Genomic DNA, 144,179 nt, shown 5'->3' on the forward strand with positions numbered 1-144,179 from the left:
TGAAAGTTGAGTTATGCTATGGAGAAGGATTGTAACAGTCTAGGAGTGCTGTAAGCCTGCTTTGTTGGTTGGTCATGCTTCAACCAGTTAGGATTGTGAAAGATGTTTTTGGTGAGATGAAATGTTTTGAAATGTGAGGCTTAAATATGTATTTAATTTTCTTAGAAAAGGAGTTAACCTGAAGACTTCTTAGAATCTTGAATTTGGTAAACCTGTGAGACAGTGATGATTAACCTCTTCAAAATGTAAAATCAAAACAAGCAAGAGGAGAACACACGCTTTAAGAAAAGGTGTTGTCCCAGGCACAGGACCAGCTGAAAGACAGGGAAAAAGGTGTGGAGAAAACCAAGGCACCCAGTTCCCCGCCTTTCTCAGGGCTACTGCCTGGATAGCATCTGTGCGTGCTGCATTGGCAGGCGAGCCCCTGAGGGGCTGCAGCCGTCTCCAGCGGATCCGCAGGCGTTGGAGCCGGGGCTGGCCCGGGACGGAGCCGGGGCTGGCCCGGGCTGGAGCCGGGGCTGGCTCGGGACGGAGCTGTGGCTGGCCCGGGCTGGAGCCGTGGCTGGCTCGGTCTGGGGCCGTGCCCGGCCGCGCTGCCCCGGGCTCCGCTCGGGCACCGAGGGGAGCGGGCCGTGCCAGCCCGGCCCTCCCGCCAGCAGCAGGCCCCGGCACGCTGGGATGGCGCTGGCCTCGGGAGCTCCGGGCTCAGGGCAGGCCTTAGGATGAAGGTTGATTTTCTGTGGCTTTGGATAGATAAGAAACCGTGAAACATCCAGTACTGCTCTGGAATAAGGGTAACTGGAGAAAGAGCGGAGTTTTTTACCTTTTTCTTTCAGCACTCCCTTTTGGGCACACAGCAGTAGCTGCAACCTAGCCCAAATATGCTATGCTATTCAAGCAACAGTGCAGTACCTTTATGGAGCGTATACTGCTGATTATCTCTCCTTATAAAAATTTTGAATGAGATCCACCTGCATTTTGGCAAAGATCAAAGATATTTGGCAGGTCAGATATTCAAGGTTCACGCTGAATTCCTGGGCCTTTTGAAAAACCTTGGAGACTTTTACTGAAAGGGGCCAAGATTTTTTCCATAAAATGGTGTAAAAGGACTTGACTTTGATCTCACCATTTGATATTAAGCCTCTTTTCAGTTCAGTCTCTACTTATTTTCTATGTGAGTTCATCCTCCAGCATGGAGAAGGCAGTTTTTACTCCAGAGCTGACCTGGGCATGGAGTCACTGTGACCAAGTCTTGCTGGGTATAAGGATTTCCCTGCATGTTTTTCAGGAGATGGAGGCTACAGAGGAACCCTGGGATTGACTCAGAGGGCAAGGCAGGTGAGGCTAAACCTCTTTTGTTCTTACTGGGGTGATGAGCAGGGTGCAGCCCTGTGCACAGGAGGGAACTCCATCAGGATGCTTCCTTCTATGGACTGCCCCTGGCTGGAGGATGTGGCAGGCAGTGTACTCAGCGGCACTTTTCCTAGCTCCATGTTGCATGTTGCTTTGTGGAGCATAGATCTGTGATGTTGCATTTTTTAGGCACTTTTCAGTACTGGAGGCAGAGTACCAAGGGTGAAATACATCCCACCTTGCTCTTCTGGACCTTTTGGCAAGGCCAGTCTCTGTGAGTGTGAAGAAAGTGGACTGGACAGTGCCTCCTGCAGTGCTGTGATAGATAGTGCCATGAAGTGGATGTGATGTGGTTATTAGGCTGTGATCCAGTTCATACTGGGTGGTATTGATTGGTGTTGGTTCAGTGCTTGCTACGTATTTTATCAATTGACCTTTGTGATTGTATTCCTGCTCTGCTTCTTTTACTTCTAATTCTCTTTGTCTCTAGTTTCTGTAACTCCTAATCTTCCTGTGTTTGATTTCTAATAGTATTTCTTTAGTCTTCTGTTACAGGAAAGCTTTTTAGTAAAGCTATACTTTCCTTCCTTTGCTTCATTTCCCTTTTTGCTTTTTAAAATATTTTTTTTTCAAGAAATCCACCTGCTCTTCTTGATACATCAATTCCATTAAGAGATTCAGCTTCTAAAATATTTTGCCCTCAGCAGAACAAAGAAGTATAAATGCAGGTGTTTTGCAATAAAGCTCAGGGGTGCAGAAACTGTTTTTATGGCAGATCTTGTCAAATAGGATTTAGAGAACCCGATAACATAATACAGTTCGATAACATAATGCCTTCGTGAACAGTTCTCCTGGCCACCTGTGGAGCTGCATGGTTACACCAGCTGAAGATCTGGTAGCCTATTTCCAAGATGTTGTTTGTAAATATGCACTGAAAACCTGAAAGAATAATTGTAGCTAAGTGCATTTAGCTGGGTGCAATTCACTGCGGGTATTAATTTTGGACTTTCGCTGAAAGCAAGGAAGACAATGTTGTCCTCTGGGTTGTTTTAGCACTGTCTGGTACTAAAACAAGGTAGGGAGCTAAAATATCTTCGTAGATGTATGCAGCTGCCTATATGGCAAAATCAGGGTTGAAACTAAAGAGTTTCTGACTCACAGCAGAGCTCAAAACAAGGAATGTGCTACCTGCGTGTCACAGACCTTTAACACACAGAACTCCTCAGGCTGTAAGAAATGCAGCATGGGAAAAAAAGCGCAAGTTTTTGCCAGTCAAAAAAGTGAAAGATAAACAATACACTGTTAAGCCACAATGTGCACAAAATTAACCTTTCAGAAAAGGGATGCAGAGCATCAGAAACAAGGTCACAGGGTTTTCAAACATTTTTTTAGTTGCAAGAGATATAAAATGTCCAGTGGTAACTGTGAATCCCCACAGATATCAATTAGATTAATTTAAAGATCTCAGATTTTTATTCCTGGCTGAAGTTTAGAGTTATCAATTAGAAAATGCTTTCTAGGATCTTATTACATCCTTTGTGTAGGAGGAAATTTGAAACTCACAGCCCAGAAGAGTGGTCGTTGATAGCAAAAGGGGGAAAGGAATGTCAAAATATGTATTATGGAACTGTGATAAAGTACCATCATTTTAGAAATCTTGCTTTGTGAATAGTTCACAAGTGCCTGTTCTCCATCCACTTTCATCCAACGCTCTCTTTAATGACCTGGATCATGGGAGGCTTAGCAAGCCTGAAGCTAAAACAAATGAGAACGACTGCAAGCACAATAGGGAAAGAGTTAGAATTAAAAGCAATTCTGAAAAATTGAAGATTTTTCCTAAATATAAGATGAAATTCCACAGTGCCTGGTGCAAGGTATGGGACAAAAAAAATTGTTAATTAAATAAAGGGTGAGAAACTTTTGGTTTCTTCCAGGAAGGATCTCAGAGTGATGTTGGATCACAAGCCAGGCAGATGTGAACAATGTCAGCCTGCTGTGAAGAGGAGAAAGTCCACCCTGTGATGAGCAAACAACAAAGGAAATGTATTTCATGTCCAGTGTCTGGGACTGTGCTTCATGAAAGCCATTGATCACTTGGAGGGGATGAAGGGAAGATTAAGTTATTAAAAATGTGATCTAAGCATATAGCTTAGGAAGAAAAAAGACAAAGATTTGGGTTACTTACTCTAAGGGAGAGCAGATTGATGAAGGAAATGGGACAGGATAACAGTTTTCAAGTGGAAAGAGATGGGAATGGTCTGTTCTCTGCACCTCTGGCAGGCAAAGCAAGAAGCAGTGGTCGTAAGCTGCAGAGAGAAGGACCTGGGAGAGAAAGCAAGAGAAAATATGAGGATAGCAAGGAACTGGACAAGAAGTGGAGCTGGGTAGCCATCCTCCTAGGTGAGGTGTTTTTCAGAGCAGGGGAGACAAGCAACCACTGGGAATGGCATTGAGCTACAGTTTGTCCTACCCTGGTACATCTCAAGGTGTTTTCCAGCTCTGTTTCCTGTGATTCCACAATGTCTGTATTGGTGAAAGCTGCAGGAATGATGCCACATTTGCAGAAAGCATGGGACAGAGGATTAACTGGTCATGCAACACTATGTCTGTGTTGATGCTCATGAGAGTTTTTCCACTGACAGCCAGCAAATGCAGCACCTCAACACTTACCTTAGAATTGTAGAACTAACTGCACTTTGGTGTTGTGCTCTGTGGTGATTGAAAAAAAAAAATAAATGAAATTATGCCATCACAAGGATGCCCTTGAGCCTGCTGGTGATTCCCAGAGTTTTCTTGCACATGCAGTAGTCTTGCATTCCTCTGAGGAGCCTTTGCTGTAGTACTGCTTTTCCTTTCAGTCTCTCTGAGTAGGTAAAAATATTTGTTCTGCACATCATCCAGGTTACCTGTGACTGGTCTTTTGGTAGATGTTGGGATGCCAGTAGAAAGAAGTGCTTTAGGTATGGGGTATGTACTGGGAAACAAGCATTGCTAACAACACTCTACAGAAACAGGCAGCTTGGATGAATTTTGAAAAGGTAAGGGAATTCAATTTCATGGACACAGGCAGCTCTCTGTCAGCTGATCCTACTCCCCCAGGATGGTCCTGGTCACCCTTCTTTTACTAGTATGGATGGCACCTCTCTTGTCAGCAAATTCCTCTACAGCAGTAGCTGCTATTGAAGAGAAACGTGCTATGAGAGCAGTGACTGTCCAAGCTCAATCCAACAATGAGCATGGCTTCACTTAAAGAAAGGTAGTCCTGAAGAGATTCTCTCTAGTTCCCAGAGCAATACAGATGGTACAATGCATTACCCAAGCTACACCAGCTTCAACAGATTGGCAGCAGCTTTCCAGCCGGTATGGCTGCTCCCAGACCATCTGACCCAGGTGAAGCCAAAAACTAACAGACTAAAGAAGATGAAGCCTCTTTGGTTTAACCTCTGAATGCAGTGTGTCTGGTCTTCATCTCAACACGGCACAGGACGGATTCAAAGTGCTTTTTCAAGCCTGTCTCTCCATCTTGTACTAATACTAGAAGGAAAAAACACATCCATTTTAGAAATTGCCTCTCACTCGATCTGGTAGTATCTCTGTGTGTTTGTGAAACCACTTCAGAATTACACTTAAACAAAAGGATAAAAAATTCCCTCTTCAATAACGCCTGAACAGATCAGCCTGTCTGGTATTGTTGCAGTATGAGGGCAGTGAGAGAAATATTTTCATGAACAAATCACTTACCAGGAAAAATGGTCCATTTTCTTAAAACTAGCACAATTCATAACTTTTATATATATTCTTTTGTTATTTCCCAATGCATTAAAAGCAAAGTAGCCATTGCCCTTAGCATCTTTGAGATTTTAAAGTAAATTGCAATGGTCACCGTAGGGGTTTCTTCTACCTTTTTTTAAAAAATTTGTTTTAATACACTTCATTTATTGAAAAAAAAAAATTCACACTTGTGTTATCTTGTAGTGTCACATGACTACAAATATTTGACCAGTTTTGGAGTCAAACCGGAATGTTTTCTCAGTTTAGATCTTTGTGTGTCTCAATAATATAAAAATTAAAGTTGAAAATATGGTGAAGACTTAGGGTGACTCCTAGCAAAGCTGATGCTATAAAATATGAAGAATGATATGAAGAATGATGTTGAATGTGTGTACCTTGGTGTTCCTTTGGGATCCTCTGCCTCCCAAAGTTTGCAGCTCAGCTTTTTTACGGCCCCACAAGCTGCAGGGGTTCCCTCAGGGAGCCAGAGAGATGCAGTTGGTTTCAATACATCCTGTAAGAGCCACAAAGTCTGGAGTGTCTCTGGAGGTGCAGGGTAGCTGAAGAGGATCTGGCCAGGGACACTGATGTCTGAGAGAGTATTTTTAAGGCTGTTGTGAGGCAGACAGAGAAAATCTGTAAGATAATATTGAGAAAGAAATTTGTGTGCACCAGGGAGATAACTCCTGAGAGGGAAGGAAGAAGGAAAGATGCAGGAAAAGCATTTTCCAGAGCAAGGGGAAAAAGAGCATTTTGGGGTAAGAGGAGAGAAAAATAAACTCAGTGGTTTTATTTTTGGGGCAGTAATCTTGGAGCTGGAGTCTCAGGATATTTTAAGTAAGTTGTTTTGAAATTGTTTAGCATTGCAACATTGCTTCTATTCAGCTTGAAAATCAGGGATGGTAGATGGCCAAAGACCATTTCTATCAACTGTCATGTTTGATCACTGGCCACCTGGGTACTGAAAAGTAAATGAGTGAAATTCTACATCTTTTTGCTTTTAATTTTTTTTTGCATTCCCAAGGGCTCCAAATGGCAGAAAAGTATATGCCTTCAGTCTTAAAAACTGAGGGAAAGTTCCCAAGGGCAAGCCGTGGAGTGACTCCAGGAATGACCACATTGCTGGATGAGGAGGCAAGGCAGGCTGTAATGGCACAGCCCAGCAGAGCTGTGCTCCATTCTTTGAGCCACCAGTAGCTGATAACCTCGAGTGCTCACACAGCAAAGATTGGGTTTTGCTCTTTTTTTTTTAATGAACCTCTCAAGCATTGATAAATTTTATTCAGTCTTCTACAATGTGAACAGAGTGTGAAATTCTACATTGCTGCACAGTGGAAAGAGAACAGCACTGTCTTGTAATGTACTTATTTGTCTCCATGAGGGATTGCTGCCAAGTTTCTGTGAATACACTTTTTTTGGCTGCCCTTAAATGAGCACGAATGCTGACAATTTATTCCCACAACACCCAAAACTTTTTTTCTGGTATTTTCTGACATTCAAACACACACATAAAAACATGTATACACATGTGCAAAACTTTACCAGAATTAAAACCACTTGTTTTTTTGCGATCACAGCATCTTATTTCCTACAGCCTCAGAAAATGCATGGAGATAGCTAAATTATAAGTTTACTCAAGTGTTTGAGTTTTTTTATATCTGTGTAATACTAAAATAGTTGCCATTCTGACAGACAAAAATCAAACATGAGAAATATGATGCATTTCTTCTGCAGCTTTATTAAGACTATTTCAGAGATGCAGGAAAAAAGGAGGGAGAATGGTTAAGTCCAACATTTAAGAAGTAGGCAAAAGTTCACATTCCAAAGCTGCAGTAGTTTTTAATTAAAAGAAAAGCAAATAAAAATGACAGATTAAATGTTCCTTGCATCTTTATAAATCTGCTGCTCTCCAAAGATGGCCAGGCACTTGCTTGGAGTGTGTACACATGAGTAAGTGAGCGTGTGCGTGTTATATCTATTTCTACAAGCAGGACATATTTCCAGTAGTGGCAGGTAGTAGAAATGATGAGTACAAGATGGGAAAAGGCTTTGGTGATGAATGATCAAATTTTCAGAAACATCTCTCCTCATTTGATTTGTTCATAAAATCCGTTACAAGAATAAATAGTATTTTCCTACCTCAGGCATTCTGCGCTTTTTTGGTCACAGGATGATGGTTTTCTGCTGTATCTGAAGTTGGAGGTTTGATGTTTTTTTGTTAAATAGTATGTCATCAGAAAAAAATACCTGCATTTTTTTTGAAAAAACATTGTGGCATTGGGAAGGCGACAGCATCATCAAACAGTCAGCTGTGGTGTATAGGTAAGGAATTTGTATGAAGAGCTTTCTAGCTAGAGCAATCTATTTAATAGCCAGGACTCAGAGAACGAGGGCGAAAGAGCCAAAGAATGATTGTGCTGATATAAACATTTCTCCTGTCATTTTTCTCCCTCTGAAAACAAGAGCTTCTTGAATAGCCAGCACTGTCCATTTCCATCAGCCTTGGTGGGGTGGAGGTGGAAGCTTGGGCTCACAACCAGGAAAAATCTCTGAGGCTTGCAGAGTCAGAATCACTGTGCAGTTTCCTGCAAATATTTCTTTACAGTTGAATCCCAGAAAGTGTTTTCTACTGCTACTACTGTTATTGGCTACTCATTTTTCAATGGTATTCATTCCTTGTGAAGCAATAAAGAAAACATGTTTTTATTCTCTTTGCTGGCCTCCAATGGAAAGTGCTTTTGAGAGTCCACTTTTCCACGTGGTCTTGTGGGGCATTTGGTGATATTTTCTGTCCTTGCATGTAGCATATTATTGACTGTAGCAGCACTTCTGAGTTCCTGAGCCTGGGGACAGGTTTTCTTAGGATGAAACTAGTGCACATTAGTCTCTGCAAGGAAAACCCAGGCCCAGTGAGAGCAGAGTACACTATGATCCCTTAGGAACCCCAGACTTTGTGGCAGAGAGCTAAGCAGGTAACGTAGGTGCAACCACAGTGAATGACATTTGCATTAATTTCAAGTATTCATGATTAGGCTACAGAGACTCACAAATAATTAGGCTTATTAATGTATGTAATGTCTTAGAAAACTGGGAGCCTTAATCAGAGGCTAAAATACAGTTTTTATGATATTGCAGTAGGGAAGCTTTTGTGGCTCTTGGATCACTCAGGTGCTATGGCTTTTCCTTCCCAATCTTAGCAAAATTAGCAATTAGCAACCTTTCCAGAGCTCTGACATGAGAATTTTCATGCAGCACAACAGGTGCATGTGTTCCTGCAGAATCCTCAGAAAGTCATGCTTGTGTGCTTCTCCTCTTCCAAGGGCCAACAGAAAAAAGGGGAATTCTCAGCCGTGTGGCATCCATGGATTCTCAGCGAGGCCCTCTGCCATGCTGAGGTTCAGAGGGTGTCCCTGCAGATGGTGCAGCATTCTGTCTGACAGTGCCACTTGAAGTCATGTTGGAGTTCAGGTTAGTCTCTCCCATCTGAGATTGCACCAGGGGCAATAGGCAGGGGCCAGACTCTGCCTCCCTCCCACAAGAATTTTGCACAAACGAGGCCTCTGCAAAGATACCACGTCCTATGACTTGTGCCTGCTGCTAGAAACCATGCTGTGGATGCAAACTTCTCTCCCCATCTGGCTACTTATAATGCTGTGTCCTTGAAATGATGAGAGCTGCCTGGCATGGTGCACCCTCTGTCTCAGCTCTGAGCTCTGTATTTCTGCTCCCCATTAGGTGCATTGAGCTTTTTGCAGTGCTCACGTTGCTGGAGGATTGTGCACGCTGGTCCAGAATGGGCAACTTTCTTTGCCTGGCAAGCTCTTGTTGTGGCACCAAGAGTTTGTGCCCAGCAGGATCTGACTGGATGTTTTGCTGCTGATACTGATCAGCTTCTGCTCCCTTGGCAAGCATAGGTTAGCCCTCCCAATATTTGTCGATCCACTCCTCTGCCTTACATACATTAAAAATTCTTCTACAATTTCACAGTGTCTTCATATTCTCGTCTGCTTTAAAACAAAATTATCTTCTGATAGTTTTCCAATTTGCAATGAAGCATTGTTCTAAACCTTTTCCACTTACAGGTTTCCAGAGAGTTTAACTCTATTGTGGGTTTTACTGCTTCATTATCTTCATAGATACTTGTTTAATTCTTCTGACAACTAGAACCATATGCTATGTGGTTGTCACTGAGATGGGGAGTCTGAGGGAGGTTAAAAGTGCACGTTAAAAATACAATTTTTCACAGGTTGCATTGGGAAAACACTATTGATCTTCTGTCGGCCATTTGGGCTTTTTATGTGCAGTTCTGTTTAAAATTACTTCAAGGAACTCCTTTGAGAATGAAATTTTAGGTCATGAAAGACGGAAAGGCTGAGAACTCAAAAAATTAAAATCCTTTGTTTTTCAAGAGTGCAGCACTCCTCTTGCACCAGGCTGGTGGCAATGTAGATTTCCTTCTGCCTTCCCATCGAGGTACTGAACCAGAAGTAACTGTGCACTGCCCAGGGGACATTGTGCCAAAGGTGGGTCAAGCCCTGCTCTCTGTGGTGAGCCTCCGAGCAGGAGCAGTGGGGAGGGCTGGTCAGGCAGCACTGGGATGCAGGATCAAGTTGTTCACTGGCCTGAACCACCCAGTTTATTTGGAGGAGGCAGCAGCAAAGTCCTCAAACAAGTTCTGCCTCTGCAGTTTCTCAGGCTTGGCCCAGGGTAGGTCTTCTGGCTGTTCCCACATGTCCCTTATGAGTGACAGGCAAAAGTACACTCCAAGAAAGCTGAACTCTGCTGCTGCTGTTTGGGCATCGTGCTATTGTCTAGACTAAAAATAATCAGCTGCACTCTCAGCAGTCTGAGTTAAATACTTTAAATTCTATTGCAAGTGGGTTGACTTGAAGTATTTGGACACCATGCTCGCCATGCTGAAGGAGCTGAACTTCCCTCTTCTCCTTTCTTAGCTTACTTTTTGGCAGTAGATTGCAGAAAACACATCTGCTACCCTTGGCAACTAAAGGCACCTTCGTTTTCAGATACATTCTGTGTAAATACCAAACAAAACATATATTATAGATGCTTGGCTTGGATCTAGTAGAAAATTTGCTTTCTAAGCCGCCTTCTTCTTCTCTGGTTTGTGCAGGCGTAAGGGCATTTCTGCAGCTATGAACGACTTTCCATCGACACAGTATTTTCCTATCTAACTGAGGTCTAGTGGCCACCATCCAGCTGACCCTCCTTCTGAGGGCACATAGCCTGCAAAAACACAATCTGAGGGAGCACTGCTGCTTTTTTTTTGCCACAGAAACAGAAGGGGATAAACCCCATTCCACCTCAACCTCAGTGGAGCTGTGTCAGGCCTCACGTGCACTTCCTCACTTCACCAAATGTGATAGCAAATAATTGAGCAAATAATTGCCATGAGTTGATTGCTTCATAAATTTTGTCCTTCCTCTCCTTCAGGTTTTGGTCTGCTTGTAAGCAAGCTGGGATTTTGTCAGCTGTCCCCACTACCCTCTGAAGGATTCTTTGTCTGCAGAGCTGCTGGACGCCTGTCATGCCAGTGGAGACAGAGGTTCTGTGGTATGTTTCTGTCCTCTGAGTGGACTTCTAGAATCTTTTTTCTGGGATAAATATTTGGGTTTGCAGTTTTGAAAATGGCTTACCACAAATATTTGCCTAAAATTTGCCAGTGCAGGGAATGTTTCTTCAGCAAACACATTTACCAGCGTGCTTTCAGTCTGTAAACACCACCGAGGTGTGAACACAGTCAAAGGGAATTAATTTTTAATGCAAATCATTATTAATATAAAATAATTTGGAGAAGGCTGGAATCAGCTTTTTTGTCTTCTGTTTTGGGGAGCACTCAGCAGTCCAAATGCAGACACCCTCTGTGCAAGCCTTTACCTTTTGGGGGTAGGGCTGAAAAGAGGAGTGTGCTTTTGGCGCTCAAGCTGCAGTGACATCTACCTCCATTTGGAGAGCTGAACGGGGTACCTGTGTGTGCTATGAACCAGCCCATTGAGCCTGCCTGGGCATGAATGATGAATCATGGCACTCAGAAGGTCCTTGCAGCTGTCCTGGTGACCAGCCTTTTTTGTGGGGTGAAGGGAAGGCGGGAAATGGAGGCTCTTGCTGCACTGAGCCTCAGTAGAGGTGGTGCTCAGTGGGGTTGGGAAGCAAAGAGCTGGTGGGACTCAACCTGATCCTGTGGTGATGTAGCCCAGGAAAAACAGGCAAGCTGAAGAAATAGAGTCTTTGTCTTCTTTTTGCTGAGGTGGCAGCTCCTGGCTAGGCTAGTAAGTGCAAAGACCTGTGTTTTGAGCTGCCTCTTTGGTGTACTTCCCTCCCTGTTGAAGTTCTCCCCAGTTTGGTGGTAGGGCACCTTATCCTGGGATCAGTTTTCCATTCCGGGTTCTCCTGCCCTCCTTGGTGCAGAAGTGCTGCCCTGGAGTTGGTTCTCTGAGATGTGGCAACTTTGGAAGGAGAAAAGGGGCTGTGGTGACATCTGCTCTCTGCCTCTGTCTCCCTAGCTGGGGTCAGCCTGCGGTGGAACACACCACCTCGCTGTGCCCTCACCATGCCTAGGACTGGGGAAAGGACACATTGCCTGAAGGACTGGTGTTGGCAGTCTGTAGCAAGTCTGTGGCTTGATAATTATGGATTCCCACTCCAGTATTAGAGCTAATTTGCTAGCTCTAGAGAAGTGATGGCTTGGCAGAAGGGAGATGTCATTATTCTTATTAGCACCGGTAGTTTTAGACCAAACCCTCTGTACTCACTCAGCATGAGAGTCTGCAGATTTTCAGTCGAGAAATGAGTGACCCAAGTTTGGGTAAAACATTTATTTGTTAGACTGAGCAAGATTCTTTCATGGCCAGGAACACGAGCAAGAAATCTTATTTTCATTCTAGGGCTCTTGGAAGGTTGTCAGGGCTTCTGAATATAATCAAACTCCTGTCTTATTAAAGGTTCTTTTCTTCATCAGTACATTGTCCACTAGCAAGGTGGGAGGCTCTGTCACTGATGCCAGAGCAGACTGAGGGCTTCTCTTAGAGCAGCTAATTATATTTTGTCTTTTTTCTTTTCTTCTTTCATTGCAGAAAGACAGAATAGTTGTGAATAAATTGGGAAAAGGGAGGGTGAGGAGAACTCAGAATTCATTAATATTCATACTTAGCCACAAGTACACAGGAAAGGTGACAAGGAGCTGGCTGCCCAGAAACCTATGCACCTTGGCACTAGATAGAAAATGAAATTTAATTATAGTTACCTTTAGCTCAGCACCTAATGAGCATGTTTGAAATAATGGAGGGCTGCTGTATAATAAAAGATCCAGGACTCAAACAGAAAATGCAAACCTTCCCTCCTTCTTCCCTGCTCTGCTGAATTTAAAATAATTCTGCCAAGGCCCACGAGACCAAGTAGATTTCTATTCTTGTTTTCTCAGTGATTATCACAGAAAATCATCCAGAAAAAAAAAAATCAAATAATATGGTCAGTAGGGAGGAACAAGCACATTTTAATGGGGAATAAAAGAATGGAGACTTATTCCATTCTCTCTTTGCCTAGTGAGCACTGCTAGGGTCTTGAGGTCTTTGTTTTTTTTCTTTTTTTCCTCTCATATCATGCTGCTTTATCCATTCTCTGATAGCTCTTAGGGTTTTTTTTTTTATCCTTTATCTTATTTTCTGGTAAACTACTATCCATAGAGTTTACTACCTTGTTGCTAGGGGAGAAAGAAGCCAAGGAGATTTCTTTCACACACATTTCCTAGGGCTGCTTCAGAATGTTGGTTCTCACAAGCAACTTTAAAACCGCAGACCCAAATCCTTCTCTTTAACACACAGACACAGGCTGGGATGGAAGCTAGTGGAGATGCTCCACATAAATTTATGTGAGTTTAGGGGAAAGCAGAGTGTGGTTTGCACTTGGCTGTTTGTCTGATACTTTTGACTTGCTGAAATGAGAGTTGAACAAAGCATTTGAAGCTGCTTTTAGCCTTACAGCAAGGACCTGATGCTTGTAGCACAAGCCCAGCTGAAAGTACTTCCATTTTCGTAGCCAAGGCAGGAAATTACGCGTCATGAATTATCCCTCATATTTTTAACATATGCTGAAATTTAACTTTTCACAGTCCAGTCATGAGCTATAGTTTATGACCTAGGAAAACATAGCATTTATCTTTAAGGCAATGTTACCAAATCTTAAAAGGTTCACTCGGAAGTGAAACCATGCAAGCTGGCAGGATGGACAGCTGCCATGGGTACCATGCTATGAAATGATGGTCACAACCTGACCCTGAATCTCTCAAGTTTAGCCCAGGTCTCTCTCAGCTTCTATTTTTTTATTGAGGAAGGGCCATGTTTGTTCCTTTCCTGGCTCTGTTCCGAGGCGCATTTGGTAAATCTTGGGAGACGAGAAAATCATACAGTTTTCCATTTGGTCTCTCTCTTCTTTGGTTCTTTGTTTGGAGAGACTGCTAATGGTTCATGTTGCTTAAATATCCCTACACTCCTAGCAGACAGATAACACTGTGCTTGAGAGATTCTTGAGATAAATCTCTTATGGACACATGGTAGTTTCTACACCACATGTTTTCTTCTTCCTGCTTCTTTAGCATGCTTTTGGTGATTTGTTTGTTTGCATGAATTACTCTCAGCTTCAGAGCACATCCATATCTTTTATTTCTTATTCCCTTAATTGGGGATTTTTTTCTGCTCCTGCTCTTTTTGGATTCATATTGCTTTATTAGCAACATTACAGTCTATTTTGGGTGATTTAGAACAGAACAGATAGAAATGCATAAATATTATTCCCTGGCAAACAAGCAAGCCTAGATATGCCTCAAACACATTTTAAAACATTTTAAACCCTTATTCACAAGCAATTGGTGTAGCTGACTACTGGGCAAACATAAATCCCTAAATCCTTCTTTTCCTTTATTTTGATCAGCATTGCTTTGTCTTTCTTCTGCTTTTCTTGTCAGCTTATTTCTAAGGGATGGTAGGTGCCACCATGCTTTAAAAATCCTGTTATTTTGCTTGTCTAGACACCTGCATACCACAGCAAATTTTTGCCTCAGTTGCCACTTATTTTTTGACTGAAAACAGTTTTTAATTACGATCAAGACAGAAACCTTCTATGTCTGTCTTTAAAGGCATGATAGATACCTTGGCTGGACGCTGCTGCCACTGTACTATCTTCTGTTTATTAGAGTCCAGCCCCTCACTAAGCTGTCAGCCAGGCAGAGGAGATGCAGAATGACAGGCATTTCTGAGTACACTTCATGGATGTGCCAGAGCCCCAAAGTGAGTCGTGAGGTGTGACGGGCATGCACAGTTTTTCACCTCTATGCGGAGCTTGAAAAGCTGCAAGATGATTTTCTTTGGGCAAAAGGGCTGCAATCCCCAGAGCCGTGGTCCAGGCACCGTGGGTCCTGTCTCGTTGGTCCTGCAGGGAAGGAGATGCTGTTGTGCAGGCTGGAAATGGCACAGCCCAGTTAGGAGAGAGTTATGGGAAAATTTCCTTTGGCTTCTTGGTCTCTCGTGTGTAACTGTCATGGCCATTGTGATACCTTGTGATGTGCAGTGAGCATTGCTGCATTTTGCTTGGGGAATGAGAAGGGATGCCCTTTGCCTGCTGTCTGGATTGGCAGTAAATATGGTCTGAGGAAGTGTGGGGAAAGGAAAAATGCAGAGTCTGTGCAAATGTGAGAGGATTTATTTTTCTATACTCCCTTCACATAGACTCCCTTGGGGAAAAGGGAGTCAATGAACTAGCACGTCTCCTGAGGGACTGCAGCCATATTTCCAGTCAAAAAATTTTGGTTTTCAATGAAATGCATGTCAGAAATATTTTACTTTCAGTGAAGTATGAGGCAAAAATATATTTTTTAATTTTATTTTTTTCCCTGTGAAAATACAGCAATTTTGTGGGGGAATAAGTAGGCTTAGTTCTATTAGTAATACTATTTTCTGTCAAGAAGCTAATTCATCTTAATGGAAAAATTATAATCAAGCGTGGGAAAAGAAGCACTTTTCTAGGCAGCGATCCTGTCACCTGTAGAGAAGAGATTTGGGATCTGGAGTGGTTTGCTTCTATTTTGAGCTCTAATGCTAATATTTTCAGGCTCCTCAAGTCAGCCTCATGCTGTGCGGGCATGCACAGCTGGAGCATTATGAAAAATAAATAAAAAGATATTTGTAATAGAATAGCCAGAGTTGGTAAAAGTGGCTTCACCTGCTCTGCTGAGAGGTTTGTGATGCGATGCTCCCCCGTGGCAACAGGCATGCACCCGTCCTTGCCATCATCTGTAGCACTTCGTGCATTTCCTTTGAAATGCAATTCCTTTGTGTCAGCTCTATCTTTATCAATCAGGGTGGCACGATAAAGTGGGAACACTGAGATAATAAAGGGAATTTAGATTGTGGCTGCCACTGATACCCGCTGGCTGATCCTGAACTGCTGTGTAGGAGCCTGTGGGAGGATGCAGGGAGGTGTCCCTGGAACAGCATAGATGGAGTATCAGATTGCACCAGGCGTGAGAATAACTGTATGTACAGAATGTATCCAACCCTCAGGCACATATCCATATGTTTGGATGCTGGTGGGTGTTTTTTAAAGTTACTCTTTCAAAGATATCCACACAGGTGGCTAGCAAGCATTTTTTAGATGGCACAGCATGAATGTTGAAGCAATCTGACTGCTCGTGGGTGAGGAATAAAAGGAGAAGCAGTGCTGGGTGTCCAGGATTTTCTGGATAATGGTTATTTCCCTTAAGAAAGAAAGGACTATTTTTTTTCCATTTAGCTTTGGGAGAATGCAGAAGGTTGTCAGCGGAGGCTGACAGTAGCCTCTTGTTTCAGAGAAAACAAAAACCCCATCAGGTAGAGGCACTTTAGAAAAACAAACCCTGTTTTGGTGACATGATTTTTTAAATGATATTTCATGCCTGTGTGCAAAGTAGGTTTCTTTTAGTCATTTAAGGGAAATAATAAAATAAAGAACTCCAGGTGTGTGTGTGGGAAGGCAGTGTTTCAGTTTTGAGGTGAGTTAGTTTTATTTTTTTTGATGATGGAAGGATATTCTGAGGCCAGAATGTGCCATTGTAGAACAACTCTGTGATGAGTCACAGGCTCACCAAAGGCACAGTCCTGCTCCACTTCCTGACAGGATGATGAGAGATTTCCCCTATGTCCAGCCAGCTTATCTGGGTCCCTCCATGTCACACTCATGGGAGCATCCTCTCCTGAAAGGCTGGCTTGTCGAATGGGCAGTCACTTAGAGGACAGCAGCTGTTGCTGGGCATGTTCAAATGCAGCTGAAAGGATATTGAAGCCACTTTCAATCCACAGCTGTCTCTAGGCCTAAATTTACTCAATGCAGAGACAGCAGTAAACACCAAGTGAAGCTGGGTCACTAACTATAAAAGAGGTTTCTCAGGAACATATTGTTTTGAGGAATCTTTTCTTCTAAAAGCAGCTGCTGAACTGAAGGAAACACATCCTTTATTTCTGAACAGTTGCTGAGAATAAAAGGACTGTCAGAAAAACCCAGCTAATTCATTTTCCACCTCTAATCCAGAAGCTCCTGAAGCTATGTAGAAACCAGAATTTCTTCAGGCCATCCATGACTTCTCCAACATGTTTCCAGCATGAACGCTCTCATCATAACTTTTTATGGCATCTACAAGATTTGTGCCAGTGCTCACTGAGGAAAGCAATCCCAAAGTAGATTTGCTGGCTCATTAGCTGCGAGTCTGTAAGGACATGAGTGACGTATGAGAGAAGTTAATTAAAAGAGCTTTTGTTGTGAGGATGGAATGAATGCTGGTGGTCATACAGGGTGGGAGTAGGACTCAGGTAATATTCACATTGAGGTATAACAGATATATATCTGCCTGGGCCAAGTAGCAGCAGAACCACCATGGCTAGGAAATCAAGCTTCACCACAGGAAGCTGGAAAAACAGAACAGGATCAAGACTTTGACTCAAAATGCTGACATGGATCCCTTACCAAGCTGACCTGCACCAAGCACATCTGTGTATTGTGAAGGGAGAGCTGTAGAGATCCTAATACTTTAACCTGAAGCTCTTTGTATGTCAGTCTGACCAGCACTTGTCTGTAAAGTGCAATCGTCTATCACAATTTGCTTCAAATATTATTGAAACTCAAGGAAAATTAGAACAGCCACACTGATATCATCTGACTAAAAACCTGACTAACTGACTGCAAAAAAGGTTAGAAAATATGGCAAAAAAACCCCATCACAAACACCTGGTTTTTTGTTGAAAAGCCGTGGGCTCCATGGGAAATCTTGGAAATGACTGAAGGATGCTGCAGGTCCTTTGTCTGTCAACTCTTCATGGCTGCTGTCCGTGGTGGCCAAAGATGGTGGCCCTTGGAGCAACTCTATTTCCAAACTTACAACTTCAGGCTATTAAACTGTAGTGTGTGGGGGTGGTTTTTAAAAACCCTTAGTGAACCCGCACCTTATGCAAGCACACACACATATTCACCTGCGTGCCTCATGGACCGCGCGCTGTTTTTCCATCCTGTGTTTTTGGTCATTTTGGGAATACCTTCCCTGGTGGGCTCAGGCTCATTCTATTCTTTTGCCATCTCTGAGCGACGTTTACACTGCATTATGCTGAGAAGCCCCTTAAATCTCCGCATGCCCCCTCGTGTGAGCATGCAGACAGTCCGGCATTATCCAGCTCCGTGGTGAGGATGTTCACATCTCTTTTCATTAGTGATGTGCAATGTAAAAGGCTTGCCTTGGGTTTCTTGAAGACGGCAGTAATGAAGCTCTGAAGAAATAGTCAGGGGAACGGAGCTAATTAAAATGCAGCAGGGTGTAGAAGTAAAGGTAGCAGCAGCTCGCTATGCCATGTCTCTGGCAATCAGCAGTCCCCAGTTTACCCACACTAATTGACAGGAGACGCAGTGCTACTGAGTGTGCACACAGCCAGCGTTAATGGAGTCAGCACACGCTGCTCTTCCTGCCTGACTTGTCTCATTATCGACCTTGAACTGGCAAAGGTCAGTTGATGGTGCTGCTTTCATCAAGATGACAGGTGTCTGAAGATCTTCTCTTTGTAGTATAATAATTTGGCAGTTGTCTTATCCTGTACGTGAATTAGTGATCTGATCCCGAAGAGATGACGGATAAAAAAGACTGGCTTAGAGTGGTGAGGAGCTGGGCTGTTGTGTGTTTAAAAAAATAACAGGTACCAAAAGTCCTGGAGGAAGGAAACAAAAGTATATTGCACAATTCCCCCTGGAGAAGATAGTGCCTGAAGAAGCAAACAGGCAAATTTTCACAAGTGGAAATGCAGTCAGTCCACTGTTAAAAATCAGCAGCTTGTTTGAGCTGATGATGAGCACCAGGTGCACCGCTGGCACTCAGCAAATATCTAATAATAATAATAACAATAGCTGGGGCACCTGACACCTGCAGTAAGCCGTGAGTGACAGTGTTCTTGGGGAGATGTCTCATCTGAAGGCAATGCTGTCTCCAGGAGATGCATCATTATAACATGCTGCACCCAGGCTGCGTCTCATGTGCCCTCCTTTTCTTATTCTCTTACAGATAGTCTCAGCAAAGACACTGAAAATTAACAGAAATGCTTCTGCCATCTTCCCCCTCAAATCTATGAAACCAACATTTTTGAGCATTTTTAATGAAAACCAATGCTTTAGTTTTCTGAGAGATGAACTGCAGTCTCTGGTGTTCTGTCACTTCTCTGGTTAATAGGTTGCTGAAGCCTGAGCTTGCATCTCCTTTCCCTTCCTGCAACCACTTGTGCAAGGTGTGTGTAAAAGTGCTGTGTGTGCCATAGCATTTGGCCATTTGCTTGTGGGTACAAATGGGGTAAATCAGGGCCTAGACCAGGGAGGAGTCAATATTCCCCAGCAGAGCAGACAGAAAAGTGCTCCTTGTTGAAGAGCTGAGGGGAAATCTTTGTGGCAGCTGACTTGTTGTCAGCACTGGACTGCGTTTTTCTTGGCTGAGATAGGGAGAATGAAAGTCATTGTGAGCCCAGACATGCAAAGCAGCACCTTCAAAGGGACTCCTTTAAAGAGGTTTGTGCTCCCTCATCTCAATGTTGGAGCATTAGCCCCACTTGCTGACTCGTGGGCAGCTCTCTAGTCCTGCTCTGGCCCCACTAAGGACAGTGGGAGGTGCTGGCTCCCAACTTGCTCTGCATTTCTTCAGGAAGACCACAGAATCATAGAAAGGCCAGGAGCAGGTCCACCTTTCACTAGACCAAGTCACTCAAATCTCCTTTCAGCCTGGCCTTGAACATGGATGGGACAGCCACATCTTTTTTGGGCCACCTGTGCCAGTGTCTTATCATTCTCAGAGTAAAAAATTTCTTCCTAATATCTAATCTAAACCAACTCTCAGTTTGAAGCCATTCCCCCTTTTCCTATCACTACATATCCTTGTAAATAGACTCACGTTGTTTCTTGCACGCTCCCTTCAGGTACTGGAAGATCACAATTATTTCACCCTGAAGCCTTCTCTTTTCCAGGCTCAATAAACCCAATTCTCTGAGCATTTCCTCACTGGAAAGGTGTTCCATCCCTCTGATCATCTTGGTGACCTCCTCTGGACTTGCTCCAACAGCTCCACATCCTTCCTGTGCTGGAGGCCCCAGAGCTGGATGCAGCACTGCCTGTGCTGCAGGAGCAGAGGAGCAGAATCCCATCCCTTGCCCTGATGGCCATGCTGCTTTGAATGCAGCCCAGGCTCTGATTGGCCTGTGGGGTCATTGCAATCCTCACCAGAGCTGGGGAGGGGAGAACAAACCAAGCAGAGCTTTTTTTCCTTACCTGCAGTTTTCCAGAATATTTTAAAAATATGCTTCTCTGAAAGCAAATGCTCTTTGCTGGTATAATTACCAGAATACTTCATTTATCTGTGATTATAGGAAACTGAAGTATTGTCTGGGGAACAAAATACTCTGTAACTTGAAAACGATTTATAGCAGCTCTCTTTAAAAAGATGTGTGAAAACAAAATGCTGGGCAATGTGAGGTCTGTGTGGCTGCAGTCCAGCTGTAAAGGTAAAAGACCAGGAGATTTTTACCAGGGCAAGCCCAAGGGCACCAATGAGATCATTCTTAAAATAGAAGAATATTTTTGTTATTGAGCCTTCCCAGCCTGACAGGTTTTTTCAGCTGCCTCTGTGACTGTCAAGGGTATGGGATGCTGCTGATCTGTGTCTTCCCAGCACCTGGTGCTGCAGCAGCCCCCAGTCCCCCCCTCTCACACACACACACACACACATGCACACACACACACACATAGAGTCCCCTGGCATTCAGAGGGCCTGTTTGCACTGCCCTCAGCACTACATCCACTCTACCATGTCATATTGCACTCTCCTTTGGGGATGTGAGAGCAAATCTCCACCTTTGTGCCAGGTTGTGAAAGCAATTGTAAAATAAATGTTAAATGAAAAAAAAATCCCCAAAAAACATGTTGCCTAAGTGCATACTGAGATCAATAAAATATGCAAGAATGGACTCCTGCTGTTCAGGGCTGCAGCAGTCTCTAACCTGGAGCAGGAGTCCTGGAGGAGCACGTAGGGGCTGCTCTAAGTGACAGCTGATAGGAATCTTACATTAATGCAACAGGTAGGGCTCATATGTTTGTTTGCACCCAGAGGTCTCATGTTCAGGTGCCAGCTATGAGGGTACTCTCAGGAGGTCTCTGTCTGAAAAGGCAGTGATAAAGGAAAGAAACAGTGATAAAGAAAATTCTAGCAATTATGGTTTTATGCCTGGGTTAAGTCCTTTGAACAATGGGTCATTTCTTGTTTTGCAGAAGAGGCTCTATTGCCTTTCTTCCCAAACAAGGAGATAATCAATTATAGACATGGTGAAAAATAAAGGCAGTGACCATTTTTCTTCTGTTAGGGAAAGAGAGATGCTCCCATCCAAACCAAAGACAAACGAGATGGATTCATGAATAGTTTCTTCTTATAACAAAAAGCTCAGCTTATGCTGCTGAAACCAATAACCATATGGTGGGACAAGAATTCCTCTCTTCTACCAATAGCAAGGGAGCACTAATATGCATATTGGAAATATAACATGAAAACTATGACAAATATATTGTGTTTGCCTGATAGACCAACCTTGGTTCCTGCAATTTCCCAGGCTCTCTCTTTACAGAAAATGAAAAAGAAAAATAGTAATTAAAAAGAAAAAAGTACAAGAAAAAGCACCACACAACTATTATAGCTGCTTCCTTGTCATCTTTGTTGAGAAGGATCACCTAGGTCCCAAACCTTGATACTCTGTGAATGGCAGTTTGTATGTTCCAGAATTAGGGCACCACTAGAAATTTCTAAGGATGAAAGTATTTGATTTAAAGCAAAAGAATCTGGGAATATTTGTGGCTCACAGGAGTCTTTGTGTTAAGAACATTTGTGTCAGTGATTTGAAATCTGAAGTGTTTTGTCCCTTCCTTCCTCTGTGTGTGTATGTGCTGGAAGTCAGGACTGAAAAGCAAAGTGACCTCTGATATGACAGCTTTCCTAAAGGGTGTCAGGAGAGGTGTTCTGAAAGATCTGGTGCCAATTTGTCTTGTTTGAGGAGGGAGGAACAGGACCCATGAACACTAAAGCAATTTGTGCAAAAGGAACCAGAGGTTTTGGGAGACAAAAATGCAGCAGCTCTCCCACTGAGGTCAGATATTTTGGGGATGCAGTTTGGATGGTGCTCCCACTTTCATCAGCAGTTAAGGCTTTTTGTTTTACAGCCATCTTTTAGCACCAGCTTACACCACATCAATGAAGTGTTTTACTCTGAAAGCCTGTCACTCCCAGCTACTGTGGTGTGGTCAGGTGTGATCCGCCACTACCATGCTATTAATGGCATTATTAACTCTTAACATCCAGAAGATTATGTCTGTCCTGGTGTATTGCCTTGGGAAGTGAATCAATCTCTGTCTTTAGACCCTTTCAGAAAGCCAGTTATCCCCACTCCAGAAGTATGATTCTTTTTTCAGCTCTTTCCGATACTCTTCCCAACAAGATCTGGAGTGCCTACTTTATTTTGCACTCATTTGGAGCAGCATGGAAGCCTGTCTGAATTTTCACACTGTCCTTCAAAGGAAGCGGCTGTGTCTTCACACTCTCCTGGTAGGAAAAAAATTTTCTCTTGCCTTTAAGTCACAGCTTGAAAATTCCTGTATGTTCAGAGATATCATCAATATTCCTCAATAATTTGATTCATATAATTTTTGATTCCACAACTGGAAATACCTAAGTCCTGAAAAACAATCCCTTTTCTAATCAGTAAAGATCTTAGAAGAAAATATGCTGAGAAAGACAATGAGTACCATTCTTTTATCTTGTTTGTTTTCTGTCAAGTCTTCTCTTAATCATCATCAATACAGCATAGCAGAAATGTTTACTACAGCAGAAGACTATGAATTTAGTGGAAAATGCCTTTCTAAATTTTATGCCTCACTTTACTCTGCAATTTTTGTCTGAAATGCACATTCTCAATCACATTGCTATGTCATAGGAAGGCCAAAGAATGTGTAAGGAAAATAAAAATAAATAAAAGGAGACAGATGAAGCAACCTGCAATGCTCTTCAGTGGTGCTTGTGCTGTTTGGATCTGTGCATAGATCCAGGAGCATCATCGCTGGTGGCTGGGGGAGTGAGTGCTCAGCAATTACAAGGGAAATTTGCAGCAGAGCTGTGATGAAGACCAGGCTGTAGCAGGGGACTTGGTGAGGAAACACCACTGATGTTTTCACTAAGTGGGTTGTTTTTTGGTCATCCCTTACAGTTCATGGGGGAGAGGGGAAATGTTGATGTTAGAAGAGAATGGATTTGCCTGACTCAGTGCAAACCTGAATTCACAAGATGCCAGCATAGCTTTGCAAATCCAAATACTTCAGGCATTCTTATCTTCAGATAAGAGTTAGAAGGAGGCTTTCTTTTTTTCTATTTGTCCACTGCTGCCTAAAAGCTAATACCAAGAAAGTAATTTTAGCAATTGATTTTTTTATCATTTCTGCACAAATGCTTTTTTGTGGTCTGGATTTTCTTCTGCATTTCCCATTTCCCTGGGTTCTGGTCCGTTATATAATGGCAAAATCAAGCTAAGGAAAAAGGCAATATTTCTTTTCTGTGTGCTGCATTTGAATAAAATTAAGGTCATGGCAGAAAAGCAGATGAGACCAAGGGAACACATAGATCATCGGAAAATCTTGAGAGAAGCCATCACTGCAAGTATTTGCAGCATGAAAAGTCATAGACTATTTTTATATGGGTAGCTTATTTATCTTCTAGATTCCAAATTTCTGGTTCTTGTGTCTAGCCTTTTTGCTACTGTCAAAATCCTCTTTGCTTTGGATATGTATAGTGATCCATTTGGCAGATCCAAAGCCAAATGAAGTCAACAGGACTATGTATTTCCATTAATTTTAGTCTGTGAAAGTCTATATCATATTCAGCAGTTTGGAATCTGATCTTCTGTATTAGCAATGAAAAAAAAAAATATGTGCCTATATCCCGCTTATTCTTCAAGAAACTCTTTTAGTTGTGTTAGTATTTGGGAAAAAAAAGGAGCTATTTGCATTTTGGTGTTAAATATTTTTTATGAGAAGATCACTGCTACTCCTGGGTGTCAGGAAATCTACAGGCATCTTTTCTGTGATAGAAACTTTAAGAAATAGAAATAAACATTAAAAAAGAGCTGACTGGACTAGTTAATTACAAGGAATGTCACTAATTTTCTCCAGCATACAGCTTGACCCAATCTTTCAGATCCAAAGGGGATCAATGAGTTTCAAAATAAGACAGTTTTTGGGTTTGCCCCATTCTCCCCATGCTTGCTGCTGGAACTAAATGCAGAAGGATAGAAAGAGTGGGAGGGGAAAAGGCACCTCTGGGAAGCACTGTTTGGCAAAGTATGAAGTGCTAGGAAAATGTACTTGTAAGATTAAATCCTGGGGGATTTGCACCCCTAATCTATCCAAATTACTGAGGAATGCTCAGATTGTAAGGGAGCTCATTGTGTCTCAGCCTATGAATTTCTCATGTTCCCACTGCTACCAGTAATCACATATGCAGACAGTAGTTTTATTATGACTACACTCTGATCCTCTGTTCATATCTGGGCTTCGTTATTCATTTGCAAAACAGCAGCCTGAGGCATCCTTCATGCTTTGCTGTAAGATGCTTGAAATGAGTCCCCTTTTTTCCAGTCAAGAAGGAAAACAGGCAAAGAGGATGAGAAGAAATGGAATGAGATGTTCAGGTTCTCTCCATTACCTGGTGGGAAACATTTGTAGGTAGAAGTTTGGCTCTTCCCCTATTTATCAGGAGAGCTACCAGGAGGGAAAGAAGGGATACCTGTTCAGTCTGGTCTGTGTCCTACAAAAATGTGTGACTGGATTAACTCTTCCTGATTCCAGTCAATGCAGAAATACAGGTGCTTTCCTTTCTTACCAGTCAGACTGGCCACAGTTCCTACAGAAATACATCTTCTGCCTTGTCATAGTCACAAAACACTGTAAAAATATTACAAAGAGAGATTAAAAATCCTTATTAAAAAGGCTACCTATTCCAAAATGGCAATTTCTTTGTCATTGTGACAGACACCACGTGGCTGCTTCCTCTAGCAAAACCAACACCATGGCTTGCCCTTTTGGACCATGTTAGCCTAGCAAAACTAGGTACCCCTTTGCTAGCCATGGTGACTTCACCTCTGTGGGTTTTAGAATGTACCTGCTTAGACTTTCATTTCTTTGTGTTCATCGGGAGCTCTCTTACAGCAACCCAGTGGGAAACCAGTCGTGTCACGAGAGTTTATTTCCTGAAGCTGTGTGTGAAATCAGAGAGAACTGAAGGTAGATTTGAGCCTTCAATATCCAGCCATAAAGAAGCTGCTATTTAGCACCCAGTTCTGCCATCCTGATCCCTATGTTATCTTCCTGTGCTAAGCCTTCTCATTAATTCCTGAGAGCCTGGTCTAATATGCACTCAGTGCAAGAAAGGATGGCAGAGCTAACTTTAGACAGAAGAGGATTGCAAATGAAGGAGTAAGAGAGACTGAGATAGAAAAACAGAGAAGAAATTCAGTTTTGCTGTGGACATTGGTGCAGTATCTGTATTGCAGTAACGAAAACCCCAGTCTCACCCCTGTGTTTAGGCAAGACCCCAGAGATGAGCAGTAAATCCCTAGTGGCGGTGGCTGTGAGCAGAACAACCCTTCCCATTTAATCTTTATTGTCTGTATGGGATGTTTCAGGCAGGGAAGCCAAAGAGAACAGGTTTTGCCTGTGTTGCTCCAGTGCCCAGGTGAAGGTAACCCAGATATTCCAGGCAGATTGGATGTGTGTTAGGCTGAACTTTGAGCTCTGTCTCCTGCTTGCCCGACCTCCCTGAGCTGCTGAAGGCTTATTGTCTCTGATCTGTCAGGATCCATGCTGAAAGCTGTTTCTCCTTCTGCTGCTGAAGCAACACCACACAGAGGGATCATCAAGACATGTCCTGAGGCGAGCGAGATATATTGCTGGGGAAGGCCTTGGATTTCAACCTCAGCCTTGTGTTATGAATGCAACTTATTTTCTGCAGAAGATTTTGGAAAGTAGATCAGGCTGTTCTTTAAAAAGAGCTATTACAAGGCTAAAATAATTCCAGCAAAGAAGATTGTAACATCACTCAGTGAAAAGGGATCCTTACCAGACTCTCAATTACAACCTGCAGCTTCACTAAAAGCAATGGAGCAGTGTAGGCATAAGAAATTAACAGTGCTGTCCATTTAACTTCTGAGGCTGACAGGAGCTGAGGCAAAGATTTACAGTTGTTGATTTAAAGTGCCAAGGATTTGGATTAGACCCCTCACTTTTATTTTTCAATTGGGATGCTCGGGAAGCTGGTCATGACTTTCCTATGCTCGGTGATATTTTACCTAAAAAAAGACCAAAGATCCAGCCAATGTCAGAGCAGCTGTGAGCTGCATGGAGCCAGGCAGAAATTCTGCCCCTTTATCTTAACCTTTAGCCATTTGGGGACTTTCCTCTTTGAAGAGGAATATCTTGCTATTCCACTTGCTATATGCTGATAAAGCTATGAATTGACTCGTTTGCTCTGAATTTTCAGCAGTTCTGTTCTTTGAAAGATCATCTTTCTTCTTTCCCTTCTGCTCCCGCTTCCCCCAAAGTCCCCTAGCCATGATGAAATGGCATTGGGCATGACCCAGGGAGAAAGGAGCCGTGTTGAAGTGTGTGTGCTTTGTGGCTTTCCTGTTCTTTCATTTGGCATTGAACTATCCATGCAAGAAGGGAATCAAATTTGTGTGAACATTTTTTTCCTCCTCAAAGTTTCCCTTCCTGAACTCCACATAACAACTTTAGGTTTTTGCTCAAATAGTCTCCCCCAGGACAAAGCTTATGGGCCGTGTAAGGCTGAGCATTGCAGAACCGCAGCCTGCGTTGAAAATCATCCTAGCACACACTTGGGGGCAGTTGTGTTTTTCTGTGATTCAGTCAAGCAGCTCTCTAAACTACAAATCCTTATCTTTGATTCTAGTGGCTAGCAGGATGGCTAATGTGACAATTTGGGTGAGAGTTACCTGTTGTGCCCCTGTGGAAGCTGGATAGCTACAATCCCTTAGTACCTGCAAGAGCAATCGCCTGCGCTTTTTTCCCTGGGATGTTCATGAACTGCTATCAGATGCAGGGAAACAAGCTTATTGTAAAAATGTGCAAACAGTTTGAGTGTGGTGAAAGTGGTTATGATTTTGTACAAGCTGAAAACAGTATCAGCCCATGGCTTAGAAAGAATTCTAATACAAAGCATGTTATGTTTGCTAATAGCATAAACTGAAAGCCGTCAAAGAGAAAAAATAAACAAAGGACAAAAATAAACTCAGAAGAGGCAAAGAGAGCAAAATTTGGCTAATTGTACTCCACAACCCCCACTCTTAGTGCCAATAACTGTGCTACCTTGGCAGGGCTGTGCTGGGGGCTGCTGTCTGACAGGGCACCCTTGCCTGTCCCCCTCTTCCTGGGCATGGTGGCAACCTGCTGGGTTCTGTGTTCTGCCCTCCTCAGTGGTGGCAATGGAGGGAAGCTTTACAGAGAGAGGCTGGCTTCAGGCAAGAGCTGATCCAGGCTGCCTGCTTGCCTGCCACCACATCAGCTGGTGCTTTGTGTGGAGAAGAGCTACCCCGGGTGTGGTAGGAAATATCCTGCAGGCTGTTTCTATGTTAAATCACACCTCCTCCTACTTTTTTGAATCCAGCAGAGGGGCAGGGTTATAAACTAGCAAAAAGCATTGGCCCCTTGTGTCTGTGCCTAGTCTGCTCAAGTTAATTCGTTTTTTGGCTCATTACATTTTCTGCCCCATTGCTAATTGCCTCTTGGGCTCTACTCATTGCCAGGGTTTTCTGACCATCAAAACATTACTAAACAAATGAACTAAATAAAATAAGCCTTCTTTAAGAGCCTTCCCCCAGCCCTCCCCTTGTGTTAATATTCCAACGGCGCCCAACAGGTAGGCGTCTGCACTCATGTTATCTGTATTAATTAGACTGTAATACCCTTGGCACAAGACAAGGACAGGGAGGCAAGAGAGTCTCTCCTGCAGCTCTCTGATAATTTATACCAACCGAAAGCCTGCTGCAATGTCTTTCTCTAGTGCCACATGTACCAATAGTGATGCATAAATAAGATTAATTTCTATTAGATGTTTTCCCTTCCTTCCAACTAATTAGCCCCTTCTCCATAATATCTGAGCCCTTCACAATATTTAATGAGCATTTTGCAGCAAATTCCTGAGGCAGAAGTACTTTTATCCCCAGACAGATCATCTGGGTTACCCATGTCCGTAGAAGTTTCTGATTGAGTGAAACATGAACTTCAACTTTCCCAAGATCTAGATTAGTACTCAAACCACTGAACTCTTCTGCCTAGCAACAATGTCTAGTAGTTGTTTACTGCTAAGTGACTTTTCAGCTGTCAGGTTTTATACCTGAAGGATTTGGGCATGTTCAGCATAAGATACAAGCGTGCAATCTGTCCTTTGTGTTGGGTTTCCCATCTTTGCCGCATCAGCATTTCTTAAAATCAGAGGGAACAGGAGGGTAAACACGGCTGACTCGAGGGATAAGCTTGCCATGTTTTTCATTATGGCTGATTATTAATATAATCAGTTTGGTAGCAAAAGCACTACAGCGAATTACTTAACCTTGGGCCTTGCTTGACCAGGCTCTGAAGGATCTTCATCCCGTGTTCAAGTTGCTGTAACAGTGGGGCAGGTTTCATTATGCAGCCGCTAATTCTGTGGCAATAAGAGAAGCACCAAAAGTGGGTTTGTTCATTAGTGTCTGAATCCATGTTGTCTGCCAAGGGCTGCATCCTACACTGATAAGCATCTTGTCTTAGCAAGATAGCTTAGCAACAGGGGTTGTCCCTGCTGCTCACCTCCCTCCCCTCCTCACAGTCACCCTGGTGGCCTGTCTCCTGCAGCCCCTGCAGAGCTATATCCCTCTTCCTCAGAGCAGGAGCAGCTGGTAGCTTCAGGCACCCCTTTGGCAACACCCATCTCATGCCTCTTGAGGTGCAAGGGAGAAGGTGGCACCTACACCCTGCATCACACTTTTCAAAGCACCTGCTGCTGCACATCCAGAGTGGGAGTGAGGGATGGTGCTGGGGCCCTGCTGTCCCAAGAGCTGAGGATGGGTGGGCCAGTCTTCAGCAGGAGGGCAGCTCACCAGGTGCACTGGAGCCCTGAGGCTCTGCACGGGAGGCCCAAGGTTAAGCCTTCGATGTTGGTTTCTTCAGAGCAGGGCTTTGTGTCCCCGCTGTACTGTTAACGGTGTGTTTTGAGCCACTTCGGGAACTTGCACAGTTGCCAAGGTCTTTGCTTTACCACATTCTTTTGGTTAATGGAAATATTTAGCTGAAGCATGAAGGCATTGTATTTCCAAAAGGAAAACACACAGAAAAAGGTCCGATCTTTTTTTTTTTCTTTGGGCCTGATTGTCTCTGCTTGTTTATGGCTGCCACTAATTTGCTCGTTTGCTTGCTGGAAAATAGCTAATTAAAACCCACTTCAGCTAACAAGCTGACTGGGACCATGCAAATGTCACTCTCTGCTGTCTGCTATTTTCGTTTATACTTTACATTATTAGTGTTGTTTTTCCTCCCTCCATAGTAATAAACGCGAGGATAGATTTAGTACCCTCTTCACAGGTGTGTGCTTGTACATCAGCACATCATCCCGAGAAAAGTGCTGCTGTTTTACTGCACTTCAGTACTTTGAGTGTTATTACCCCTGACAGTTAATGGTTTCAGACTACACTGCTTGTTAGCACTAGATTCTGAACAGCTTCATCTATCTTTTTGTTTTTACACTGACTGGTCACATTAAGTATATGTGTCTGAGCTATTAGTCCCGTCTGTTCATTGCATGCATTTCATTTGCTGCGTTTTTTCGCTAAAATTAGTATGTATTGTCATCCATATACTTCAACACATCGACTTTTGTTATAATTATGCTGTCATCATTTTGCTTCCACACACTTGCTAATTTATTGTAGCTAAATTAGACCTAATATTAGCAATTTTGCAGCTGTTCCCATAGACCACGCTCAGCCATATATTTGTACATTGTTTGGTAATTGGATTTGAGGGCTCAGGAACGGACGATGGCACTCTTTAGAAACAAGGGAAAGATTTGAGGAAATGGGAGAAAAATAAAAAATGCAAGCCCCAGAAGAGGCTTCAGGGGTAAATTTCCAGAGCCTAGCTTGAAAGGTTTTCACAAGGCCAAACAAATCAGAGAGTTAGTGTACCAGATCACAAAGAGTCCAAATGGCATGTTGCATTCAGGCAGGGGATTAGTCATTCCCCCCAAACATGCTTTCTATTTTAACGAAGACTGGACCAAGAAAAATCCCTGGGGACTTGTGGAGGGTCTTGGGAAAAAACGGTTTTTACTGTAGCACATTAGAAATCTCTAGGGAAGGTTCTCTGCATCAAGGAAGGCTGCTCTCAGATGATTTCTTTGGATTGAACCATGGGCAAAGAAGGAGAAAGAAAAATGGTTTTGTTTTGGAATGTCAGCTCTCCATCCCTGAGTTTTGATGCCCACCTCTTGTTGGTTATCCAGGCCCATTTCAGATATCAATAAAAGCAGAGGATATAAGGGAAAATTGAAAAAAAACCCACCACCACCAAAAAAAGAGTGCAAATGAAGAAAGCAAAAGAGAGCTGTAAAACCAGCTCTTAGTTATCCTTTCGGGGCATGAGTTATTTCATTGTCAAGGGGGATACAACTCTGGCAAAAGAAGTTATGAGTGCCCAGCATTGAATCTTACATGGTCTTTTTGAAAATAAGTTTCTAACATGATAGAGAATAAAACTGTGAGGGAGACTGTTCACACTGACACTGTAGAATCAGTTAAATTCTCAATCCAGCAGAAGATATAGATGAAACTTAATCACTGAAGAGCATACTCTTAACCAAAATGGAACTAAATCCTGTCTGCTCATGATTCATCCACCTGATTAATAAGAATATTATAACAAGATGCAGTGCTGCTGGCAGATGCACATGCAAGTTTAAAAATAAGACAGTGAAATTAACAACAAAAAAGAGAAGGGTATTTGATCAGCTTTCATCTATAACACAGAGTTCTTTCCAACTCACTACAAGCTGTTGTAGCAGGCTGCATTCTGCTGTGCTTCTCCCTTGGCCAGAGCTTAATTTCTGTTTGGAGAAGAATAGAGCAAAGTGACCTGCCAAAAAGTGAGACAGAATAGGCCAAGTCATGTAAGAATCCAGGCCCTACAAATGTCTTGTGCAGGAAAGGAAAGTGAAGGCAAAAAGCCAGGCCATTTAACAAATTTTTAAATGATTTAAACTCATACAAAATATTTAAAATAACCAACCCAATTTAAAACAACTCACTCCCTCCAAAAGCCCAATCATTAATAATCAAATGATTGCCAGATTTTGTTCTCTTGTACTGACAAAGCCTTCATTATGCTTGCTTTCTTCCCAAATGCCAGGAAAATACATAGATAGGTCTTGCAGAAGCCTGCACAGTTACTGGAGGCAGTGATGGAGAAGTTGGTCTCTCGTCAGTGGTTTCCAGTAGATGCTGCAACCATGATCAGCATATCCTGTGGGGAACAGGGAAGTATCTGCTTTGCTCATTTGCTCTGCTTTGGGTTTTCATGGGGTTCTTATTTTTTTTTTTTCATTTCATGGCAAACTTTCCTCTAGCCAGCTGCCTCTTAGATTCCTTGACAGAGACACCCAACTAGGTCAACCTGTTTGTGTCTCTTGTCAGCACATGTTGCAGGTCTCTGGTATTGGTGTTGTTTCTCACTGTCTTTTATTTCCACTCTGTGTGAGATTGTCTCTCAAGTGGAGGTAGACAATTGCAGTGATTCTCAGTTATGATGAATATTGCTGAGCAGAGTAGAAATATGCATGCAGAAAGCACTTGCAGCAGCAAATGAATATAATATATTGTATCATATGCATTTCAAGGTGAGCATAAAAAGAGGGGGCTTGCACATGCTCTTTTTCTTTTTACTACTTTACTGTACCATGTATTCTCTCAAGCTGCTAAAGACCTACTAAAAGGGTACAAAATGAAGCCATTAGCAGAAACTTGTTTAAGAGCTCCGCACACATATGTGCTCTTCAGGTAGCTGGCTGGGCAGTGCTGTGAGGCTCTTACTTGGAGGCTGGAGCAATAAATGTCATGTCAGGGGCCAACTGTCTGTAATCACAGTTAGCAGGTTGAACAGACTTGTGAAAATATTTTCTTTATGTGAAGGGAGACGCTGCACACTTTGCCACAGCAGAAGTTGCTAAACCTAATGTAATATGACAAGTCCTTTGGCAGCAAAAGCCACATTTAAATAGACATGCTGCCTGTGAAATGGGAAAGAAACAAAAGCGGTTTTTGTGCAGAAATGTCACCTCCTCTATTTTGCAGTATGTCTCACCTTGTCCTGCTACCACTCCCTTTTTATTTCTAGGTGACATTGGCCACACATCATGGTCTCCTTCCACATCACCCCAGCCATCTCCTCCTCCACGTGCCCCAGGGCCTGGCCTGTCCCATCCACAGCCCAGCTAGCAATGCCACCCTGCGTTTAGAAATCCAGCTCATGAGAGCTGTCCTGCTCTGCTGGGAGGAACCCTGGCCATAGAGGAGGGTCTGGCAAACCCCAGCAGCTTCTCAGGGCTGCAGCAGAAAGGAACCCCTGTCACCCCACAAAGCACCATCATCAGGGTGCATGTCCCACATGCCACCGTCGGTGACAGACTCACATGGCAAAGGGTCTGCAGCACCTTGTACAGCTGGTGGTGAGGTTCAAGAAGCTTTAGGGCACTGCTGTGAGGCAGTCAGGAGACTGTCTGTCTGTCCTCTTGCTTGGCCAGTGGTATCAAGCTAAAGGTGCTGTTTGTCTTGTGCAAAGAAGAGTGGTGGGCATATGCACCCTATGATGCTTTCCAGACTCAGCCTCCATTGTCCTGTCTGCTGGAATGCCATCTGGAGTTGGACCTCTCTGTGTGCAGATGTGTGAGAGTGTTTTGCACTCACTTTGCACTGATGTCATTGATTACATGAGGTGTGAGGCAGTGGAGAATCAGGCTCCCAAGGGCTTCTTACAAGAGATGGCAAATAATTAATGATAGTGTGCAATAGCAGGAACAGTGAAATCAAGGCTTTTTCTTGCCAGGCATTTGTCTGTCACTTGAGTAACAAACTGCCAGCATAAAAAGGATATTCCCATGCAAAAGCTTCCAGCATCACCCAGGGTAATTTTGCATTGCCTTGCCACAGAATCCAAAGTCAATCTTTTCAGCCAGCACATCTTCAGAATTGAGACATGTTCAAGGAAAGGATAAAAGGAGCCAATCAGGAAATGGGGTTCTGAGATTTCCCCTTCTTAAGAATTATTGGCAAGCTTCATGACAACTGGCAGCAATGTTTGAGTGCCTAAGGGGAAGTACAGAGCTAGTCCACTTGCCATCCACTTTGTTTTTTTTATCTCTGCAGGACTTCTCTTCCCCTGACCAAGATGGTTTTTCAGCTCAAAGCAGGCAGATACAGGTGCTCACAGCAATTTTCTGATCTTTTTCCATTGAATGACCAAGGTTGAGATCTTAAAAACAACAAAAAATCCATGAATAAGTGAAACATTTTAAAGTTACTGCTCCCTTTCACAGTGTTTTTCACCACTTAGGCTTCTTGGTAAGATGGTGTCATGAGGAGAACAGGAACAAAGCATGTGTGACGGCCTATAAAGGGAGGAAAGTCAAGAAATACCCTGTACAGGATGCCAGGCCCACATTTCTTATTCTTGACTCATTTTCCAGCAGGCTGGTACGCACAAAAAGATGTAGTGGTAGTGACTGGAAAAGGAATCCTAGCATCCCTTGAGCTGTAGATTGTTTCCAAGTTGCCCTGAATGTGACAGGTAGACAAACTGATTTAGTGGTGAGGGTGTATATCCTGCATTTCTTAAAAGCTGCAGCAGGGAAAAGCAAGTTAGAAGAGACTCCAAGCACAAGCATTATACATGAGAAAATCAAGAGATTTGTACTTGAGGTAATAGTGTTTTACTTAAGAGAGTGATTTAAGCATACTAAAGAATAAAATTGCAGAAGATGTACATGATCCCTCAAGTTTTACCAGAGGTCTGACTTTGCTGTCTCTTTTTAAGTCAGTCTACCTTTCTGGCTTCTGCTTTTCTCTCCAAGATTTCACCAGACTTTCAGGTTCATTTGGTGTAGGCTCACAGCATGCTTGTCCCCCACAGCCCTGTACCTATGCCAACATCTATAGAGCTCTTCATTTGAAGGCTAGTGGTCTATAGAGTCTGAGACTGGCACAAGGCAAGGTGGGTGTCAAGGTCTCCCCAGTGCAATCTGAAGCCAGGAAATGCTGGAAGAAATAAGTGAGTTTGAGCTGATTCATATTTAAATCACATGAGCTTGCTTCATAGCATTATTTTCACCATCATGGCCTCTTAAAGCGGCATTTAAGCCTGTCCTCTCAGCCACAGCTGCACGTTGGAAATACCATTTTCCAAGTTGCTTTGAATGTACATATAGATTTACAGCCTGTGCTGCAGAGGAAGTATTTTTTTGCTGACCCTGTTTTGCTTCGAAACCTCAAGTGGACCCTGAAAATATTTCATGTGCTGCACTGGCTAAACCAGTAGCATTAATGTTGCTATCCTATATTTTAGAGAGCTGCAACCATACTGTTTTTACCATAGGAGTGACATTTGTTTTGGATATTAATTCATACATAAATGTATAACAAATTGTTTAGTGATATTAGGGCAGTAACTTCTTTTTTTTTCTGAACAAACTACCCAAATGACTGAACCAGTGTAGTTAATTAGAATCGATCTCACTTTTTAGCACCAGGAAGTGCATAATGGAAGATAAGATTGATTGTAACATTGGATCACTTCATTTAAAGACTGCTAATAGGCTAAAATGACAGAACCAATCTAAAATTATAATTTCAGAATCAATATAATTTTTATAACGTTGTCAAATCTAAAAAATTAATCTAAATTTATGCTGTGAAAATAGCAAATCCTTCCTAGCTATTATAATGAAATGAACCAACATTTTATTATATTACTTCTTTAAATAGAAAAAAGGCTCCTTTATTGGCACAGCATTGCAGCAAGGTAGATAACCAGGCTTTCACTTTGGGAGGCATCTGCTCATTTCCTGCTTAGGGCAAGAGTAGAAATAGATTTTAACCTTACCTCGTTCCATTGTGGACCCATTTTGCCACATTATTAAACCACCACAAGAATCTGAAAGTAGGCTTCTTTTCAGAGTACCAGATGAGGATTGGGAGGAGAGTAGCACTTCATGAGGGAATTCAACTTATCTAACAAAGCTGTAATGGAAGCATTAGTTCACTGTTGCTTTCCCTACACCCTCAGAAGAAATGTAGACTCAGCTTCTCCAGAAGAAAGAAAGAAAAGAACTGTGGTGGTGGCTGGAAGAAAAAGATTTTTCTTTCTATACAAATTTATTCTGTGTGTAAGGCCTGATAGAAAACACAGTGCCAGTTTTGATGATACCAAGGATTTTGGTGTGTTCTGCCCCTGCAGAAGCCAAAAAAAGCTGGTACATGGCTCCAGAGCACATTGCTTCTTTGGAAGTCAAGTGTTCAGGTTGATACTTTTTTTTCTCCTAGTAATAAATTTTCTGCAGAACTTGCAATGACTCATTTACTGTAGGTTCATAACCGCTCCTGTGTTCTGAGCCATAATGATGTTGAGTGGGCAGAAGTGGTCCCCAGGTGCTTCCAGCTGTGGAGCTCACCCACGGCTCTGGATCATTCCTTTCACTTGACTTCCTCTGCAGCAGCAGATGTCTCAGGAGCTTTAGCAGCCACATGATAAAGGAGCCCTGGCCACCACAGACAAGGGCTATTTGTACCTCTGAGCCCCTCCTGGAGCTCCTTACGTTCCTCCTATGGGGAGCGGGAAGTACTACTTGGGAGTATGAGAGCTATTGCTCTCCAATAACCTGTGACTAATGAGTCTAATCACACTCAGGGTAGTGCCTCACTGTGTTTTATTTCTGTTTGCTTTTTGACTGATGTCGATGTGCTTGGCAATAGCCTCGTATTCACCTCTTTGCACTGTGCTGTCCCAGGATGAGGCTGTTCTATACAGCAGAGAAATCCCTCTACAACCTTCTTCCTGCTCAGATTAAAGGCCAGGCTGAGGACAGTGTTTCCTTCTGAAAGCACAAATGTTGCAGAACTTCTCCCACCACTGGCTGTCATCACTTGACTCCATGGGTGTGAGGGCCATTGTCTCACTGAAATCAGGGGAGCCTTGGCATAGATGCCAATCAGTCCAGGACTGTGATTTGACAGCTCTGCCTTTAGCAGAAGGAAAGAAGGTGTTCCAGAGGAGTGGGTTGGAATACCACCACCCCTATTTCTGCAAAGAAGCTGAAGAAACCCCTTTCTGCAAAAAAAGGGACTGAGCCTGGAAAAGTAGGGCAGGGCATCCTTGCAGACAAGGCATTTCCCTTGCTTCTGCACACAAAAGCAGCGGCAATGTGCAGGCAGAGCCCATCCTGAATTCATTTTGCAGTGATAGTGTTGTAGGAGGTGAGGCTGTGTGTCGGAGTGGGACCTGCACGCAGGAGCTGACCCTGGGATGGCAGCAATTATTGCAGGAAAGAGCAAGAGAACACATGTATGGAGACCCCAAAGAGCACTTTGGAGAGCTTTGTGTTTCTTGGAGGTTTAATGTATTATAATCTGATTCGGCACAAGCCAGTCTGGGAATAAAAGAGAAATGCAGAAAGACTAATGATTTGAGGTGCAGAGGGAAGTGGAAAGAAAACAGCACTTTTAAGTGCATTTTTTCCCTTTTATGCAAGATCTGACTGGGGCCAGGAAGAGAGAAAAAGCTTCTGTGAGTTAACACAAAAGTGGAACAGTACTTTAAAGAGACTTTATTTGCTCCTTAGAGTCTTCTTTTGATTTTTAATATCTCTGAGACTTGTCAGGGAGAAAACAGAGAAAGACATTAGATTCTGGGTCTTGAGCAAAGCTCAGGGACCTGAGACTTCCACAAAATGAAAGAAATTACATCCTAGAAAAGTTAATGACCTTACCCTAAGTGCTGTGCTACATCAAACAGAAGCAAGCTGGTCCATCCGCTGTGGAATTCTCAATTCTCTTGCACTGGCTGGAGAAGTGCTTTAGGCTGATCTCATCATACCCCCAAATTTCCAGATGAACAGTTTTGGCTGTATTGAGAAGGACAGGGAGTTGGGGAGAAGCCTGGCACCATACCAGAGCTGCTGCCTCCATTAACTCCAGCAGGCAGGAGCTGTCCCAGTGGTAAGAACACACAGATTACATTGGCTTTTCCAAACCCGCTTTCATACTGCCTGCTTGGGGCCACACTCTGCATCCACCAGCCTCTGTGTCCAAACTCTGTTAGGGAAGACAAAAGTCCTGAAGCTGCTTAAGCTTGTGAGCCAAGAAACCATGCTTGGTTTTCACTCAAGGTCATCTTGATTCTGTTATTTGGGCCTGTTTAAGCTACACAAAAGAAATTTCAGTTTCATTTAGTATTTATCTGCTTTCTGAGAGTTTCGTACATTTGTGTCACTTGCCTTGCCTGCCTGCCTATCATTTCGACCAGAAGAAAATAATGCTAACAGTAAAGATGCCATAAAAAATAGAGCCTGAGGTAAATTTTGCCAAAAGCCAATTAGAGATTTGAAAAACAGTCGCATTTTTCAGGCCAACTCGAAGCTTATCAAATTGAGCTTCTGGTGGTTCCAAAAGAGTGTAGAGATGGAAGTGACTATGAAACATCCAGCAGATGCAGCCAGAGAGATGGCAGCTGGCTGGGACTGTCTCCTGGGAGAGCATCAAGGTCTGCAGGAAGCCCAGAGAGATCAGTGGCTGCAAGAGACATAAAGAAAATGTCTGTCTCTTTGTGAAGTGGGTCCCTGACATGGAGGGATCTGTCAATATTGGTCAGCACCACATGTTTGTTTGAAAGCAGCCAGTGACCACTGCAGAGTATTTAAAGGATGTCTATTTTCTGAACCAAGTGGAGTTTTCCAGTGACAGCTTCATGAAGAAAAAGTTGCACTGCTCCAGCTTAGGGACTGCAAAAATGTTGGCATAGGCCTTGATTTGACTCAAGCATGGGAAAACTTGGGTTTTCATAATCATGCATGGAATTCACTTGTGATAAAACATGAAAGCAGCTTGCATAGAATTCTAGGTTAAAAGTCACTAGAGCAAGTTGTGAATTTGCCCATATTTATTGCCCGATTTAGGATAAGGAAGTGACTGCCATGAAAGGAATGCACAGGGAATAAGTTGGGAGGGTTAGATATTTTTAAACCGATGGCTTCTGCTGAGTGTAAGGCCTATGGCCATTACTTAATCCACAGGACTGCCACCATTTGTCCCAGCAAGGACTCCCACACATATCCTGTTTTCCACACTTCTGCAAGAACATCTGTTTGTGGTTCCTCCAACAGATTTTGAAAACACAAAAGTCACTCATGATGGGACTTTCCATCATGACCTAAAACCTGGGATTGTCCATTCCAGGAGAAGACTGAGTGGCTTTGACCATCCAGAGGACTTTGATGTATCTGCTTAAAATAAAATTGCCTTTCTGAAGGTGGATACTGATGTAAAGATGAGAGAGAAACGGCCCTTTGATATTAGTAAAAGAAAAGACTTTTGAGATACTGGGGAAAATACACCTTCTTCTCCAGCAGATCCACCAGAGGGAGAAAACATGAAAGATGATGATCTTCTCCAGCCCACCCAAACTGCTGCTAGTGGGATTTGGGCTTCTCATCCCCTGCTGCTCACTCACAGATGTTTATTTTAAGAATACTAAGAAATTAAGTCAAAGTTTAAACTGCTCATTGTTATTATTTTTTTCCCTGAACAAATGTCCATGTTTTCCTTTAAAATATGAGTATATATGCACTGGAAGGAGAAAGCAGGCTTGTCAACTGTTGTCAGAAAATAGCAGCAGTCTTCCTCCTTCTCTGTGCTGATGCATCAACTCTAGTTAGAAATGATCCAGGGTAAAAAGCATCATAATCCCAAAGTTGTTATAGTGTACAGATGATGCAACCAACACTTCCCTGCTGCATCTGTGGGTAAAAAGGGTTTGCTTTCTAGACCGCCCACTTCAGAGAACAAATTCCACACACCTCAAGCTCCTGCATTCAGTGAAGAGTCCTCAAGCACTGGTCCTTCCAGTGAAGGCTGGACAACAGCCTGCACAACACTGGACAAGTGTTCAGGCTGAGCAGTACTGACAAGGTAGGAGCTGGCCCCCAGCCCGTGCATCTGAATCAGGGGTTTTTAACATCTGCTCTACAGCTGTCCGCTGATGCAAGAGAAATGGTTTCGGGATGCTGTGAAGCCCCTAAACAATCAAGACTGCTCGTGGCCAGAAGTTTCCTCTTACATAGTGTTTAATTTGTGGGAAAAAATACTTTTAAAAACTCAAACCTCCTGCATGTGTCTATGTTTTATTTTCAACTTATCCAAACTGGAAAGAGAGCTTCTTTCACCCTGAATAATAGCTTGTGGTGTTCCCTAGAACTAGAGATGTAATTCTCACTCTTAGAGGTTGGAAATATGTGTCTGAAGCAGCAAGTGTCTGGTTATTCTCAAGCAGATATTCCCCCTCCTTTTCTGTGTTTCCTAGATAACAGTTCTCCAGTTCTGAATATTTTGAAATGGCAGGAGAGTCTCTAGTTGTCACACATGAAAGCTTTTACAAGGTGCTGGTTCTGCTGCAGAAGGACCCCATCTTCTTTTTTTCTGTATCTTTTTTTAACTCTCAACATGGCTTTTTGGGGAATGGCTAAGCTGCTCTCCCACAGCTCTTGTTTTGATAGTTTGAAATCTATTTGTAATCTTCGAAGAGATAACTTGTTTCCCGAGGGCCTTCATTAACTGTAAGAACACAAAAAGTGGCTGGGCATGAAGGTCGAGTGTGTTCCCTCTGGAAGAGAGACGTATTTTTAATAGTAGCAGTGACTGGTAGAGACCTTCACTGGTACAGATGACTTACCTAAATCTTGAAATTGTCTGTCACAGCCTAAGCACCTAGCAGGAAGATATACTGTAGTCAATCTGATGTGAGCATAATAATGCAAAAACTCTCTATTCTGTAACACCCAGAAGATGTGATCAGAGATCTCTGCATCCCCCAGCCTTGCCTTTGGGGAGGTGAGATCTGTCTGCATGCATGCCTGGCAGGAGAAGGCTGGGGAGCTCTGCTGGTGTCCTGCCCGATGATCCATGGATGTGGGGTGTACCTGAGGCTGTGGGGCCATCCTGCACTGATGATCCATGGATGTGGGGTGTACCTGAGGCTATGGGGCCATCCTGCACTGATGATCCATGGATGTGGGGTGTACCTGAGGCTGTGGGGCCATCCTGCACTGATGATCCATGGATGTGGGGTGTACCTGAGGCTATGGGGCCATCCTGCACTGATGATCCATGGATGTGGGGTGTACCTGAGGCTGTGGGGTGTACCTGAGGCTATGGGGCCATCCTGCACTGATAATCCATGGATGTGGGGTGTACCTGAGGCTGTGGGGCCATCCTGCACTGATGATCCATGGATGTGGGGTGTACCTGAGGCTGTGGGGTGTACCTGAGGCTGTGGGGCCATCCTGCACTGATAATCCATGGATGTGGGGTGTACCTGAGGCTGTGGGGCCATCCTGCACTGATGATCCATGGATGTGGGGTGTACCTGAGGCTGTGGGGCCACGTCTGCACGGACTCCTGTGCATCAGCTGGGCTCTGTGCTGGTGTGCCCACTGAGGAGCAGCACAGCAGCTGTGCTCTACAGCACTAGGTGATCAAACACACACCTGAAAATCTACACAACAATGCCCATACATGGTATGTGAAGCACAGGTAGATCTTGAACTATTATTTTTCCTCTCTGTGCTTTCTCCTCTGAATGTTACCGCAAAGAGCTTTTTTATCTGGATCATAAGGAAATAGAAGTGGAAGATAAAACCAGAAGGATATTCCTGGGTTGGTAAGGTGATAGCTTTGTCCTCCCATCACATTCATAAATGTGCCCAGGAAAGAGTTAAGCTATCTGGAAAATACTGCCAGGGAGAGGGACTTGTGGAATCTAAATGCTGTTTAAGAAGGCAGGGGGTAATTAGGGCAGTTGGTTTTTAATTATCACTGAAGTCAGTCCTTGCAAGGCCCCCAGCCATAGCCAGGTTAATGGTCAGCACTGTATGCTGAGTCAGCAAAATGCTGGTGCTGGCTTTCACCAGGGGCTCCTATCGGCTGAGGGCAGCTCTGTTTGCTGGATGTGCCCAACTTCCCTCTGAAGCCAGGATGATTAAAAGAGAAAAGCAATCTGCAGCTTTAATCAAGCTTGCAGGAACACACCTTCCGGATTTTGTGAGACGAGGTATTTGTTACCTCCTGTCCTCTGGCATGGTAGCAGTTTAATGAAAGGCTGCATATTTTTCTGTTAGCAGCTCAACCACTTAATTCTTAAGTTCCTTCAGAGCTCTCAGATGTATGCCATCTGGTCATGGTGACTTGTTGCTCTTTAATTTGTGAATTTGTTCCAGCACTTCCAGTTTTGACACCTCAATCTCTGACACAGTCTCATCTTCATTACTTGAAAAGAATAGCTCAGAGGGCTGTCTCTCTCTCTCTCTCTCTTGCATGAATCGTCTTGTAGCTTCAATTTCATTAATACAATTTCAACTTACAGCAGAATTTTTAAATTTCCCAAATAGGCCATCTCTCCACCTCTCCACCTACTACTCCTACTGCAGTATTTTATTGTGCTGTATTTTTATTGAACAAAAGCATCTTTGAAAACTACACAGAACCCATGCACTCAGGTAACCAGTAACTTTGCTGTCTTTCGAAAAGGCATGAAAGTGATTTCAAATAAATATCTGTGACATCCACCAAAGAAATGTTATTGGTTCTCAGAAAACAGGGAGTCATACAGCCTCTTTAAACACATCTAGGATGCATCTTCATGGCCCTTTGCTATTTATTTATGTATCATAAATAATATCTATTATTTACGGTCTATTTGCATTTCAGGTTTTCAGGGAAGTTGAGTCCCCATTGTTACAGGCACTCACCAAGCACATGGTTTGAGGCAGTTCCTCTTCTGAGGAATTTACACATAGGGAAGACAAATGGCTAAGAACAGACAGCATGCAAAGAAGTTGTCAAAGATGGATGTCTTTGTATTTACATATTTAATGAATTTTCCTTTCATACATGGTGTCCTTCACCTTCCCTCCCCAGTGTTTCTCCTGGCACATATCCCCGCTAGCATCACCAGCATTTCCTAATACTCTTTGTTTCCATCCTTTCCCTACTGCAGGAAGATATGACAGTAAAAACCTTGCTAATACAGCAAGCCAGCCCATGCCAGCCATTTTTTCCTCTTCCTGGGAGACTGAAGGGGTTTTCCAGAGGTGTCTGTGCTTGTGGGGTTCCGTGCAGGAGGGCCACCTGGCTTGCCAGCTCCGTTTGCACCCACAGAGCACGGGTGGCATGGCCCCTGCAGTGCCCTAGCAGTAGAGCCCACTGCTGGAGAAACTCCTTTGCCTTCAAACCACGGAGCAGCCCTGGCTTCTCCACCACCCCCCTCCGTACTTTCAAAATGCAGGAAACTTCAGCAGTGCCATCTGCAAACTTTGGAAATGGGCTGTCTGGAAGAGAGGATAATGGATGGGCATGGAAAGGGCAGAAACTCAAAACTTCTCTTCACCACTTTATTAAATCCCAAAGATGACAGAAAGCACACTCCCCTTCTGACAAAGTCAGGGGGTCTCTAGTGACATTTATGTCACTGGAAAGGCATATAATACGTACACAGTGGTTTAATTTTATCTTAATGAAACAATATACATATAAAACTATCCATTAAATATAAAACAGTGAAGTAATTTGCAAATTTTCCTACAGCATAATAAATTAAGCATGGAGAGCACTAAGGAATGCAATTTGCAGTCATTTATAATGCAGTGTTTTATGTTAATAATTCAAAATCACATGCTATTTGGAGACACTTCTAATTAATGTATTTATGAAATTGTGAACTGTGACTGTTTTGGTTCCATTTAGCTAAACATTTCAACAGAATGCGCTTGCTGTTGTTTTGTGTTTGCTTAATGGCACCAGCAAGCATCAAATGTACAACTGGGGGAAGCTGGGGGTGGTATCTGATGTGGCTTTTTTGATGGGTATGTGTTTTTGTCTGTGCACTGTATACATGCATGTGATTACATTCCTGATCTCACCGAGGAGAAGAAAGTTCTGCAGTAATTTGAGGAGGAAATAAGGAAAGTTTTATGGATGAATAATTAATCGCAAGGAAAGTTCAGTACCTTCCTAAAGAATTGCTAAAATATTCAATTCTTTTTACATAGCAGAACTTCATACACTGCTATTTCTCCTGGCTGGTTAATTATGACTAATGCAGCTTGTAAATTTATATTCATATTTTTATTTTGATGTCTTTCAGGGGTTTTTTTTCATCATACTAAGCATTTGTCAGGCTGCTTCTTTATTGGAACACTATGAGGAATGATTCCCCAGAAGGCTGGTCTCTTGAGAGGAGACTTGCAGGGAGTTGGGAGTGTTTTGAAATTTCAAGTACATTCTAAGAAAAAAACTCCATCCATATCAGACTTTTTTGGGGAATTATCACATGTCAAGGCCCTGATTTTGGAAGTGGCTTGAAATGAATGAGCTTGTAGGCATATGCAGAGCCAGATGCTAATAGCACTCTGTTGTAGCTCTGCACAGGAAAATGAAGGGAAAGCTCTTGAAATAATTTTCTATGAGCAGTCTGTTTCACACAAGAAAAAGGGGGGGGGGGGAAAGAGAGAAAGAAACCTGAAACCCCTCAAGCCCATTGTAAGGACATCCAACTTCATATGGTCTCTTCTACCTTCCAAAATGATCATGAAAATTCAGTGGGATGCTGAATCAAAATTTTCATGTCTCCTGGTAATTTCAAAGCTCACTTGCAGAGCAGTAACTCCCTGTTGAATGTTTTATTTCACAATTGTGCTTTTTATATGGTTTCTGCTCTTTTTCTTTCTTGGTTGCTTGCCTTTTTCTTTATTTTTTTTATTCTCGGGACAGTATGTATATGGCTGGGAAAATATTTCAAAAGTTCTCATGGCCTTTAGCTGTGGTCTTGGAAATTGACCAATGTAATCATTAGACTGAGAATTAAAGCTGTATTTGACCACTTTGTGTGATTTATATTTTAAACAATGTAGGAACTGGTATGATTAAGGAGGCAATATGAGTGTCTAGGACCGAGCTCCCTATTACTTGTCAACATCCAAGTTGCTTTATTGAGTCTCTTTATTTCCTTGGTATCAAATAAAAAATATTGGCAACACATTAGATTAGCTGAATGATAGTCTTTAATAAACTCCTTTTTCCTAAAATGAAAAATATTAATATATCCATTTCATGCTGTCCTTTTTGTCCAGTATGAATGCTTTCTGTAAAAGCTCATTTATTTAAATATTTGTCTGCTTCTGGTTTTAGTCCCAGACTAAACTGGAATTGTCAGGAACTCATCAACATAAAGACTGGGATTTGGGTCATATTTTAGGTGAGTCGCTGTATTTAAATATCCTTTCTTGCTGGATTTCAAGTAAAATTTGTCTTTCACTAAGTGAAATGGATTTGTAGGAGATTCCACAAGTGAGGCTCAAACTTTTTAGTGAGAATTATTATCCCAGCTATGTACTTGTTTTTAAAAAAATGTTATACCTGTCACAGGGTCCTAAGGTGTTATATCTGTGATGCATCAACGCAGGATATAAGGTGTAGTGTTATCAGGAAATATGCTGTGAGATAGGGGACTTTGCCCACTAACCAGTTATTACCTTTTTGACAGCAACTGTGGGGGTCTGGATACATTACCCAGTTCCATTTTGAGCCATATGATCCCAGGTTTATATCTGAATCTGAGTTTTATGGTTTTTGCCAATCTCTAAAATTAATTCACAGTAACAGAGAAGGAAATTGCCTTTCCTATTAGGTTTTTTTTTCTTTTGATTTGAATGGAAAATTTTCACTTTATCTTGAGGCATGGTGAGTGCTTACAGCTTCTGTTTCAGCCCTGTATTTGAACATTCAAAGCATTATGGAGGGCTTGTTTTAAAAATCCTTTTTCCAGTGGTGGGAAAGTGACAAAACTTGGGAACGTGTGCATTTTTCTCTTTTTCTTTTAATTATTTTGGCATGGTTTATGAGACTAGATCTACAGGTGCCTGTGGTTATGTGCTGTTCATTAAAGGTGTTGTAAAATAGAGCAAGCCTGAAATACAGATTCTAACTGCTCTGCTCAAAGCAATATTGCCATTTGTGATGGCAGGTTTGTCTGAAAGTTATGGTTTGCTTTTTAACCTCTGGAGGCATAAATCCAGAGTAGCTTTATGAAAATCCATTCAGTAACAATGTCTGGGTGTGATTAGTTTCACAATTTGTAAATATCATGGTGCTTTCTCTCATGTCTTATTATCAGAGGGTAGAAATCTTTGGAGTGCCTGAAGGCGCTTCAGGTACTTGAGCACATATCAAACAAGAGTTAAATTAATCACCATGTTCTGAAAAGAATAACAAACACAAGCACATTTGACTTGGATATCTCATGGAACACCACCACAAAGCAAGTGAAGATTATCTTTCCAATGAATATTGGGGCCCTTAAATGTAATTATTATATTCAGCAGATGAGCTGCCATCCCTTGGCATTCTAATTATCTTAAAAGATTTTTATTTGGTGATTTATTTGGTAGAATTCATCAATCAGAGTTATTTCTGTAGAAACAGTGCTCTATTTCTGGGGAGCCTCCTTCTCAATTTGACATGGTTTTTCGAAATAGAAGACTGTTTTTAAAAAGATCTTAAAAGATATCAAACTAATGGGTTTGAAGCGAAGCAAAGAAAGACAGGAAAACAAAGACTGGCAGAGCTCTTTTTGAAGGAAGAAACAGCATAGTTCTATTTCTTTTTAAGCTATATCTACTAACCTGATGTCCTGGGGATAACTGTACCTATTTATCAAACTGAAAATGGCTGCTAGCTAAGGTAAATACACCATTTATTTTTTAGATTTCATACAAAAACATTACCTGTAAAGTCCTTGTCGCTCCTTGGGCTGTAAGAGGACATGCTGTCCTTGTTTGCAGTTCTACCCAGAGCTATGATTTGGCTAGGCAAGATAGTCATAAGGGAGAATAAACACACTCTGGAGAGGGAGTATGTGAAAAACAAGTGAGAAATACCCCAAATCTCCTTGACCAGCACAGAGAGCTCTTTGGTGCAGGACAGCTCCTGAGGAGACTGAAGCTTTGGGGCTCTAAAATGACTAGAGACTGTAGAAGGAGCAGAAGGTCTGGGTCTCTCTGGTTGCAGAAACTCATTAAAACCGTACATATGGGAAGAAATGTAGGACTTTTTGGTACACTGCAATCACAAAAGGATAAATTAACCAATCAGTAAAAGGAAATTCAGCATCTGCTGCAGTGGCAGTGTGGTAAGAGGTAAAGAATTTTGCTTTATCCAGCTCCCACTGAGGTCCTTGGGAACTGAATTCAGCCTTTCCAAGTTAAAGCAAAGGAAGTTTTCCAAGCTGTTAAGAATACTTTTACTTCCATGAACAAAGCTACTGGGTAAGATGTAAGCACACACAAAAAACCCCAAAAAACCCAGATACAGTCATTACCAGCAGTGTTTGGAGCTGTGTAGCAGCAGTAAACAAGGATAAAATCCACACGTCCCCTGCTGAAAGGGGAAGCATTTGTCTCAGCCATGTCTGTGTCCCCGTTGCATCTGCCTGCCACATACATTGTGTGAAGGCGCTTGAAGAGACCAAATGTTTAGGGAAAACGGATTTCAAGTGGCACATTTCTAATATTCTTGGGCAGAAAAGCTAAGAAATCTGAGAAGGAGTTTTATGGGCCACATTTTCTGAGATGTATCTCCGTGAGCCACACCAAACATGCTGATACCTGGCCTGCAGTTACTCCTACCAAAGAGCACAGGAGGTACTTAGAAAGACCTGCAGGACATTTCAAGTTAAATAACATTTTCCATATACTATTTAACCCCCACTGCACTTGAGAAAACAGTAGCTTTGAAACCATTAAGCAAACTGAAAAATGGGGGGAAATCACCATATAGATGATGGCTGATGTCTCTAGCTCTCTCCCCCTTGCTTGGTTAAAGAGAACTCAGAATGCCTGTTTTTAAAAGCACCCATCTCCCTCTCTCCCACCTGTGATTTCATGATGTTTGAGTCAAACTTAGGTGGGATATGCCAAGAATTAACAGCAGTGCTCCCCAGCACTTCTGCAACCTGAGTTCAAGGGGCAGGGGAAAAGGTCTCTGGTGTTGGCCCTGAGGCAACATAGAGGGTTAATAGCCACTGGAGACCCAAGTGAGATAATAGAGTAACCTTGGGTAATCCTAAAGTACTGGGAGAAAACAGGCTGGACAGAAAAAAACCCCAAAAAACCCAAACCCCAAGCAACCAGCTTTCCTCTCTCTAGTGCATTTATGCTGCCAAGTCCACCTCTGATGCAAGGGTGTTGTGAAATGTAGCTCACTCGCTAAACATTGTTTTGATGTGTTGTTTGGGACACTGGGAAAGAGAAATGGACTCCATTCAATCTCTATTAAAGCAGAGGGATGTCTTCTGCAGAATTTGTTTTCAGGAGCTTTGTGCTAACTTCATTTTCTTATTAGCTGAAATTGCTAGTGAGACAGTTTTAGCAAAGATGCTAAATGCCTTTGTGGAAAAGATGAGTCTGTGCTCAATGAATTGACTACTGTTGTGTCAGCTTGTGCAGAACAGATCTTTACTATGGGATTTGGGGATCTGGGATTAGGTCCTAGTGATAATTCACATGGGAAAAATTTTATATTTAATTACAGAAAGGCAATTAGATGGGAAGATTGCAAGGAAATGTTACAGGTAGTTAGAGTTGCAGAAAAAAGACAGGAATTTATAATGCACAGACAAAAAGATCTGATATTAGTTTTAATGATTGTTGAAAATTGAGAAAAAAAAAGGGGGGGGGGGTGGGGGGGAAGAAATTGAGCATTTTTTGGAATTAAAAGTCCAAAAGAATTTTATCAGAAAAATGCTTTTGAGACATTTTTTATATCATTAAAAAAACATGAAAGAAGCTGAGAGATAAATTAAACAGTGCCAAACCACATTTGGTCACCAGAAAAAGAGGTTTTCTGGCCATGGTGTGATGAAGCTGAAGATGAGGAACATTATGCTCCCACTTTTCCTACAAGGGACTAGTTTCCTGTTTGAGCTGAAATTCACAGTGCTGGGAAGGGCATCTTTGGAGGCAGGGGTTCTTGGGAGACAATGTGCCACTAAGGCAGTTTGGTTTAAGCTGGAAGTGCTGCACAATGAAAGGTATTTTATCCTGTTTTATCCAAATGTTACCAAGCCCCCATCTTGATACTCTTCAGGATGTTAAGCCATAACTTTAAGGAACTTGTCAGTGCAGCTTTAAAACTCATGGAGAGAGTCTTTTCACACCACTCACTCTTATGTGTGTGTTATGTATTGCACAGCCTAAGCAAAACTATCTTTAGAGGAGCACTTATCTGAAAGACTTGAGGAATTTGTGTAGAGAACCTGGAAATCCAACAGACTACACTGCTTGCACTGAAGAAAGTCCAGAGTTAGATTCTATCTTATTCAGCAGCCTGGTCTCTAGCCCCTCCTCCTCCTCAGAGGTGAAGCATGAACTGTGACTAGCACAGGGGGGCAAATCATTACTGGCAGAAACTGCAAATTTCGTGGCAGCACCACTTCAGATTGCCCTCAATCCATTGGGAGGGTCTGGGATGAGGTTAATTTGGAGGGTGGAGAAGCTGTAGCTTCCTGGAGGAAAATCTGCCATGCCTTGTGCTCCTTTTCCTAGGGTGAGCTAGAAAGACAAGAACTGCACAGGATGCTGAGATGCCTCTAAAGGAAATATTGGTGTCAACCAAGCTGTCACACTGAAGTGTGTGGAAAGCTGGACTTGGAGCTGCCCAGCTGAGCTTGTTAAACCAAGACAGCACCTTCCAACAGCTCCACAGTAACACTGGCTTTGTACATACATATACAGAATGTATAGGATCGTGTTCCATGTGGAGCTCACATGTGTAGCTTACCTTTTATCTTTTACCTGTCTGTGCATCTCTCCAATAACTTTTGCTCATTTCAAATGAATTTGACACAGGAGAAGGAGTTCCTAGGTATTTTAGATTTTTGCCAGTTTATTTGTTAGATGTGTATCCAACATGGAGCTACACAAAACACCATAGCTGGACATGTTGTGATGGCTCATTTGCAAGATTGTGCTGCTGCTGTTCACTCGTATTACCCTCACTTTCCCATTCCTTACTGCTTTGAAAAGCAGCGTGAAGAGCAGGAGCAGCTGCTGGCAGGAAAGGGAGCTGCAGGAGCCGGAGGGACACACATGAGGGAGTGCAAAGGCACAGGCTTTCTCTGCTGATGACATTGGCTTCTAGCACATCCCATGATTACAGCAACTGCTTCTAGAGCTGGGAGACATGGGAGCTGAAACTACACATCCTCTTTAGGACTCAGGGAAAGGAAAAAAACCTGTCCTGCTTAACAAACTTAGTGGAAAAATCACTGAATTTCTACTTATGGTTACTGCAACCTTATGAGGGAAAAATACTTCCAGAAATTATTTTATTCCTCAAAAAAAAAGAGTTACTGCTCCATAGTTATTAGAGGGAAACTGATCGATATTTGTTCAGTCTCCCGTTCTCCTCTCTGCTGTTTCACACACTCTTGAAAGTGTCATTACTGACAGGGCATTGCACTTGTTCTACCACTAAGATAAAGCGCAGCCCTTTATCTTAGGAGTTATCATAGATGCATCATATTATGGTTTGGGTTGGAAAGGGCCTTAAAGATCCAACCCCCCTGCCATGGGATGCCCCCCCCTGGATCAGGTTGCTCAGGTTGAAATAGCAGAATGGTTTACCTTGGTGGCTTCCTCTCCAACAACCTCCAAGTCAAGAATAAGACCTCTTTATGTGACTGAGGCTGTTTCCATTAGCTATTCAGTAGCATTAGCAGCTGTGTGTAAATCTTTTGGGCTTCTTAGGAAAACTTAATCAGGAGGTGAAAGATATTGCCAAAAATTGGGTCCTCAAAAAGTCCTGTCTACCCTTCTGCAGTCCTGTCCTTCAAGAGGCTTTGTTCTTTGAGAGAGCTGCATACAAACTGAGTTGGAAAACTGCTAAATAAAAATGACAGGTATCAACTCTTCCACTTACCTTGTTATCAGGTGACTGTGGTCACAGGGAGGTGGAGAAGAATTGTACCCCAGGAACCGTCTCAGAACTTGCTTGTCTCTGAGGCCTGCATGTAAAATTCCACATGTCATTCCACAGGATGTTCACCTGTTGTGACAATTTTTTCTTCTTTCCTTATCCACCTTTTATCTGCTCACGCCATCTTTCCATTTATTTTTTCTGGTTTTCTCCTGCCTATTATTTTTGTTTCCATTTTCCTTACTGGAATGAGAATGTGATACCTGACTATTTGAACACTTGCTGATATTTGAATGCACTAGGAATTACAAAAGGTAAGTATTTCCATTTCTTGATGCTTTCAATTTGGGTTCTTTCTTCACTTCCCCAAGGACAATGAATGCTAAATGCAGTATAGCTGAATTTAAATATTTAGGTTTGCTAAAAAACAATCAGAAACTGCCTATACAGATTTTTCCTAATGGAAATACCTCTGAGGAAAGGATGTTGGAGAATGATGGGGTTTTTTAAATATGGTAGATATGTAACATGTGCAAAAGAAAGTAGTGATTGTATTTGTCCTGTTGACTTCAGAAAAGTAAAATTCCTGCATGTTATTCTACAGTGCTGAGTGAATATCCATGAATACTAAATTGTTTTTCTGGAGGAAATATGTAAAAGCATGCAAGTGATCATCAGCAGATCTCTGCATCTCTGCTCCAAGCTGAATTGTGCAGTTTAGGAAACAACAGGGAAAAGAAATTTATTTTCAACTAGAACTTGACTCTGAAATAAATAGGAGGCTACTTCTTTGCACATTTTGCTCACGTCTGTGAGCTAAAAAGAAGAGGAAAAACTTAACATTCATCAAGAAGAAAGGAAGAGGAAAAACTTAAAATGCATCAAGAAGCATCTATTTTTAAAGCCCTTATTAACCTTTTCAAGACTAAGACTCTGCTGCCATTCCCTGAGCTGTAGAGAATCACACTGATCACAATTGGCTACTCGGGATGTTTCAGTTCCAGTGAAAAAATTAGGGCAACGTATTTTCTTTTTGCATCCTGGATTTTCTTCCCTAATCACTCTGTGCTGACTAATCATGTACTGTGTTGTTAGGTTTTAACCAGCTAGAAAACTTTAGATAGTAACTGTGGTAACGAGGAACTACATCTCTCCTTCAGGTGCACGTGCTCTGTCTGCAGTGTTGCAGGGGTGCTCTGGGACACTGTGCTGCTCAGCCTCCCCCTGCTTTCCTTTGGAAGGAAATTTGGGGCACAACCAGGGAAAGAACTGTGATACCCTCCAAAAGGTCGGTGACAACTTCTGCAGAATGTGGTGGGTCATACCTGTCCCACAGCACAGACACAGGTATTTAAGTGGAGTGTATTCAGAGAAAGTGCATTGACACCAACTGATCCCAGTAAAAGATGCTGAAAAGCTATAGCTTTTTGCTGCTAAAACACTGAACCAGAAGGAGCCAAGAACAAGGCGTTCTCTTAAATGGAATTCCTACCTTCTCATCCATAATTTTCTCTGAGGGAAAAAGTGAAAAAACCCCACTAAAAATAATAAAAAACCTGCTTTTGCACAATGAAACATATCCTGGAGTATGAGGAAGGTAACTGAATGAGAGATTGAACTGTGTTCATTATCCACAGAGTAAAACAAGCCTGGTATCTTTTGCTTTGCTTTAGTGAGGAAAGGTTAGAGCTCACTCACTCAGTCTTGTGGCACACTGTACTCTTTTCAACTGTCTCCAGCTGAGGCAAGGTATTTGAGTAATATGAATAGAGGCTCTTATCCTGTGAGCAATTATATGTGGGTTTAAAGTAGCTGTTAGGCTCTAATGGTCTTGCAAAAAACTTTTCTCGGTGTTCTATGTTTATAACAGCTATTTTAGAATAAGAATATTCTCTATGTGGACAAGGTATAACCCCTTTTTGATACACACAAAACTGTTTTCAAGAATTCTTTTAAAATAATACATATGCTTTTTTCGGAATAAAAGCTTTAGCTTCTATCAGACTACACATATTTTTGAAAGGGATAGGGGCTTTTCTCCCCTACTGTTCTTTTCTGTTGGCTTTAGTTTAGTTTGCTTTATTCAGACCTTAGGTCAAAGAATTTTTATGTTTAATATATGTATCCTGATGGGGGCTCTGAGCACATTTCTGAATCTGGGAATTTAGAAAGGCACCTCTATTTGATATGTGGAGATGTATGCCTGCAAAGTCTCAGCCTGGATCTTTCAAACCTGCAGGCCTTACGCTTGCGATCACACACATTTGCTAATTTGTGCATGTACCTATTGTTCCCTTTGATTTCAGAAGCTGAGGGAATTTAATGTCTGAATACAGAGCTCGGGACTGAACTGGAGGAACCCAGGCTTTGTGAATGCTGCTCTTGGTTCACACAAAGTTATCAAATGGCGAAATGCAAGTGCCCCATTCTTTTATTCCCTGATGTAGGTGTCACAGTAACACAGTGATATCCTTCCCTTTGCTTGCAGCAGCATCCCTACTATGCCTTTGAAAGAGATGAAGTCTTTCAGATCTGTGAGTTGTGTCTTTATAATGCCCAGGGAGCAATTGCTCCTGTTCTTCAACCGAAAGCAAAACAAATTCCCCCATGTAATTAAGGCTGAACACACAGCCATTGTTTCCACCCCTTCTGTGTTATAATATTATAATGCAAGATGTCACTGTGTGCTTAATAGTGTTTCCCAAGCACAAACAGTGGGGTGGCCCAGTTCGTCCTGCTCTCAGCGCAGAAAGGCGAGGCTGTAGGCACCTCTCGCTGGCTATAACTGCGTTATGCCGTGTGGTGTAAAACAGCTTCTGCCAGCAACGCTGCTTTGTCTCACAGAGAAGCAATTTTTTAAGAGATTTGATGAATTGTCTTGTCACACTCGGATTCAACTATTGATTTACCAACACCCTTTGTATGTTGACCCAGGAAAACACAGTGGATGCTATTTAGAATATTACAAACCCTCTGCCATATGCATGTTGTCTAGCCTACACTTCAACCCTATCACCTTTCAGCAGATTGCTTCAGACAAGAGATCTCATGGGCAGGGAATCTGCAATGCATATAAGCTTACTCGCTCATTTAATACAAGAGAGTCCTAGACACTGACCTTGTCTAAGCTTCCAGCTTGGCAGGGCTGTAACACCACAAAGACCTGCAAATCCCTTTTTAACAAGACTACCTGAATCAAATGGCCCAGGTCCAAATAGATGGAAACATGAAGATGTCCAGCAGATCTGTTGCCTGGAAAATTGTCTGAAGCTGCTGTACTGGTGTCTGCTTATGTGGTTCAGTATCAAATCCTGCCATAACAGCATGTCTGTTGTCCGTTCCTAAACATTTCAGGACATTTTCTAGGGGACAGTTTCTGTCCTGGGAAGGTGTGTGTCTTTCTGTATTCCCCCAAGTTTGTTTCTGCATCAGTTTCCATGAGTCTAGCAAAGAACAGAGGGAACCTAGATATGGAAGCACACGCGGTGAGGATTGTCAGCACCTGGGTGCTGTGTGGCATGCTGATGTCCAGCAGGAATTTGCTGCTTCGCAACAGAGACCTTCACTTAGCTGAGATCAATCTTTCTAGCATAAGCAGGGCTCACCCCATTGTAGGTGATATTTCTGGGCTCTTTCATTGTTTCCATAACTGTTGGATGAGCTGTTTCATGGAAGTGCTATTGTATGTCTGGCACCAGAAAGAAATACTGAATTGGAAAAAGAAATTAAAGACTTGTGTTGGCCCCTGTAGAAAGTACATAATGATAAAGCTTAAACTGCAGTTCAGGAAAACTGTGTCAATTAGGTGTTACCAAAGACCATTCTCACTTCTGGATTACCCAATCAGAAAATTTCAAGGTAGTGTCAGGGAAAAGCTTTTCCCTTTTCCCTGCCTAGGAATAGCTTGTTACAAATTATATTAGGCTTTCTTTCACCTGTGATAAAGGAGGAATGATGTGGCAAACTATAGAGTTGGTTTTAAAGCAATAGGTGAGTAGGAACTGGCAAAATCACTAGCCTATTGTCTATCATATACTTATTTTAATACTTAAGGGACCAGTGACTCTTGCACTGTCCAGAATATCCCACATAATTCTTTTGTGCTGGCTCATGGTTAATGCCACTCAGCTGCTATGAGGTTAGGTCAAATGATGTCATACAGTCTGATGTGACATGCCCTGGTTCACTGTGCAATGTAACAACCTTTCGGCTTCTAAATAAAAAGAGACAAGCACTCTTGAACCTGGATATATTGCTGCATTCTTATTCAAAGACTTGGAGTGTCTCTCGACAGAGCAGTCAGTTGAATATGAACATTTCACATAAAAATAAAGAAGTGCAAAAACTCATCACGCGCAATGGCCACAGTTAAACTTGTCCCCCTTTTGTTTGCTTTACATTCTGATAAAATAAAACCCAAAGAGCTGAAGTCCCTGCAGAATCATGGAAGTCTAAACCATATAAACTGCTCTGAGGCTCACGAAGATGTGCATCAATAGGCATATCACAGGGAGGCTTTCCAGACAGAAGTCCTTGCCTAAGGAAGCACTGTCCCTGAGCCTGATAGCTGCAGGGACTGACAGCCAGAGCTACACAGCTGCACTTATCTCAAAGGCTGGAGGGTGAAGGTGGCAGATGTATAGACAAAGGTGGTGTCCTTCCTAGGCAGACTCTGAAAAATTCAGGGTTATCACTGACATCTTGAGCAGTGATGAGCAAGGGACAGCAAGCGAGGGTGGGAAATGTGACACTTGTGTTTGCAGGAAGCCCCCGGCAGGCAGGAAAGGTGGACTGTGCAATTGCTGTAGTCCCTGCTGCCCATAATAAAAACACCTCCACACTCTGTGCATCCCAACAAAAGCATCCAGACACAAAGTCGAAGAGGGGGGGTTTCATTTGCAAATCCTGTTTCTCAGCTGTTTTGTAATTTAACACATGCCCAGATTGTGGCCTCTAGGCCCAAGAAATGAAACTCAAGGGTGGAAAAATCACCAACCTGTGACCATGTGATATTAGAAACACTGCCCAGAACTTACAACCAACACATTACCAAAAGAGAAATAAAATCAGCCAATCAGGCTGTCACTGAGCAGCCAGCAGATAACTCTCACCCTATAGAAGGGACTTGGACCTCTCCTTTGTCCACAATTGCCAATATAATGATCTCCAAGCAGGCTCCTCTCTGGCTTAAGACTTGCAAATTCTTTTCCTGCACAGATATCCTATTCCCAAGGACAGATGGGGAGAGTACAAGTAATGAAAAACGCTCTCTGCTAAGTTTTCTGAAAACTAATGCAGAAGGATAGTCAGAAGAGAAGTCTAATTAAAAGAGCTGCTTGCTGGCATGTAGATTTCGACGTCCTTGCTGATCCCTATTTAGCCAAAAAATAAGATATTTCCCATTTGTCCCAAGGAGAAAAAACTGTCTCATGGAGAAGCCTGTTTTTTTTTTTGTCTGGATTTCATTCTCTGCTTTTAAGAATAGGGCAGGGTGAATGATTTGATCTCTGTAGGCCAACTGCCAAATAAGAAAAACTCCACCAAATTTTGAATACCCAGGCTATAATTCCCAGAATCACTTGTGAAGTTTTTTGGTAGTGATAATCTCTGTCTCTGACTGAATAGATCACATAAATATTCTTTGCAATGGAGAATGTTATCTGGAGAAACAGGATTCCTTATCTCAAAATATTCTTTAGTCAGGCATTGAAGATATTTTCTGAAAGATCATAAACCCTTTCTTCAAGCTCATCTCAAGTATACTTTTCCACCAGCCCTGTGCTTTTCTGGTTTAAAAGTTCCTATAGGTAATATTCATTGTTCATGAACCTTTTCCTCCCTAAACAATTTATAGACTCTAATTAGTATAAGTTCTTTTTTCTTCTGTTATGTCTATATAATTTTTATAGTGTTATTCAAAATAATTACTCCTTGCCATTGATTTTATAGACAGCCCCTTTGTCTCCTCATGTCAACCTTTTGTTACTGGTTAGGTTTGAGCACTGGTTAGGTTTATGAATCTTTTATATCACTGGGACTTTTAGCACATGCATTTTGCACCTGCATTCTCTTTCACAATCTTCTAAAACTTGGTGTGAATATAAAGACCAGGTAGTTTCATAGTATTGTACCTCCCGTAACTCTGTGTGAGTGATGGAATCAACATCTACTGTTCAGGTATCAACACTGTTCTGACAAATGTTATTGGCCAATGGGCTCTGCCACAAAGCCATTTGGGTCATGCTTGCACACGAATTATGACTGCGTTTGAACTCAAGATTCAACATTACCAAAATTTTCACTAAAAAAACCAAGGGGGTGGGGGGAATGACTTTGGAACGAGGGACAAAGAGAAAGAGGGAGAGGTGCTATTTGTTCATGATCATAATAAAAATAAAAATTTTACTGATTCTCTTAACGATGATTTGGTTCAGGCAGATATAAACACCCCAAAGAGTGCATGCAAAGATCCCACACTCCAGGCCCACTGCTGCTGCCTTTTATTCAGTCACCCATCACTACAGTAATCAGATCTTGAGGTACAGGTTAATGAGATAATTAGCCAAACACAATCAGACTTGTATGCTGCATGGAAATGGGTGGTTGCTCTCTCGCAGCCACTTGTTGTACAGCACCAGGGCAAACTGCCTTTCTTTGCAATGGACAATAAAGCAGGAAATCAAGTAGATGTAGGTTGTTCTGCCTGCTCACGGTGGTGAGGGCAGCTTTACTGGTACTGAATTTTAAAGAGCAAATAATATCAATTAGCAATTGTGTCTGGAAGAGTGTTGGCAGGGAGGTTTTCCGCTCATCGCTCTCCTGAGGCAGGCCAAGCACTCAAGTCTCAACAGCTTCCATTTGAGGACTTTCCTAGGGAACAGTGCTGCCAAGAGAAGGACTGCCTGCTAAATTGTCCTCTTACAGAGGACCCTGAAGACTCTTCATTTTTGGTAATTTTATGACAGAACTGAAGTAGGCAGTTTCGATAGCCCATGGAGCTGTCTCATAGACTTCCTTCACAGCTCACGGCTGACACAGATCTGACCCATGACTTGTCTCCTGAGATTGACAGGGAACAGGCATATGTTCAGACCTAAACAATTTCAGGAATTTTTTCAGAGGAAAAGACTTTAGCTTTTAATGTGGATTTTTAACACTGTTATAAATGCTTTTCATTCAGAGATCTTTTTTTAGATCAGTCTTTAATGACACGAATGAACTAATATTCTTATAAAAGTGTTGGCAGAGGCTTGGTTCACCCAACACTGATTGATGAGGAAGCCCACAGAGCAATTTTTAACTAATGCCAGAAACATATTTTGTGGTAGATTTAGGAATGCCATCCCAGTCTTCAGCCTTTTATTAGTGACTCAAGAGGCCATCTTCTGCAAAGTCAGTGATTCATGCAGAGTGATTTGAAAGGAATGTGTTTGAATGAGCTTCCTGTGTATTTGTCACAGTTTATGACTTTTTAATAACAAATCATTATTACTGTGAATTTTAAGCCCAAAATCCTCCATAAATCTTTTCAAACTCATCTCTATTTATAATCTATGGAGGAACCTGTTCACTGTTTTTGTTCATTCCACTGTTGTTGATTCATGGACTATTATTAGACAGGTTACAAAAAGTTAAGATGGTGGAGAGTGGATTTTGTTCAGAAACTGGTGATTTTTACCTTCTTTTTCAGTTGTAGCAGAGGGTCAGCTCAGTTTACACTGCAGCCTTCATGGCTGAGCAGAGACCTGCTCTGGAGAGTGCAGACTTCCACCTAGGAGAACCAAGTCTGCAGTGCATTCACCTATACATCAAGTGGAAGGGAGTACACTGACTGACAACAGGCCCTGCACAGTTCCACTCTGTTTTTCCCTATTGGCTGCATTTAGAAAGAGTAGTTGTCAATTAAGATAGAAATGATGTAAGTGGTATGCACATAAACACCTTGGAGCTTAGCAAGTCATGTTGAGCTCACAACATATATTTGCACTTTTCTTGTAAAATTTCCAGAGCATCCCATTTTTATTAAAAAAATATTAAAAAATAATGATTGCATTTACTTCTAATAATGGACTCTGGTTTTTATTCAGTGGGCACATTGGAGACTTGGGGCTAAAAGCTGCTTTTTTCTTAACTGGTTCAACCTTTCCTATATGTGACCAGCATGGATCCTGAACCTGCAAGCTAATGATGAATCTATAGGAGGCAAAGACATTTATCATCTCATAGAAAGTGCTCATTGTCTAGTAGCATGAGGCCATGATGTTTGTGCAGTCTTCTAAATTGGTGAAAGCATTAATTACACTGAATAATGGTAACCCTGTTAATCTTGGCAGACATCTGAAACCTTGGATAATTATAGCTTCTGCTAGACAAATTTTAGTTCTCTGAATTTGATTTTAGGGGACAGAAATAATTTTTAGATAATCCAGTGCCTGAGAAATCAGGATGTGAAGAATGGAATTTTACCTGTATAGAAATGACTGACAGACAAGTAAAAGACTGTAGCCACTTCTAATGAGATCATAAATTTCTCCTAACTCAGAGGAGATGGAAAGCATTGAAAAATCAGTGCAAAAGCAAACCAGACTCACAAAACATACTTTTAGTAACAGAACACAACATAATGGAACATGAAAATAAAAAACCCCAACAGAATCAGTCTTGATGAAGTTTGGAAAATCTACATGTCAGCAAAAATAAACTTGTTACTTAATAAGGTTAATAATAGATAAAGTCTCGTAAAGATAAATTGTTATCACTTTTGACGACCATTTTATTAAAATGTTAATGGCCTCAGGCAAAAGCAAACTGTTCCCTTAATCTGCCAGAAGAACTGCTTTCTCAGGAATAATATACACCAGAGAACTTGGGATCTGAGCTAAGTGTAACAAGCATGTTTGAAAATTGGAGCATCCACAGCTTGTGAAATTGTGGCTAGAAGGCAATGGATCTCCCATGTCTCAAAATGACTGTGCCCTTTTCTGCCAAACACAACTTGCACTCACATTTTTGAATGCAAAATCCATTGGATTCAACAGCTGTGGTTAAAGCAGCTGAGGTGTCAGTGATTGAAGGGAGGATTTTCTTTCTTTGCCTTCTCCCATGCTAACTGTGAAAAAGGTGTAGTGTAATAAGTGCAATTGCTGTAATAGCAAACAGACAGAAAACATGTTTTCATCAGCACCTCTAAGCACGGCAAAACTGTGAAGCAGCCTGGCAAGTACGCTAAGCATTCAGTGAATTGTGATAGATTGCAGTATGGTTTGTCTGGGATGAGAATACCAACAAAAAATCATTCACAAGATTTGATGAAAACTCAGCCTGTACAGAGAGACTTCTTGCTACAAGCACAGTATCAGCTCACAGCAAAATGGAGCTGATGAAATTGAGTTCACATTCTATCTTTCCTTCTGACATATGAAATGCATTTCCCTCAAAGCCTGTGGACTTCCTTGGACATCACATCTGAGCAACAAGAAAGAAAAGGTAAAGCAGAAAACATCTGTGATGCTGAATGCTGCATTTCTTTTCAATGTATCCCAATGGCAAAGATACAAAGAAATTCATAAAAGCTACACTTGAAATACATGCCTCACACCCAAGACTCCTCTGCCAAAGTTTGTGTTAAATAAAAGCAAATGAGTAAAACTAAGCCAAGTTAGCACAGTCAAAGCTTTTTCTACCTTGGAGGAGGGAGGTATATCTTGGTTCCAGCAGAGGGAATACAGGAATGAGAGTTAGTCTGATGCAGCTCCACCACTGAAGCTCAAGTGCAGCAGGCACTCAGACTCCACAGCCTCTGGTTTGGGGAAGAATATTACCAAAACTTATTTCCTTCTTCTCTCTTTTACCTGAGGTCCACAGCAATGATGACTTAAATTTTGCTGAAGATTTTTGGGACTGGGGGGCAAGTGTGCAGTGAACAGCCCTGTGCTGGGTCACAGCCAAGAGAGACTCTGGGAAGAGGATTAAAAGGCTTCACCCTGACCCAGATGAGATGGGCTGTGGGTAAAGTGTTTATACATACTCTAGGTCCTCCAGAAAGATTAGAAAAGGGGTTATACCCTCTTATTTTCAGGCTTTTAAACAATCTTCAGATGTATAACCTCTATGCAGTTTTTAACATGAGTTCTCTACTTCTACTCAGGGTTCAGCTCTTTAAAGTGAAGCTTTCTCCTGTCCTTTGCCTCTACAGTGCAAAAGGGAAAGATTTCATGAATGTGTGTTTGATCATTGGTCTTTTGGGGAGGTGCTTATTGTGCTTTTTATGGAATTTTCTGTGCCAGTTGGATCAGAGTGGAGGCACAGATATTCTGACGCAGAGATAGAAGAAGGTTTCTAAGACAGCCTATTTTTTTCTGTTTTTCACCTGTATGCACACAATTATTCTCCTTTAGTGCCTGTTTTCCAAGCCAGCTATTAACCTTCCTTTAGAGAAACTGCAATTTTCGAGGCCCAGCTTATTTAACTACCTTGCTACACCAGCAGTTCATTTAGTAAATTCCTTCCACAATAGACACAGTATACCTCAAAAACTAGGAGGTGGCTGTGTATTAATCACTAATTATTCCTCCACATTCCATAATTCAACCTTGGTATAACACAAATGTGAGCAGCATTCTCATCTATGAGATAATTTTTCTTACATATAAAAATTACCACCTCATAAGTATAGGTAGAATCCAACAGGACAAAGAAAAGGTGGTGTGTGCAAGTATTTCCGCAGGTATGGGCTGCAGAACATGTTTCCACCTGCAATGATGGCACTTAATGCACCTCAAGTTTGTGCTGTGAAGTTCAGGATATCTATCCCTGGACTAAGCTGTGGTATGCTCAACTGTGCCTGGCTTGCCCATGATGCACCAAGGTTTTTGGTCTATGCTAAAGCCCTGCTCATGCTCTCTCCCACCTGGAGATGCACCTAAGATGAGTCCATCTCTGAGCTTGAGAAAGCACCCAACATTTGCAACAGGCCCATGATGTGCTGAGGTGATAGGGCAAACATCTGTGCATCTGCCTTGTTTCACCACTGTTTACTCTAGTTTTTTCCCTCAGAGCACCCATGGATGCCTGTTGCCTGTTGAGCATGCTCCCCTTGCAGCAGTGCGTGCCAGGCTGCCCTGCACATGGGAGGTCAGGGGACAGCAGGGGATGCTAGCATTGTCCTTGACAGAAACCGCATAAGTTGCCATTTTTCAGACCCCTATAGACATGGCCATTGTTCTGAAGAAAGAAACAAAGACCATGACACAAAAGTAAGCAAGCATTGCACAGATTTTAGCAGATAATGCCACATTTCTTTTGAGAGAAAAGTCTTCTATCACCCTTTCCTTCTTTTCACCCGATACGTAATGTTGTGAGAAATTTAGACGTGGCACAGTTTGGTGCTAAACAGAGAAGAGAAAATAGGTAAACTGCTCTTTGATCTTATCAGACTGGGGTACTTCTGTGTTGTAGTTTTGAGGACTATAGTGCAGCAATGCAGTCCCCAGGTCGGCACTTTTGCAGGCAGCTGGGCAGACAGAGCTGACACTACCACATAAAATGTGCACACTGGGTCCCTTTGCTTTTGTAAGAGTTGTAATCATTCAAAAGCAGGATATGCAAAGGCTGTGGGATGGCAGATGTCCGGGAGCCTCCCCAGCGGCTGTGCACCGAGCTGATGTGTGCTGGGCTGGTCTGTCTGGGGAGCAGGGATGCAGAGAGGCAGGTGCGCTCTCCAGGCCGCAGCCAGCAGCCTCTAATGGCTGTCGGAGGGTGGCAGAGAGCGCGGTCCGTGCGGCAGGGCCGGCCTGCCAGCTCTCCCCGAAGATGACAGTCTCTTGCCCGGGAGTGCCAAGTGCGGGGGACACAGCCAGATCCCTGGCCGAGCTCGGGAAGAGCCGCACAGCCGCACAGCTGTCAGAGCAGAGCACGCCCGAGCACGGCCTGATGAAGCTCCAGTGAGAGACTGGTCTGCGCCCGGACCACAGCATCCAGAAGATGGAAATTAACAGCTTCCATTATAGCACTCTAACGAGCCCATGTAGACCAGCCCTCAGAAGCCACATTAACCTGAGTTTAGGCCATAAATTGAACTTTCTGGCAAAGGTACTCCCTAACTAAATGCAGAAAATCTCTGTGACGAGCAGTAACAGTGCATATAAAATAAAATAACAGCAGGACTGGGGAATAGCAATGGCACATCTTTCCTTCCAAATTGAATTGTTCACTTTACTGTGAGAAGAAATAATTATCATGTTTATTGCATTTGGCTCAATTAGGCTGGAATCTTAGGCCAGGAACCTTTCTTTTTACATTTCTGTAAATGTTGTCCATGTATGACTGTGTCAGCATTGATTTTGCTGTCATGAAGGTACCACAGCTGTCTGCCTGAAGTGGAACATGCAAACCTGAACTAATTCTTAAAGTGTCTATATTTCTAGTTTTAATCAGCCAAAATTTCTACTAAACTGAAAGAGGACTAAGCAAGCCTCCTGTATTGTTTCTGTATAGTTTTGCTCTTGAGTGTGCTGCAGACAGAAGGATGGTTTGAAACTGCTTCCTTTTGCATGTGGTATACATTTAACTCGTGGAACCTATTACAGCAAGATGGAATAAGATAACGTGCACTGAGACGTTACAAAATGTGAACATCAAGTGGCACATATCTGTATAAAACCAGCATATAGCATAACAAGACCAGAGGAGGAGACAGTGGAGCTTTTGGTAGACTCCAGCAAGAAGAGCAGAAGATAAATACCTGACATGAAGGACACAGGCACAGTTTAGTCAGCAGCAAGTCTTCTCAGGACTGTGCCCTACTATTTTGCATGGCAGGGATGCATGCAAGAGCTGTAAATTTAAACCCTGAAAAAGGGGCACTCTCAAAGACATCCGTCTTTAGTCATCACTTGTTGAAAGTGATCACTACCAGTGATCAGTAAGAGTAGAAGAAGAGTCTAAATCAGAAGAAGTAGGAGAATCTAAATCTACATTTCTAGAAACTGATTTACATCCACTTCCTTTGATTATATTCAATTTCCCTTTTCTATATGAAGAGACAGAGAAGCATGGAGACAGAGAAGCATAAGAGTTTATACATGTGTTAACAATATGAGATGAAAAGTGAGAGACGATATGTATCTTTAGCAGTTGAAAAAAATCTAGTAAAAGGCAAACTACCTGAGTTAGCGAGATCAGCTTTTTGATAGAGAAACCTGTCATGGGTAGATTAAGGATAAAATGATAGGTGCTGCCTCTCAAAATTTCCATTAGGATGCTTGATATCAGGAAACGTTTTTTATCTCATCAAGAATTGGACCAAAATCACAAATGAAATGCATGTAGTATAGGTTTTAGAATGAAAAAACCAGCCTAGAGAGAATTTGTCTGACTATTGAATGCATAAAGGAAAGACACTTAAATAAAAATTTGATATGCCACTCTGAGAAGTTGAGATGAGCCAGAATGCATGACAGAGGAAGGGCACATATAGAAAACTGTTATGTTTCCAATTCATCAGAGCTGTGGAATAAGATGACCATGATGTCTGCCTGTTAGCTCAGTTTTTCTTAATGTCCAAGTGGTTAGAAAGGCAATAAATGCAACACAGAGAAGAGCTGTATTAGAAAGAGAGTGTTTGGAGTTTCTTCCTCACTTCATGCTAAAATCTACAAAATTCTTTATAATATCACAGCACACAGGTTTCAAGTCTAGCCTGAACCATACAGGAAAAGGCCAGGCCAGACGTAGTGCAATGTGTACAGCACATAGGATGACTTCGTATGACATGCAGAGGCCAGTGTTTTAGCTCTTCCATCTGGCTGGTTTGCTTGAATAACACCTTCAAGAAATTAAAAGTCTCTTGAATCTGCTGTTAACAAAATAAAATAAAATAAAATAAAATAAAATAAAATAAATAGCATTACCAAGTCCCATTTCCCCCTGGTGATGCACTAATTTCAGTGTCCAAGTTCACTTTTGATGGCCTGAGGACCCAATGGTTTTCCCTGTGTTGTAATGTGGGTTTGAGCACACCTTGAGCCGCTCCTCGTATTGCGAGAATTGCCACTTCAAAGAAGGCCACGTTGCTTGTCTTTGTGCTGCTATGGAGGCATGGGCTAAGCAGGGAGTGACTGCCTCAAGAAGTGAGCAGAAGACTTTCCATGGCACTGGATTGTTCTGTACCACAGAGTTGGGTAACGTTTTAGAAGCAGAGCAATTCCATACTGTCCTCCGTGCCGGCATGCAGGGAGTTCTTGGCAGCTCAGATGGTGGGTCATAAATTCTCCTTCACTAGTTTGGGGGCTTGATTATTCTTTTGTGCTGTGCTGGAAACATTACTTATGAGAATTGGGGCATTTTAATTTGGCTGTGCTACCACTTTATTAATATTTGAACATCTCACTGTTTTCTGTCTTGGCACAATGGGATCCACAAAGAGAGGCTAAAAGAGAAAATGCTCCCCTCCCTGGCAGTGGATTCCTGCCCTTTTATTTTTAATTACTTTGAATTATTTCTGGAACTTTTATACCATTCTGAGAATACAAATTAAGTTTTGACTGTAAGAAAGAATACTGTGGAAAGCAAGCAAATGTGGCCTTACATGCTCATCCAGAGACTGCATCAAAAAAGCAAGGGACAGACACTTGCCAATCTATCCATTATATCCTGGCATAACAATGATCCATTAGCCTGAGCGAGGCCTATGTGAACTGTATGCACATTTGGCTTAACCCACTCAGTTTATTTAGCCTCTGGTGTGCTCTGGATTAAAGCAGGCAGTCATTAGAGAATAGTATTTCTTCCACAAATGTTGTTTTCCATCATCTGAGAGAAGCGACAGAGCTTTTCAAAAGCCTTTGGTATTTGAGGACAAATGCTTGCTCCTTGTAAATGTTCATCCAAGACTCAATAGGATTTAACTGTTAGTGTTTCTAAAAGCAGAAGTTGATCCTGAGGCTAAAAGAAGACCAGAATCAGTAAAGATTGTGCACCTTTAGCTGGGATTTAGCACTTGTCTGCAATGTGTTTCTCTTCCCTAGCAGCTTGCTATAAAAGGCTGAACCCATGAAGTTCAACCCCCTGACATTTCTGAAGCATACCTTGAGACCCCAAAGTAAAACTTGAATAATTCTGTACTGTTGCTTTCTGGGAGGATTTAGTCAAGAAGTCAGGAGTTAGAAGGAAATGCACTACAGAGTATTGAACAATTATCTGATTATCACATAGAGGGGGGATTCTTAGTAGCACTGTACCATTCTTACATCAATTGCATAAGGAACTTTAAAACAGCCATTTCAGGCCCATTTTAGTCTTCTTCAGGCACTTAGACTCCAGACCACTTTCTAGGAGAAGAGGGAACCAATGTGCCAGGGCAACATAGCATTTATTTTCTTAAAATTGTATTGGTGTGTTTTTAGCAGATTCACTGGGAAAACTATTAGTCATTACTGTAAAGTCATTTAAATACAACATGTATCCTTCAGTCAACAAAAAACCCCTGTGGAATAACCCCTGAATATTATTAAAATCAATGAGAATCCTCATATTTTTTCACATAAATTTACGATCCTAAGCTGGAGATGATGATTTGTTCAGACGGACTTTGCTGCACTCGACAGTTGAATAATAATTTTATAATATGGCCAGTTCAGTCCAGATACAGTTCTGTTATCCAGAACTGCTAGTTCTGTTGCTATCCAACATGTATAAACATTCACACATTAACTTACAAGACTTCAATTTGCTTTTATATTTACTCTGAGTTTCATCCCCTTGCCATGGACGAAAGCCACCCACTTTTGAAATTATATATTTTGTGGATTCAGATATATAAATAATAACACCTAATAAAATCGGGAATTAATTTAAAACATCTGTTTCCCAGGACATAGCCGATTTCATACTTTTTTATCTTTCCATTTTTGGAGGAAAAAGTCTATAGACTGTGTACAATATAGTTTACTTTGGGAGGATAAAGACAAAGTAAGTGTTCCTGAAAGCCATGGCTTGCCTCTCCTCAACATTGTCACAGTTCAGTATAATTCTTTACCCCTTTCAACCAGACCCCTAGGGCTGTGCTTTCTGATAGTAAAGACCAGCTAGGTCCAGGTTCTGTCTCCATCCCTGAGGAATTATGTATTATGTATGATTGTATTTAAACAGGCTGTTTAAAACTTACTGGTTCATAGTATCAGAGCTTAAATGGAACAGCCCCGATGGATGTTATTAAGGTATTATTTCATATTGATTTGGTGAGAGGTGTTAATTCAATATTCTTGTTTCAAATATGAAGATATTTATTGATACAAAAAAGAGGCAGATATAAGAAATATGCTAACATTAAAAAAGAGAGTTAACAAAAGGAGCAATTTTCAGAAATGTGAAGGCTTCCCTATTTCTCCACAACACAGACCCAAAATTAATGCATCCTAAATTCTACTGGACATAGGATGAATGTTTTCCATAGGCTTTCAGAAGCACCAGGCTAACAGCAAGTGGCAGCACTTGCTGGAAAAGCAGGGGACATGTAACCTGGATGAACCTGCACAAAGTATCCCTGCATCTTTAACAGAGATACTTTGGGAAGGTTTGGGTTTCTGTTTGTTTTACAAAATGATTCGCAGGTGTGCAGACAGGTCTGTGAGTAAAACAGATCGGAGACTAAACAAGCTGCACCAGCAGCAACCTCCCACCAAAAATCGTGAGAAGGGTGGGGCAGAGAAGGGAATGCTGCTGTCAGCACCTCGGCTAGTCTCAGCTACTGCCCTCAATCCAGTCTGTGTGAGAACTTACGTGATAAATGACAGTAACACTACAATAGAATCCAGGAGTGAAGAAGTTGGTGCAGAAGAAAAACTCTATGCCTATTATCTCAGGTATGTCCTGGCTGACTTCAGTCAGTTTGTGGAGCAGAAGGTACTGGCAGAGAGCACCTCTTCCTGCCCTGTGTTTGAACAGCTCATGTGGTCTGTCTGTCTGTCTCTGTTTCTCCCAAATCAATGAGAGGGTTCAATGCTCAGGTAGATGGGATGAATTCAGGCTGCTTTCATTGCCTACAGGGCTAAAAGGCCTCTTGAGGTGCTGTGGTATATCTAAGATAGAGAATGGTAAATATATCTCCTGGCTGCTCCTGTTGTTTCCTATTCCTCAATATTCGGAAATGGATGGGAGTCTGTCTAGCTAACAGACCTGTGTGAACTAACATGTTGGCTTTGTGCACGTTCCTAGAGCTGAGAGACCTCTGCTCCTTCTTCTCCAGATTGCTTCTGGCTATTCACCTAACCTCACCTCTGTGTCCTCCCAGCAAGATCAGCCCCACAGCATTCCAGCCTGGCATCCAGCAGTCAGTCCCAGCTAAGCAGGATTTGTCGGCAGTGCTGTTGTGCTTTATTTCCTCTGCTGTGCACTGAACAGAAAGGGAACCAGACCCCTGTTACCATCAGGAGAGACAACCTATCTCTCTTCTCAACTTGCTCAGTCCCCTCAGAGGGACAGGATGGGGATGCTGAAAGACAATTTCATCATTCCTGCCATGTCAGCAACACCTCATATATCAGAGGCAGCTGACGGGTCGCCAAGGAGAGTAGTAACGTTATTAACCACTTCTCTCATGTTGAGCAGCTTTAGTAGAAATCTGAATAACTGCCCCATCCCCTGGGTTTATTGGACGTGGTTTGTTTTGCAAGTGGGACAACAATAGTGAGTTTCATGCCTGGATGAGCTAACGTGTTTACACAAACACTGCTGACGCAGCAGAAACAGGATACAATATGTGTCAAATATTGCTTGGGCTGCAGGCAAAAAAACTGGAGCTGAAAGGCAGTGCTTAGCACAGGGCTCCTTGTGCCAGAGGCAGCTGCTGGGTACGTGTCAGGGAGAGGGAAAGGGAGCAGGTCTCAGTATCCCAATCCCTTGTTGCCAAGCAGTTCCCAGAATAAGGAAAAATTTTCCTAAGTTGGTATTACTCTCCTGATAATGAATAATACCTATTCTCATCAATCAGTTTGGTTAAAGAGGAACTTGAATGGTGCAGAGACCTCAGCTTCACCCTCAGGATCTGACTCTAAGCCATTTGAAGCCCGTGGGAGACTTTTCACTGACTTTGATGTGAGGCTCATTTCTTATTTTGGATTGTTAGGAGATTTTCACAGCCTAATTTCTGCATCGGGATGTCAAGGAGAGAGGGAGATTTGCTTTTTCTGACACAAAATATCGCCGACCAGAGAAAGATGGGCATTTAAGATGATTGGCTTAAAAGACCTATCCTATAATGGTAGCAGAATTATAAGCCTGCAGGGAAAATTTCTGGGCTCTTGTATGAAAAAAGAGCAAAGAAGAACACAAAAAGGTTTGACTGAGTTACAGTGCCAGGGTTTCAGCTACCAGTTGTGCTGGAAAGCCAATAAGAGGGTTTAACAAAAGATATTTCCAGCGTCAAGCCCATATACAAAAAGGGTGGTTGTGCAAGAGCAGGGCAGGGTGCAGAATGGGAAGGAAGGGGGTGTGATACCAGGTCATCCTGCTGCAAACAAGAATTGCCCCAACAAGTCACCAGACCAATGAGGAGCAGAGGCTTTCTGGACAGAGAAGGGTGGGTCTGATGCTCTCTAAATAAATGAAGATTTAAAAAAAATAAAAGAAAGGAAAAGAGAGATAGTGAAATCAGCTGCCAAGAAGTGCTGGGGCCAGAAAAAGCAACAAAGCCCTATTTTTAATGTAACTTTTTTATTCTGCCAGTAAAAAATCAAACGATAAAATAGGCTAGAGAAAGGAAGCAATTGGGAATGGCTGAAGAGGATTCCCAGCTGTGCTTGCAATCAGTGCAATTCATGACTCACAACATGCTGGCCACATCACTTCCCAGGAGCAACATATTCTCATGAACAAGCAAAACAAGTGGGAGACAATCTTTAAAGGCTTTTTGGATCATTCATGGCTTAGTTATGAAGTTGCCCATGAAGCAGCTCGCTGGCTTTGAGGGTCAGGGTTAATTGGAGCATTGGTCTGCTTTCCTTTTCTTTCCGCTGCTGCCCCTCCACCTGCCCCTGGCAGCACGGCTGAGAATTCTTTTCCTTCTTCTGACCAAAAGGAAGAGCTGGAAGTGGAACTGCTTTACTGGCTTTTGAGCAGTCCTTGTCCTTCTAGCTTACCATAAGGACCTTCTGCTACCTTGCAAAAAGTGAGAAAAGCATCTGAAAATAATACTTATAAGTTTATGTGAAACCACATGCCTCAGAATTGACTGCCTACACATAGATCTTGCTAGCTCTCACCTGGCTGGTACATAAACCATCCAACTTAAGTGATAGCACTTCAGGTCCCTCCAAATCTCAGCTTCAATTCAACTGATGCAGACTGCTGCTTTTACTAATATTTTTCTAAAATAAAATTGTGTACTTGCTCCACCACACAGTGAAATGTTTTGCAATATAATTAACACATAACTATACTGCTAAAATAAAAAAAAAAACAACAAAACCATTTAGCACTGCAGTGAACTTGAGTTTTTTTTTCATGATTGGTGTTTATTTACTTATTTCCATGATTGACTAATTTTTTTTTCTCATTTTTGAAATCATATCACTGATGAAATGGTACAGGTCTCATTTATAGTAGTTGTGGGTATCACGGATTTACTGTTAGTGTTGAAATCCAGCTAAAGTTCCAACCTTCTGGGCAGTGCCTTTCCTGTCATCAGCTTTCTTACCTGGCTGTGACATTTCTGTGTTGGAGTTTTGTGTGCAGAGGGCACAGCTGCACCCACATGCAGCAAACAAACCCTTTTCCTCAGGGAATGGCAACCTTTTCAAATTGATCAGCTCTCTGAATCGGAATTCCAAATGAAGATTTTGAAATTTTCAGTGAATCAGTGCTGTAAAAATAGCAAATAAAAATATCAAAATGTTTTTTTTTCTACTTGATTGACATGTTGAATCTCATTTTTAAGTATTTATTATATGAATTATACATTATTTTTATAAGTAGAAATATTTATGATGATTAATATAAAGATGTCTGAAGTGAAGAGATGTTTGATATAAGGATATTTTCAATGAATAAGGAAAATAACACGTTACACAGTAGCAGAGGGTGAAAAATAATCTCCAAATGAGATTATTCCATTATTTACTTGGAATAATGTGTTCTATCATAATTTAAAAAAATACACCAAAATGCTAAAATATTCATTTAATTGCATTTTGTGTGGTTTTTTTTTTAAACAAAATACATTCTCTGATGGAAGAGCATGTGTGATGTCCTTCTAACCATCTCTCTTTTTAGTGCATCCTGGAAGAATGCAACTTATGAGCTTCAATGGAGAGAGAGTGAACTTCTATATGGAAAACAAAATTGCAGCTGTAAAGTTCACAGGCAAGTTGTGTCTCAGAAATATTTATTGTTTATTTAATGCACTATAGCTCAACCTCATCCTTTAAATAGATGTTGTAAAAATATTAACCCAAGGGGCCTGTTGAGTCCAGGGGGTCTCTGCTCTGAAATTAATTTGATCAGATGTGTGTGAAAGAAGTTGCAAAGCCTTATATTTACCTTCTATTGCAGTAATTAGTAAACCCTCTAGAAACAATTTTAAAACCATTTTAATTTGTTCAGAATCACTGTTAACTTCTGCTTAAAGCTGGGGCCAAGAGGTCTCCAGTAATGTAGTTCTGCCCTTTTTTGAGACATTGCCTTTGGGGCTGTCCTGGACTTCATCTCAGATTTCTAGCGAGTGAAGTCTTGCAGCTGAATTTTAGATGAAAACAAGTCTGTGAAACCCATGTGGTTTTTCCTCTTTTCAGTTAGTGTCTACTTTTTAAGGAGTTAGATCATTTCCAAGTCTCTGGGAAATTTAAAGTTTAACACATCAGTCAACAGACCATTAGCTTTAGCATTTGATTTAAAGTGGGGTCCTCAAAAGTGGGAATCAGGGACATACAATAGCACTGGTTTAGCCTTGCAAAGGCCAACTTCACTATAAACAAGTCACATCTTCAAGATGTTGACCTTCTCTTGACAGAATCCTCCATCCCTCCCAGCAAGTAAAAGGCCAGAGTCTGATCAAAATAACAACAAGAAAAACCCCAATAGTTTTCCTGTTGCCAAGAGATTTCATTAAAAAAAATCCATGAAGTATTGACATATCTATTGCTTCTTCTCTTTGAAATTCTTGCTAGACAAGATTTGACTGATTTTGTTTAGTCCAGCTGGCAGAGGCTCTGGGATTGGCTACCTGAAATAACTCTCAGAAGCATTTATCTCTTCACAGTTTGGAAATCTAGGGAAACTGCAAATTACAGTATTAAAATGCTGAACCAGAAGAGAAACAATGAAATAATGTTTCAATTTTCAGCATGAGAAAAAGGATGTTTCAACCTAGCAATATTTATGAGCTGGTAAAAAGCTGTTCATGCCGCAGTGGTTGTATGTTCCTTAAATGTCAAGTCCCAATCAATAACCTCGCTGAAAATTGACCCTGTTGGGCACGGTGTAGGAGAATTGGATGCTCTCTAGGCTATTGGTTGAAAGGCAAGAAACAGCAAGCAACTGATGAGAAGCTATCAATAAAACCTCAGTATTGTTTTGAGTTCAATTTCAAGTAATTGCCAGACATCTGAGATTGAGTCTGACAGACATGAAGAGGGCTAATGTTGGTTCCTGGTAATGAAAAGTAGGCTTCTTGTTCAAAGTAGCACAATGGGACCTAATAGTGAAATGGCTTCCCCCTCGAAAAACAAGTTGCTGTATGAATGTAGGAATCAGTGAAGCCTGTGTTTTTATGGATTTGTGCCCTGTGTTCTTACAGCCTTCTCCTGTGGAAGCTCCTTTGTCCTTCCCTCTTCCCCTCAGCTGCCCCAGCAGCTCCAGTTTCTCTTTCATATCCCCTGTTCACTGCTTAAAGCAACATGCGTCACCTATTTGTTATTCCAGTGTTCACCAAAAATTCCAGGGCAGGGATGGGGTTTCTTTTTTTTTTTTCCTTCTCTTGCTTTATAACAGAAACTATGCTGGCACAAAATATGCCATGTGAAGTGGTTTTCAAGTGAGTTCTCTGTAAAAGTGGTGGTTCTCTTCACAAAATTGGGGCTTCCTTGACACCCTAAGTTAGAGCAAAGTTCTAAATGGTACATTTTGCCTCTCCACTGTAGGCAGGTTAAATGCACATGGGGAATTAGAGTAGTAAGATTGAGAAAGGGTTGTTTGTTAAACTGCTCTTAACATAATTATCTGTGATCATGTGTTGGAATGCCTTTTTTATATTATTTAACACACTCTGCAAAATAATTTGTCACAATGTTCTTCAGTGGCGCATAATTCAAGGAAAAAATCCTTAAAAGAAATGTCTTCCCCCCTTCTCATGCAGCTAGCTAGGAGCTTGCCAGAACACAAACTTCTGGCAGAAATTGAGCATATAATAGCACCAAAATCATTGAAGGAAATTGCAGTCTTCAGGAGGCTTTCACTTCCCACACATCACTCCACAACAGTTTTTGAGCTGAGTTCTTTACTACTTTGACCCTGTAGTATTTTGGGAGGAGAGCTCAGAGGCAGTGGTGCTAGCAGGCACACAAGGTTCAGTGTAAAGCTCAGTCACAAGGCTGATTTGGGGCTTAGTGCTCAGATTGCCAAAGAGGAGCTGAAACTGCTGAGGCAATGCCCTTACTACAGTTACATCCTGACCACCAAGTCGATATCCAGTGACATTTTTAAAAATTTCCTTGGCCAAATCCTCATGGAGACAGGTAATAACGTAAAGTTAAAGATGCATTTGGAATCTGTTGAGGTGGGTTATTTCTTCAATTCTGCCCTCTTTGGGAGAATTCCTCTTAGCTTTATTCTATCACTTGCCCTCTGCCCGGGTTAGACTCCTGGGGAGTGCACACATTGATAATAGAGAGGTATTGTGATTTAAAAAGTGCACACTGAATCTCTGGCAAGAATGGTTCATTTGCAGGTGAATTTTCCTGCCTTTTACTGAGTATTCAGGACATTTTTTAGAAAGCTTCACTATGGAACAGGAATCCAAAACTAACTGGACCTACCTGATGATTAGTCCCATCTACAGGGCTGATGCTACAGCTGGCTTGATACTGCAGCAATGTGATTTATGTTTCTGAATCATCTCTCTTTCTGCAGGTCTCTGCATATGCCTTGCCTCCCACTGCCAGAATTCCTGATCTAGTTTCTCTTCCTCAGAAGTACACAGACCTCATCTTCAGTTCTTTGGAGAAAAATTATTCCTTTGTTTCCACATCTGCTATGAGACTTTTTTATATTTGGATTTTTTTTTCTTGTTATGGCCAAGACATTCTACTGTGTTAAAAGACAGAGGGCAGGAATCATACAAAGGGTGAAAATTCAATCTGTACCTTCTCTCTGGCAAACCAAGCTTTACTGCTGAAATAGCTAAGCTTTCTTCTTCATCTCTCTGCTGAGATCTTGGATGTGCTGAAGGCAAGCCCAGGTCTAAGTGTGAAGATGTGCAAATCTCAATATAAGTACTGCACAAAATTTCCTTTGAGCTTTCAGCCCAGAAGTCCTGTTAGATGTGAGTTCTTAATGAGGTATCCTAGTGATATCCTAGTGATAACCTTGCAACTGAAGCTGCATAACTGCTTCATTGGCACTGCCATTATATTTCCTTTTGCCTGCTGGAGTTCACCTCTTCTGATGGGGTCAGGAGTGGGAGATTCTGTTATTGCTCTTGATGTACTTTTTTTTTTTTCTTTTTTATTACTTTCATGAGCTTGACATTTGGAGATTCTAGTTCTAATCTTTCTCTTGACATGAATGTGGATAGATGTGGTTATTTGCCTGTGGAAATCACTGTGCTAAAATTCATGGTTACTTTTAAGGTCAACTGACATATCCTGAAATCACACCTGCCTCGAGCTGCTTCCTTCATGAGCATGCTGTGCTAAAACATATAAAATTGTGCCGCCTGAAGCCTTTTAAAATCTTTTTAATAGCAAAGAGTGGCTTGATCATGGGAAGACTTGTAATGGGAAAATAGCTCCAAATGTGACAGAAAAACAGATTTTCTTAGTGAAAGATTCTCAGTGCCTGTGATTTGCAGAGGAGAACTGGATAGAAAAGGGGCCACTCAGTACCTGCCTCCTAACAACCCGGTTAGGTGCCCCCTTGCCTTTGGGTTCAGATCACTCTCTGTGCCCTATGTAAGATCAGGAGGCTGTACTACAATGGGAATTAGCCTAATAGAAATACAAAGCCCTATCCAACCAGGAAGTCCCAGTTCCAGGGTGAGATGTAGCAGGTTTCAGAGGATCAAGACCACACTTGCTTCTGGGTAGTGATACCTGCCCCCACTCTCTGCCTACACCACTGATCTCAGTGGAGGAACAAGCCATGTGAATATCATTTGCACATATTTCTTGTAAGGACAGTCTAAGCTGGATCCATTTGGGTGGTGTGAGTAGAGAGTGAACTTTGCTTTTTAAAAGCATATTTGAAAGGAATTCATGTAATTTGAACAGCATGGGTCTGGGAAAAAGGTTTTGGTGTCACTTACCTATATTCCCAATATTCCCAATGCTGGTCACTTCAGGAAGTATTGTGATTAAAAAAAAAAAAAAAAAAAAAGTTCACTTTTGGATAGAAATCAAGAGCAAAAAAATAGAGAACCTAGTGGTAACAAGAACCATCCTCCACTTTTGAACTTCATTAGTGGTTTGATTCGCACTCATTTAAGTTTCAGTCTGAGCTCTGGAGACAAATGTTCTTCATTCTCAGCTCCACAGAGTGTGAGGGAGCCATGATAAAATAAGTGTGTCTGTGGTGTATTTTTTACTGAGGGCTGCCACTCTTCTGTGGTTTGTATGGTCTGCATAGATGTGATGGGAAAGATGGTGTCATTAGTTTGTTTCTTCATCAAAAATACTTGCAGAGGAGTTCTGGATACAGTCCACCCCCAAAGCATTTTTTCTTTCTTCCGAATAGGGGAATGTTGATGTACACTGAAAGCAGAACAGACATTGACTTTTGAGCTATAGGGAAACTTGATTGTGGCAAGGACAACTCAACCACTCAAGGCTCTGCTTCATGCGGTGCTTTGTAATGGGGTCCTGCAACCCTCTTACCATCATCACACTGTGAACTCTTATGAAACTTAAAAGAGTCTGTTCCTATGTGTGTGTTGGTGAGGAGTCCCATCAGCAAAACTCAAAGCAGACTGATTGTAAAATAATCACCAAGATAGCAGAGATAGCCTTTTCATTTGCTTTTGTTCAAACTGGGTTTCTTTTCTATTACTTTTTACTTTTTCACAGAGGCATCTCAAAATGGATGGGTATAAGTAGGACTGAGGGAAAATATCCCTGCTTTTCTCTGTTATAGAAGCACAGTCTGTATGGTATGCCACCCTGGCTTTCTATGGGGAGAAAATGGAAAAAAGAAAGCTGTATTGAAGTTTATCTGTATTCAATTTTCTCCTTCAGGAATGCTTATCCCAAATCTTAGAGCCTCTATTTTCATGAAGCTAATCTATCCTGCTAATAGCCATGTGGAGCAACAAATTGCCTCCTTGCCCAAGTGGATAGAATGTGTTCAATCTAATCACCATTCAGCTAAAGGGCTTCAAATTAATCTTTCCTGGCTGCTTTTTTTATTGCTCTCTTCCCCCCAGTTCCCTGTCCCCAAGAGCACCCATTCCATCTTGATCCTCTTCTTTTTCTTACACTTAAATGAAATGTTGGCATTTGCCCTGAAAATGGTGGGAAGATTTTCATGTTTCTTTTCCTCTGGAAACATCCAAACTGGCGTTGGGAATGTCTACGAACCAGCCCGAGGAAGCTCTGTCACATTGACTGTGACATGTTTGACAGAAACTCTGGGGAGGGTGACATCCTCCAAAGACAATTTTATTTAATTTCTCCATATCCATACAACTTCCCAGCAGGCACAAACACCTTCCCAGAGCTTCTGGAGTAATAAAGGACACCAGGGTGAGTCTGCTTATGATGGACAGTTCATGTCCTGGTTTTACTACATTTTCTAGTAGCCTTGAAAAGAGAGATGAAGAAACCTTTGACCTTCCACTAGGGGTTTTCTCCTGTGGGCAGGCTTTCTGTTGTTTTAGGAGCAATCCTTCCCATGTGCAGCTGTCTGTGGTGGCCAGCATGAAATACCCGTCAGTGCAGCCAGATCTCTAAGAATGCATTTCTCCAACACAAGCAGAGCCTTGCATCTAATGGCAATTTTCTTTGATCAACAGTTGTTAATCTCATTACTTTAAAGACTTGCCTTCTTGGGATTGGTGAGTCAGTAATTTGAGTACACTTTATAATCCAATCTAATAGAAGCCAATTATGAAAAATAAGAAATGAGAAAGGAAGCAAGCTTGCTAGGTTCGTTTCTCTTTGGATTTGTCATGAGGTGATCTAAAGAAGGCAGAGAAATATTTTCTTCTAGCTAGCTTTGAATACAGTTGTGAATACAACTTGGGTTTTAGAAATTCAATCTCTGTCAGTTTCCTACCATGTCAGCTTGTATGTGAATCTTGATGAGTTGTCTTTTGATCTAATTGTTTGTTTCCTTTTTTTAGATGTTACTTTGCTTCAGAGATGTGAAAGTTTAGTTCATAATAAGAGCTTAATTTGTCAGGTGTACGAAAGTAATATATTAAATAATCTCTTTGCAAAAATCTTTAAAAAATCTATTTTGACAAAAAATTATGCATTTTCACAACATACAAATATCTAGCTGCCCAGGAAAATGTGTATGCTATAGCATTGATGACTGTCCTTGAAGTATTTGGTTTTCAGTAAGTCTCCATTTTATTCACTTTTCCCCATGAGGGCACTTGCATGTAGAAATGGAAAGAAGAGCATGTACCATCTTTTCTTATTACTTGCAACATGGAATTAAGCAAATCTCACAAACGGATGTTTTCTCCAGATCAGACTCTGGATGTATCATTAATTCTGTAAGATTTTTTTGGTGGCCTTTTCTTCCTTGAGGAATTGCTGAACACAGTACTCTGATATAAAGGTTTATGTTTAACACTGGGGCTATTTGCAAGGCTATTTGCAGAAAGACATATAGTGTAGGATCAGTGATCATACATCATAGCCTCAGAATGTCATTAAAACTCAACCTTTCTGTAGTGCACTGTTGTGAACATTTATGATCAGGCTGTAACAAGAAAAGGGAGATAATGTTAATGAAGCTGAAGGTATTTAGGATAGTGTCATCTACTTAGACATGATGCAAAAGAGAATTTGCTTCCAAAAGGAGACTGAACACAGAGCAGGTTCAATATCTGACTTTCAGTTAAGGTACAGTTTTGGGGTAGAAAGAAGCTGAAAAAGGAGAAAGCAAATTGTGGAAGCAGATAAGCCCTAACCTCAGTGCAGCTTTCATTCTTGATGTAAATTTAACATCACAACATCCTAAGGATCTTACTGTATTATCACAGTAGTGTTCACATTTTCAACTTCACAACTCTCATATGTGTGACCTGGATATTAGTGTAGTACTGCAAACATAATGTACATACTGTAAAAATACTGCATAGTACTGTTCACTGTTAAACTGCTGCCTTCCACATAAATAAACATCCAGCCTTCAGCTGCAAGTGAAATCACAGCAGGACACTTTATCTTGGGAGAAAGCTCCTACCCTCAGTGCTTGAATGATATGGGTATGCTCTTACTTGCTCTGAAATCCTGTTGGATAAGGCAGTTTTAATGCTACTTATTATACTAGATGTTGTCAATCTGGAACTCAATGCACCTCCTGAGAAATAGTTTGAGAAACAACCCTTCTGTTAAACCACAACAGCTTTTTCCACAGGTATCATTGATAGTTTGATTTTTTTTTAAATAGCAAAGACTAGCTGCACCTGAGCTCCACTACTTTAGTTTTACTGATTTGTAGTTTGATGTGATAATATGAACTACTGTGAACATAAGAAATTTGGACACACAGCTGCAAGGAAAAATTCAAATTAGATCCAGTCAGAACTTTAAATTATCGCTAACACAGAAAATTATTTTATATTTGTTGGAAAAGTTTTAGTAGAACTGTTATGATGTTTTAAGCTAAGAGAGATAAATTTTTTGTTTTCACAAGAATGCAGTTGAAATATCATTTAATTCACCTACTGGCAGCTTAAAAGAAAATTCAGCATTCAGAGGGAGGAAAGATGCACTCTTATAATGCTTCTAGTATACTAACATTAGTAACTTCCTCTCCTGGCCTTCAGCTTCCATATCCTGGTGTGCTGCTGAGGAAGGATTAGGAATGATGGTGTATGCCACCAATGAGAAGTGCTCATTGGTTTAATTCAGTAAATGAATGTGTTTTCATTCAGATGAAGAGGAGGCATAGCAAGGTTAAGGAGCTTTTTTTGGAATTATTTTATTAAATCCCATTGGTTGCTCTGACTTCTACCCTGTAAACTGCAGCTCATCAGCCTGTCACTTGCCTCTAGGCTCATTTGAACTGAATTACAGAACTGTAATTCCCACCACTGTTTATGTCCTATGGGCATCCTGGCCACATCTTACCCTTTCTAGGAAATATTCAGTATTGCAAACCTAGAGATTATGGATGCTTTCTTTACAGGGATATTTGCTTTTCTTATGCCTTCTTCGGTGAACGATAAATACACAGATGATTGATCTATATTGCCCTTATAATCAAATGTAGATATTATGTCAGCCTGGCATTTATTTTGCTCTACTATTTGGAGTTGTGTGTGTGTGAGGGGGAGGCAATTGTTTGTTGGGGGGGGGGGGTGTAGTTTATTTTTTGTTTTGGGGTTTATTTTTACATTTTTAAGGCTAGATTGGGGCAGTGCTTGTTGTATTGGCCCGTGCATGCAAAGAAAGAGAAAATGCTGCTGGTAGAGGGGCTAAAACTTGATGTCATTAACTTGCCTTTCCTAAAACAGCAGATTCCCAAACCATGGTTTGTCAGCATCTGCTGAGGTTTGCTGCTGGTAATGAGTGCTGCCAGTGAGAATGCCACCCACAGAAACCCAGTTCAAACTCTGTCAGGTACAAACATGCTGACCCTAAAGCGAATATGAATTCCCACTCTGGCTGCTGAGTCTCTGTCTCACCCCACATTCCCAGCTCTGAAAAGCAGACATTCCTGTGTAATATATGGATATAGTGGCTGTCATGGCAATGCCAACATTTTGAATGCAAAGACATACAAGCATTTTGCTTCCAGGCCCTTATGGGTCTAGCATAAAGGATGTTGGAGAGCTACACGTTGTGGTCATGGCAGCATGTAATGTCATGAGTGTGCCCCCATCACATATGACTTCTTGATGATGTCTAGGAAGCTTTATTTCAAAAGAAGATGCAATGTTCAAGCTCTTGCTTAAAAAACAAAAGGAAAATAAATTACATTGTCTATAAGCTCAATGAGCCATATTTCTGACTTACAAGCAGTGAATTCACTGCTAAATAAATGGGTTGACACAACCAGAAGGTAAATTGTAGGGAGGGGAAAGGAGAAGAAGGGAAGTAAGTTGGAGAACTTTAATTGTTCACAGTAGGTGAAACTCTTACCTTGTGGCACACTGACAATAACCCCTTACAAAGCCTTCTTGTAGTAGTCAGTGGGGGTACCAGATTAGCATTTGAGTTTGAATCAGGCATGCATTCCTGCAATAAATCTCCTGACTGCCCCCACACCATGCTTTGATTCTTACTGTGGAGTGGTCTTGGAGTGCACACACTGGATTCTGTTTGAATGAAATGCAATTGTAGCATGTGCTCCAACAGTAGACTTAGTGTGATCCAACTATCCACAGTACTCATATCTTTGGGATCAAACTGAAGCTAGTTTAAATTAAACCCCTCAGAAAGACATATAGTACAGATACAGAATGCTCAGCACCATAATTCCACTCTATAGATGCTCTTCTGGCTACAGAACTTGCTACTGAACAGCCAAAGTGCTTGTTACCACCTTTTCTCTGTTTTCACTCTGGTCAGACTGCTCCTCAGGCTCAGGAAGTGCAGCTGAACTGAGCTATCTGAAAGGTGTTCCAGCCAAGGTGAACACAGCCTGAGCTAGTTCTTATGAATGTGCACACAGGAATTGTTGCATAATGCATCTGTGATAATCAGAGAGAGTTAAAACAGAAGGTACCAAAATGGAGAGCTGAATTGCCATCAAAAGACCACAAATGTGTGAGGAGTTAAATCTGATTACATTTTTGTGCTTAAACTGCAGACTGGGCCATCCAGGCTCACAGCAACCTTAAGATACAGATCCTGAGAAGAAAACTAGGCCAGAGCACACATCCTGCCTCTGACTGTGGCAGGTAGAGGAGCAAGAATAAGAAATGTACACAGTGGTTGTAGCTTCCGAAAATCTGGGACTCTTCCTGACCTAAAAATTGCATCTACATTATCAGGTTTAACCCATCATGGACCTTTCTTCCATTAATTTGTATAATTTCTTTTTGAACTCATTTATGGTTTTGGCCTTGCAAGCATCCTGGGTAATGTGTTCCACAATTTCATTATCCAGTGTGTAAAAAAGTACTTCCATTTGCTTTAAGCCTGTTGCCTGATAATTTCATTAAATATCTTTACTTTTTATAGTAGAAGAAAGAGGGAATTGTTGTTCCTTGTTTACCTTTCCTTGGTAATCTTTAATTTTATAGACCTCTATCACAGCCTTTTCCAACCACCTTTTTTTTTCTGGTTTGAACAAGAAAATCCTACGCAATTAAAAAAGACCAAAACCCCAAACAAACAACAATCCAACCCCTCTGCATCTGCATTAGCAGTTTTACTCAAAGTGAATCTGAAGCAACTACTTTCATATACTGTACATTGCTTGGTTGCTTCTGGCTGAGCCAGACTAGAGCCAGGGCTGCTGTAAACATGCTCCAAGTCCTACCAGAAACAGAAGGGTCCAACCCATCACTGATTCTGCTGTCAGTTTGGCCCCCTTGTGTGGGAATGACATTTAGCCCAGGTGATTGAACTATATCTGGCCTGAAATTATTTCCCTTCAGGAGCAGAGCTCTCAACAGCAATTGCTTTGATCTGTCAGTCCACCCTTCAGCACCCAATTACCTTCTAACGCAGCTGTGATGTTATTCTTCCTGTATGGAAGCTTTATCTAAACCCCAGACCTCCCAGTTGCCTGCTCTGCACTTTGTCTCTCTAGTAATTTCTCTTTCTGGTGTTGGGTGCAACACAAAATATTTATACAATTTATACAATCCATGTATTGATGCTTTCTCTTTTTATTGCCCTTGATTTCTTTGCTACTAATTACAAATAGTTTATATGCTGTTTTAGCAGATGATAAGCACTGAAGGGATGAGTTCAGAGCTTTGTCCACATGACACAACATGGTTTTCCTGAGAGGCTGGGTTCACACATATACTGTGTATATGCGTGCATACACAGATGCTGTTTTCTTTGTGCATGGTATGTCACAACTGTCAGAATCAAATTTACTTTGCCCTGTTATTTTCCAGCCACTCAATATCAAGAGATATATCTGAACTCTTTGCAGACAAATTACATTTTTGCTGCCTTGAATTATTTAGTAACATCAACATACTTCATTATTTACTGAGGCTTTCATCCTATTTTGTGAGTATAGTTTCAGTACACATCACTGTGTGATTCCACTAGACTTCCCTCCACTGTGAAAACTGATCATATATTTCTCTGCTTTCTGTTTTTTACCAAGTTACCACCCCTCATGAGAATCTTATCTTTTGATGTAGGGCTTCATAAAAACCCTTTTGGATATGCAAGTAAACTTTATCAATGACATTGTCCTTTTCTATCTGTTCACCCTTTGAAGACCTTCATAAATTTTGATGGCGTTTCTTCCTGAAAAGCTTTGCTGGCCATACCATTATAACAAATTTATGTATATGTAAATGGATTACTTTCTTATTCACAGTTGGTGTGGAACCTGGACAATTTGCCTGCAGTTTTTTGGACCAGCTCCCCTGCAGAGCCTTTTTTTCAATAGCAGCATCACTTCTGTCCCTTTTTGTACTTCTGATATGAGGACCAGTTTTGTACATTTGACTTTCTTCAGGAATTTGGGTACTTTTCTCACATGAATGTAAGAATTTAGTATTAATTTTGATGATATATTTTAAAACCTCTTCTACTGACATTTTGACATTAAACAGTTGCTCAGACTAAGTCCATGTGGAAATTCCCTAAGCTTTCCTGCAATGAAATCTGATACAGAAATTATTTGGGTTCTTGGGATTCTGGCTGAAGTCCCCTAGGTTTTGATTTGCGAAACTGCCTTAGATTTTTATTATTAAAAGCCCTATGTCCCCACTAAAGTGTTATGGATCATCAGGGGTTAAAGGAGTTGCAGAGGAAAGAGCCCTGTTAGTTCAATTGTTTATTCTCCTTGTCTGCTCTGAGATCACTGTGGGGACTATACCAGATAAAGTTATCTGTGGAAACTGGGCATTCTCTTATCTCTCCTACGCCCATCAGTGAAAGACCAAGATATCTAGGAGACATTTAAAAGTGGAGATAAGTTAATATTTTTTTCTGCCTTTTACTTCTTTTGCCATTTCCTTTATAGAAATCTTGTTGGAACTTTTTTTACTGAGAGTATTTGTGAATAATTAATAAAAAATCAGTATCTATACAACAGTCAAGAAGGATTAATTGACTTTTCTGGTTCCTTTGCATAAGACCATGGCTATCTACTCCCAGGACTCTCAAGACTTTCATTTTCAACTTCCTTCAACGATTCTGGGCTGCGACTTCTCATGTTGCAGATCTGAAATCATGAATTACCAGCCAGCTGGAACAGCAGGAGAAGGAAAGTTCATACATACCCTGAGCTCCAGTTAGTCACTGTGAGAAGTGCACAGGAGCTCCGCTGTTTCCATCTAATGCTGGCAGAGAAATTACCAGCAGCTTATCACCCCAGCAAGTTTTAAGGTAAGCTTAGCAGCTAAGTGTTGATACTGGAATATTTGTCATCAGCACTCAGGGGAACTATTCACACCTCAGATTTGTATAAACTTTACATCTTAATGTGAAAAAACATATGCATCCAACACATGTAAAGCTGCATTTGAATTCAAATGAGATTAAGAAGCGGTTCCCTGACAGTTTTGCTTTTAGAAGTCTGTACCAATGCCTTGCTGATGATTTTTTTTTGTGGTCCCTAGTGACACTGAATGCCATTTACTGTGAACTGCTGAACCTGCAATGACAAAAGCAAGAACAAACCTTGGTTGCATTGGTAGGGGCCACTTTTGGCTATTGTGAATAGCTATTCCCATGCATTTTTGCCATCGTTGTTTCTTAGGGTGAAGTCAACAAATGGCCCTTTGTGGTACTGATATGAATCAATGGAGACACATGTAAGTGGGAGATGACAATAACTGGAGAACTTTGATGACTAAGGAGCTGCTAATTCAGGGACTCCCAAATAACAACCCAGCCATCTGGCCAGCCATTCAGCTGCCTGCTGTGAAGGCTCTGCATTTAAAAATTTTGTTATCAACTTTACATTAAAAAAACAACCACTTGAGCATCAGTTTGCAGAGCAGACAGGACTAAGGGATCCATTATTTAAATATAACCCTTTCTGTCAGTTGGGAGTAGAGGGGGAAAAGACGGGAGCTCTCCCTTATCACTCAACCTCCCCAGCATGAAGAAATGAACAGAGATACAGTTGGAATAATTAATTCTAGTGCTTCATGTTGCTGGAGAAAAGTCAAATTGGTGGTGGTGTGTCCTTTCCATCTGTTCCCCATGACCTTCTCTCCCTTCCAGAGGAACTTCAGAAAGTATTGTTTCATACTAAATGCAGACAAGATGAAAGGCACTGCCAAAGCCTATACCTTAAAAAAAATAGACTACTGAGTGTTGTTTGCTTAGGTGATGAAATAGAAACAAATTGATGGGAATAAAATAACCTCTGGAAGTAGTTAGATAAACAAAGGTCTCTCTAAAAAACAGCCATATATGATTTTGTGCTGAAATGGATGCTTTCCTCCTCAGTAAGCTCATAGAGCAATTTAAGACAGCTGTAGCAGAGTACTTGTAATGAAAGAATAACTAATATACAAGTACCGTAGGACTTGGCAAGTTTCAGGGAACTGTGTGAGAGCATGCTGTGTGGAAAAACTGGGAGGTGGGAGACATGTCCATGTGATTTCAGTGATCCAGAATGTTTCATTACAGACAGAAACATGTGTATGTGCACATGCCTGCCATCAAATGTCATTTATAATGGCCAAACAAAACCTTAGCCATGAATGCTGCCTTCTTGTTCTTGAGAAGAAAACCACCATTTTTTTAGTCTCATAAATAATTTGCATGATTTATGATTACAATATATATGTATTTACTGTGTATGTATTATGCTCCAGTGGAAAAGATAGGTCCTACATCAAGACTGAAGGTGAATCTCACTTCTAATTTTATCCTCATGATCAGCAGTAATTGTCAGTTATGAGAATGAGGCACACAGTTTCAAATTTGAAAAATCCACAGGAGTTCTCAGAATGGCTGTATTTTGAACCTTGTAGTTGTGACTGCTCCCTCACATTTTGTCTAACCTTGTGGATGTTCCTTATCAGTCCTCCCTGAAAGATGAGGGTTCCATTTTTGGTGATATGCTGGCCAATTCTGTAAAAAGAAATTAATCAATCTGGTTATCTTCCTTCTCCCCAGGTGAGATCTCTGCTGTACTTTTTTCTTTGGAAACCTGTTTCTCATCCTGAGAAAAGTGAAAAGAGAGAGTGGGTGAACAGACACAGGGAAGTGCAAAGGCTTCACAGACATATTTTTTTTCTTTTCTCAGCAAGGTATCATCTGTTCCTCAAAGTACTTTATTTTCTCTTCAGCTTGCTTGGAAACATGGTCCAGACAAGGATCAGATGGTTTTTGTCAGCTCCAGGACGGATTATTGAGTTGTGTCACGTCTGAAGCTGAATGTGAACATAACATGCAAGTTTTGGCTGTGATAGAAGTTGGCTGTGCACTTGCTAAAGAGTTCAAACTTGTGCCGTATCGATTTCCAGAGAGCTTCCAGTAGAACAAAAGGTTCAAGCCTTTGCTGCATAGGACACACCGCCTTATTTTAGGAGCTCTCCTTCTCCTGACCAGCAGATTTCAAAGCCAAAGGTGAGGTGTGAGAGGCCTGGGAGTCCCCTCCAGAGAGATCAAGGGAATCGTGTGTCTGCCTGGCTGCATGAAGGACTGAAAAAACAGCTTTGAGGAGCATATTTCTTTTATGCTTGCAGATCAGAAAGTCCTTATATTCCCATGAATTCTTCAACCCCAAACACAATTCTGACTTTCTAAATGCCAAAGTGCTAGGCACCACAAAGACTATTGCTGCTGTGATTTTATGCTGATGGGGGTTTGTTGATGATGGGCTGCAAATATACAACTCTTTTTAATGTTGAACATTGATACTAAGCCTCCTTATGTAATCTTCTTGTGCTTAATTTTGGTCTCCTGTGGAAAAAGGCATTGTAGAGGCTCAGAACAAGGATAGGGAATTGATATGCTTAAGGATGGGAAACCCTTTTACTCCTTGCTTCAAAGCTTAAAGGAAAAACACAGAGAATAAAAGAGAGTCTTCAGAGTCTCTCTTCTGGCCTAAGGCAATGGAACAACCCTATAATAGGCTCTTTTTTTTTCCCTCAGAAACCCCAGTAGCATAAATTACTTCTGTTCTGTCACAAGAACACATCGGGGATGGGTCCTGTAGGATATCACCATCTCAAGGCATGACTCTAAATGGCAATGGAAAACCACACAGTGCCTCACAGAGTTATTAATTCAGCTTGTGTCACACCCAGAAACAGCCAGATACAGAAAGTGCTGTGCCAAATTACAGCCACAAGGAACTTTGGCAAAAATGCTGCTTGACAACTGAGCTCTTTGTCCCAATGATTTCCCTAACTCTACCCATCTAAGATGAACACACTTGCTTTTTTTCATATTACTACCAGGAGGATACCTATGAAGCTCAGTGCCTGTGTGCTTCTTGGTCTTGTGAGTCAGTAGTAGCTACTGAGGGCTGGGACACACAGCCAACAGAGTCAAACTACTGCAGTTTACTCAGTATTTTACCAGGTGAAACAGACTGTTGTATGACCTGTTTAAATAGCGGTGCAAGCACACCTTGAGACACTCATAGGAACTGCTTTAGAGCTGCCCTTGATGAGCCCATGATGTCCTGATGACAATTCTGGCCACCAGCTCCTCCTCCTGACGTGTCATGAATAACATTTGGGATGTCTGCTTCTCTTCCAGCACTCACTTTTCCTTCACAGATGCATAACGCCCTTGAAACAAGCAGTATGTGGATGTTTGTGTGGGCGGGGGTGGGGAAGCATTTGGGATGAGTGGGACACCTTCATGGAGAACTGTATGTTAAATAACAGACTGAGAGAGGGAGTGATGAGTCTCTCAAGGAAGCATAAACACTATGTACTCATTAGAAGACTCATTATAAATAAAGTACAGGAAAGGTGCTCTGAGACAAAGCTTTTTTGTTGGTATTTATTAGGACAAAGAGCTCCTTTAATAGGGCAACTGAAAAGCACTTTGCTGCAATCATTAATAGGCATTACCGCTTCTACTGACTTTTTGGGAACAGTTTCGTCCTTCTCACTTAATCTGCATTAAAGGGACAGGCTCTTTATTCCATATTTATCCTGAAAAGTACAAACCAGGCCAAGACTAGGGGGAAGGAGTGAGAACCCCAAGAACTTTTACATGTCAGCCCAGTGGCAAAGTTTGGCTGATGGAGTGAAACACAGCAGGCTGCTGATAGACTTGGATAGGCTCTTCTGCCTGGATTTCCTCTATTTTGGGAGCTCCAACTGGGTACCTCAACCCACCAGAGGAAAAATATAGCAAAAAAGGGGAGTAGGAGAGAAAGAGAGGATCTCACTCTCTCAAGTTTCACTATGTATTTTATCACTTCTGCCAGACTGGAACAGAGTTGTCTGCTTTAACTAAGCACTGTGCTTCTAGCTTTCAAACGTCAAGGATGGTTGTAATTTGGCATCTGAAAATGGTAGCCATTTTCTCTGTAAGTTTAAGATACCCTTCTTGAAGCTGTAGAACCTATCAGCCTGCTGGAATACAGCTGTGGTGAGTGTGATGGTTTGCTGTTTATAATTTTTAGGGTTTTTTTTCTTCTCCACAGTGGAATTTTAAGGTCTGAAAACACTTTTTTCTGAGATTTCTTTCTTGCTTGTTGTTGGATTTTACCAGGCTGTGCTTGATAAACGTGCATGGAAGGCTGAGCACTGCAAAGAATTGGAAATTTTTGCATTATGTGATCTCGAGCCAACACATGTGATGAGCATGTGGAAAGGGAGATATTAAAAACAATTGTAAAGAGAAGGGAACTTTGTTATTTGCTTTTAAAAAACGTACACATATGACTTGGAATTGGCTGGTTCTCCTATCTGCACAGCCACATGCACGTAGCAGTCCTGCTTTTCAGTAAGAAATGAAACAGCTGACATTTCTTTGCTGAAGGCCAGTGCCTGCAATTGCAAATGTTTCATCCCATAGAGGGTGCTGCCCTTGCAGGAGTGCATGATCACCCCAGCAAGGTGCAGTTGAGAACTAGACCCCAGCCGAATTGGATACATTGCTCCTGGGCGAGAGACACCTTGGCTTCCTTTGGCTAATACTTGCTTCAGGCTGTCCCAAAACTCAGGAGTGGACACATGACACCTCTCTCCGGAGAGGCTGTGCCTGACACATACTTGCTGTGTCAGGCACAGCCTGAACAGTGGCAGACAAGCAGAATGTGCAGAATGTGAACCTCTGTGCACCACATCTTTTGGTCCTTGTTATTTCCCAACTTCTCCCAAGGCAAAGCACATCAGCTACCAACTAAACACTTGAGAGACTTTCTCTGCAGTTCATCTCCTTGATTCTCTATGTTTCTATTTCCTCTTTGCTTGTTTTCTCCTTCTCTCCTCTAGTTCTGCTTGCACAGGTCAACACTGCCAAGTCCTCACAGCCCCAGACGTAGGGCAGTGCTGCGTGAGATCAACAGTCCATCCTGCTCAGCACCTTGCTTCTGACGAGGGCCAGACCTGAAGAGTTTAAGAACATGAAAAAAACGTGGACAGAAGTAACATCTTTGCCTTTTCATGTAGCATTAGGTTTACTCTGGTGTTAATTTTCTCTATAGAGAAGCTTACTTAGAATGATGAAAGTAATCTCAATGAATTGTCTGGTCCATTATTTGTCATTCTTACTGCACCAAATAAGTACGTCTTCCTAGGTAGCTTGTACTGTATATTTACTTAGGCAAAGTATTAACCACTCAGCTTCCCAAATAACTATCCTCAGCTGTCTATAGTGAAGGTTAATGAGAGAACTGTCAAAACCAGTACTGAGTTGTGAGTTTTGCCTTTGTGACAAGCCTTCAGCCTTTTGGTCAAAGGTTTTTCTTTTAAATTCATCAACTTAAAGAGTGAATAATACTCTTATAGCTTAGTTCATTTTAAATCAGGCTTATATCAATTTAGATTAGACAGACAAGAATCAATGCAAGGTGTCATTAATGTCAGCCAGTGTTGAACTGAACTGAGAGTGAACACATTGTGCTTTACACCAGTTTAATCACTAGTTTAAAAATGAACTCAGATTGAACTGCTGTGACCACCTTGTAAAGAAAGGACTTTGCTTTACCCTTGAGGGCTTTAGCTGAAACAACAGGACCAGCAATGAGCACTTCTTAGCTTTCTCCTTCTGCATGCATTTCTTTTAAGACCTTTCTATTTTATAGGGCAGAGACCCCAGGATGTTTTAAGAATGGCACATGCAGGTGGTACAACACAGCCCCATGTAGCAGCGCTTGCTTCAAGCAATGCAGCTGACGTGATGCCTGCCTCCTGCAGGGATATGTCCAACCTAAGGAAGCCAGGTTATACCTGACTTAAAAGGCACAGCTAGGTAGGTAGGACTGTGGGCTGTGTGGCATCCTACAGGTACATGGCATGAGGAAATGTGGATGGGCATTAAACCCCGTTCTTGCTCACCTCCTATTTTCTGCTGCTGGGGTCTGGGGAGGAACTGCAGGATACTTGCTGCCACTCCTTGTCTAGCACAGGCTGAACTCGAGGCCTCCTGGAGCAAGTGGAAAATCCCCTCAGAGCTTCTTCCCTAATTGAGACAGATTTCTGGAGGAGGTCTCTTTCTCTTCTGGATGCTATAGAGGGGGCTCAGTGTTTGGTTATTTTACAAAATGTCTTTGAGTTTTAATTTGAAAAGCAAATCTAAAAAGCAAAATGCAAGAGTGGTTTGCCTCTCCTCAAAAAGTCCCCAAAAACTCTCAGCCATGGAAGAACTGGGGGATCCTGCACTGTGTCTAATGTCCCAATTGCCTACAACACTCTTACAATCAACACCACCCTCCCCCTAAAAAAATGAAGAAGAAAAAATCCCCACAAAATCCAAACAACCTTCCTTATAGCAGGCTTGTGTTGGGAATTTAACTCCCTCGGAAATGAATCTGGACAACTTCCCAGATAATATATCTATCTCTCTAATTCCTATCTCAAGAATGAAGTTGATCACAGAAGAACTGTAGAGGACTGGTGAGTTTTTCTCAGTGTTTATCAGGGTAGCACCTGGAGGTGATCTGATCTTCCTGCCTCCTCAAAAAAATAAATCTGTCTTTCCTTGGCTAGCTCACAAATCTGCACTCAAACCCTTCTGTGCCAAACATGTGCAGGTGTACAGTATGTGTGTTACTACTGAGCCATCTGCAGCCTCCCCTGCACAGTTGTTGTACTTTGGAGTTCCTTTCCCAACCAAATGGAAGTCCACAGAACAATTTCAATAACACAAATTAAGAAGCTAATACTTTCTCAGAGTGAGATCAGCTTTTGCCTGAGCTCACGTTGCAGGAACAGATTTTTCTCTCATCCTGCTTGTCTCACTAAAGAAAATATATGACAGGCAAAGGAAGTGACAGTGTAGGATCCACCTTTATCACCCACACAGGGTATTTGCTGTACAGGCAGTCCCAGTGCAGGGAAACAAATGCTAAGATTATTTTTTACCTGAGAGTGTTTGGTCAGCTGGTCAAAGCACCATTATATAACAGCACTGAGGATTTGTGTCCCCCCCAGATCTGGCCCCTCAGCAGAACCACACCTGATCTCAAGATCACACTGAGCATCCACCATCAACTGCATGGGGTGTTACTGCTTACCACCCTCTGCCAAAACACACTGGCTTCTCCCCTATCCCTTAGCCCCCTCAGACTGTGACATGCATTGAGTAAACAATGCAGCCCCTGTGTTTATAAGGGGAGGAAGAGTGTAATGTGTCCATGAAACCAGCAACATCACCCCTTCCAGTTCTTGTTCCAGTTGGTGCAACAGAAAACATCAACGTTCTCTACTGTTTTCTGCAAACCTCAAGGAGCTGCCAGCCAACACGCTGAGCTGGTGAAATTGATGACTGACTAGATGAACAAAAGTGCACTTTGGGGACCTCCCCATAGTCTGTCATTCACTAATGTTGTCCTCCCCTTGACTTCTGTGGGCTTCCTGGGGAGCCAGCTGTTCCCCACACGCAGGTCGGCAGCTATGTGGTGTTTGTGAGCGTAGGCACAGCTGTGAGTGGTGAACCAGAAACAGGTGAAGAACTTGTCCTAGTGCCAGCAGGAGGTACTGTGGATGACATGTAATCTGGAGGCTTTCTGATGCATCTAGGCACTTCTGCCTTATACAGCTTTGGGCCCCCAAAGCTATGCCCAGCAGACCACAAATAACACATACTTTAAAAAAAACCTCCAGAAACAGTGATGAACTTTTAGCCCTATCGAGTCCCGCTTTTTCAGAAATGTGTTCCCAAGAGAAAGCAATTAGAAACTTTCCTCTGTTTATGGTTCTTCCTGTGCCTCTAGCACCACTATTTAAAACAACCTCACTGCAGAAGCATACTTTGCCTGTGCACGTACCTGTCCATGCCCACAAAGAGAGATGGAAATACTTATGAATGCTTATGAATCAGTGTCTGCTTCAAAATAAGTGTTAGCTGAACATAGTGCATTTCTACTCTTCATAATTTCAAGAGATTTTTTTTAAAATCTGCCTATTTTCCATGCCCCTGTATGGTTCTGTATTTTAGAAGGAGGGACAAAAGAATTGGTTAGATCATATAATTTGATGGCAAATAAGAAGTTTGGGATGTGGAACACTGTATATCAGTGGGAAAAACATGTCAGCCCAGATTTTTCTGGACTGAAGTAAAAATGTTTACTATTTTAAAGTGAACTGCACAGGAAAGGCGTGCTTTCCCAAAAAGTCTAAAACTTACACCCCAAAAATTACCAAGATCTTCCTCTATGTCTGTTGCATAAATAATCTGGAGAGCATAATATTTAAAGTAAGGAGTCGAGCTGTTCACATAAGGTTGAGTTGCACTGGAGCAGGTACTGCACTGGTAGGAATACTGCCTGTGTTTCAATACTGCCTGTGAAACAACAGAGGGATTTTCAACCATTGCCTCTGCTGAGTGTGGAGGAATTAGGCCTTTGCTTCTCCCAGTGCCTAAAAAGTACAGAGTGTCTGCATCTCTTATAAAGTCACCAATGTCTCCAATTCTAAGAAAGTCCTTAAAGTCTCTTCAGTTCTGGTTTGTATTCTCTTTGGTTTTTGTTTTCCTCCTACACTTCCCCTCCCAGGCTTCCTTTTGCATGTTAGTGCCAAAAAAGAATAAGAAAAGGGAGAAAAGTGGTCCAAAACTGGCACTTAATTATTTCATAATTTTTTTGTAAATGCATTTTGTAAGTTTTGGTGTGTGTTCCTTCTACTAAAAAGATTTACTAATCCCTCTGGAATGAAAATTGTTCGAAAAATGTCAGTTCAAAGTTATTCTGAGGAGTAATTAGCAACCTTAGCCAGCTCTTATAAATATCTGTTTAGGACAAATCCTTCTGCACAAAACTTTCTAGTGACTTATTGTGTCTGCAGTTCTGACCTTGGTCAGATACTCTGTTCACCGGTGGTCTCTACAGTCAAGCAACCATTAATCTAGAATAAAGGTTAATATTTTTGTAAAATATTATCTTGCCTTAAAAAAAAAAAAAGTTATGATTCTGCGATTTGCAAAGGTCTAAACTTAGTTAAAATCACCACAACATTGTTTATGGTTTAATTACAGAGTTGTTTCCCTGCCACAATCAGGTGTTATTCCCACAGAACTTCCTGGCTGTCCTTGGCTCTGCCTCGAAAGAGAACACACCCTCCATGAGGCAGAGATGCAAGAGTAAACATTTGGCACAGGTACCTTCCTTTTCGACCTGCTCCCTCTGTGTGCAGTCAAGGATTTTATTTTATCAAAGGTATTGTGTTCCTTCCAATGAACCTGAACACTCTGCTGTCCTACTGACATCAATCTGGCAGTTTCTGAGTGAATGATATCTGTGTCATTCCCACCTAGAGGAACTGTCCGTAAAAGTGATCAGTGGCATCAGTTTCCAAACAGACTGAAGACAAAGGCTTGTCTCACTTATAAGGCATTTTCCAACATGACACTTGTCAAAGTGCCTATCTCCCAGCATCTAGTGTGTGCTTTGTTTTCATTTTTAAGTGAACTCCAGTCAAAGCATTGATATGCACACCTACTGTATACAAAACTGCCTATGAAAAGGACCTTTTGCTTCTAGCCCTCCTGGGTTTCACGGAAGGTGATCTCAGTTGCATGTACAGAAGAAACCAGGCTGGGATCAAACAATTTCACCCTTACCCCAGAAATTTCCACTTTTGAAATGCTGAGGGTAGAAATGGCTGGTTTTTGGGTTTTTTTTTCCAGGGCTGCATTGTAGTATTCTGCAAAAGGCAGGAATTCAGAGCTTAGCTACATTTGGGAAGCCAAGGCATTTCTTTAATGGAAGAAGTGATCAAATTAGCCAAAGAAACCTAACTATGACAGATGCCATCTCGACTGAGCAGTTTACAACTTACTACCACAGAAGGAGCGCAGAGGAAGGTGAATACTGACAAAAGAGCATTCTTTTCCAAAGCTAACTGCTTTTGAGATGAATGTCAGCTCCTTACTTTATAATGAGACATATCTATAAATCCTTTATGCAAGAGGTTAATGGGAGCTGGCAGTCTCTTGACTCGTGCAGTTCGTTCAGTGCTACAAGGGAAGAACCATGGCCGGCATGTCGACAGAAACGAGCCCAAGTGCTAGGAGTCAAAACTGGTATCCCCCACAGTGATTAGATGGCACATTTGATATATGCCAGAGCAGGACAACTGACAGATAGCTGTGTGGAGGTGGCAAGCCCTTATATATAGTAACTACTTCAGCTCCTTAGAACTGAGCTATCCCAATAGCTGCATATGTTTTTTAAGAAGCCCTTAAAACCTACAGCCAACCACAGTAATGAATTCAGGGGGTAGTTTAATGGAAATCTCAAGAAGGAATGTAATTAGATGAAGTCAATTAGGCTGCTTGGGGATTTCTAGCTGCTGTTGTTGCTATCTGGGAACCCTAATAGGACGATTAGGATTAACTGAAATCAGCCTGATTGATTAGGGCATATAAACCTACATATGCCAAATTCCAGGGGGACGGTGTGCTTGAGCTTGAATCCATCTGGAGCTATGAGTCAGGAGCATGAGTTTACTTTGCTGGCCTTGGAGAAAGTGGCAGATCAAGACTGCATATACACAACACGCAAAGCCAGGCGGTGACACAAAAAGGCTGCTAGGGAAAGGACTGATTTTATCTGTTATGGCGCTGTATGTGAAGGCCATCCAGTCTATCCTGAGGAAGTGAGATTAATACTAAGCAAATCTTTTCCTTTAAAAAAATATGTGTGTATAACAAAATAAATCTGTGTATCCTTTGTACAGCTTTTTAGGCTCAAGTCCTTACTCAGTATGGCTGTGAAATTCCCAGAAAGTCAGAATTATTATTGCAGTTATTACTGCAGTTCTGTTGATTTCAGAGCCAAATTTACAAGCAGAAATTCAAAAGTGCAAGAAAAAACTGTCAGTAAGTAAATCCTGATGCTTCTGTGTCATGGGTCGAGCACACAAATGCTTATTTGCATACATTTAAAATCCAATCTATGCTGTGCAGGGAAACCTCACCTGCAACCTTCTTAGAGGACAGCTGAGTTATCTTGGCTGTATTTGTTGTAGAGAAAGATCCTTATGGCCACTAAAGAGCTTCAGGAATAAAGGCTGGAGGAAAGAGGGGAGTTGAGGGGGGAGAACAGAGAAGAGGAGAGGGGACAGACCAGATTTCTGTTATTCAAAAAAGCTGCTCTAAAGCAAGGTAAAACAGTGCAGGCAGGAGCCTAAGGGATCTGATCCCAGTCATTACCACTCATGCGAGGGAGAGGATATGTCAAGGGTAGGGAACGTCTTGGGGGACCTGCAATATGGTAACTCACTTTCAGCTAAGTGGAGAACAACAGCTTTAGCTGTACAGTTTAATAACAGGCTAGGCCACTTTGTGCACTGGCAGGGCTGTTAATGCACAGTAGTCTGCCTTTCATTGTTAGGAGAGGAACCCCGCAGCTCCCATTTGACAGCCAGGAGTAAAATTATTTTGCCGCTAACATTTCTCTTTGGCATGAGGCAGTGGGGTTGCGCATTGCACTCATCCTGCCTGCAGCTCCCCGCACCTGCAGCTCCCTCCTCACAACACAGGAAGGTTCCCATGGGCTTGGAAGCAAGGGATTTTTGCTTTCCTCCTGTGGCTCTCATGCTATTCAGCTCTATTTGGGTGGCATACCCGCCTGTGTACCATGGCTGCCAGCTGTGGAGTGCTGTGCAGCATCCTGGAGTGCCTCCAATGGTATTCTGAACAATTAGTAACCAGCCCGGCATGATCATATCCTAATGAATTGCTGAACTGCTTTCTTCTGGTTGAATACTGGGCTAAATGCTGAAAGAAAGTGGACACCTGCAGATTGTATTGGCCAAGACCTGTCAGTGAGAATTTGCCTGAGTTAGGACCACAGGACTTGCCTCAAACCTTCCCAAATATGTCCCATGTTGACCTTAATATTGTTAATTTCTCTTACTGTTTTAGGAAGCATGCTTCACACAAGCATCCCCCAGCAAGTCAAAGAAACAGAGGCCCCTATCATAACACCAAATGCCACAAACACTAAATGGCACTCTCCTTAGTTACCTGTTGGCCCGTGGAAACTTTTGTCTTACATTAACTGGGCTTTATTAGGAAATGACAGGGGCATTTTTCCCAGTACCGCCCCTTTGCCCATATTATTAATAATCCAACTCACATATTCACAAATCCAATTTAAATCTTCCAAGAGAAAAGTCATTAGAAAAAACAGGTTACTCAGAGAAAAATGTTTGAATTTATCCAATATTTTTTGTATCTCCTGCTCTATTTTTCAACCTCCTAATCAATACCTTAATTTGAATGGTTATAAAAATGCTACTGGACACTCTCAAATTAATTTTATTCAAAGTATTCCTTCACTGCAAAATATTTTATAGTATTCCCAGTAAAATCCTTAACATAAAATTTGGTGAAAATTATGAAATCTCCTTTGAATGCTCCACAGTGGAATTATTTTGCCATCATCTCCCAACAAGTGAGAAATGTTTTTCCTTTTCATAAATGTTTCATATCTATGGGTCTGACTTGGCAGTGGGTGCAATTATACAGGTAATTCTTTTAGTGAAACAGATCACCTCTGACAGAAGATACTAATATGTTTTGTCTTGTATAGCAAATGAGTTATAACTGACTGGGGCATCTGCTAACAGAGATCTTCTTTGTGCTGCCTTTTTGGTGTGCTATAATGCTTTTCACAATCTATTTTTAAAATTATTTTATTTATTGTACCTGATTTCCTGGAAGATTTAATCTGTATCAGAAACAGTTTGACTCTTCATTTTTCATTCTAGTTTAAAAAAACTAAAATCACCATATTTCATGTAGTTAATGTCATTTTTGTTCACAGTGAATCCCAGTATCTGAAAATCCTGGATAAGGAAGAGAGACTGCAGCCAGCACTTGCTTCTGTTGCTAGACCATTTCACAGCTTCTTTCATATGCTGTAAGTTTTCACAAGATTTGATAGAAAGTCTGTGAGACCTGGGGGGAAAAATACAGGATTGTTTTTAACATGGTGGCATTTGACCAAACAGGAAGGAGGAGGAGGGGGAATGTGAAAGTCAAAAGTGTAATAGAGGCTGGAAATTCTTGAACAGATGTAGCAGGTGTAAACATGTTTCCTTATTTTGGTTCCTGGATTTAACATCCTCCTACAAGACTTCAGTGTGCTCAGAAAAAAAGGTTATATGTGCAGATGGTAAACTGCTAAAATGCCCAGAAGGTTCAAACTCATCTGTGCTTGTGGAGACAGGGAGAATTTCCCATCGTCTGACTCACAGGTGTTTGGAGCACTCCGAGTTGGAGGCAGGTTCGGTGGTGCCGAAGCACGGCAGTGCTTTGCTTAAGCAAATGCCTTTGGTTGTGTGCTGGAAACGTGCAGGCTCTTTCTCTTGTGATGTCCAAGTGGCTAAGAACATTAGGAGAGCTCTCTGGAGCAAGGAGGTGGGGAGAGACTTTTTGGCATGTGGTCCACACAGTCATTACAAATTGAGGCTCTGGGCTGTTGCTGTCCCTGGGCTGCTGCTCTCTCTTCCTGACACATTGCGCTGCCTCGGGTCACTGCCTCGCTGCTTGCCTGCCCATTGTAGTTTTGATCATACATTCCCTTTTGGCACAGGACGATTATTTTCTGCATTCTGCTAGGTCCTCTTCCCGTTTGTCCCTATTAGTCTGTGGCCAGCACAGGAGCGAAAAGAAGCAGGTGTCTTAAACGCTTGGCTGACACGCTGGAATGGGGACACACCGGGGACAGCTCTGGCTGTGCGAGCAGCGCTCCCAGCACGCTCTGACCGGCCGTGCTCAGCACTGACAAGCAGCGAGGAAGCAGGGGCCTGCCTCTGAAAGTCCTGCTTGTTATTAATAACAAACATACCTGGCACCTTGCGTGGAGGGAACGACGATGACACCACCACAAGGTGGGAAGAAAATGGGCACTGCCTCTGCAGGTTCCCCCTCAACCCAGCACTGCCCCGTAGACTTTGCTCAGGCCACCCCACCTGTCTCCATCACCATGTCCAGCTGAGGCCACCCCACCTCCGTGTCAGCTGTCCCCATGCCCGTGATGATGGCTGGCTCCTCGTCTCCAGCCGTTAAATCAGTTGTGTCAGCTGAACAGCTGGCCCTGCGCACGATGGACAGCCTGCACCAGCATCCCTCCAAATGTGCTGCAGGGTCAAAAAGAGCCTGCCAGCACCTCCCTGAGGAGCAGCTGGCCCAATCCGAATCTAGGTGAGATGCAAGCTGTGCTGATGGAAAGAGGAGAAATAGTTGCCCACTACTTCCTCCTCCAGCAGCCCTCTAATATCACCAGGATCTTAAGAAAGTATCAAACCCATCTGCCAGACTCATACACTAGGAAGGGGTTGAACAGCAAGGTGGCAAACTTGTGGGTGATAGGACGTTATTTATGGTAGCAAAAACATGGCACATGACAAAAACATCATCTCATGATACTGAGTAATCGGGTGATAAAACAGAGAAAAGGCAACATAGATATGTGTACTGTAATGCCAATGGGCAAAGCAGACTTTACATACAGAGCCGAAGGTGCTGAACTCGCTGTTAGCTCTCAGAGAAGAAATCCTTGAAGAGCTGTGAAATCTAGACATATTTATGAAAATGCCAGATCCATTCTCAGCAGTGTTCAAAAAAGTAAATCAAATTTTAAATTTAGTATAGAAGAAACAAATCTAAAAACACTGCTGCATTCTGATATAAATACATCTGATGTGCCTACACCCTGATAATGGTGTTGTTCAAGCCTGCTAGCTCCAAAATGGCAACACAAGGGCCAGGGGAAGGCAGACTGTGGCATGGATTCTGTACTGGGATTTCACAATAGATGAAGAATACCTATCTGAAAAATCAAAATGTGAGGGAGAACATGAGAGAAATCTATAAAATCATGAATGGCACCAAGAAGGCAAATAGGGAATGATTGTAATTGACTCTCATACCACAAGAACTAGGAGCATCAGATGAAATTATTAGGAGGCCTGTTCAAAACAAACAAAATAAGGGCTCTTCTTTAAACCCTGCTTTGTTGGAGTGTGCCACTAATTGTCACAGGATGCTGCAATGTCAAAAATTGATATGGGTTCAAAAAGCAATTACACAAATTCATGGAAGCAAAAATCCATCAAGGGCTATTAAATTTAAAGATACCACATCTGTCTCAGGGAAGTCCCTGAGCCACAGCTTGCTGGAGTTTGGGACAGCATGCCAGGGAACTATCATTGTGTGCTTACCCCTCTCTTGTGCTGTTCCCCAGGCATCAGCTGTTGTTTATGTTTGAGAGAGGCTATTGGGCTGGATGGACTTGTCTCAACCAGCATGGCTGTTCTTATGTTTGGATGCCAGGAAATTAATTTTTCCACATCCAGTCTGTCGGAAATTATGCCCTTTCTTTCATACAAGGACTTGGGTAGGGTGATTTGGGAATTTGTTAACTCTAGATTATTTTAATCACCTGTAATAGGATTTGAAGACTGAGGCAACACAGACATTGCTCTGAGCAGGATTTGGTAGCACATCTCCAAAGCATGACAAAAAGCAGGGGGTACAGGTTTCACTGCTCTCAGACTCCCTCCTGATGTTAATTCCAGACCCAGTGCCCACTCATAAAAGCCTGAGTAGCCAGGGCTTCTCTAATAACCAGAAATTCATCAATCAGAAATCCCTGATCTATGTTTGGAGGTCCCGCTTCTGTGGGATGGAGCAAACTGCAGAGGCTTATGACAGCCTAAACCCTCACCATCAGCCTGTGCCAGGCAATGGAACTTTTCCTACTTATTTATTTATAATGCAGATACATTCTAAGATGAAGCCTAGACTTCCTTTACCTTTTCACCACCCACCAATGCATCTAGCTGCGGCCTATTCCTATGGTCAGCCCCTCCATGATGCCGTTTAACACGCAAACAAGGGACTGCAGATCCTTTTTTCCGTCGCAGCACACGTCTCCTTTGCAGGCTGCTGGCTGAGGTGAGCCTGGAGGGGCAGTGGCAGCGCTTCCAGGGCAGGACAAGTCACCACGGTACCCACACCAAAAGACTGGCCTTTCCCGTCCATTATCTTCAATAGCAGCGCTGCCGATCCTGCAATCCCGCACTTCGCAGGCGTCCAAAGCCCACGCAGATCCGGGTTAGCCGGCAGGAGGCCGGTATTGATCAGCTTTCCGTGGGAAAGCCGTGCTGGGAGACAACGGGCCCTGTCCGGGTGGCAGCTATCGCCGTTCCAGAGCCTTCTGACTTTTAAAGGGGGGCTGTCCATGCAACGAGTACTGGTGAATTCCGCAAAATAACAACAACCACAACAACGGCTTCGTTGCTTTAATTTTTATTATTACCACTACTCCAGCTGCCGAACGAGCGAGGGCCGCAGCCCGGCCTCCCCAGCCGCGGCGCTCTCCCGGCGCCGCCGCCTCCCGCCGCCTCCAGGGGGAGCCCGGCGGCCGCGCCTCCGCCGCCTGAGGGCCGGGGGGCGGCGGGGGCCGCGCCGAGGAGGGCGGGCAGGATCCGTCCCTTACCTTTTAAAAAAATCCACCTGCCTCCCTGTTAAAAAAAAGCTCTTTCCTTTCCTTAAGGCCTGAGGAGAAAGCTCCTCTTCAGCTTGCTTGCCCCAAGCACCCATCCTCGCCCCAGGCATCCCTCATTGCCCCGAACGTCCCTCGTGCACCCAACACCCCTTCGTTGCCAGCGATTCAAGTACGCGCCAGAGCAGTTCTCCCTCGGGGTGTTTTTGCGGGAATCTTGACGTGCTGAGAAGGTGTTTGTTGTCAGGGGGAGGCAGGGTGAGGCTGGGGAATGGGCGGAACGTCTTTCCAGCTCTCTGAGGTAGTGTGGGTTATCCTTCCCCGCACCCCATCACCGAAAAGAGGTTACATACAGCCTCAGGCTCAGACATCGGATGCTTTTTTTTTCTTTTTCTTTTTTCCAGTCAGTTTTTGCCACATCGTTGTAGGGAGAGTAAGTTGTTAAGTATTAGTAAGCTGGGAGTGCTGAGAATGGGCTGAGGAAGGACATGGACCTGTTCAAAGGAGTTCAAAGGGACACCAGCAAGGTTATCAGAGCACCGGAGCACTTCTCCTGCAAGGAAAGGCTGAGAGAATTGGGGGTTGTTCCGCCTGGGAGGGTGAAGGCTCCAAGGAGACTTAACAGCATCTTCCTTTATATATAACACCTTTATAGCACCTTTAGTACTTAATGGGGGCCTGCAAGATAGCTGGATAGGGACTTTTGACAACAGCATGTAGTGATAGAACAAGGGGGAGTGGGAATGGCTTTTAACTGAAGGATGGTGGTTTTAGATTGGTTATTAGGAAGAAAATGTGAGTGTATACTGTGAGGATGGGGAGGCACTGGCACAGGTTGCCCAGATAAGCTGTGGATGCTCCATCCTTGGAAGTGTTCAAGGCCAGGATGGATGGAGCTCTGACCAACCTGGGCTAGTGAAAGGTGTCCCTGTCTGTGGCAGAGGGGTTGGAACTAGTTGATCTTTAAGGTCCCTTCCAACCCAAATCATTCTGAGATTCTATGAAATAAGTAAAACTACAGAATTAGTATTATGAGATGATTAGGTTTGCTCAGGTGTCTGATATTGGATATTGGGGCCTGTTTTACCACTGGGAGGCTGGGGTGGTAACTGATGAGTTCTGTGATCTTCTGTGATCTTTTCCAACCTTTACAATTCTATAATTCTGTTATCTACTCGAGGGTCATGGAGGGAGCCCTGGCAGGTCCTTGCCTGGAGCCAGCAGTTGTCTGATCCCTTTCCTCTGTGTTTGAAGGCTGAGCTTTTCTCATAAATGTATTGCCCATGTGGTTTGTTCTGGGTAGAGCCTGGGTGGGCAAAAGACCATGCTGCCAGCAGCTCAGAGGTTATATAGCCAGGACAGCCCCAGCACAGAAATAAAAAGTGGTTAAAAAGAGAGTGTATTTTATTCTTACATGACTGCACACCCGTGCTTGGCTCTGGGGAGAATGGAATAAGTGGGGCTTCTTAAAAAAGAAGGTAATCTGTCAATTTATGTTTTCGCAGAAGTCAGCTCTTAGTGCCAAATTTTGTGTTTGGCACATTCAAGGACAAGGAAGTATTCTGGAAATGGGGATGGGAAGTGCAGTCGAAGGACAGCTACAAATAAAGGCTCTAGTTCACTGTAGCACAAGTGTTCCAATGCTCCTGCTTGACTCTGGTGCCTCTGCTTATAGTCTGTATTGGGAAAGGGTTTTTTCCCATGGATAATAGACATTCCAAAGAGTCTCAAAGAGGCAAAGTGTGCATACAGAGCAGCTCTGGAGTGGCATTATGAAAACTGGAGGCAAAGAGTTCCCTTCTCGAGCTATTTCACTTCCCTGCAAGAAACTTTAGCGCGCAGATGTGACAGCTGTGCTGACGTTTTGATCTGCCTGTGCTGATTCAGCCTGTTCCTGCATCTCACCATTGCTGTCTTGATCTGGCAGTGATTCCTCCCTTATCAAGGAGCACATCTTGCTGGCTGGAGGGCTGTTTGCTGGGAGGTGCTCAGGCCCTGGCAGGGTGTGCAGCAAGGCATGTATGCCATCCAGGAAGCTGTGCTCCTGCAAGGAGGCGTATTCCACTAAACATGGGAGTGCCTCAAGCACATGCAACTACTGATGAAATGGCAAACCAAAACAAGTTATCTGGAACTGCCACTGGTGATTTCTTGATTCAGCAGGCTGGATTATGTAACTTGGAGAGCAATATTCAGCTGAGGAGGGGCTGTATCTTCTACCTGAAAGATGTTATTTTCTTAAAATATTTGGAAAGATGGTATTCTTAAAATAAAATATCTCTTAGAATATTCTTAAATCTGATTTGATTAAGCATATACCCTTGCCTTAACACTGAGGAAAAGCAGTCCCTCCCACAATACTGCATTCTTTCTGGCATGCCTTTACTCATCCGTCACACAGCTCCAGGTCTAGTGACAATAAAGAGATGTGAACGTTCCCTACCTTTGGCAAAGGGAGCCAAAGATGATTGCGTTAGTGTTCTTTCATAACAAACTCCAATCATTGGCAGACAACTTACAATCAAGGTTTTCTTTCCATCCTCAGCCCCACTGGTGGTTTGAGTAGTGTATCATTAGGATGATTGGATAACAGATTCATGCACGGTGCTGAAATTAAACTTGACCTGTCTAATCACATCGCAAATAGCAATTGGAGGTTGGGGGGGTTTTCAGCCATCAACCACAGATCTTACAAAATATGTGTTGGCATTGGGGAAACAGCTGTAGGTGGTGAGAGAAGGAAATATTAGCAGAAAAGGTGTGCAAAATATCAAGATACACAAGTCAGTTATCTTGTACTGATGTGCTTGCTTAGGAAGATACTGTGGGGAAAAAAACTGGTATATTTGGCAACTGGGAAGCTGAAGATGAGTGCTTTATATTGGATTTCTCTAATTGGTTTGGCGTAACTTTGCAAAAGGTTAACTGGCCAGGGCTGCCCTTGTCAGTGTTTGTCAACAGCCACAACAGAGCCGAAGCAGAATTCCCCCTTCTAAACACAAAATAAGATACAAATATCCCTTCTCACACCACTCTTGAGTGCTAGATATCATACAAGGTCAAACAACCAAGAAAAAACATGAAAGTGCAATGATTTAATAAAGCATCAGAATAAATAACGTAAATAACTTATACACTGCATAGAAGTGTAATAGAAACCAAAACAAGAAACAACTTCTCAGTTTCTTCTAAAACTTACCCACATTGTCTGGCATGGAGGGTGATGGAACTGATCCATATTGGTGCTTTGGAAAGGAATTCCAGACATCAGGAGTGTATTGTTAAAGTGTTTGTCCAGTAATTTAGGTGTGAAAAAAGTGAAAAATCATGTAAGAGTTCATCATATTGTCGTGTTTCTAAGGCGATGCTTTTAATGTAAGTCTTTAAAAAAACGGAAGGTAGAATGAAATAGATAGGAGACTGCAAAATCTGTCCCAGTTTTATGATGGATAGTAACCCCAAAATTCCTGTGAGCTAGCATAAGTGCTTAATGCATAATAAAAGCAGAATTTGACCTGGCATATAATTCAGAAAGGAAGTATTTAGAATGCAAGCTATTATTTATGGTACCACCAAAAAAACCCATCCAAACACAAAATAGGTAACAAGATCAGCAACATGCTACTAAAAATCTTTGCTTTCTTTGTTGCTGGGGGAAGTTATGATTTTAAATTTCACTGGAAATAGTTAAGATTTTTTTTTTTAATTTAGGAAAAACCAGAAATTATAGCCATTTGAAAAGTCTAATTCAGTGATGAGAAAGATTTTTTAAATTTCACTTTTTTATTTACATTTTTTTAAAAGTGTTCTTTCAAAAATTATTAAGCAATTAGTAACAGATAAATTCGTGACAGATAAAAATAATGATATCCACTTAGCATAACTGTCTTCTTTTTTAGTACAGAGTGCTTCCTGTTTGTGTTGTAATGCTGAGGCTGTCAATGTTATTTCATTACAAAACAAATAGGAGATTTGTGAGTATTACAGTTGTTCTGGTACCAGATAGCAGGAGTGCTTAGTGATATGCCAGTAGAATTAAACCATTTTTCAACTGCCCTATTACTACATAAGTAATAATACTGCACACAGCACCAACTACTTATGAATATGTGAAGATTTAGTGTCAAAATATCTGTCTAAAACTTAGCCATTAATATATTGTTTTAAACTAGCTTTTGAAACAACATTCAGATTTTTAAAATATATCTAGAATTTGCAATTAGAAATAGGAAATTTTGTGAAAAATTAACTATTTTTGCCCTCCATGTCCTGAACTACATTGCCAGCAGTCTTTGATAAAAAGAGATCCCGGTTCTTGGCATGCCTGGTTTTCAAAAGGATTGGGTGTTCTGCCTGACTTTTCAGACTTCCCCCCTAAGCAGCCCCCAGGTGAAAAGTGGCTGAATGGGTGCTGTGTCTCATCCATTGTCCCAGCAAACAGGTTTCTATTTCCATACTCACAGACACACTTATGGAAGAAGGCTGAGGAAAAAACATATGCCTAGCACAGATTTTAGACTTCTGGACATCAGGCAAGTCTCAGTGAGCCTTAGGAAAGAATCAGTGGATTGCTCTTAATTGATTACCTCTTCTGTGTGCCCAAGTTCAAACGTTGTCATGCAGAACTAGAAAATCAGACCCTACCTGTGCCTACCATTTTTACTTGATGTTTTTGCTGTGGACCCTTGTTCAGTGCTCTCTATCACTTTCTGCCTGTGGTTATTTGACAGGGAAAACAAAAAGTATTTCAAAGTTTAAAACAATGACTTCTACAAAGACAGTGAAGTCTTTAAATTAGTGGTTTTTTACCCTTTTAATTTTTTTTTAAAATTTTAGTTTTTAATTGTGACTGAAGCAAATATTAATCTTTGTGTGACCAGTTTACACCGACAGGCTGACATTAGTCTTGCTTGTCTGGCTACTTTTCACTGACCTCCCTTAGAAGTAAGCCATAGAGGAGGAATCTGCCAACCAAAAGTAGAAAAAAAGCTTCACTGTAATGACACCTTCCTGGAGGCAGAAGAAACGCAGGGGTTCACATCTTAGACGAAGAAAAACGACGTTTCTGGCAAGCTACATTTAGCAAAGACTTATTTCATCTGCCAATGATTATTTAGAGTACATGCTCACTTTTCATATAGATACTCACACATCCAAGCTAAACAGAGCTTCATTCACCAGGGCCTCTGAGTAGTGCCACGATGCAAATGTTAAAGAGTAGTAACAATGCTCTAATCACAACTGGTTTCCCATTTTCTGCATACAGATATTCAGACATTCTATTCCTAGTGAATGCACTGGGTACAACACAGAGCAAATGATGAGCCTAGATTTGTTAGGTGTGTAGTGAAAGAGGGTACAACACAGAGCAAATAATAAGCCTAGATTTGTTAGGTGTGTGAAAGAGGGTAACATACTGAATGAAATGAATTTCAAGTGCAACCAATAAAAACAATCTCCTTATGAAAGTATTTTAAATAGATTTGATGCTAGCAGGAGAGAAATCACAGAAATCAAAAGCTAGCCATTGCAGAATGAAACCTGCTGCAGACAGAGGAATTATAATTTTGTAGGCAACACTGAATTCAGTTCCAGGAAAAATGTACATGAAACATAGCTGTCTTGACAACCCCATTCAACGAGCTACTCAAGATGGAAGCTGTGTGAACAAAAAGCCTTCTGAAACCATAAAAGCAGCACTCAGTAGCTAAGGTGAAAAAGCTCTAAAATTATGGGAAGGTGTCACAACCTGTCAATTTATTAGCAGATGCTTCTAAATCAGTATAGGAACAAAATATCAAACCCTTCAGAACTGGAATAATAGAACTGTTCTGAAAGAGAAGAGAAAACACGTGCCACATAACTGGGGTTTCCAGGACTTTTGCTAAATGGTCTTTGGAAGATTGTAGACAACAAAGCAGGGCACAAGCAGTTGATGTCAGTTTTTCAAAACAGTAATAATTTTAAGCATATGGGACTGAAAAAAGACTTTGCAGTGACTTTTTGAGCAAACACTTTTAGTCAGGAATAATAGCTAAGCAAAAGAACAAGGGCCTTATTTTGCTCTACCTCGCTTTTTGTTTAGAAAGTGTGAAATGCTATCATCAAGTCAGAATTTTCTTTTCCCACAGGAGTGTGTTAATATTTTACTCCCAAAGAAAGGCATTGCTATAACTAGTGACTGCACAGTCTATTCAGTCTAACCTAATGTTCAGGGGTCACAGCCTTTGATTGAGGAGGCTTTTGGCTTATGGGGTTAAACAAGAGGTGGCTTTAACTAAGTATCGAGAGTACTGATTTTCACCAAAAAGCTGCTTATGATCAGCAAGAGCAAAACTGAGAGTATGTCACTGAATAAAAACCTCGAACTAGGTCACTCCTAACAAAGCTGAAGGTCAGATTGCTTCCATGGGATGAAGGCAAGTCCCAGGTCAGTGTGCTGATAATAACTGCTGCAAACATTAGTTTAGCAACAAACAGTTTCCCTGATAGAAAGGGAGGAGGGTGTAAGGATGAAGGAAGGAATAAACCACCTATCTGGCCTCTTTAAACATGATGGAGCTTTAAATTAATCCTGACGGCATGTTCACTGGTGGCACAAAGGAGATCCTGACCTGATACATGAATTTTGTCAGTCAAGTGCAGTTTCCCCCTATCCTAACCAGTCAGGTTAGGATAGGGGGAAACTGCCTGCCAAGGTACCTGGCAGCCTTAAGCCAGGTGCCATGAACAGAACAAAATAGTTACAGAGTAAGGATGCAGGCAGGATGCAGGACACAGGCAGGAGGGTGCAGTGAGCTGTTTGGAACCTCACTGTGGGGTTGCTGAACTAGTCCGGAGCCACAGAGCTCTTATAGCTTGCGCTGGAAAGGAGTGGGATACACATGTGATGGCTGGGTAGGAAAGAACAGGATGAGATGAACCCTCCTCCCTCAGGGTCAGTGGTCTCAGCTAGAGCAAGGGGGTGGGGGTATCAATTACCTCAAATGCTCCTCCATGAGTCCTCCTCCAAAAATATGTGGCTAAACAGGTCAGTGAGTGCTGTGGGGCTGGAGGTGGCTTGTTGCTCCTGTTGATGTTGTTCTACTTTACTGAGGTGCCTCAGTCTGTGCTGAAGTCCTTGTGTTTGCCCTCTCCAGCAAGTGCCCTGAACCCTTCACTGAAGAGTTAGTCTCATGCTCTCTGACTCGGTGAATGTGAAAACATTGTGAACACAGCAAAGTGGAACACATCCAAAAGGAGAGATGGAGGCAAAATGGCCTCATAAGGCCTTAAATTTAGAGCATGCTTCTGAGGCTGTGGCTCAGTGCTTTAAGTCCAGTTCCAGTGCTCCCTCTATGCCATAAAATATATCTCAGCTAGACTTGTAAGTGCTGACATTGGGTTTGCACTGGTTCCAAAAATGTTCAAGGGTTATCTTCAACACCCAGCTTTATGCTGACTGAGACTGACTGTTGTCTTGTAGCCAGCAAAAGGTCAGTGTAAGGATACAGGCAGCATAAAGACCAGTCACATGGCAGGTTCAATAGAAATAAGCTTGAGTGCTCCCCTCTGGCCCAGATCAGACTGGAACATGTACCAGTTTGTACAAATCTAGGATTGATCCACAGGTTCAGAGTTGAGTGACGAGTTCTCAAATCCTTGTTCTGAGAGTATGACAGAGAATAATTGTTGCAAAAGGGATTGTTAAAGATACTTGCTTGAGAAGAGAGATATTTTCATAAGACTCTGACCTCATGACCATCAATTTATGGAAAATGTAAGAAATTAATAACCTCTAAACATGAGAATACCTAAAGCCTCTTTTGACAATCTTATTGTGACAATCTTACTAGAGCTTTTTGAACTGTTTCCTTCAAAGTTTTAAGGTGAGAATTAATTACTCCCCCTTGCCCCTGCCCTCCAAATCCAACTACTGTTCAATAGTAGTTGTACACATCCAAATCCATTTTCCTACTGTTCAGAAAACCTGTGTTTGGAAGATATGACTATTCCAACCTGTGTTCAGAAAACATGACTATTCCAACTCCGTCTTCTGCTGAGAGCTCAGCAGAATCATTCACTTTAGTTTACATACAGTATACCCAGAACAGGATGCTTCATGCAAAGAGATGTTTACCCTCTACAGTGCTCGGAGAAAACTCATCCCCTTTTCTCCAAGGCTAAACCAAATACATATTTCAAAGGCTAAACTAAATATATACTGTTCACTGTCTAATAATTGAGAAATAATGGTCTCAGCAAAGGCCATTTCCCAGGGATTAAGGACTGGCTGCATGAGTGGATAGCATGAGATTTTTAATTAAAGATGCAAGCTCCCTCTGTTCTGGCATATGACATTCCATTTAAATGAGGTTCTATTAAATTCAGAGGTTTTTCATGGCATGAAGTTCACCAGTTCTGACAGGTCCATGCCCACCCCGGTTGGGTGGCAACACAGTCTAGAAGGATAACTTCTGACTGTCTCATCAGTTCCACAGTATTACATTAGTGCTGTGAATGTGGCCAAAGACATCATTTGTGATGCTAGGGTCTTCAGATAATTATAATTCATCTGTGGTAGTGAAGGAGTTGTTTCCAATGTTAGAGGTCTATGAGGTCATACCAGAGGATCTTTGTCATTCAGAGTCTGCACTGAACCCCACCACAGACCATCACCTACATAAATATGAAGGTGGGAAGCTGGGTTTATGGAAGAAATGATAGAAAGAAAGTGTATGAAAACTAGAGATGTGTCATGCCTGAGAACAACTAGAAGCAGTTTCCTTATGTGTTGAATGGGCCATTTAATAACCCCAGCATAAACATGAGATAAATTAAAACCGCTGGTGTCTGTTTCCTTAAAAGCAAAAGAAAATGCAACTATTATGAATTTTTGCTGTTCAAAATCAAAGACCTTTCATTGTCTGAGTGGAGATTATGCTATGTGCAACCTTTGTTGCAAAGAGCCCCAATGGTCAGCAGCAGATCTACTGCCAGAAGCAGTGTCTGTGTATCTCAGTCAGGCCTGGACAGGAGACCTGTTGGTCACAGCAGAGGTGGGTCTAACCCAGAGCAGGAATGCTGAAATTACCTCTGTTGGCCATAAAAACATCCCAACAGCTCAGTCCCACACCTGTCTTTTGTTGCAGGGGCATTATTTTTGTCTTTAGTTTTTCTGAAAAAATCATGCCTTATCTCCCTCTAGTACTCATTAGCAAAAGAAAAGCAGGATCAGGCCCTAAATTTATGGAAATTAAATGCTGTCAAATCTGTTTAACTCCTGTAGGACTTTTTCACAACTTTATTATAGTTGCATCAGAGGCTGTTTTGTTAGGAAATAGTAACATATTTTCTGCTCCCCCACCTTATAGCACTACTGTGGAGAAACTGATCTGACAGGGAGCAAAAATACACTGTTGGAAATAAATTCGGTGTTATGCTGAAAGTCAGCCATGAAACCTTGCAGAAGATGGTGGGTGAGAAAGCTTCCTTTCCCTAGGAAAAGAAGTGCCTTCTTTTTGGGACATCCTCGTTGAGGCTCCCGGAGCTGCGCCGTAACATTCCGCACCCTACGTACCGCAGCACACATGTCTACAGTGCTGAACTGTGGGGGCTGAGGCACTTCTCCAGGATCCAACTGCAAAGGCTGGGGACAAGGTGGCATATGATGAAATAGAGCAACTCAGAAAGTGACAGCAGAAACATCAGAGAAGCAGACATAGCAAGTAGCAAGGACACGCCGGAGCCAGCAAGGAAAACCCTTGTAGCCTGACCTTGAGAGAAACCTAAGAGAGAGATAACTTGAGTTGTGGCTCAAAAGAAGCTTGAAAGTGTGAAAAGAGAAAACACTGACTATTGTTTTGACTCCCGCTGTGCCCAGAGTAACAGGACATTGTGTACAGTCTTTCTAAACAAACAGGCACACGTTAAAAAGCTCAATTCACTCCCTCATCCATTTGTTCTCCAAACAGAAACAACCTGTAGGGACCCTGAATATTGGTCAACTACCTGGGTCAAGTAGGGTAACAAGAAGTATTTTAATAAAGGGAACTTTCTCCTCAGAACTGATTTTGCCTTTTCTTCTCTCTAGTAAAAGGTTTTGGTCCTTGTCTGTGGTGATATTGTCATTAGCATTGTCATAGCAACTGATAAACAAGGAGAAAGTGATGTGCAACAACTTTTTTTTTTTTTAAAGACAGTCCAAATGTCTTACTAACAAGTAATTTGGTGACAGAATTTAGCAAAGTGGCTGCACAATAAATGGGTTTATCTTTAAACATAATGCTCTTTTCCATTTTAACTGAGCATAAAATCGTATCTTTAAAGGATTGGGAAAAAGCGGGGCTTTATGCCTCTTGAGTAGTTCCATGTGACATATGGTCTTTCCAAGCAATAGTTTTATCGGCTGTGCACAGTAGCAGCAGATTTGAGCTAATGTTCCTGTGAAAACAAGTAAGGGTTTATCCAAAAACTGAAGAAGGGGAGGAGAAAGGCACCTTTGCCCTGCTGTACAGAAAAAACAAATCGTGTCTTACGTCAAACTTACGACATCCCTCTATAAATATAGCAGCTACTGGTAGTGACTAACTTCAGCACATTCTCTGGGTGGGTTGAAGAGGGCTCAGTGACCTGTTTGATTCCCTGCCCACCAGTGATATTCCCAGGAGTGTTTTAGCCCTGTGCTGCCCTGAAGCCTTGGATGGGGCAGTGTGGTTCTTGGGAACAGATGGGGATCCCTGCCCAGAGGGGCTTAGCTCCAACTTTTTCTATGCAGCCACATCTCCATTTCCCAACGTAGATGCTTATCATCAGCATCAGGCACTGGCAAGCAGCATGGCTTGCTTGTTGTTAGATGCATCTCATGGGGTGCTGAAGAGCACCCTGTCTCCATGCTCCCCAACATCCTGCTTTGCTCTGGGATTATAGCTGGGGATTCCCTTAGCAGCTGGGCAGCAGTGCAGGGCAGGATGAGCCTCATATACAAATATACATGCCCTGTGTTTGGTTTAGCTCACACCTTTGCCAAAATATTGGCCTAAAATTACTTTGAGCTTGCTGCTGCCTCAGTTGAGAACCACTGCACTAGAAATAGTCCCTGTAAGTTAATTGGTGCTGGTGCAACAAGTGGAGGAAGAAGGCAAAAATTAATGGATTGCAAAACATTTCTGCATCTGAAGAATTCTGCTATAGTAGTTGGACACATGCACACAGGATTTAAATAAATAAACATATGCTCATATGGTTATATTCTTGCATACACACATGCATACATACACATATTTATACTTGCATTTTTATATGTATATTTAGAATGACCTTAAATAACAGGTAACATGGTGGGGAAAATTGAAATGTAAAATAAAAAAATAAAAAATCCCATAGCTCAAAAACTTACCAGAAGGCATGTTTTCAGAAAAGCTTTCAATGTGCTTGAATAGCCCTGTGATGCTTTTGTAGTAATGAGTGATTTTTTTCTCATTCTTACAACAATGCAATAATTTTTAGGTTGAGTTCCTCAAGGCCTTCTCATCATCAAGAATGAATTCCCTGCACTCTGAAGCCTTTCACGAGCACTTCTCTCTCCCCTGCTGTCTGTGCCACTCTCTTATCCCCAATCAAGTGTCAATTTTACTTCTCTCTGAAGTTCAGTGAGATATTTTTCTGGTGGTTAGCTGAGATCTCTTTGTAGCAGCCATGCAAATTTTTTCAGAACTGACATGAGGTGTCACAATTGTGGCAGCATTGCATCTGTCCTGGGGGATATGCAAAAAGATTGGTTTAGGGGAACATCTGAATCAGGACTGAGGCATTAGGAGTCCAGTCTGTGGATTGTCTTAAGTCCTGAAACTACAGGGGAAACAGATATATTTTTTATTTGAGACCTACCACTGCACTTAGAAATTGCATCTGCCTGTAGTAAAACACCACAGATCAGGAAATTACTCTTTTGCATTATATATAGTTACAGGAGGAGCAGGCAGAGGCACAAAAGAAATATCCACCATTGGTGATTGCAAAATAGGAGGAAAATGGAGCTCCTGGAAGTGGCTTTCCATGTCTGAGTTTCTCCTGGGGCTGTGGCAACATGCAGAGTTGCTAAACCTGGGATAGGAGTACCAGACCTTATATATGGCATGCTTTCAAAGGACACTGTGGTGCACACTGCAGACAAACTACTCTGCAACAAAGAAAGTCTTTGTGCTGACTCAACAGAACTAGGTAACAAATGCAGCTTCCAAAATGACTCTTTCTCAATAAAGGGTAATCGGTTCTTCCCTTTTCTCATTGTGTAAGATACTCTATAGACTTTATTCATTAGAGAGCACTCTGCAAAGTTGAAGTAAGAAATGGGAAAAATAAGAATGGCAATTGAGTTGTAAATTCAGCTTACATGTCAAGGAAATTACAATAAACTGATACACTTTCTGTAAAAAACACTGACTGATGGTGCCATTCCTCGAATAAAAGCAACAAACATTCAGTATGCTAATACCTTCAAGGTACAGACAAAGATGGGGCTGTCACAGAATCAGAATGGCTGAAGTGGAAAGGACCTCTGGAGGTCATCTACTCCAACTCCCCTTCTCAAAGCAGTGTAAACTAGAACTCAGTCCTCTGGGCTGTGTCCACTGAAGCTTTCAATGTCTCCAAGGAGGCAAAATCCACATCCTCTCTGGGCAGTTTATTCAACTGTTCAATTACCCTCACAGTAAAAAAGTGACTGGCCTCCCGCTGGACACAGCCATATCACAAACATTTGAGCCTGGCAGTTCTGCCAGTTTACAGTCCACCTGTAAATTGACCGCCCACTGTCTGTTTATTTACTATGTAGTTCTTCAGTTTGCTGAATGCTATGCAAGTGGTGTTAGGGGAGACAATGCTGAAGATCCTGCCAAACTTGAGAAAAATGAAGTCCATTGTTCTCCCCTAATATGTTAGGCCTGTCACCTCATCATTGAAGTTTATCGGTTTGGCCAAGCGTGTAATAACTGCAGTGTAGACGTTGCTGGCTTGCTAGGAGAGAGCTGAATAACTTCTAAGGAATCATTTATTTAATAATGTCTGACTTCCTGATCCCAAAATGTTCCTGAGCAGGCTATGCAGAGGTTCCTCATGTCGTTTTGTGTGTCCCCCCCAGTGTATTACACATCCTGAGACTGGAGACACTTTGGTTTACATGCCATTCACTTAGTTTATTGTAATCTAATGTTCTAAACTTAGCCAATCTGACTGGTCATTTATTCATGTAACATGCTTTAGTTCCCTCATTAATTCTTAGAATGAAGTTTCAAGTACATCTTGAAAGTCAAAATTGGCTTTCAGCAAGTATTGATATGCCGTGAAAAATCATTGTATTTCATGTGCGTCACTACTTTTTTATTACAGGAAAATTTGGGGAAACTTAGACATGCACTGAAGACATTAAGTTAAAGTGAGAGCTAACGACATCCAAAAACATACTGGCATTTTAATGGAGGACAATTAAGAAAAATATTTGTTTTTCTGTTCTTACAGTCAAATTTGTAAAGATATTGTGTAAATCCTGGGGGCACTCTAATAGCCTTTCATGTTTATTCCATTAATGAATTCTTATCTCCTGGGTTCCTGGTGGAAGAAGACCCTGGAAACAAAAAATAACTAGTGAACCCCAGTCTCATGAGCTCCCCTGCCTTGCTCCTGTCTAGTGGGCCTTGCTGGAGTGGGCAGAAAAGGTGGATTTAAAGACAGGATTAAAGCTACAGCTGTTTTTGCTTTTCCAACCTTTTCTTGAAATGAATATCAAATTCTTTAGGCTGAATTAGACAGGGAGGAGTAGAACACATCTTCTGCATCTCCTTTAATTCTTGATATCTTTGCAGCAGCTGTCAGCTTTAGTTTGTTCATTGATCATTCAGTTGAGCAAGAGCAAGAAGATGAAGGGCCGTTCACCCCTTGATGCTGTTAACAAGCCTGTCAGGCTTTGACAACTTAAATGAGAGACATTTCATAAAATTATGAGTGAAATTTTAAATGTCTCATTGAGGCATACCACAAAATCCATTGCTGTCAAATGAGCACTTGCAGTAAGTTGGGTTTTTTCCCTGACTCAGCACTCTGCTCACGTCAGACCCATCAGGATTTTGGAAACATCTCCTTTTTATAGAGGGCATGCTCAGAAACATTAACACAAGCATTAACACTCAATTTATCTGCTGACATTACTGTTGCACATCAGTACTGTCATTTATGTGCATGCAGCAGAAGGGCAGGATAGTTTAATGAAGACTCTTTAAAATGGACTAAGCTTCTCTGTTCCCTTATCAAATACCTCTACCTGATTTAAACTGACAGTTTTTCTCAACCAATTCAATGTACTTTTTCTCCCCTGCCATTGCCTTAGTGGTCCACATGGTTTTAAGGTGATGCTTTAGTCCCACAAGAAGAAATATGTGTGGTTTTTAATGACTTTTAACTGAAACCGTGTCCTGACTGCACACATATCACAAAGGGTATCTATTTGGCCCTTGGCCAAGCAAAAGCCCTGTGAAGTGGCTGGAGCCACCAGGGCACTTAAGAATAGCTGTGGCCCAGATCTGTGGCACAGTAGCTGCAGAAGCCCTAAATCTTCAATGCCTGAGGAAGCCCATCACCCAAAGGGCCAGAAGTTTGTCTGTCTGCCTTTCACTGGACAGATATGTCCCAGCAGCCTCCATGACAGGCTTTATTCCCAAATTTTGCTCTTCAAGGTACAGCAAAGTAGGGTAGTTTCTTTCCGTACAGGTTTCAGCTAAGGTGAGCATAAGCAGCCTTTGCTCAGTTGACTGCAAACCCCATTTGAACAGAAAATTTTGTTTCAAAAAGTGCAACATGTGTGGTACCAGAAGAATCTATTATATTACATGAATAACAGTTATTGTAAGCTTGCTTTAAACAGAATGGGATATCTGTTTTTGAGCTAGTAGCCAAAACCAGAAGCAACCATACAATTTATAGCTAACTAGATAATCCATCAGCACTTAGTCTCCAGCTTGAAAAAATATTTTGAGTACCAACTTAACTTGAAGTATATGGATATATACATTGATTTCAATAGGGCAAGCACAGACCTAGACCTATGTGTGACTGCAGCTGTGTAAGATTAAATGCATCACTGAAAGAGAGTCATTAGAAAAAACCCTAAATTTTAGCTGAATGAATTTGTCCAGGGATAAGTATAAGACCAACTCCACCCTGGCTCTGTTTCTTTTTTGGGGTAGTATAACGTAAGCAAGATCCTATTACTCTGCAATATTGATGGCACACCTTCATGCATAGGAGAGAACACATTCCCAGCATACTATAAAATTTAAAATTGATCTTTTCCACTGCTGGTGTGTTTGGTTTTTTAACACAATTTTACTCTCCAGAATCTTCTAGAAACAATAACACTGATCCTGTGTGTTCACATGATATGAAGGAGGGGAACTTACACAATTGCCAATTTTCCTTGTTTTTCTCTGCTGCTCTTCATTCCCTGCACTTTTTTCCATGCTCAGAAGTGAATATACTTTCTGTCAGACTTTCAGCATATTTTCCTGTCACACATTCTCCTGCTTTGAGCTCTTTTGTTCTAATACTCTTGACATTTAAGCTGGGCACTTTAAAGGTTCTTTCTCTTTACTTTATTCTATGATTTATTGATTACTTCCAGCTTTTGTTTCCCTAAGCCTATTTCCTTTCAAGTTTTCTCACCCTTCCAACTTGTTATTTCATCCCTTGGTACAAATAATGCTTCACAGTCCCAGTTTTAAAGCCAGAACCACGGCACAATTTTTTCTCCCATTAGCTTGGCATAGCAGCATTTTTTTTACACACGGAGGCCCAAAGACATCGTAAATGATTACAGAGGTCATTGTTACTGATGAATGTGTCATGGCCACACGTTTACAAAGGGCCTGCTGAGCTGCACTGTCTTTTGCAAGTGCTCCTGAAGAAGTCATAGGCACTACTCACAGATCAAGGGACTGCTCTGTGTGGGAAAGTGACATTCTGCACCGTGACAAAAGTTGGCATTTTACAGGGAGAAGCCCCTTCCCAAAGCCTGGGCACTGCTGGCTGTGTGAGTCTGACTGAAAACCAGAACAGCAGGAGATGCTGGATGAGGGGGCTTGCCAGCAGTTAAGGATTATTGCACCTACATATTGTGGTGCACATTCTGTGCTAATTGCTACGTGGTGGGAGCTGTGCAGTCGGTGACAGAGTGTGGCTGTGACTGTGCGCTCCCATCTGCATTTCTGCAGGGCACGGGTTTGTTCTGGTGTTGCTTCTATAAAAGGAGGCTTCCATTCACCAGAAATACCAGTTCTAGCATAAGAAACCCAGCAGGAGCTGTATTAGGCATGCGTCTCAGTGTGAGTCTTGGACTGATGTTACCTAATTGGCTGCATCCCCATTCCCTGCCATGACGTTGGCATAATATTTGGGGCTGTCTTGGTATCTTCCAGTGACTCAAGCTGTACAAATAGTTTTGGAATTATCAGATGGGAGAGCCTAGAATGAAGCAACGCATTACTACCTATGCAAGGCTTTGAACAGCCTTCCTCCTCTGTTTCCTAATCTGTTATGGCAAAGGACTGGAAAGGACCCTTGTCTTTCTTACATCTGTGTTCCCGTCTCGGACTGAGTGACACACTGAGCCCTTTAATTTCCCCTCAGTGCCCAAAGTAGTGCAGTGATTTGCTGCTGTACATATGCAATAGGAAAGCACCGTAATTCACCTGGATCCAACTAGGAATTTGCATATTAGGCATTAAGAGGTAGATTGCCCAGGGTGACAGTCGGATTCTGCGCAGTAGAGTGCTGTGTTCAGAGGGACACTTTTGCCCACTCCCAACTCAGATACAAAGCAAAGCAGACTGTAACCACCACTCACATATAAAGCGAACTCCAGTCAATTAGCTAGTGATTTTTCTGTCAGACAGGATTCTGTGCAAATGAAGAGATATCAAAGATGCAGAAATTGATTGAACTCAGCTGAACATGTACCTCCTGCTTGGGTTCTAAAGTAAATAAAGACCTTTTACAAGAAAAAAAAGAGCATTGTTTTTTACATTTTACTGTTTCAATAGAGATGAAAAATTAAATTGCCAATAAAATTTCATGAGAAAGGAAATTCTTGTTAGAAATTTTATCTCAGAGTATTGATTTTGCTACTGTGAAGAAAATTTCCCTCTAAAAGTTAATAAATAAAAGCAAACAAGGATAGACTTTTAATTCCTTTAATTTAAAATCTTCTAACATATGCAGCATTAGATTATATTTTAAAAGGAAGATGTAACTTGCTGGTTTTCCTACATTTAAATGAAAGTTAGAAAAATTTAAATGGTGCAAATTTGGTCTTAGGTAAGTGAACACAATTCCTTATTAATCTGTGAATAAAGATGACTGAATCCTTGGCCTCTTGTTTGTCTGTCAGAATGCACATACCAGCAGGATGTTACTCTGGTTCATTTTACATAGAGCACACCAAAGGGGTATGTTGTCCTACAGGCTTAAACTGTGTTTTACTTTGTGCTAAAAATTCAGGCCAAATGATACAGCCAAGACTGAGAGATTATTAAATTGTAATAACAGTGCTTTTATTGACATTGGAAAATTGGAAGTTATGTTTCTGGTAAGAAAATGGATTTTACCAAAACCAACTATTAGTACGAAATACTTACATTGTGGTTTTGTACATTTGTATGTATGCAACCATATAAGCACGTATATACTATACATGTACTTGCCTTTCCTTTAGGCAACCACCAGTGACATTTTCCAAGGAATAAGAAGCTGAACGAGCAACTAAGAAAAAGCTGTGTTTCTGTTTTTTTGTTTTTTTCTTTTCGGCAGTGGAAATAATTTTAATCAGCTATGTGGCTAGAAATTTTTGGAGAGGGCCTTCAGCAAGTTCCCATTAATTTTCTCATTTAAGAATCTCCACAAAAGAAAAATAGTCAAGATATTTCAAGATAACATATTTTTCTTGTAAAGGAGGAATTTTAGATTTTTTTATAGAAGCTGTTGGTTTGTTTCTTCTGGGTTGCCTGGAGAATTGCCTCAAAACAACCAGAGCTATGTTCCCCTTCCTTAGGGCTTTAACATGGTCCATGGGAGCCCAGTGCTCTGCCAGCTCCAGAGGAACAGGACAAGTGAGGGATTATGGGTTGGAACCCCTTGTGTTAGAGTGGTGCTCTTACATGGGTTTTAATGATGTTATCTTCAGATGAATTGGAGTGAGGCAAGCTCAGGAGCTGACAAGCACAAATAAATCTCCAAAATGAATGACCTGCTAGTTTGTGTGTCTCCTCATTTCCTATTTAATTTTGTTTTGGGAGTGGCTACTGTTTTGTGCTGTTGTGGCTTTGTTTTCTAATCTCACAGATGTCTGCCAGCTGCTGGATACTCAGAAGAAGACAGTAACTTGGGCTCTTTCCTGTAAACCATGGCCCTGAGTAAGTTCTCACACACAGAAAAGAAATTCAGGGCAACAAAGAGATATCAGTGAAAAGGTTCTTTTTAGAGTAAAAATTTGGTGGCGATTAAAATAGGGCAAAAGTTCAAATGAGAACGAGCCACTGCCAAGCAAGCAAGAATCTTGGCAAAAAAGAAGGAAAAGAAACATTGGTTTAAAAGGCAAGTAACCATGGCGAGGCAGCAGCTCAACGCTAGAATCTGGTTAAGAACTAATATCACACAGAGCTGTGATTGTTTATTCAAGGCTAACCCATGGGAGAACAGTTGTCTCCAATGAGTGTTCTCACAGCTTGGATCCAAAATTATAACTGCATTTTTTTAAGCATCCAGCACTCCAACACTACCCATTTACTGTTAGACAAAAGCAAAAGAAAGTACGAAGTTTTTTCTTCGTGTCCCTTGTGTGTTTAAGGCAGAGCTTTACATATGGAAAGGCATTTCACATCAGCTGTTGAACCAGTAACATGCTATTCTGCAGCAGTTGCCAATGGAAACTGTTGATACATTTTCAGCGCCTCTCCCAAGTTTCAGAAGAAACTGGAAGCAGTGTATGGTTTAGAGATGTTTTGTTTGTGTGGGTTTTTGGAGGGTGAGAGAAGAGGTCTTGCACCCCCCCGAGTTGCATTACTGCAGTTGTGACACAAAACAGCTAATGGAGTGTGGGAGCTAACAGCTGTGGAATTAAGTTTAGGCGTGAAATAAAAATAATGGCAGCTTTGATACAAGTAATAATTTACTAAAGATGTTTTGTGGCTATCAGCAAACTCACAACATATGCACACATCCATACACCTGCTTAAGTTGTGCACCTGTTGTCCTACAAATAAATCAAAAGGGAAAAATGGAAGCTTTCAATGTTCTGCTGTAAATAAAGGATGATTAATACCATTATAGTGACAAACAGGTATTGGCAGCACACAGAAAGAATAGAAGATTGTCGTCTAATTTGTGCTTTTGTTTCAACATCTAGATGAGCTTGGAATACATATAGAGTGCTAGAGGGCACAGCTGCAGCCCAGCAGATGAGAAAACAAGAGCAGGTCAAATTCATCTCTCACTGTAAGTCAAAAGTAGCTCAACCAAAGCATGAATTATCATGGAAATGAACACCATCTGATTTTTCTACAATCTGGGGGATTTTGTCCTTTACACAAATTTATTGCTCAGAATTTCTCGGTCTGAGCTATGACACAGTGGTTTGCTCTGGGTCTGCAGGTCTCAGCACTTTTGGGAACCTGACTGCAGCTATTCTTCCAAGACCCCTAGATCTGTGTGGAAGGTCTCTTTTTGGAATTAGTATGTACATCCTTAAAAAGATCTCTCAGGCTAAGACCTATATGCACACATTTGCACTTTGTGAAATCGTTTACACATCTGCAGAAGGTAGCTTTGAATATTGCTGGAGTCTTTGGTCTCTTCAAGTCAACAGGGCACATGGAAATTGCTGTGTAGACAATTTCAAAGCTCCTGTTTTCCCACAGACTAATTAAAATTTAGGCAATAGAAGCACAATTTCTTTGAACTTTTCTACTTCAGAGCTGGCTACACTGGCTGTCAAGGTGAATAAAAACCTTTTTTTTTTTAAAGAGAGGGTTGGATTTTAGAGGGTAAAGCTAAATTGTTTCCCTTGCCTCTGTCCTGTCCTTCTCCTCCACCTCCCCACCCCATGCTCTTGGATGCATGGCATTCCCCTCCACCAAGGCAGCTAACTGCCTGTGGAATTGCCTCTCCTGGATTCAGACTCCTAGGTAGGCTGAGAATGGGCAAATCACTCTATATGAGTGCCGTTCCTTGAATTATGAGGTAAGGTATCTATTCAAAGATACAATTTATTTCGGTGTGTTAATGGCATCTGAAGTGTGTTTTGCCCATTCTTGAGTAAATGTAGCATATATTAGGGGCAGAGAGACAGGGAATTCTGTGTTTCATATGGCTGCATTTTCTCTGTGCCTTCACAACTCCGAGGAGCATATCCTAAAAGTCACAGCTGGCATTGTATCAAACCAAACTGCTGCAGCACATTAGAGAGAAATGCACAGTCTTCTATTTAATTTTTTTTCTTTACCTGTCATCCAAAGTGAAATCACTCAGAGTAGGAGCCCCTCCTCAGTCTTTCTATATGGAAAAATTATAACGTTCCACATCCACATTGTGGTGTTCCACATCCCACCTGCACTGTGCTAATCTCCTAACATCAGTCTCTGTACCACTGGTACATCAATGGAGCTGCACAGGAAGAGCAGAATTTGGCACCTTGGCTTAAGAGCTCAGAGGTCTGCCGGAGCACAGAGGCTTTACGTTTATTTTTATTATTATGTGTACTTTGCTGGGAGCAGAACAGGAATGCCCACATTTGATACTAGGCTCTTGTGCAGGCCAAAATCTGTTTTCAGATTATTTCTGCATCTGTGATGAAGATCTCTGACGTGTCTTTCATATTCCCAGCCTGATCCAAGGGATGCTGGGTCCCTCTCTGCCCAGATACATCCCTGCTATAAACAGGCACTTGCACAGAAATCAAGAGGCAACCCAAAGCATATGTGAAAGTGAACTCAGCCCACTTTTAGTGCATAACTTGAGTCTGCTAAACAGGAAAATATGTTCCCCTTTTGTGTCATTGTTTTTTCCTTGGTTGACAGTGAGAGTCTTTGGACTCTGCAGTATGGAGTGAGGACACATTGTCATTCTTCCTTGATGATTTTTTCCTTCTTCACCACAATCCAAATGACTCACTTTTTGTGAGCAAATATTGCCTTAGTTTGAATTAATTTATTTTTGTTGCAATCACCTTTGGATGTTACTATAGTAATATCTCTGGTTTCTCCTGTCAAGGAACTGTCATAGACAATTTCATAAACCTTTTAAGCAGCTACAGTGCTAAGAAAATGATGTGTATATTTTACTATTTTGATTGCCTATAAATAATAAGGATATTTTAAATGCACATAATTGCATCATAAGGAAAGAATACAAAGATGCCAGAATAAAACAGGTTAAAAATGAGAAAATATTGAAATTAAGGTTAATATTGTCTCCCTTGCTCAACCTCTGCCAAAACTCTAGCTCATACCATTCATGCCTTTTTCTCTGGGCATGAACTGCTCTAGAAATTGTAACTGAAAAAGAAATTCCCCTAGCTTTGTGCTGCATTGTCAGTAGCACACACTAACCTTCATCCTCTGTAAGGAAGGACTGGGCTGCATTGCTGGCCGGAACATGCCAAGTCACCTGATAGCAAGACCGCATGATTTAGTCTCTAGGCATGAGAGGATGAAGCATCCTCATTGGAAGGTTCTGAAAGTGGGATTCTTCAGATACTTCAGTTGCTAAGCTTCAAAAAGTCTTCTCCAGACACAGGCATATGGTGATTTTCATTTTATATATGTATACAATTTGCCACGTTTGAGAAAAATGTCCACTAAATTGGCAAACAAGCATATGCACAGTAAGATCCTGAAAGCAGATACTCAGTTTCAAGCAGCACAGTGTTAGGGCATCTGAATGAAGGCTGTATGCTTTTTGCTTTTCCAAACAAAAAACTTTCCTTGATTTCAATCTCAACTTCATCGAAAACGCAAAAAACTGAAATATTTTGATTGAGTTTCTCCCAAATCCTTTGGTGTGGATGGACAACAAGGAAAGGAAAATATTCTGTTTAATGATTTAACAATTAAATATTTAAACAACTTAACCCGGCAAAGTTCTGAGAACATAAGAGCAGAGTAGTGCAATAGGAAGATATTCAGGGGAGATTCTGGGACCTGTGTGTCCACTAATGTTTACGTACATCTTTTTCCTGTCACTCACAACATTCCATCCTGAACAGTTTGCCTGGCCCTCCCATGTGTGTGGCTTGGTGCATCATCTTACATTGCTTATCCAAGTGTGGCTTTTCCTGAAGTTTAAGAGTTAGCTCAAAGCACCTGAGAAGGGGTTGATTTGTGAGCTCTTCTCCATAGATTGACATGTGTGCAGTGGGCAGACGTAGACACAAATAGACAATTCAACATTCTTGCAGTGTCTGGCAGGAATTCCTCTTTCTTCTCATCTCTGCTTGCCTTGAGCTTCCTGCTGCCAGTTCTCCTCATTGTAAGAATGGAAGTGCCAATACTCAAGGTGTCAGAGGGTGCAGGAGAAGCTGCTGGCTGCTGCTGTATGAGCAAAAACAGCCAAGTGTCCAAGTTTGTGTTTAAGCAACAGGATCAGACAAAGAAAAATAAGTGAGCGCAGGTTTTCTCTGAGGCTGAGGTGAACTGGAGAACCATCTGCTCTCCTGGAAGAGTGCAGAGCCTCAATAGGCATAATGAAATCCAGTCCTGCCCCGGGAAAGTGACCTCTTTTTTTGGTGAGGATTTGTCCACTGAAACAATTTATTGTCTCTTTAAAAGAGGTCGAAAACACAGACTAGCTAGGAGAAGGTACAGTATTCCCCATGTTGAGTGAGGTTACCATGGCAGAGTCCCACTGCTAGAGTCACAATTTTCCGCTGCTGTACCATATGCTTCCCTGAGAGACCTGCTATTTAAGTTTCCTTATATATCTCCCAGAAAAGGGTGCTGTTAGGTAACAAAAAGCTGTCAATTTCTTTATGGCTAGATCAGTGGTAGACCAAAGACAAGGATTATTGCATGGATGGATGTTTTCTTCAGGGTCATGAACCAGCCTACAGAGATTAATTTTATATTGTAGACTTCTTGTGGTTACCATTTTATCAGTCAGTGTAAGCAGGCAGCAGGCTCTTGGTTCAACTGCGAAGAGTGAAACATTTTAGTGATGAAGTGGCATTAGGAACTTGACATAGCTGTGGAATAAGATCTTTAAAAAAGTACGTGCCTGTAGCTTATGCAAACCAATGTCCATAGTTGGCTTGGGGCGAAGGCTGAAGGATAGGCTGGTATGGAAACACTGCTGCAGGACAACTGCCCATGGGAGTTTACAAGTACTACCTGGAGTCTATAAAGTAGAAGGAGGATAAAATATTCACAGTGTGATGAGATATTTCACAAAATAAAAAGAAATGAGAGGAGACAATAGTGAAGAAGAGAAGTTGGAAGAAAAGAGAACCATTGGTGAAGGGAGAACAGCAGGCAGCAGAAGCATTGAGTTTAGTAAAAAAATATAGAGACTCACAAGTACAGGAGGGAAATATTTTAACACTGTAGGAAGATAAATTTGCAGGCAAATTCTGTTTATTTCCTTGGCCATAAGTAATCCCTCATGCTTAATAGAACAAGCAAAGCTCTCTCTGGTATCATCTCTTATGCCAGCTCACTGAACTTTCTCCTTCAGATGTAACCATTATTTATTTGTGTCGGCATGCTGCCCTCCCTGTGGTGCAGGAGGAGAGTGATTGGAAGCATTTTGCCAAAGCCACTTTCAATGGGACAAAATTCCAACACTTAGGGCCAAGAGTCCAATCTGAAGCACTTAGTACACTTGAACAGTTTAACCTCAACTTTCTTCTTTAACAAAAATGTGTTTGAAAAGAGGAATTCATTGTTCAGTATTTCACTTAGCAGCTCTGAACTGAGGCCATATTCAAGCTATCTGCAGGGAGGTATTTGCAGAGGTTTCATCACTAGCAAGCTGTACTTGGTAGGTTTACAACGTAAAATAAAGACTTATTATTTCCCATCTGTTTTGCCTTTTAGCATTTGTCCGTCATATACTGACACTTCAAGCTGGCTTGCTGTGATTAGCTTAGTGTGGCAGAGAGATTGCTCACATCATCAGTCAGAGCTCATGCTCACAGTTCTGGGCTGAAGCTGAAAGTCAAATCCATGCGAAACCCTTGAACTGTTATAACAGCCTGATGGCCATTGGAAAATTCTTTCCTTTTTTCTTTCTTTTTCTATTAGAAGATTTTTGGTGAACAATGTCTAGGAACAAGAATGAGTTGTAGCAGGCGGAAGAGCAGAAGAGGGGAGTTATTTCAAACACAAATGTGATGTGCATATGTCATGGTTCACCAGGATGTGAATCTGCAGTGGAAATTAGAGAGCAAAGAGAAAAGCAGGAAAAGGTTTTTCATTTGGAATCACACTGACTTTTCATATAAAGTATTTGTGGTCTTGGCTTCCCACATTGATGGGACTGGTCAAGGCATTTTTAATTAAGTAATGGTTCCACCAGAAGATGTTTAGCAATGAGAGGGCTGGTTGGATTATGAGAGCAGTGGTCAGTCAGTCAGGCCAGCAGCTGAAATGTGCTCAGCCTTGTACAGTAGCAGCTCTGATCAGATGTTGCTTGCTGTGATGACTGTCAGCTGGGGGACCTTGGCTCAGTTTTCCTTGGCCACAGATCCTTATCATAGAAAGGAAGGAAGAACAAGCTCTCATTAAAGAATTTCTATGGAAGTTTCTGCAGAGACCATGACAGCACAGACAAGGAGGAGAAAATCATTCAAAGTGGACAATGTGCCATTGAGAAGAAGAGAAGAAGGCAAGCACCTTCACAACCTGTCACAGATAGGAGAGAACTTCCTGTGCAGGATCATTGGACACCTTCTGGTGAAGAGGTAGAAAATGCCTGACTTTAATTTTGTATTACTGCCTGACTGCCACAGGAGTTCTTTTGAGCTGTAAGAAACCATGATAACAAAGCACGGTGATCATATCACTTCAATTTATGCAACCAGCCAGGATGTAGAATTATGAGGCAAATATGTAGAAAACTCCCACCCATCACCCTCAGGGAAAGTTGCACATAGCAAAATGGGTTTTCCAGAAGGATAAGAGCTCACCTTTATAAGAAAAAGATAATATTTAGGTGGCTGTTTCCTCCCTCCTCTTCCCCCATCACTGAATACTGTTTGTATTTAGCATAAAGCTTTGTTAACCAGGGGGTAGTCTTGGTTCCACAGATTTATATTCCCATTCAGTTGATAGATCCAGAATCAAGCCCTGAATTTCCTTGGGTCCAGGTAATTTAAGGATTTTTAATTTAGTAGCTTCCACTGAATTAAGAATTGATTACTTTTTTCCACTGCAGTAAATGGAAGGTGCTGTTGCAAAAATATCTGCTACTTTTTGAGCATGGAAAACTTGATGGTTTCTAAAGTTGTATTAAGGAGCTACAGACCTTTGAAATGTAAGTTACAAGAAAATGAATTAACATATAAGGCACATTCCATGTGAAAGACAAGGGAAGTGTTATGAGATGGATAAGAAACTCATTCTCTTGGACTGTGGTGCCTCAGTGGAAAATCAAGGCCACTGCGGGCACTCTTATAGATCAGATAGGGCTGCTTCTACCCTTATTTTGAGCCACAAGTGCCAGCCAAAGGCTATATGACCATCTGTGGCTGCTTGTTTGAGGGAACAGGGCTGCTTGTTGAGTTGTCATGTTAGTGCTTCTCACCAGACACTGTATACCTAGGTACGTTACGCTGTGCCTCAGTTCCCTGTTGCAACAGGGCATCAGAGGCTTCATGTATGCACCTTTTATAACATGTCTGAGATCACGGAATCACAGAAAGATGGAGATTGGCAAGGACCTCTGGAGATCATCTTGCTCAAAGAGGGCCACAGCTCAGATGCTCAGATGCTGGACACTACAGTAAGCTAAATTGGCTCTCTAATCGCTATTTTCAAATAGGAAATAATTTCAGGTTTGAGTCTCATTGTTCTTGAAATGCAGATGAACACATGCCGTTCCCTCCCCCTCCCGCCTCCTCTCAGACCCAAAACTGGTATCAAAACTGGCAACTGCCTTTACATCTTTCTTTCGTTCTTCATTCATGAACAACAGTGCTAACAGTGAGAGAAAAGATGTGAAGACAATAAATATCACATTTCATCAGATGAACGCTCTCTACCTTCACATCTTAAAGTGCTCTGGACCAGTTTCATTAGAATCCTTGAGCACAGAGACCACAAGGTAACTCACTCCCCACTCACTCAATTTCCATCTGCTGAGGAGAGGCACTGCAGATGCTAAGGGTGCAGGGTCTCCAGGAGGGGCCCCCCAAGCTCTGTCCCATCCCAAATGGTGCCCACCTGCCGTGGCAGTCAGCTCTCCTGGGCCATGCTCAGCTCCATCCAGCTGAGGAGGAAGCTGGCATTGCAGCAGCTTGGGCAGAAGTGCTCATGCTTCTCATGGCACCATCCAGGACACCCAAATGCCACACACCCTGCTTTCCAGGGAAGCTCAGTGAGGCGAGGAACACATCACCTCTTGAAGAAACTTACATCAGGCTCTGGCAGACTCTCTTGTGAAGAGAGCTGCAAAGTGGAGGCTGGGCTGACAGGACCATTCTGGTCCTGTGCCTTGTCCTCATGCTGGCAGCAGGAGCGCCTTGGCCACGTTGGCTTCTGCGCAGGGTCACAGAGCATCTCGGATTTCCGGCATCCTAAAACATTCAAGGCTGGCTCTTTCCCTCTCACACAGTAACTAGATTGATAGATTGAGATTTAATTAAAAATGATCAGCTACTGCAAGGACAGGCTTTTTCTTTTTTTTTTTTTTTTCTTTCCCCAGGCACTTGGTTTGCATGTTTACTGTGCTAAAAACAGTTACGAGCAATCTGGATAGCCCTCTGTTAGCTGTGATGAAAACATTCTCCTGTATATCTGACAGTGCCTGCCACTGAAGAGGCCCAAGAAATACTTCAGCTCCATGGGGAGTGATCCTAGCTTTCTACAAACAACACACTGAAGACCTGATGCTGCCTTTCACCTGGGGCCAGTGCTGTGGCATCATTCCTGCTGGGGATTTGGGCTTGTTCATGGTTCTGACATCCAGGACATAGGTACTGATGCTTGTGGGCTGAAGTGGGATACAGCCTGTGCTCATCTTCCCTCTGCCACGCCACATTAGTCACAGAACTGTGGTGGACACGAATGTGGGTGGCAAGGAGCTTGCTGTCAGGGCCTGATGCTCTTGGATGTGACTGACACATTCAGCAGGGAAATTAACAAAACTCTTTACAATCCCTGGCCTCTGGTGAGCTCGGGTACCAAAAAACAAGTTCATATCCAAAATCGTTGAAGAAATATGAGCCCGACAGAAGACTGGGATAGGATACAGTAGCAGCTCAGAATTCTCAAGCCAGATGTACCCTCTGCCTTGGAAACACCTGACCATTGCATCCCCTTATAGGACATTGCTGAGGACCACTGCCTATTCAGCAGCAATGTGGTGCTGTGGCCATGGCCAGCTCTCCTTTGCCTCATTCCAGTCTACCTTGTGTCTTTTTTTTCCAGAAGCAGTTATACAAGCCCTTTCCCTGGCTGCAAAGCTGTCTCCTGCTCCTGCATGCCACTGTTCATTCCCACGGTCATCCTGCAGTTCACTGCCCTGCCTGTTGTGCCAGTGTGGGGCCATCTGTGCGCTGGGGCAGTGTTAAAAAATCCTCAGTACACAGTTGCACTGAGCTCAATGGTCGAGTGGGACAAGGAGTCCTGCAAGCAGAGCTGGCAAAATACAGGGAAAGTTCATCTCTCCTTTTTAGTGATAAGGACTCCATTCATTACCAATTCAGTGCTCCCAAAAGTCCTTCTGGTTTGCTTGCAGACCTCTACTGATAATGCAAAAATTGTTCTTCCTTCCCACCTCACACACAAACACAAACATTTGGGTAATCTCATGGTTAGGATTATTATTTTTGTAGGTGCCAGTGAGCTGTAGCGAGTCAAAGCATTCCCAAAGCAAAGCTGCTTTATTACCAATTTTGAAAATGCCTCTGTCCATCATTATCAAATATCCTAAATACCCATGTTCAGCAGCATTCTCCTGGTACTTAGATTATGAGTCACTGGGTAATTTAGCCCTGTGAGTGAGATTGTAAACTGTTCTCCCCCTGCCTTTTACAGGAGGAGATGCCAGTGGGGGACCTTCATTAATATGCACTGTAACATGCATCTGTTAGCCCCCTCAGCCACTGCATGAAAATACACAAGGAGAGGGGGAAGAGCAGAGGGAGAGCTGGAGAGCTTCAAAATGTTTGTAGCTAAGGCAGGAGGCAGGGATGCACCCTGAGCTGTGTCTGTCAGTCTGACAAGGACAGCAAGCATTTGCCATCTCTGTGAGCCATTCTTTGTGGCTTTACAAGCATTGAGGCATTAGAAGTAAGAAAGGCACTGGCTCTGGCTGAGGAATAATAGCAGAGCTCAGGTTGGTAATGCTCAGTGTTAGGGCTGGATCTTGGGTGTGGATGCAAGTGACCCACTTAAGGTTTTTTTGTTGCTGTTGTTCAAAAAACCTCACCGTCTACCTTCTGTCCCATTGAGACTCAGCTACGACAGAGTCATACTTCATATTCATCTATAGGAACATCTGGCCCATGTCTAACATTTAATTTCCACACCATTAGAGTCAAACAATACGTGTACATCAGTAGATAATGTAATGCATTATCACGCAAGGCAGAGAGCAGCAATTTATTAGCCTAATTTAAAATAGCCTTCAGCAAAAAATAGTGCATCTTAATTCATGGATCTGAAAGAAATGACATATTTTCCTGTAAAATGCAAAGGTATGAACAGAGACATGCTTTTCCACTGTGGTGCATATATTATTTCTTTTTCTTGTAAATCTTTTAAAAGATGAAATATCAGTTCTCTGTCCAAAAAGAAGAAAAAAAGAAAAAAGAGAAAAAAAAAGAGAAAAAAGGAAAAGTTCAAAACCAAGGTACATCCATAATCATACAAAAGGAGAGATCTTACCAAGGGGACAAAAGAGAAAAAGCTGCCCCGGAATACAAGCAAAAGTGACCTTTCTTTTACAGTGAAGTTGTGATCTGAATGTGAAGATCACTCAGACTTTCCAAGCTCATATTTCAACAAATCTGGGCACCTCAAGCGCACATCAAGCATTTCCTTCTCTTTTTTAATCTATTTCTTTAATCTGTCTTTTCCAATAAGAGACATTCTCTGGATAGGACCAAAAATATCAAAACAAATTAGAAACCTTTGCCGACCTAGCAAAATGAGTCACTTTTCACAAGCCTTTGATTAAAGGCTGTAACTTCCTTCTAGGGGGAAACTAACTTCCCAAATGGCAGAGCAACACTGGGCTTCTATGACATCCAAAGTTCACTTCAGTTCTCTGAAGCAGGAGAAATTTTCTCACTTTTGGTTAATGAATACATCACAGGCTCTGACAATACCACTCAGCTCCAATCTCTAATGTACCCAAGGTTTACAGCTGTCTAAAGCTGAGATTTGTATTTGGCAGCTTTTCTGGCTATCTTTTTTTTATTTGACATCAAAATGTCATTGAAAAACTACATAGCCTTGGAGAAAAGTCTAACCCAGTAAATCCTGCATTGTTTTTCCCACGGTGGAACAACTGTGCTAGCAGAACCAGAGGGTTGCTTTGCCCCACCTGCAATACAGCCTGGAGGTGGGAGAGTGCTCACTACAACAGCTTAAAGAAAGCAGATTATGAGGACATGTGTGAGGTATTTTAAGAGCTTCTTGGAAGACTTAGGTACAATAACCCATAATTCTGGGTCTGATCAGCTGGAGCCCTGCCAAAATGGAAACAGTGCAGCAATCAAAGCAAAACTTTTAGATGACTGGGAAACCTTTAGGATAAAAAAATGCTTATCTCAAATATCTGCGTCAGTGCCACCCTTGTTTGGCAGCACCTGAATGGGGATTACCAAAATCTCAGCTGTGGACTTTGCCATAAAAACATAAAAATGAAAATCCCAAAAAGAAGAAGCCTGAAGTTTAGTTATTCTTTGGGCATTAAAGACAATGATCTCCTTTTCATCCCCATAAAGTGCTTCTTTCAGTGGGCTTGCAGGGAATAGCATAGGGATGATTGGTCATGGGGGATTATAAAAACACAGAGAAGAAAGAAATGGCAGCAATTCCAGGTTCTTGTGGAAGCTCTTCTGGTCAGCCAGGGGCAGGACCTGCTTGCAGGCCATCTACAATGTCACAACTGCACTGAGGCCAAGGGGCTGGGCTGGGAGGAAAAGCCCAGGATGTAGGAGCACACTTCACATGACAAGGGACGTTGAAACCAGAGATACAGCCCCATGCAGAGAATCCCGCAGCAAAACTGTGACAAGGCATGCCTATCAGCAGTGGCAAGGGGAATTCTGGAGATGAAGCTGAAAAACTGGTATGTTTGACCAAATTAAACAATTCAACCAGAGAGACAGTTTCCCTGCTTGGAGAAGGACTGGTATTCATGTGCGTAGAAAAATACTCTGTTACTGACTTAAAACATGAAGAGAGGCAAGAACAGGGAGGATCCAAAATGCAGGCAGGTGGTGACCCAGCTCAGCATTCAAATAGATCACTGATCTTCAGAAAAGTACAATAAAAGAAGAAGGTCTCAGAGGTTTAGAAAGAGTCACCCCTGACCCATATCCACTTGACACATGTCAACAGAAAGAGAAAACCAGTAAATCTTACACCAAGCAAAATTCCTCTCATCCAAATCGCTGGTGTACTGGAAGGCTTCATCTGGATGCTTGGGTGCCTGGCTGCAATACAGCACCATGGCTTGGGGTGGGGGGATGTGCAGTGTGTGAAAGAAGTGAATGATGACGCATTAGCAAAAGATTTTGGCTTTTCCATCTCAGCTGGAAAAGAAAGAGAGAGTCTCCTGTCTATGATACCCCATGAAAAAGCGACCTGGAATAAAACTGGTATATCTTACCTGACCTTCTGTTCACCATCCCCTTAATAAAGGGGATGGGAACATATTCTCCTGGCACAGTTAGTACCCTTGTAAGGATGCAGCTTATTCTGAGGTACCTGTGTCTCTCTAGGAAGGAAATAAGACAAAGAAAAGGTGCTTGCATTAATGCTGCCTCAGGGCACCAGCAAGTTACGGGTTGGTGGGTTTTACAAGATTACTTACTATGCTATTCAATTAAAAAAAAAGAGCAGTTACCATAGCAACACCCACATCTAATGGCTCTTATGCTACCTCTGAGATACAAAGCACCTTCTTACAGAGATACATTGACCAATACAGCATGTCGTGGGAAGTTTTATGCTTCAAGCAATGGTTTAAGGGGGAGAGTGTGCGTTCCAATAACCAGACATATTTATATCCCCAGGTTGTAATATTAATTTATAACAAATTGTTTTCATTCCTTGATATCTCTTTTCTTCCCATTACTGTTTCTTTTCTAATAGCACTTCCATTTTTTTCTTTTCCTTGCCTCCCCAGCTGTATGATATTTGATTAAGTACAGGATGAGATTTGCATATGAGAGCTCTGGGATATGTCCCACTGTTAGGTGGGTCATATCTGTCTGTAGTTCTCGTATCTAGGAAGTGCTACCACCTTATCATAGCTGAGCACTCGTGGTGGCCAAAGGAAAGCTGGGTCAAGTAGGTGTTTGTGGAATGCAGTCCAGCACTATTGGTGGTAAAAGATGGGTTTGCTGTCCTGAAAAGGGATGAAGGGCAGCAATTTTTATTTCCTTTGCCCAGCAGGATTAAGTGGGAAGGTGAGGTGGAGGTGCATCTTCCCCAGAGGTGTAGAGGGGGGTGCATAAGTCCCCTTCCTATCCTTTGTTACAGACATGGTTGAATGGGAGAGAAGTTGCATGACCTCTTGAACGTGGCGAGAGCAAAGTTAACACCCTCCCAGACATGCTGGAGCTGGAGAGCCACAGTCAGAAATGTGAGGAAGAGAGAAGGCACAGCTGGGCCTCAGGATGTCCTCCTCACTCCTTGGCCCTCTCTACAGACGTTCTATTTCTCTGCAACAAGTCACAGTGCCAGGGCAAGATGCTGCAGGATTCTGCATCCTCTGTCCCCAACTGATGCTTTAAATATACCCCTACCAAGTGGCATTGCTGAGCCACGGTCACTTGGACAGGCAGGACTGACGTCCCTGGGGACATTGGAGGGATGAGGGACAAAGGCAAGAGTCCCAGAGCTGCTTACCTTTCCCTGGGCAAAGCCCAGCTTGGGCACTCTGGGTCTCACAGCTTGTGTGCCACTTGAGCTCCCACCGTGCCTCTGAAATGTGGGGTCAAAGCTGACAATTAGTCTCCAGAAACAAAAAAGAGAAAGTGAATCTTCAATAACCTCTGATTTTGAGTCTTCTAATTGTCTAGCCGGCTCAGTAGGAGAGGAACAACATGTTTGTCCTTCCTACACCAAATATTGCTTGCAAATCTAAACAAAAAAAATCCAGAAAAACCCATTAGTGATTTAAAGAAAAAGGGATACCAATTAATCACAGTAATTATTATTTAGATATAGATTATCTTCAGAAACACAGGACACTGCTATTTTGTTGTTGCAGTATCACTGAAAAATGTCTTTCATTCAAATTGCAAGCTTGAGCATAATTTCCATGTTATTTTTCTGTGAGCACAGGGCTCCATGTATTATTTGTGATGTTCCTAATTTTTAATTACCCCAAATTAAAACAATGGAATGATATATGATGAATGAAACCAAGCATATGTTAAAAACGTCTAAACAGTTTTACCTGGCAAAATGAACAGAAATATAAATTGCTTGTAGTGCATATTTAAAAATTCAATAGCAAGCTAAAATTATCATTTGAATTAATGTATTCTGAAATATGAATTATTAAGTGATTCACATTGGTGCAACAAAAGCCAGTTTGGAGAACCTAGCTTTAGCCTGCAGCATTCCTCAGCTGCCTTATCTTCCGAGTCCCCTCTAAATAGTGCTAAATATATAAAGGAGATTCTTCTAATTGGAAAAATGTATAGAGAACACATGTATCAAAAAAAAGAAAGCCCTTTACAATTCCAAGCAGCCTTAAAAAAAACCCTGTCAAACAAAAGAAATTCAAATATTCAATGCTATTCAAGTCTCCCATCTCTTTTTCTCTTTCCTTTTTAACCGTCTTTGTACTTTGCACTCCTGTAATTTTTTTCATTGCTTCAATCCCAGCCATCACATAGCTTTTTCTTTTATTTTTTTCCTTTTTTCCTTTTTTTGTCCCTCCATTCTTTGCATAAAGTTTCATTGTTTAGAGGTCAAGGTAATGACCTGCCGGAGGGAAGCGTGGCAGGCGCCTGTCCCTGTGATGCTGAGGAGAAGCTGGGGACAGCTGTGACAGCATCCCAGAGGAGCACTGGGGGTGGCACAAGGAGGCTTCCCCACCTGTGGGGCAGGAGGGCTGCCTTTCTTCTCTAGGCAGTGTCAGGGGTGCACCAAGGACTGTGCAGGATGAGAAGTCGGACTGACATGTTATCCAGTGCTTCATCAGTGAAATCTTAGTTCACTGAGTAATACCTCCCGCTCTGCATTGCATAAAAAGGGAGAAACCTGTCAGTGAGGTCTTCTGGGTCTGGGGCTTGGGCTTCATAATTCAGGATCCCTTTGCAGGACATTTTTTTCCCCTGCCTTTTGTTTTTGGCTGAGGAAATGAGATTCTGATCCCTAGCAAGAAAAACAAGTGCTGGTTAAAGAAGGACAGCTCAGTGATGGAAAAGCAGCCCCAGGTCACTCTTGGACTCCTGTCCTTCTTCTGTTGTGCTGAAGGTCAAGCAACAAGTTTGTGAAAGAGCCAAAGTTTTCAGCCTGTATTCCCAGCACTATGATTTCACTGTACAAACTCGATTTCGCAGACAACTTCCTGAGCTCCAGCTAACTTCAGTGAGAGGAGTTGCAAAATGTCTTTGTTGACACACGGCTGAGATGCTGCTGCTTCTCAAAACAGTTTATCAGTCATGAATGCCAGATCTGTGATGTGCATTGTACAGCCCACGTTTACAGACGTCCTTCTGCACCGAGACACAAAGCTCAGCACTTTGGAAATTGAGTTTCTCTTCATGCCATGTGATTACAGATATGTTCTGACTCACTATTTCCATTTCTCTTATGTATTAGTAAAGGGGAAAAAATGGTCGGAAAAAATTACCTCTGTAGCATTATTTCTATAAAAATTCATTTAATATGCAAAGTGTTAGTCTGCTCCGGGAAAAGTGACACCGAAGGACTTAGGTGTAATTATGTCTATGTGTTGTGCATATACAAACACACACACACACACACACACACACAGAGAGAGCGCCTGATGAGCTGCGCTAATAAAGAAACAAAAAGAGGATGTGACATTTACCCAATACAATAAACATAGGTCAAAAAATAAATTGCCACAGGATCATTAGGAGCACAGTTATGCATGAATAGCTTTACATGGCTAGCAGTCTTGCTGCTACAGCATCTTGTCATCACACAGGCATCTTTAGGAATCCTTGTTCCCCTTGTAATATTTTAGTCCTGGTCTCCACTCATTAGAAATGGGTGTAAACCTTGAAGATGAAGTGGTTTTTCTGCTTTTGTAAAGTTTATTAACCTGGCTGGATATTTTTGTCATATCATTACATTTCAGGCCCTTGAAAAAAATTCTGCTATGTTCTTGGCCCCTGAGATTTCCTGGAGCAGAGAAGAGATTCATTACATGCATGCAGGCAGAAATAATCTGTCTTGCATTAGATTTGAAGTTTTTCAGTTTTCTACATCTTTGAATTTCCCCATATTCTGGTACCAGAATCCATCATGCTCACTGGGATAGGAGCAGGGAGGGCAGGACCTGCAGAGCAAGCTCCTGCTCATACAAAGCTCCCATATTTGTGCCTGAGAGATCCCAGGGCAGAGTGCATCCCTCGAGCTTGCCCAGGGAGTCCATGCTGTTTGCATGCCCTGTGTTGGAACACTGAGCATCCTTCAGGTTTTGTGGGGATGAATGTATGTGGAGATATGCTCCACATGAACTTCCAGGTGGCCAGGACATGCTGACAGATGAACTGCAAGAGGAGTGTCTACTCTGGCCCATTTTGCACTTACTTACTTCAGACATCCTGAAGTCTCACACTTTGCTGCTTTTCATGGGATGTGGTCCCTAGTCTGAAGCAAACATGGGTAAAGTGACTGGGCTCCACCTACCCCTGAAGATGCATTTCCAGGGAAACCCCTGGCTCCTGCAGGAATACTTCCAGCCCCTGGTGGTCTAGAGGAGCCAGATCCCTCCCAGTTCCCCACATGGGACAGAACTGAGGCCAACAGTTCCCCCATGTCATCCCGTGACTCGTTGTTACCCGGATTAAACCGTGTCTGGGGAAGGGGGCACCTCTCCAGCCTGCTTTACATTCCTTTTTGGCAAGATTTCTCATCTCTTACTGGCCCAGTGAGCGTGGGGTGGGAAGAGTTCCTTTTGGGCACCTCATAGCTGGGTTCTAGGAACTCTCCCCTTGTGTCTATCTGCTGAACCTCATGAACTGAGGCAGCAATTACTGCTCGGGCCCCTTCTTGGAGACAGCTTGCTCCCACCTGCCGAGCTTAGCCGGGCAGTGGTGAGTCAGGGGCCATGCTTGCCCATTTCTCCACATTGTTTCACGTTCAGTTAAAAACAAAGCTGTCAGTAATTAACAAAACATGAGATATTTGAGAAACCAGATTTGCCAAGCTGCTATTTTAGCAAATCATAACGATGTCGCTGCCAAAATCATCACTTCTCCCCTCTGCCCGCCCCCCCTCCAGAATCAGTTTTGTGCTGTGAAATTGAAAACCTCTGTGTGAAGGAGGAAAGTGAGGTTCAAAGGGAGCTGTGGTTTTTCAGTTTGTTACACTACCAGTGCAAAACATGCCATAAACAAAATTAATGGCACTGTCTAAAAAATTCTCACTTCTTTGAATTTTTCTTGCTGTCTGAGTAATAATTAGGGAGCTGGTCCTAATCAAACAAAACAATCACCTACCATAGAGCTTTGTGAAACAAAATTAGCATTTTCTCCCTTTAAACAGAGGGAAATTCAGGCTGGCAGAGCTGTAGTAATTCATGCAATGTGGTTTGTAGGCCAGGAGTGAAGTATGCAGCTGCAAGCGCCCAGTCCAGCACTTTGACTGCTGAACTGCAGTGGTGTCCCCTCCTGTTGCAGGATGGGCTCCCAACATCAGGAGCTATTACAGGCCCCATTCTGCACCACTCTTACTTGATGTTTTAAGATTAGCATGATGCTTATATTGCACAAACTTTAACTGGAACAGATAGCTCTCATTCTCTCACCGGAATTGTTTAGTATTAGCCAAAACCTAATGTATGGCATAATCTAAAAAAATTTATTGCTTGAGCGTGTATTCTTTTAAAGAATCTCAATACTCACCATCCTTTAGACTTTGTTCTTAGTTCAACCATGCCAGCAAACTACCTTGACATTTCTAAGAAATCAGGCACCAATCAGGTTCCAGACAGAATGAGATTCCCTAGGATTTTTGTTACAGGAACAAAGCTGTATGAGATCAGGCATTAAATAGGGTGGAAAAAGCCATATTAAAAGCCTGAGACAGGACCTGCATGAGTCATCAGAAATTTTCTGTCTGACTTCTGTGGACCCTGGATGAGGCTGTGAAAGACCATTATGATTTCACATGTCAGTATTCAAACTTCAGGATGTCAGAGTTAGGATATTTACACTGCCCCTAGGCACTTGGATTTGGTAGCACTATTTTTCATACAATCCAGTCTTATAGGAGACAACTTCTTTTAGAAACCATATAATAAATGTTGAAGGATAATTTAATACTGGGATGCTAATGTTAAACTTACTGATGTAATTGATTAGTGCATCTTTGTTGACTCATGGTGACATTTTCTGAAGTGCTTAAACAGCTGAAGAATACAAACTAATTAAAAGGAATTTATGTCCCTTTGAAAAAAAGGAGGCATTTTCAAAGTTGTCCAATTAGGATACCCTTTTCCCACTAGAAGTGAGAGAGACTTGAGTGCCAACTTTCAAAAACTAGTTTTGAAAATCTCACCTTTAATTCTTTCTCTGAACCATATTTTAGTATTTTTCCATCCCAATAAATTTATGCAAGCACTGTCACTCCATCTTGCTCTTCTAACAGGTATTTTCACCAAAGACAGCAATACTGAAATACTCATGTAACCGAGATAACTCCTCCAGTACTGCACCATCACACTTCTCAACATGTGAGACAACGTCTATCCAGGGATTCGATGGAATTTCCTGGAGTGCTTTAGCTCCTAGCTAGTTTCCCACTCTCCTCTTGCTGGTTGCCTCCTAACACAGACAGTCCCTTAAAGCTAAAATAGTCTGCCACCAGCTGCGAGTGCATATGTAGGCATGAAGTTGCCTTGTTATCCCTGACAGCGACCCACCTTGGCTGAGAACTTTGCGGAGGGTTTCTATTCCATTGTGCTCCTTCTTGGGAGCTGCACTCACTCCTTGTACCTGATGCACTGATTAATATGGGCATTAACTTTTATGATTGCCCTGACGTGGTCCTAGAGGCATTTGCATAATTATTTCATGCTAAGTAGAACAGCTTCATGTCTTGAGGAAGCTTCATTGCCCCATTTCCAACAGCGCACATGGGAGCACTAGGTTATGGCATTCCTTCAAAACTGGGTCTCTCATAGCTGAAGATATCAGGTACACAATCTCTTCTCCCCTTCCCTCTTCCCAGCACTAGCCCTCAAGTGGAATTTAGGTGTGCTCTGGGAGCCCCTGCTTGGCTGGGCTTTAAAACCAGCTATTAAACATAGGGGAAACGCAGAGCTTGAGAAATCCACCAAACTTCTGATGTGAGGTGAGTTTCTGATGAACAGCTCAACAGTTACCTGGTTTAAAGGATTTAGTAGGTCAGCACAGGCAGAAGGAAGGCCAGTGCAGGGCTGTAGCCACCTCCGCAGTTAGCAGGCAATCAGGCATTGTAAGGAGAAAGTCCATGGTGTTCCAACACTGCAGTAAGACTTCAGGTGCTCAGGCATGCTGTTTGGGCTGCTGCTGATCCACACCAAGACACTGCCTCTTCTAGCCCAGCCCGAGGCATGAATGTTCGTTACCTTGCCCACAGCACATCTCCAGAATTGTAGTCTGACCCAGTTAAGGCAAACTGTGCTTGTTTATCCTTGGCAGTTTTGATAGTAATTTTTTTTTTTTGTAATTTGATCATTCTGGCCAGGCAGGGAGTGATGATCGTACTGGCAGCAGATCTGAACTCAAGGGGAGAAGGAGGCAAGTGCCTATAAAGAAGATAACTGATGAAAATGGGCTGTGTTTGATAATCTCTTAGTTCATATCAGCTACAGCCAAAAGAGCTGGTTTACATCTGATTATAACCTTTGTCTTCTAGAGAGCTCTGAGTCCCTTGGTGGATCTTAGCAGTTTCAAGAAATTATCTGCTATCTGCATATCCTACATTGCTTAGGTATACAAGCAAGATACAGCCCCTCCCTCAGACACTCTGGAGACATGAGACAGATGATTCCAGTCTGGATCCATTCCACTACAATTATCCACTGTTTTTTGGTAACATTTTTTTATTTAAATAAATCAAGAGGTTTCATTTAGCACATTGCGTTTGTCTTGGCATACACTTCACACATGCAGAAACTCTATATTAAGGCTTTCATACAGCCGTTAGCAAAAGAATCAGCCAAATGCATCCCTGGTGTGCAACTGCACTGACTTCAGTGAAGTTTCACCGGGGTATCCCTGTGCTGTTGATTTGTCCCCCTCGTTCTCATTCCAAAAGACAAAACAGAGGAAAATGTATGTTTGTATTTAGTTAATGCAACGTATTCCCCATATGAGATGCATGTAATCCCCTGCGCTTCATTGTCTTCTACATTGCTTGCTGCTTTATAGGGCTGATTTTCACATTTATCTATCATTCTGGTTTTATGACAGCTGCCATAACAACATGGAAGAACAAACAGTAGGAAGTCAGGAAGCATTAAAGTCACCATTTGCCCATAAATGTAAGCTAGCAACCTTAAAGTGAGCCTGTTGGCACCAGCAAACACAAGAGCAGCAGGAGTCACTAAGTTTTGGATGCCGGTCGCCAAGGATCAGTTCTTGGCCCTATTTCAGTCTAAGGGTTCAAGGAGCAGCATCAAAAAGGTAAGAAGAACCAGATCCAGATGGGCTGGTCTGAGAGATGGGCAGGACATCACCTGGCTTGCAGTGCAGTGATTGCATTGCCTGCCTGTCATGGCACAAGGTTTGCTTCAGCTGGTGTCAAGGTAAGCAGAGCTCTGCCTACTATGAGAGTCCATCCAGAAAAGTCAAAGCAGAGTGGCACCTGTCAAGGAGATGAGACTTGGGTTGAGCTACCCTAAAAATTAATTTTTGTCACTTTGCTATCACACACTTTTATCAATGACATGAATGGAAACATAACTGCATTACAGACTGTCATAGAATCACGGAGTCATTACACTTGGAAAAGAACTCTATGATGATAAAAGGCTACAGGCCTGGGGACAGTGGCTGGAAAGCTGCCCAGTGGAAAAGACCTGGGGGTGCTATTTGACACCTGGCTAAACATGAGCCAGCATGTGCTCAGGTGGCCAAAAGCCAGTGGCATCCTGGCCTGTATCAGCAATAGAGTGGCCAACAGGACCAGGGCAGAGATTTTCCCCCTATACACAGCACTGGTGAGGCCACACCTCAAATCCTGTGCTCAGTTTTGGGCCCCTCACCACAAGAAAGACATTGAAGGGCTGGAGTGTGTCCAGATAATGGAAACAGAGCTGGGGAAGGCTCTGGAGCACGAGTCCCGTGAGGAGCAGCTGAGGGAGGTGGAGGTGTTTGGCCTGGAGAAAAGGAGGCCAGGATGACCTTCTCACTCACTACAGCTGCCTGAAAGGACGTTGTAGTGAGCTGGGGGTCAATCTCTTCTCACAGGTAAAAAGTGACAGGATGAAATGGCTTTAAGTTGTACCAGGGGAGGTTCCGTTTAAATATTACTTTTTTTTTGATGTGGGAAAAGATGCAAAGCATTGGAACAAGCTGCCCAGGGAAGTGGTTGTAGTCACCATCCCCGAAAGTGTAAAAAAAGAAAGTGTGTATGGCATTTGAGGACATGGTTTAATGGTGAACATGGTGTTGATGCTGGATTAACAGCTGGATGTGATGATCCGCAGGTCTTTTCCAACCTTAATGATTTTATGATTTTATGGACAGGAGTCACTGTTTCTCCTGCCACTCATGCATCTTCCCTGTGTTTTGTAGTGGCATGATCTCTTCAATACTGTGTTTCTGGGTGTTGAAGCACTGATGAGCATTCAGAAAGTATCCATTCAGGATTATGATGGGCTTGGGGCACACGGCTTGGGTACAGACTGAAGTGGCACAGTGTGGTTAGCATGTCACGGAGAAGGCGAAAGACTTATTTAATCGCCATTCAAACAGGGTGCAGAAACCTGATAATATGTGGTCTTTTCAATTTAGCAGATATGTAACAACATTCTGTGGCTGGAAGTTGAAACCAGTCAAAATCAGAATAAAACTGACATGCATATTTTTAACATTCAGGATAATGAAAGTGGAATTATTTCCCAAGGGCTACAATAGGGTATACACCACTGTAAAACTTTTCAATCGTATACACCACTGTAAAACTTTTCAATCAAAAGAGAATAAAGCTGGATTTTTGTTTTCCAAACAGACATGCTCTAATTCAAGGAGGAATTAATTGAGGCCAGTACTGCGGTCTGCACAATGAAGCAGATCACATTAAATGTAACCCTTGATGTTTTGAGCATCTTTTACTGGCATAGAGGCCCAAAAGCAGGACTGTCCATATATAAAAATAGTCTTATTTATTGCTAACGCACACAGCAATAGGCCAGGACTAACATAATTAGGCTAAGCATTCATATGCTCAGTATCCATGGGGCAGCCACCTTGTGAGTCTCTGCTGGCCAAGGTGCTGTCAATCAAGCAGAGAAGTGTCAACCTTTGTTTCTCCTTAGAACATGCAGATGCTCAGTCCTGTTGATGCACTGCCTGCCTCTTCTCTGCTTCCTCTCATAAGGTTTTCAGAGCTTGACAAGTCAGTGATGGTTTTCTGCTTTTTCCCCCCGCTGAATCTCTGATGATTTTATTTCTCTGCTTCCAACCAGCACTATTACTGACCTTACAAGCTCACCTCTGTGGTCCCTCTTTGTTTCTGCCTTCTTGCCTATCAAAATCTCTCACCTCCATCTTAAAATAGGAGTGACACCAACAGCTCATCTCTGTTAAAACTGAACCCTGAGTCACAGAAATCGTTCCAGTGGTATTTTTTGTTTTCACAGTCAACAAACACAGAAGGGCCCATATCTGCTCCAAGGCTTCCCCTCATGGTTTGCATCCCATGTGGACATATCTCTTAATGAAAAGTATCTGCTCAGGCTTCTTATGCATGAGGGCTGCCAGTACATCCAAAGAGATAGAGGGAATGGTTCCAACCTTCCTGTGGGACAAAATTTTCCATAGCCATGGCTATGGAAAGCTGGAAAATCAGCTATTAAAAAGAAATTCTGCTTTTGCACAAATACTGAGGGTTATGTATGATTAGAGTTATGAGGGTTACTGAGGGTTTTGTGATTAGGATCTCATAGAGATAGGTGAAACTGTTGGATAAATAGTACTAGGTACTGCTGTACTCTTATATTTCACATTTCATATCTCTCTTGATAACTTTAACTACTCAGAAAACCCAAAGTCATGATTGTGGTTGGGGATAATGTATATGGCAAAGTTCAAAGAGCTATACCAATTCTCTAAGGTTTTAAAACTGCCTAAGAAACATAACAGAAAGAGTGCAGTTTCCCCTCTTCCCTCACCCCCCTCTGCCCCATTTTCTAAATTCAAATCTTAACTACAAAACAAAATTCAGCAACTTCACCCTGGGTCCTTTAAGAAATATGTAAAAATTTAGATAAAATGTCAACAGAATTATGAAAATTCTGCAAATGCCCTCTAGAATTAAAGCAAAGGATTCTCTAGCAGTGTAACAAGTGGTACCATAGTCCTTAGTATCCTGCTTCACAAGCCTCTGTAGTGTACCACTGTCCTGTGAGCTACACAAAACCTGTGCATGCATCCCCCTCAGCACTGGTGTGGCAAGCAGAGGGGAAAAAACTTCCTTCAGCTTTAGTGCAAAGACTTCCTTGGTGAACAGGCAAGTAATGTCTGTTCTGGCTGTAGCATCTCTTTTAAAGGTTGCGTATTGCTGTGCCTGGAAATTCTACTTAATGGCTCTGTGTGTGTGTGTGTGCGTTTGTGTGTGTGTGTGTGTGAGTGAAACTCTGACAGGTGGATTATAGAGATTGATTACACTGGACATTTTTATGCACTTGTAACCTGATAAAAAATATTCCATTTTTATGTCCATAGATACTTTGAGGAGTAAAATAACAGCAATCTCCCACCTCTCCCCAGCCAAACAACCCCTCAAGCCCACAACACCCTGGCCCCAACCAACAAAAGCAAAACACTTGCAGAGATGCAAAAGAGTATGAGAGGACAATGACATTATTTATACAAGCACCTACATCACCTCAAAATAAGACTCAAGTGAGTTGCACCACTAAGAGCTCTCCAAAACCTCCCCATGGGAAAGTTCTGCAGGAGACTGTGACATGCTTTCAGTCTGGCCAGGAAGGGAGAGCCCACCTGACGAATGTGGCTAAAGGTAAAACTCATGAACTGAATGCCACTTCACATCTCTGTGCTTATCTCTTTTTCCTCCAGCTTGTGGGAAAGAAATGCAACTCATCTCTTCTTACCTGTTTCCTCACTCAAGGAGAATCAGCATCAGAAAGGTTCTCAGAAATTTGTATGCATTGTTTTTCTTCCTTTTTCAAAGAGTCAGGAAGATTACAGGGTAACTGTTCTGCAAGCATCAGGGCACTTCAGCTTTTAACAGAAAAAATAAAAAAAAAACAGAGCAGGTCCCTGAAAACAATTCCTTGCTTCTGTTTTAAATTAAAGCACTTCCACTCTCAGAGAGACTGTTTTGATCTGAATGTTGAAGCAACACTTTTGTTATTTCTTATTTAAAAGTGCTCATCCATACTCAGTCACGGCAGAGGCTGAGCACAGCATTACTTAGGTGTCTGCCTGGGGTGTATATGTGTGTATGGATGTGTCCTATTTTTGTGCTATTTTAACTTATGCTTCATATTCTAGTGCTTTCTGATAAGTAGAGTTTATGTCAGAATAATTGGCCTGAGGATTTTTCTTTCCAGTCCAGTACATTTCTGAGGTACAGCTACATGGGAGATAATGGAAATGCCTCTGGAGTATCTGTCTGACAAGGGAAATAGCAAGAGTAAGGAGTGAACACAAAACAGGGACCTTGTCAAAGAGTGCGCAAGTGAATCAGTCCAATCACTCACTGTGGGTGACGTATATGAACAAATTGAAGCTGACACAATGGTCAATTTGACTGGAGAAAGTATAATTTTGGATTAGGGTGAACACCTTTAATCTGTCAATTGTGGCAGTCTTAAACTTGTAATTGAAAGAGCAAGTTTAAAGACTGCTCTTTCAAGAGTAAAGCACTGCTTTACTCCAGATGTCAGTCAAACCCATTCCCCCTCCTCTGATCACTGATCGGTTTGCAGTCTCTTCTGCATTTACTGATTAGGCTCCTAAATATGTCCTCTTTTAGACAAGATTCTTTGCTCTACCCAAAGAAAATATCAATCTAATAAGAGCAGCCCTTCAGAATAACACTTTGGTTCACCTGATTTTCAAGCAGATGGTATTCAGGGCACAGGAAACAACAAAACAGAGCATTGCCATGTGTTTAATTTTAGCTCTTGCTCCCTGAATTGCTGTTTGAGCTATAAAACACTATCTTACTTTTAGTGTGCTTGTGTGCCTTGCCATTCCAGAATTGAAGTCATGCCTCTCTAGTGCAATTTGGAATAGGGTGATTTCTACCCTGGGAGCACCACTCCCAGAAGATGGTTGAGTTTCTGGCCCACCTTACTTGTCCCACCTGTCCCAATCTGGGACAGGTAAGTGAATGATTTCTGTAGGCATCTTACCCTCTCAAAACTGAGTCAGACCAAGGATACTGACTCATGAGAAGTAAGCACACATTAACAGCTTCAGGAGAAGAATTACTCCATCCCTGCCCACTTGCATGCAGATGGTTCTATGATTTATCAAGAGAAATGGTCCATATGCTGCTCACAGTCTCCTGAGACTTTTACCCTAACATCGCCTCTTCCAATGTTTAGATTAAAGCAATACGAAATGGAGAATAAAATTAGCTTGACCTTGCAGTAAGCAAGGAGGTATCAGACTGACTTGCTATATGAGAGGCTCTCCAC

This window comes from Melozone crissalis, unplaced genomic scaffold, assembly GCF_028551555.1.
Source record: "Melozone crissalis strain CALT ecotype California unplaced genomic scaffold, PUWL_Pcris_2 ptg000042l_1, whole genome shotgun sequence".
NCBI classification, from domain to species: domain Eukaryota; kingdom Metazoa; phylum Chordata; class Aves; order Passeriformes; family Passerellidae; genus Melozone; species Melozone crissalis.